Source organism: Pleurodeles waltl, chromosome 7, assembly GCF_031143425.1.
Source record: "Pleurodeles waltl isolate 20211129_DDA chromosome 7, aPleWal1.hap1.20221129, whole genome shotgun sequence".
In the NCBI taxonomy this organism is placed as follows: Eukaryota; Metazoa; Chordata; class Amphibia; order Caudata; family Salamandridae; genus Pleurodeles; species Pleurodeles waltl.
Window position 1 is genome coordinate 785,481,531 of NC_090446.1, and position 144,179 is coordinate 785,625,709.

The window sequence follows — 144,179 nt, forward strand, 5'->3', positions numbered from 1 at the left end:
AGTTCCCATTCTGGAGAGAATGGAGCGCAAGCTGGGTGGTTAGCAACTCCAAGTGATTGATGCGAGTAGTTTGTTGGACAGTGGTCCATTGACCCTGGACAGTGAGATGACCGTGATGTGCACCCCAAACTGTAAGTGAGGCATCCATTGTGATGCTCTCTAGCAGAACTGGGTTCAGGAAGAGGTTGTTTGTATTCCAAAACTGCAAAGAGCGATGTGTGCGGCCCCACACCAACACTAGATCCTCTAAGAGACCCTCCACCTGAGACCACTGTGCCACTAAGCACTCCAGTAACGGGAGCATGTGGAGCCTGGCCTCAGAGACTATACTAATGCAAGACGTCATCATGCCTAATAGGCACATTACAGTTCTGTTACCTGCTGATCTGCCTGAAAAAGAGGCAGCATATTTAGGAAGGCTGGTACTCCCACTGGGCTGAGAAAATCTTTTCCCACATGCGTATCTACAATAGCCCCAAGGAAGGGCTGTATCTGAGGTATTTGAAGGGGGGATTTGGTCAGATTGGTGGTAAAACCCAGACTTTGCAGAGTGAATTGTGGTGTATGTTAGACAGAGTTGTTGCATTGCACTCTTGATCAGCCAGTCGTTTAGGTAAGGGAATACATGGATGCCGCTCTTCTTGAGAAGAGCAGCCACCATGACCAGATATTTGGTGAAGACCTTTGGTGCAGTGGTAACCCCGAAAGGGCACCCTTTGAATTGATATTGGTGTTCACTTACCACAAATCTCAGATATTTGCGATGTGCTGGGTCGATGAGTTCCAGACAATACCCCTTTGTATGATATCTAAGATCCAGGGTCTGAGGTGATTTCTGACCAGCGGGGTAGAAACCCCTGCAATCTTCACCCGACAGGTGTTTTGTGATCAGGGATGCAAAGGGGCTTTCAGGAGGTAGTTCCTTTCTGCTGTAAACTTACCTCTACCTGTGTTGCTGTTGCCCCGGCATCCACCCCTGTAGTAACTCCATGAGGGGAACTGGTGCTGTCACCCAGTGAAGGTGAAAGAGGATTCTGGAGAAGGTTTCTTAGATGCGCCCCAAAACTGTGACTGCCTAAAGGAACCTCGAATGGGCGGCATTTGAAGGACACCCATAGCTTTTGCCATATATGTGTCTTTATTTTATTGAGCATCTCATTGACCTGAGCGCCAAAAGGATGCTGACCATCGAAAGATACATTTAGTAGATATTACTGTACCTCGGGTTTAAAACAGGAACCCTCAGCCAGGCATGGTGCCTCAAGATAATGCAGGAATTAATGTTGCAAGCGGCTCTATCTGCGGCATCCAAAGCACAGCGAATGTTAGTTTTGGAGATAACCTTCCCCTCTGCCATTAGCTGTTGCCTTTTTTATGGTACTGTTCTGGGAGATGTTCCACCAAGCCCGCCATTTGATCCCAGTGCACACAGTCATATTGGGAGAGCAAGCTGATGGAATTGGCTATTCACCAGGAGTTGCTGACTGTGCTGCCACCCTCTTGCCTGTGGCATCTATCTTCTTGCTCTCCCAATCAGGAGAGGGGTGCATCACTGGTGATCTGGGTGTTTGCATACTTTCTTGTGGTATCTACCACCAGCGAATCAGGGGGTAACTGGCCACAAATGAATGAAGGATCACTACGGAAGCTTTATACTTTTACCTACCTTAGGCCTGATAACTCTTGCCTTGACAGATTCCTTGAAAATCTCCATGGCAAGTTTGCGGATCCCTTTTAGCATGAGGAGTTATTAGAGGGAGCATTGGGTGGAGATGGTTTATACAATGAACTCATCAATCTTCTTGCTGCAACATTGTGGAATGTAGTAGCCCTGTGTGAAACCTCATGATATGCAGTGACATCATCTGGAGAGCAAGACTTAGCAGGGTATGAGTCTGGATCTGTGTCTGCAGGGGGTTCAATATGATAATCACCCCAAGGGTCCAGGCCCTGAGGGACATAAATGGGGTCATAAAGGAAGTCTAGGACTTTCCCTGCCACCCGAGTGTGAGGAACCACAAGGTGAGTGTTGTGGCGACTCTAAAGGCAACACAGAAGGAACAGTAGGCCTTGGTCATGTTTCTTAGGCCTTTTGAAAGGGTTCTGTAGTCTTTTTGTTACGGAATGCAAGGCTCACCGTACAGGAGCTGGGAGACAAACAGATTGCAAACTTTGTATAGGTCAGACTCAGGTACTTGGCATGGCAAGGACAGAATTGAAATGGAGTCCTTTCCTTCATAGGAACATTTTCAACCCAGACGGTGGGAGTCAAGAGGTAAGTAACCAACACAGAGTTGAATGGAATGCGATGGTTGAAAACCAACGAGAAGCAGGATTGTCTTGTAAAAATCATGAGGGGACAGATCCAAGGGCCCAAGAGAACACCACACAATGACAAACCAGAGCTCACACCAACACTTCTGAACCCGACAGCGGAGAGAAAACAACCTAATAGAGCTGATGCCTGTACACAATACCACTAATAGGTGGAGTCACTAGGTCCCGTGGCTCAAAAAGGCTTCCTTGAAGGAAAACAAGCTGTAAATGTCCAACCCGAACACTAGATGGCAGACGTATGCACAGTATGTGTATCCATGGCTACATGGCCGCAAACATATCTACATACAAAGTCAGTGAAACACATAAGTGGCATTGCTCTTCATTTTTTAAGACTTCATGAATTAAGTAATGGATTTCACTTATGATTCATATTTTCCTGATGAATTAAGGACACCGTGGTTATACATTAACAACCCATAGCTTAATTACATGCCAAGAGTTAACTGGAATTAAGTCATTCAAGGAGATGTCCCAGTGGCAAAGGGACACACGTTTTAAGAGTAAGTAGCATTTTCTTTTTTCAGTTAATTTTAAATCTGCTTTCTTCTGTATGTTAACCCTTGCTTTTTAGTTGGCTGTTGTTTATCTGTGACACAACATGCTCTAGGATTGACTAAAAATGTATTCCCATCATATAGCAACCAGTGTAATCATGAATCTGATCTTATGTGACATTTTCCAGTTTCTAAGCAATTATTTTTTCAGCCAGTTTCAGCTTTCTGCAGTATGTTTTTTCATTGTAATGCCGTGTTCACTTTAATTGAGGTAACGGCAATACTGTTGAACATTTTGAGTTTTGTACTGGTTGTTTAATATAAATTCAAGAAACAACAAAATGACAGCAGAAACCATTCAAACACTATGTAGAGCCATGTGCCAACCTGGGTTGACTTGTTACCTATTTCATATGCGCATCTCTTTATCATACTGTACAGTACAATTACAATTCAAGGAGCAATAAAAAAATCTTGGGCACTACCACATCACTTTAACTGTTGCATTCCTAAACCCAGTTTCTACTTTACATTTAAGGGTTTTTATATTTAACCACTATAGCAATGTCAGGACGTTTTTCTTCTGTTTTTTCTGAAGGGAAATTGATGAGGGCAATATGGGACTGAGAGAGAAAATGGAACCAACTCCTATAATAATCAAAACTCAGTTCACTTTCTCCTATGCGCCACACACAAGGACCAAATAATGTTTTTTCAGACCAGGAAGCCAAAAGGTAACATTCTTTCCCCAGCCCGGACCTGCCATATTACTAGGCACTTCCAGGACCGTCAGTGGTTCATTTTCTATTACATGCAAAAGACAGATACTTAAATTATGATTTTTTTGTGTTAGTATACAAGAGGAGGAAAACAAAAATGGAAAAACAACCAAAGTGCTTTGTCAAGGTCTTTACTTTGTTGTACGGTATTTTAACAATTTCATAATGAAATGTAAAATAGCACCATAATAACACAACTAGTCATTTGTGTTACAGGTCCAAATGTCTGCACCTATTATACATGAAACTGTATAAAAGTTCACTGAATGAATCATTGTGCTAGCTTATGATGTTAACTGAATAAGAACACTTGGGCTGTCATATCTTTTCACTCTCGCCTATCTGAACAATAAAAGGTGATGAATGAAACCTTGGATGGAAACGTAATCTGTATGCTCAGCCATCAATATAACACAGCTCTTCATTTGTCAACGTTTTCTAAAGGAGCATTTTTTCCATTAATGCAATTTCGAAGCAAATACGTCTGTACACTTCTTTTAGTTGTAAATTAAGATGTTTAAGGTGATTTTAATGAATGTATATTTAGTTAATTTTAAAAACACGATTGTATACGCAAAAAAACATTTGTCACAATCAGTCTTTTCACCCAGGCGAGGGGGTTTCACAATATATTTTGAACTAAACATCATGAGAAATCTCGATGTGACAAATGTGCTGGTCTATGTTTTTGTAACTGATTAATAAGTTACTGATGTTAGAAGAGTAAACGACACTAAAAAGAAATAAATAACATTAACAGAGCAACATACCAAAAATAAATATGATAATTTAAAAGCTAATGTTTAAAAACAATATTTTGTTAAATATCCTATTTTCAACTAAAGATGCCTTTATAAAGGAACACTACTCAACAATTTTTAGGCTTTCACAGTTAGTTTTCCGGCATGCATAGAAAGAATCCAGAATCCTTTGTGAGAATTATGATTGGGTCAGTGTTTCTTTTTTCAAAATGTACATTTAAGATCAACTTGAGCTGCTGGACTTTTGGCATTTGTCACGATGCAGTTGTTGTCCATTCTGTATTCCCAGGTCTGTACTCCAGTTTGAAGGTATTAGTTAAGCAGTTTTGATTATTTTCTGAAACACAAAGTCTGGAAAACAGACTGAATCTTTATATGTTTAACCGCTTCCATCCATCACATATTCAAATATGTCCAACGCATGATGAGACGTCCCAGTTTCTTCTCTGGTTCGTTGTGGAGGTAGAATTTCACTGCAATGTTCTGCCAAAATAAAAAAAAGTTTAAATTGAAATACTATTCTGCACGGTTTCTAATCTAGTTGTTCCGTTTTACGACAAAACATTTGTTTTCTATCGCCCTTAGCTTGTAGGTATGTATGATTATGCAATTTGTATAGCATGAACCTAGCCAAAAAGCATCAGCGCTTCAACCAATGCATAGCCAGAGTAAAAACTGAGATAATTTACTTGGGGAGCGCGCAATCTGGTGAGAGCAGCTAAGAGACGGTGTTGTATAAGGAGCATGTGTAAGAGAAAGAACAGTGCTAGGAAACTAATGGTCCATCAACACATTCATTAGTTTTAATATAAGCACTATTTTTCAAACCTTGACCTAGTACCATGCTTCTTTGTCACACCTATTGTCAGCTTTTACGGACACTTCCTCCCTTGTAGGCAAAAACTCGAGTGGTAACCATCTCAGCGAAAGAATCACTGAAGAAACCCTGTTGCTGCATTTCTTGGCCGTGCAGGCATTCTTCTTCCTTGCAGAAAGTAAGGTAATTTCTTAGCATGTTCATTATTATTTAATTTTCATAATACTATTCCACCCTTTCCGAACAGGATATCAATATACAACAAAAACAGCAAAATAACAAATCTGTAAATAAAAAATAAAAAAAAGTTTAGAAAAAGAATTTGAAGAACCAAATCTGTCTTTAATGTATGCGTGTATGTATTTATTGATTTATTTATGTGCCAAAAGGCAGCCGAACACTGTACTGGATCAAAGCCAAGCATACAGTAAATGAGTGATAGATGATTGTAGCCAGATTCTGGGAGAAGAAGTGTACTGTTAGTTCATTGTGATATACTGTTTTTAAAAAAGCTGCATCTTCATCTCGTTCCTACATTGGAGCAGCGTTGGTTGGTCCTGATTGAAGACCCTGTGTTAATAGATGGATGGAAAAGGCCTACTGCTTTTTAAAAAATTTAAAAAACATATTAATATTTGGTCTGATGGTGTCACAGCCGTGGGATACTGAGAGCCACCTGTGATGGTGGGCTTGCCTGGCAGATAAATTAAGGGTGATTGTTGTGATGACTTTGTAAAACGTACATCTAGTTTTGAAAATGGTGCAGGCTGGCAAAGGGTGCAAACTGAGCTCCATCAGGATGGGGATGTTGTGGTCATATTTCTTCAGCAATGGACGACATGTGCTGCAGCGTGTAGAATGCCCTTATCGGGCGTCAATGAGGAGGCTGGGAAGCTATGTAACACGGTGTAGGCACATTGCAGATGTGTGAGTAAAGGAGGATGAACAACAGTTCTGAAGTTGCTTTTTGGAAGAGGCAGTTTTTTTTTTTTTTTCTTTTTTAAGAAGAGATAGCCAATGCTAGGTTGTCTGTTTTTTTGACAATGTGTTCTCTGATGGTGAGGTTGGTGTATATAGTGAACAGAGTGTTTTGGCATTTGGTGAAAGTTGAGTTTTGAAGCCACCTAGGTTCATATTATTGAGCCGGGTTTATACCATTTTTTGCTTGTTGTTCTTGGCAAACAACAACAGCTCTGTCTCGTTGGAGTTGTGCTTCTGGTAGGCAAGTGACATTCAAGTCTGGACGAGGTGCATAGTGTTTGAGGCATTAGATGTCTAGAATGGAGAAGACTTTTAAGTAGAGTTGAGTATTGCAAATTGGTGCAGTCTGATGCTGCTGTTCGTGAGTACAGCCTCAAAGGCCTCAATGCAGAGGCTAAAGAAGAAAAGGGACAGTATGGAATCCTGGGAGACTTCAAAGGTGATAGGGCTCTTTTGCAACCTGGAGCGGTCCATGGGAGCAAACTGATGTCAGCTGGAAATGTAGGAAGAGAACCAGTGAAGGGCACAACCTATGATTCCTCTTCAAGGCCTCAGGCTGAGGATAAGGGTGGGTTTGTCGACTATATGAAATACAGCTGAGATCTCAGGAGGACATCGTAATTTGTGGTCTGGATAGTATTGTGTTTGATGTATAATGTAGTTGTCCCTGTGCTGCAGCGTGAGTTGAAACCAGATTAGAGGTTGTACAGGAGACGGTTGGCACTAATGTCATCTTGGAGTTGGGCCAAGATTGCTTTTTCAAAGATCTTGCAGAAGCAGGGCAGGTGAATGACTGGTCGGTAATTGGCAATGTTATTATGTTTCTTCAGGAGGACCTGGCTGGACTTTAAGCTTCCTGGAAGATGCCTTGAGCAACACAAGTTATGACAATAGTGAGTAAGGCTGAGAGTGCTTCCCTGGGGAGGGCTTTGACTAAGGACAAGGGTAAGACAAGTAGCTTTGAGGAAGTGAAAGGCGCTAGCCAGATCTGGGAAAGATAGTGCTTTGAAGGATGACCATTGTGGGATTCTAAAAGAAGGGTAGGTTGTAAAAGGAGACACAAGCCTGGACTTGTCAGTGTACTGTCTGATGTTCTGCATTTTCTCTCTGATTAAGGTTGATGGCACCCACTTGTCAGTGGACTGAGGGATAGGAGGGTCAAGCTGGTGGTTGAGCGTTGTTTCTATTGGTAGATTTGTTGATGTTGGTACAGTACTTTGCTTTAGATAATGTGATAAGCTGTCTATGAGTTGCACAGAGGGACTTTAATATCAAATCAACAGAAGTTTATATTTCCTTCCATTTTCTTTCCTATATGCGCATGGAGCATTTACTGTCAGCGAGGTCGTTAGAATATCATATGTTGAAGGTTTTGACATGCACTAGCTTGTTTTGGTTGGTGCATGGATGTTATCATAACTTGTCCCAAAAAAGTGTTAAATAGCTTAGAAGGGTGCTAGCATCTGGCATGGAGTTGGTAGGGAAAGAGATGAGTTCACGCATTAGGTTGTCGAAGAAGGATTTCAAGGCTTGGTCTTCTCTTCTGGGTTGACTTGTTTGTTGGTAGGACACTGAGGAGGGAGACAGGGATGGCAATGTGGTTGGTAGGGGTGGTTTGCACTGGATGGTTGGTGATGTTGAGAAGACCAGGTTGAGCACGTGGCCTCTGGAGTGTCTTGGCTGGATGATGTGCTGTACCACATTGAGGGTGCCTATAAGGTTGAGGATGAGGTCTCTTGTTTTATTTTGAGCTTGTGTTGTCTGAGAGGTTGAAGTCATTCACGGGGAGGAGCATTTCAGACTCTGGGGGCTGCAAGAAGATCTAAAAATTAATCAGTGAAGTACTTGTTCTACCATGGAGGCCAGTTAATGAGGTGGAATGTGGTGGTCTGGTTTGAAGAGAGTGGGAAGTGGCATGTCAGAAGCTCCATGGAGTGTTGCTTACTTATGGTGCGGGACAAGGATTTATGAATAACAGAGCCACCTTTCAACTTTGTAGCTAAGGTAAATCATCTGATTTATGCCTCAACTTAATTCTAAATCTCAGGTACCATTTCTTCCCAAAGGAACATTGCTTCCTTTGTGAACAAATAGGTTGTGCGGTCGGCAGGACGATTAGATCCCTGACATGTTGGTAGCAATAGATTAACCAGGGCTCCTACAGAATTGTGCTACAGAATTTGAGTAATGGTAAAAAAATGTTTACTATTAAAATAATTTCTCATCCATTATATAAGGAGCCCAACATGACATACTTCTATGAATGCCCCCCCTTTCAAATCTCAAAGAGAGAGCAGCTATGATGTTGCAAATGTCTGCCACCTGAAATAATGCTACCAAACTTCAAAGTTTGTAGCCTTGCAGTTAATATTAAACATTATACACTGACCCACAGATACATCAGCTGGAACAGAGATAACACAGGAAGATCACTGATTAGTGCATTCACGCTACAGGTTTTCACGTTTCACCTATACATCTGGTATGAACACTAGGTAGCTTCTGATTTAAATTAGTTTTTTTCAATATTTTCATGAAGGTTTAAATTAGTCACACAATTATAAATGAAATAAGTAGAATCATAAAAAAGAGCTTCCCTCTTGCCTAATTTCATCCTGAGGTGAAGAAGCAGCTGATATCCTGATAAAAAAGTAGCAATATAGGCCCTCCCCAACCCAAACCACAAATACACATAATTAAGATGCTCTACTCATTTTCACCCCATCTGCATTGTATTCCCAATTCAAACCAACATTCATCATATACAGCTCATTCTCCGATTTAAGCAGAAGGTATGGGAATCATACTATCTTAGCAATAATGAAACAACAAATCACCATAGACAAAAATAACTCCTCCAACTTATCTGGTTAAATAATTGTCAGAGATTTAACTTTTGCCAACTCAGCATTTAGGTATCCTGAACTGTCACAGGCATTGACTCATAGGTGCATATAAGAAGAGCTTTATGAAACCCTGGGTGTTTGATCACCTTCATCATGTCCACCAAAGCCTCCACATGGAGCATAGCCTCTTTAAAGAAGCATACTTCAAAAACAGGTTAAATTAATTCACCTGTGGGTGGACCTTGTGCAATGCGTTGATTTTTCAAGTGTGTAAAATTCTATTATAAGGTTTACTTATTGTCGGTCATACTTTTATGTCATAATTTTAGTAAGATTGAAATAATATAGTCTAAATATAGATATTCTCGATGTGACACTCACTAGAGGGAAGGGGAAATGCAGCAGAACTGGTTTATTTCTGCCAGTTATCCAGAGAACAGAAATTAAGATTTTTCAATGTTTCCTTTCCACTAAAGAAGTCAAAAATTTACTTTACAACTGAACTAGGACATCTGCTGGGGGACAAATGTACATCATGTTTTCAGATGCAGAGTGAGTGCAATGGTGAAGAGCAGTATCAATGTCCTCTAAGTCCTCACTTTAGCAAACACAGTACACAAACGGAGGTAAACCTAAGAAAACCAGATGGAGAAGTTTACACTTTAAGTGCTTCAGTCTCTATTAATGAACTACAACCTAACTCTGTTATTGCTATGTATGTCTGTCATAAATAGTCTTTTCGGGAGTGATCGAGTACAGCTCAGTGAAGCAAGATGTAAAAACCTAAAGAATCATGTCAAGTCTCCTAAGCGTTTCGCCTCTGAAATTGTGCACCTGAAATGTGATGTTGTTTGCACTCTTCCTTGACCAACAGCTAAAACAGTTCCAGCTTGAACTCTAGTTTAATAATGAAGTGAACTGTACTTGAACTTTACAGCCGGCATGATGTCACTTCCATACTAGGCTTTCATCCTAACAAGTTCCTGATAGATAAACCTATGGTTCTTCACTTCTTCTGCTAATGTATATACAATGTATATGCCTCGTTCACAGGTGATTCTTTGTTCCCTTTCTCCTTTAAATCATGCCCAAGATATTTAGTAAAACAGAAGAATCAGCCTAGTTTACACACATCTGCCTTGAATTGGGATGCTATTGCCACCAAACATTAATGGCATTACCAGTGGAGAAACACTTCACATACTTCTAGTAAATTGCTTACAAACTGATGAATGTCTAGTAAATTGGTGGGGAGGTAATACAACCATTGGTTTGATTGTTGCTGCTGCCTTAGTCCTCACCTTGTATACTGTGTTGAAAACTACATGGCAGATGTTATGATGTTGGCATGTTTTTGATCTGATGTCTTATGCATCTGATAAGGTGTAAGTTCATCTTGATGCTTGCATTTGGAACATGAGTTTCTATAATGATGGACTCCATGTCCCATTAGGGTCACTAGCGAAAGACAGCAATGCAGCATCCTAAACTACCTGGGAAAAGGTAGAAAGAATGATTACATTTCCATTAACTAATCAATTTCCAATTCTCTGCAAACTAAGCAAAGATATACAACCATTGTGTATTTAATTTACTCTCATAGATGAACTACAAATGATCCATCCATACATGTGTCACTGGCCCCTGCTCTCATCACAATTTCTCCCCCTCACCTTGAATCAAACATCTATCCTTTCTTACACTCAAAAACCCATCAGTTGTCCTCAATGTATCTCCACTCCATCTCCGACCCAGCTTTCCTACACAACCATTACACTCAGTGCACCACCTCTCTGAATAATCACTCCTATAGGCTAAATTTCCTCTTGCCTGTGCCTCATAATATCCCGCTAGCCACCTACAACTATTGTCCCTCTGTTATTCTATTGTTCCACATGGGCCTCTTACCCATTATTCTTTGCCTCGTTCTCTGTGGAAATTCCTTCAAATGCTCATTTTTCCACTCCTCCCCTCTCAAACTCACTCATCCATTTATGACATGACAACCACACTCTCCTTCTACAATCCTCCACAAGTCTATACTCCCTCCTCTGAAAACTGTTCATCCCATCCCGTCACAACATTTTGTGAAGATTTGTCCTTGCACACTAACAACCCCAAACCTAGAACCTTGCAATCTGTAGATGAGGCACCAGATCCAAGGCTCCAGAGTGTGTGATGCCTCAGCAGTGCGCCCCAAATAAACCTAAAATAAATTACACCAAAACTAAAGAATAGTCTGCAAGAACTGAAAGCAACTTAAACTATCAAACCTCTTGCTAAAGAAAGAAAGTTCAAGTAGCTTGGGATTTCGATTTTCCAAATTTTGGAACCAAACTTTAAGCAGTTTAACAAACGCATAGTCTTCAACAAAAAACATACTCAGGTTTGCAGCCCAAGTGTGTTCACCCACATAGAGAAAACCTTTCAAACTTAATTGTGAGGCATAGAATGATATGGGAACAGAAAACTGGACAAACTCAAATCTTGCTAACAAATTAAAGATACTTTAAAGGCATTTTTGCAATCTGGCCATACCCTTTTCCAAAATGCACTTTTACAAGACAATTAGAATTTTTTATTTTTCATAACAAACTTGGATGAAGATTAAGCCAGCTGCAATTGCTTATGCCAGGAAAATAATTAAGCCTTTATGTCAAATTCTAATTGACGAAGTGTAAAATGGCAATTTTAGGGCCCACAACTGGCCCTTGTTGAAAAGTGAGCTAACCAAATTAACCATCACATAGAAGAACAAGCTCCTTACCTTTGGTAAATCTCTTTCTGGTGGTTACTCCATCTAGCTTAAGATTCCTAAACTTTAGAAAAAACCCAGGTGCCAGACTGGGTCTGGAAGATTTTAACAGCATTGCTCTCACACACCAGCTGGTGGTGACGTGCTGCTCCGAATAGACCTTGCTACACCCCTGGCATGACAATAAAACTACATTTAAGTTCCACCTCTGTGTGCTGACGTCAATTTTGTTCTTGACTCAGTCCACACCCTTGGATGCGGAGCACACAATCAGAGTTACCAGTATGCATATATGTAACTTGGGATCTTTCTAGGTGAAATAAGACCATGCAACGTGGTGACTCTTCTATATGATAGAAGATACCATTCCACAGAAGTGTAGATGTGAGGAATCTGCAGTTAGATAGTGTATCTACCGGAAAGATTGTTGCCAAAGGTAAGTAACTTGTTCTTCTGATGGGTATTTCTGACCGCAGATTCCTCATCTTTAGGACAGATACCAAAGCACTACTTACCAAGGTGGTGGGTCTGTGGAATGGCTCAGGCCAAAACACCAGGCAGGGGAAATGGCCATCCCATCTAACCTGGCAGTCAAGGCAGTAGTGCTTCGTGAACACATGTACTGATGCCCATGTTGTAGTCTGACAGATGTCAAAGACAGGAACTAGGCATGCCGCTGCAGTGGAAGCAGCTTTGGGCCCGGTGGAAAGAGCACTCAGTACTTCTGAAAGCTGCTTTCTTGGTCAAGCATAGAGGGTCTAAGGCAGAGGACTGTCCACCTTGACAAGGTCCTTGTCTGTAGTAACTTTTCCCTGCTTTGCCCCAGAGAATCCCACAAAGAGCTGGTCATGCACCAGAGGGTCTTTGGGGTGAAAAATGCGAAAGATTAAAGCTCTTCTGGGATCCAGTGACGGAATCTCTTCTTCTCTTTCAAGCGGTGAGGCAGAGCAAATGACGCTGGGAGAGTGATGAATTGCCCAATGTCAAAGGCACTCATGACTTTTGGCAAAAACTGGCTCTGGTCCATCGATTGGAAGAAAGTGGTGTAAGGCGGCTTGACCCTCAGATCTTGGTGTTCGCTCACATGGCGAGCTGATGTTACAGCAACTGAGAACAAGGTCTTCGGAGATAGGAGACCTAGTGGCCACCAAATTAGAACCTACTGTGGCATCACAAAGCATTTTGTAGAAAACAAATGAGTCAAAATCTTTAGAATCCTCATTACAACAGGGGATTTGAACAACAGGGGATATGAACAAGGAAGGGTGGCTTAGTAAACGTAAAAAACAGATATAGATGCCTTTTACTTTGTCCAAAACATGTACTCGATGGACCAGAGATAAAACAAACAAAAAGGAATCCAATAATATTGCCTGTAACTGGAGCGTATTGTGAGCATCACACTAGGCTACAAACGTGTCCCAGGCCTAGTGTAGACCGACTTTATAGGAGGATGCCTGGCAACCAGGATGACATCCACAACTTCTAAAAAGAACATCAAATGAAGACAACTGCTGCCGCTCAATCAACATTCACAGAGGTGCAGATTGTTGTAGGTTCAGGTGAAGACCCTGCCCTGCTTATGTGGCAGGAGATCCTCTTGCCCGTGAGTTCCAGATAACACACTCTACTTGCCCAGTAGGGAGCCACTAGAAAAACTTACAAAAAGGCTTACAGGAGTGCCTTGCTGCACTCAATCGGCAATGCGTCTCTGAGAGACAGCTTTCATGCAAACTCCAGTATTCAAAGGTTTTGACATTTCATGGTCTCAGCAGTGGCAAAAAGATTTATCCAGCGTTCTCCTCATTACTGGAAAATACGCTGTGCCACTGGGTGTAATCACCACTTGTGATCAGCCAGAGGCTGCTGGCTGAGTTTGTCCACCCTTGCATTCAAAGACCTTGCCAAATGGATCACAACCAAGAAATGCACTGACGCTCCAGCCAGCTCCAGAGACCAAGTGCCTCCTGGCACAAGACAAAGGACCATACCTCGCCCTCCTTGCTGCAGTGCTACATGGCAGGGTGTTGTCCATGAAAACCTTAATCTACAACCTACCAGCTTCCCTTTGCTAGATTGATAATAAGGTTTTCAATTCCAGGCAAATGACCCGCAACTCCAACAGGTTGATGCGTAGAAGGGTCTTCGCCAGGGACCAGTGTCCTCTGAGCTCCACCTCTCCCAGATCACCTCCCGATCCCCATAGTGCTGCTTCAGTCATCACCATCAGCCCTGGTTTGGGGCTGGGTGAGGGGTCTGCTGCTGATCCAACTGATCCTGAGCCACCACTGCTGTCTTCTGCAGTCTCCTTCGAAACCTGGAAATCCAACAGGTTCTCCTTGTGCTGGGCCCACTGAGACTTCAGTTTCAACTGCAGAGCCAGCATATGCTACCTGGCATAGTCAATGAGCAAGATGTAGGATGTCAATAGGTCCAGAAACCTCGGACCCACTTTCATAGAGACACAGGGCTGAAGCTGAAACATGAGGATAATAGCCCAAATGTCTTGGACTTCTTGTGATGTAGAGAAGGACCATAACTGCACAATACTGAGGATGGCTTCAATAAAAGGGAGCCTCTGCAAAGGAATCAAGTGTAGCTTTGGCATGTTGATAGTGAACCCCAGTGATGTCAGGAGGTTTTTTGTTATCTGGAGGTGGTCCACGGCTGACCTGCGAGCCTGCCTTCAACAGCCAGTTATGGGGTGGGGGAACACTGGAATCCTCAGCCTTCATAAATGTGATGTAACCACCACCATCACTTTCATGAATACCTGAAGGGCACTGGTGAGCCTTAAGGGGAACAAGGCAAATTGAAAATGCTCCTGCCCACTTTGACCTTCAAGTGGCATCTGTGGGAGTGCAGGATGGGTACACAATAGTAGGCATCTCGCAGATCCAAAGCCACCATCCAGCTCCTAGAGCCAGGGAAGAGAGAACCATGGCCAGCACAAGCATCTTAAAATTGTCATTCCATGTTCAGAAGGTGGAGATCTAAAGTGGGACAGAACCCTTCATCCTTCATCAGCATGAAGAAATAGTAGGATTAACCACCAGTCTCTATTTCTGGGGTCCAAACCCTCTTTATGTCTCCTTTGGCCACAGTGCCTGTACATCTTGGAGCAAGATGGATGGGTGTTTTTCTGAAAGATGATCTGATGTGGGCAGGAAGTGCTATTCATCTAAAAGAAATGTTAGGGCAAAGCCTCTATGACCGATCTGAAGGACCGACCAAGTGTTATCTTTTGCCATCCTTGAAGGAAATGTCTCATTCTACCTCCCACAGAGAAGTTGTGTGCCACTAAGGGCAAACTAAAGCGGCTTGGAAGCTGTTGCCGCAGGGGACTGGGAAGTGTGCTCACACCGAAGGCTTGGGCATTGTTTGCTAGATTCCTGAAAGGACTGTAGTGCTTGCTGGGGTGCGGTGGGCCTTAGCATTGCTGGTACACCAACCCCCTGGAGTAGCCTCAAAATAGAAAAACTGTTGAGTACACGGTCTTGTCAGGATGGAAGGACCTAAGCAATGCACCATGACCGTCATTCTTTGAAGCGTTTCAACACTAAATCGCCCTTCTCACCAAACAGGTCAGATCCATCAAAAGGCATGTCCATTAAAGTGGCTTTCACATCACTTGAAAAGCCAGTGGATCTCATACAAGCGTGCCTCTGAAGCACAAAGCTGTTACCAACTGTTCTGCCTATAAAGTCAGTACTGTCCAGGAGAATGATATACTTAGCAACAACATCACCATACTGAATGATTTGAATCCGGATCGCCCTAAAATTCTTCGGAGACTGCTGGCATGTTCTCACCAACCATGTCTCATAAAGCATGCAGGTATCTCTCCAGCAAACAGCTAGCATTAGCTGTTAGAGATCTAGACTGGCCAAGAAAAACATTTGCTTCCCGAATGCCTTGATTTATTGTGACTCTCTACCTCTGAGAGTCATAGGGAATGAGTTGAAGTCCACCCCATTAATGGAATCCTGAACCACCAAACTTTCTGTTACACGGGGGCTGTGTCAAAAAGTCAGTAACCTAGCACGGACCTGTAATGCCTTGTAACCCCTGCCTGTTCACTGGTGTCCATGAACAAGGCTGAGCCCTGCTGCCAATAAGACTGTTAATCATGGGGCTTCATTAAATGCATAAAGGGTTTGCATAAACTTTGCCCAGGTAGCAATACGTCTGTCAGTACATTCGTTTTGGCTTTGGTAGGTGGCAGTTGTAAATACAGTATATCTGCTGCCCATCTCATTACCCCAGCACAAGAGGCACTCTCATTGGTTGATGGAACAGGGGCAGAACACAACCCATTGTCCTGGGAGGTGTCCAACCCACTGGACTTATGCAAGTCTATATGTATAAAATATCATTATCATAATGAGGGGGGGAAAATCCAGTTAATCTCCATGGTCATCTCCAAAGGCTGGTTGACTGAGTCAGAACTGAAAAGTTGGGATGTGGCTCTGTGGCAAAGCCTTGGTACAGTCAGTATCTTACTGGATTGGGGCATGGTGCTTGGTATGACTTTGGGATGTTACTGCAGTCGGGCAGCGATGAAGTCACTTGAAGTTGGGATAATATCTTCTTCCTACACTAGTGGCTACAGAACTGGTGTTGATATCAAAGTACTGACTGGTATAGATTGTGGTCTGGATTGGAAGTCAGCTCTGATCTCAAAGAGGAACCGGAGGCGGTGTTAGGAGGCACAGATAGCACCGAGGGTGGACCAGTCAGCGGTAACCCGAATAGAGCCCTCTTCATATCGTTGGGGTCCAAAGTTGAGCCAGAGGGAGCTGGAACAGTCCCAAATAATCAAAAGATGGCCTCTCTAAAGCCCTCAGTCTGTTTTGATGTCACCAATGGGTGCTTGTATTGTGGTGAAGAGAACTTTGGCTTGGAGTCAAAAAGAACTTTTGGGGTGGGTTTGTTCTCCAGCACCAGCAGTTTTGGGGCTGACTTCAATGTCAGAGAGACTAGTGTTGATTTAGATTCTGTATTGGAAGTCAGTTCAAGTGCCAGAGGAGACCCAGAGGCACAGCCAGGAGGCACAGACTGCACAGAGGGTGGACTGACCTGCCTGCAGTAACCTGAATGGAGGCCTCTGCGGATCCTTGGGGACCTGGAGGGGTGCCAGAGGGAGCAGGAAGAGTTTTAAAGATGCATAACATCTTCTCTTTAAATGCCTCAATCTGTTGCGACAATGCCGGTGGCCCTAGAATCTCAGGGATTATAAGGATCAGCTGCAGAATATGCTCCTGGGTAGGGGACCCAGAACACGACTGAGCGGCACCCTGACATCCATGAGACACTCTCTCTGGCTGACAGTGGAGCGATCGGGACAAATCCCATTTAACTTACTTGTGTTTCTGCTTTAACTTACAGGAAGACCTGTGCCAAACGACTGAGAGCGGGAACCGGTCTGTGCCCTCCACTTTAAGCGTGAGCATGACTTCTGTGACTTCTTCCCGTGTTTGGCGACTTAGAGCTTCACTTCATGTTCTTGAATTGCCTTTGGGTTCACAAGGGCACACTCCCTGTAGGACTTGTAGTTGTGCCCCTCGCCCAGAACCAGAAGCACGCCTCATGGGGGTCTGTCACAGACATTTGTTTGCCACAGCCCATGCAAGGCCTAACACCTGTAGGTTTTGGAGGGGACATGATTCCCTTGCACACTGGAAAAAAATTGAATTTTGAGAAAATACTTGTGAACTGATGAGGTAAAAGTTGGGGACAAGCTCTCGATCTTTGTAAGAAGGTGCAGAAAAAAGTAACTGACATCGGAGCGCAGGGAAGGTTCTTGCATGTGGCTCCATCAACACCGCCAGAGAGGAATGAAGCCAACTGGAAGCCGCATGACACCACCTGTGGGTGTGCAGAAGCAAAGCAGTTAAAATCTAGATCCAGTCTAGCAAGGCACCTGGGGATATTCTAAAAAGTAAGGAATCTGCGGGTAGAAGTATCCGACAGAAACTCCTTTTCAGCAAATCTCTCAAACAAAAAATCTGCAATTGGGTTAAAACTGCTATCAACACAAAGATCTGGCTTTTGTTCTTTTAAGAAAAAGAAAAGCTTTTCTGACAGACCCTATATTGGGATTTCCTGATCCTCTTCTTCTATCCGTCAAAGACTGGTGGTTCAGATGAACAATTAAAGCTATATGATACAAATGTAAAAGGGTGACAGCTTTGTACCTTGCTTTCTTTTATCTCTATTCCTAACCAATATGAGATGAACTCTTTGTTCATTAAAAAAGAACAATCATTTATGAAAATAACATCAACTGAGTGGCACTAACTTTTGGTAGGAGCCATATTCAACGTGGATGTCAAACAGACTATGGTAATCTGCAACTTCACCATGTGCAATCATGCTAATTACCTTGCACCCTCATTCTTTAGAAGTATATGAGGAGTGCCATCAGTAACCCTACATTAATATCCTAACTTAACTGCACCTGCTGTTGGACATCAAGGTACTGCAAGTACCAATGAATGGATTCAGAAGTGTTACTTGGGGCCTTCTTTTAAGATAGATGTTACTTGTTCTAGTTACTCGTGTTCAATCTCAAACATTCAGGTGGTTTTCTGCAGCCTTTTACCATCTAGAGGCTACCTTGGAACTGAAGGTGTGATCCACCTATAAACATGTTGTTATATGTTACACTGCAGAAAGACGTTGCAGAGTGATTTCTATCAATGTTATCCTTGCTATTCCTACTTATAAACATTATTCAATAATAGTGGTAATGATGAACACATTTACAGAGATGTCCCATTTCAGCCTTTATCTGGGGCCCTTCCACTCCAAAGACGGCAAGGGTCTTCCTTAAGGACACTAGGCAACTAAGAAAAAATATTCTCAGGTGGAGGTTCCCTTTGTTTCATTATTTTGTAAGTTTCTTGTTAGGAATTAGGAATTGAAAGAGCCCTGTCATCTTTATTCCATCTACAAGTTAATGAGCAGAAGGAGGGAGTGGATGAGTCAATTCCTTGATCAATGGCAAATGCACTGTAAATGTGGTTGTGGAGGCAATGAAACCCAGAATAAAGATTACCAAGACCCAAGGGAAAACCTTTTTTCTGTGCCTGCAGCGTTGTTATGACATGCACAGCGCTCTCATTTTGGCATTAGACCAAGAAGTTTAAATTCAGGGGACTGCTGTAAACACATCTATTCCTAAAATAGCAATAATCCTGGTCTTCATAATCGCTGTACTTGTGTACTCTGAGTTAACAGCTCCAAGGGTGTATATACAGTTTACAGAACATTTTTCAGGTAACAAAAGTACTTAGACATGCCAATATCTAACTCTTTTCAGTCCTGATAGTCACTTTAATACAACACATCTTTCACTGAGCACATTTAAACAAAAAAGAAAAGTACCTTTGTCAAGCTGACCGACTGCATAAATTACCAGCAGCAATGCCCGCTTTCATTTTTTCAGAATTTTCCACATCATACCCTCCTCTTTTGTGGTACCTGAAATCCAAACATTTGGAAAATAAAGGTAATTACAAACGTTATTTGCCACTAAAGGCCTTATAAGAGGATTTTTTTTTATAAATGAATTGCCATAATCATGGAGCACTGCCTTTGCAATCACAACCGTTTTGGGTTACGGTGTTAGAAATTTACATAGTACTTCAGAATGTAGACACATTGCTAAATATACTTTTATAACAATTGTAAGCGTTAAGTTAATTTCTAATTTATCACTGAATCAGCACAAGAAGAATACTGACCCAGCACAAGTCAAAAGAAAACATGTATGTTCAGCTAAACATTTTGGAGTTCATTTACGAAACAAAAGTAAATCTAGACAAGTACATTTTAGTCTAATGTATTTTAGGTTGACTTCTTATTTGGAAATCCACTTAACTCCAAAAAATTGCAGACCACAATCTACGACATTAATAGATTTCCTGGCACAAGTTTAAACCTCACAAGCCTCCTAAGTATCAGTAGTGTTTTTGGACACCAAGGTAACAATTAAGTGTATAAATGCAAACACCAAATGTGTGCAGAAACTGTGACCTAAAGATGGCTGCTGGAAAAAAATCCTTAAAGTGGCTGACACACAGAATATTGACCATTTACTATAGCATTCATGAAAGGCAAAGGAATACACAGGCTCAATTTACACCCAACTGCAAAGATGGCAGTAATATGTGACAAAAACAGTTGGGTATGTTGCCTATGAACCGGGCACCACTGAAAAAAAGTGGTGAGGTGTTACATGAGGTTACCAGTGATATACTTTGTGGTGTCATCTGTGACGTGTGAGGTCGTGAGCAGTACGTTCAGGCTGAGTTACTGGAGAGCACACACAAAGCACATCAGGGCCATATCCTCCACCATGTCTACAGAGACCATCATATGCCAACACACCCACCATGACATACCAACACAAAGAAGCAAACAAGTCAAAATTAAAGTCCCTAGGTGAATTAAAGTTGAAAGAAAGTTAAGGATGACCTTTGAATTGTGTTGCTTTTTAGTGTTTTGTTGTGTAACCACTATCAACCTATTAGCCAACCTTAATTCACTTTCAACTTTATTTTTAGGGAATACATATGTTTTCACTAAAAACAAAGGTTAAATTGACGTTGTAGAAGATATACAAATAGCACCTTAAATTATGTTTAAAAAACAAATATAGAAATTCAGTGAAAAAAATCATAGGTTAAAGTGACTTTATAGTTGGTTGACAATGCAAGTCATAACATTTCAAATCTGAAAAATGAATGAAATGCACCCGCTATAGCTCAGCAAACTACTCATAACTTGGGCCTGCGCCATGCACTGCTTATGACCTCACATATTACATCACTCATGACATGTACAATGACATAACTGATGACCCCCGTAAGTACCAATGGATGACAAACGTTTTAAAAATATTTTTTGGACCCTCAAGATACGCCCCCCCCATAGCTATAGGGTACCATTTCCCTTCCCCCATACAGCTTACTATTTTTTGACTATCAGGACACAGTGACCGAGTTCTGAAATGGTGGCTGCCAAATATCTCCAGCCAATCAATTTGCTTGGTCCTGTGATAGCCAATGCAAAAAAGGACTCTTGGGCAATCAGATTGCTCCATTATTTATTTAATTTTTTAATTTACAGTACTCGTGGGAGTACAGCTGTACCAACCGTCCATTTATCACTAACTTTTAAACCTTAATTTCTTGAAAACGGCTAAACTGATTTACACCAATTCAGAAAAAGCAAATTTTCCGAATAACTGTCGCTTTCTGCCAAATTTGGAATAATTCTGTTCAGCTGTCTTTTTCTAAAATGCTGACTAAAAGTCCTACTGTAAATTCCATTGGGGAAAATGTGTTTTGGGACAGCCCCCTTTTTCTCTGACAATGATTGACAGATCACCCCTAAACTTTCCATGAAGGAGCCGAGATAGATGAATTTGTTTTGGAAAGTTTCATGAAAATACGACAAACTGCGCCAAACTTATTAGCAAAACAAAAAATAATCTTCCCATGGAATTCTGACCTAGCTATCCCTACATAGTGGTGACGACATTGTTATATATATATATATATATATATATATATATATATATATATATATATATATATATATATATATATATATATATATATAAATAAAGAGTGTGTTAATCCTTGGATGTAGCTCTGGAGTTATTTTAGATGTTTAAAAGCATCATATGGGTCTGATCTTGGAGTTCATTTGCTGGGACACCCACTACTGGGTACACTTACAACTGTCATGCACTTTCTCCATAAACTAATGTAAATAATAATTCTCACAGTGGAATGGTGGACATTGTATTGTTTGAAAATGGCTTTAACACCCTTTCCTGATTAATGAACAACATTTTTTCCATGAGAAGGCTACAGATATCTTTTGACCTATGCATAATGTGTAACCACAGATCTGAATGTTCCAGCCCAAAACTTCTGATTTTATATGCATGTAGTAGCACTTCCTGGTGATATAATTACCTTCTTAACTGATATGGAAGCATTAGGGGTGCACCTTTTCACACAAAAATGTTATTTAATAAATTTTATAATAAATGATAACAGTGAAATCTGTGTGTTAATTGCACATAAGATTATATTTATCTACAACTAGGCCTCGGGGAATGAAGGTCAGATATGTCTTAATGCGTATAACCATTAACTCATAACAGGGTGCACTTTCTTTTTCACATCAGAGTATTTTTTTAAACCTGAATTATTATTAGCTGGTGTAACTTGCAGAGGAAGCGACACAAGGTTTTCAAACAATAACATGGCAATGCTGCATTGCATTCAACATGCTCTGCAACAAAAAATATAAATATAAAATTACCTTAGCATCAACAATGTGCCAATGATAATAAAACAGACAGAAGATAGCACCACTGCTGCAACTGCCAGCGTTGTTGTGTGGTCATAACTGGTAGATGGATTTTCCACTGAAAGAATAAATGCATGGCAACGTTCACCATGGTACCCATGCTGGCATCTATGAAGAATGAATAAAAGAAAACATATAAACACATGCACAACAAACATTGGCTGAAATGTGAAAGAAATGCCATGTACAAAATATGCTACTACATTTATACATATTTGTGTAGAGGACTTTATGCAACATATTTTGAACCTTACAATTTATTTTAACAGTTTCCTGAGTTTTCATAGGGCTCAGGGCATATACAGGTTTTCTACAAAATACTTTTTGTGGATTGTGTTTGTTGCTACAGGTGCATGCATTATACACAAATACGGTTCTTGTACATAAAAAAGCCTAATTATTCAAAACCTCTTCTTACCCAATGCAGTATAATATGTGTGCCACACTGATCTATGTAGACATTTCCTTAGCATTTTCTTCCGGACTTAATTGTCTCATAGCTTCAACTACATAACAACTATTGTATAACTAATTCTAACTGTATTTCATATTTTCCATAGGACGGTCAGGCAAGGCACAGGAATACTGCCCACAGTGCTTCAGATACTGTGTTGACAAACACTGCGGAAGTGATGGTTTTCCGTATAAGTATCAGGCCATGAGGGGGAAGATATTTATTTCCTGGGGCATATATAATAACTTTTCATACAACACACCCTTGTTAAGTCCCAGCAGGTTTGACCGGCCGAAAATTAACAAAGGGTGAAATCTTTATCACACCAGGTCATTACCGGGTGCAATAAACCACCACTTATAACTGCAATCATCTCTGTGCATATCACAACGTAACAGACCATTTGTAACCAGGCCCCATGTGTCTTGTTCACGTCTTTACTTTTCTGGTTCAGTGTCCAATGCTTAGGGTAACTAATAAATCCATGTCTGTTTCACCTTCTTAATTGTAGCATTTAAAGATGCTTCAAGTATCTGTTGAAACACTGTGGGGGTTATTCTAACTTTGGAGGAGTGTTAATCCGTCCCAAAAGTGACAGTAAAGTGACGGATATACCACCAGCCGTATTACGAGTTCCATAGGATATAATGGACTCGTAATACGGCTGGTGGTAAATCCGTCACTTTTCCGTCACTTTTGGGACGGATTAACACCTCCTCCAAAGTTAGAATAACCCCCTGTATACCTAATAATAACCCAATCTTTTTCTTCCCCCATTAAGAGGACAACTCTCCTTCCCTTGATAACTACTAGATCACATCCACATACATGGAAAAGATAGTCACTAGCAAGCTTGCCACCATCAAAGAGCCACACGATTTTACATTGGGAATACCCCTTGTTAAGAAGAGAGCTGGATATATTGACCTGAGATAGGTGGCTCGGCAGCACTGCATGGTCAACATGAGGAAACATCAGGATAAGGGGTAAAGATACCCATATAGATGTTAGCCTCAGAGGTTTAAGAGCCCTCCTGTCTACTTCTAGGTGCTAGATGTATAATGTTTCCAAATGTAACCTAATCATGTCCGGTGGTGTTGCACACAGGAGCGGGCGGCGGTGACTCATGTGTGAGGAGTCGTGACCTGAGCTCCTTAGGAAAAATAACTCGTAGTGACTGAAAAATGTCATCCCAGGGTAAATACTGTACAGATGTGCATCGAAATATATAACTTAAATGTTCACCATCTTAAGATATAAATTGCATCTTTCATAATGATTCGACTTTGCCATTATCACTTACAAACAGCAATGGACAAAGGCACACTTTAATTTCCAAAATGAGAAAATAGCAGCTCGGCAAAGAAAACACTGGTAAAAAGACGCAGAGGTTTATTCTTTCTAAACTTCAAGGACATACATTTATCCTGACTGATAATTCATCACCAGCAGGAAAATTATATTCTTCATTTGAGTAACTGAACAGGTTCACCATAAGCCATTTTACTTTGTAGATCAAATCTGGATAAATTCACATCTACTCAGTACATTTGTATGGTGCATGCAAAGAAACCAACAAGTACCAGTGTAATAGAGGTGTGATTAGGATATTGCATCTACAGAGAGGGTTTGCTCTGAGATTCTGTAGAATGCATTAATTTAATGAACACCTGTAAGACCTTTTCTAAGGGCAGGAGGACAATTCTTAACATAATTATTAGGAATACAGTGGTTATCATGAGTACAGAACGGGAACAACACAGAAATTGCCATTACGGGGGTAGTGACTGTTATGTACCATTTGCCAGTTTCGGAGGAGAAACCATATATCAACTGAGTGTGGGTCACCATCCAGGTACTTTTAGCTCAGCAGTATCTAATTAGAATACTCAGCATTTGGTGTGGAGGTCTGAACCCAGACGCATCTCATTTAGTGAAGTAAAGTGTGCCATGAAGATAACAAGACATTACCCTAAAAGGAATAGAATCCCTTCCTGTAGCAGGATGAGAGGTCATCTGTGCTGGAATTGGAATACAAATGGGTTAAAGCAGAAGTGTGTTCTTCTCACTGTATTCTGCATCCCCTAGTAAGTGTTAGCATGTCAAAGTCCTGCTATTCGCTGACGACTTGGAGGGAATTAAGCACTGGAATATACAGTAAAGGCAAACAGGGGGGCCAAGGACTTTAAATTTGGCGTAAAGGCAGGGTAGCAGATATAGACATGTCAGCCTTACCCACAGACATTTCTATACATTGGCAAAAACCGCCGTCATGTTGGTTCCTGTCAATGTAGGACAAGTTTGATGGATGGCTTCGTCAAATATGACGGACTGCAGTCATAGTTTTCCAAAGCTTTTTGTTTTTCAAACATAAGTGGGGAGTTTGTTTTTTGGAGAACAAAAACCCACTAATGACCCTCACATCATGAGTTCTCTCCCATGTTGTTGGGGCAATGTTTATTTTTTACTGTCCCTCATTTATACCTGGGGGTTATTAATATTTTTATTTATTTATACTAGCTGTTATTTATTTTCTGTGTCCAATGTTTGCATGGATTGTATAGCATAAAAAACACATCCTCTATGAATTTACCTTTTCCCAGTGCAACAAATCTGCAAGGCTAGAGTGAGTCACGATCTAACATTATTCACTGGAATACTGGTTCTCTCAAACTAAAACTTGTTCCAGCTACCACATTCTGACACTGTAACTAAACTGGAACAAGCCTGACTACAATGACACACTCACTTTCACATGTATAATGAATATCCGAAAGTGAAATGCAGTTCCCAGTGATTACATCAGAACAGTGAAACTAATTTAAAAGACCATTCAATGGCACCTTACAAAGTTTTCTGATACCCACATTAGCACCTCTAGACTATGGTCCTAAATGCAGACTCATTGTATGAACAAAGTCACATGGGTTACACCCTTCCCACCACTATTGGTCATCACCAAATTTCACAACCTTCATGCGGCTGAGAGGCCTCTTGATGACCCCTGTTAACTGTGACACAGTGGTGTTGATCATTTTCTCATTCTGCAGAAGACGCACCCACAGCTGGGATGAGGAATATAGAAGACTTGTACGGACACACAGCAAACTAATGGCCTCATAACGAGTTTGGCAGTCCAAATGCGTGACCACCTGCCCTATTACATTGTTCCCGTCTGATTGTAATAGAGCGTTCCACTGGTCAGACCGGCGGGATCAGTGCTACGAGATAGCACTCGGCTCCCTTGGAATGCGCACTGTTTGCAAAGCAGGAAGTGTGCATGCTGAAGGTGCTGAGCAGGGGCAGTGCAGGTCCCCCCTCCCCCGTGGCCCGGGCACTGGCTTTCCGCCAGCCTTAGCCTGCCATGAAAAGGCTGGCAGAAAGAGGGGGTGTAACCAGCCAGGCGGTGCTGAGTTCAGGGCCACCATGGCTGGTCACAAGCCCGACCGCCATCACCCCCTTTGGGATCTTTGATCCTAGCTGGGTTACAAGTCTTTAGGTGGGTCCGCCTGCCATACTTGCAATTTGGTGGTTGGACAGCCACAGCTGCAGCGGTCCGACTGCCATCGTGGGGCTGGCAGTCCTAGGACCACCAGCCTCAGAATAAGGCCCTAAGTCTCCTTTGCTTTGTATAGTCTCTTGAAAGTGGAAAATGAATTCCATTATCTGTGGAAGTACTAGGGTACATTTCTTTACCATCAACTTGTTTATTACAAGCACATTTTTCAGGCACCATTCCTAGCATCTAGTACCATAAATTGCATGCTGTGTTGTGTGCCCGCAATACATGCAATTCAGGCTTGTTTCTGTCCAAGCAGCAGGACATGGGTCTGCACCTCTAGCGCATCGTCAAGTAACTACAGTTCTCAAATGGTTGAAATATACACCAACAGCAAGGATAGGTAGAGTGCACAGTCAGGTGGAATTCTTTCTCAACACTAACATTTTCCATTACAAACTTCCTGAACTCTCTAGGAGGACATCATGTGAATGGGCAGTCATTGAGGCATTGCACCATGACAGGAATCCACTGGCAGCCTTGTCACTCTCCGACTTCCTGTTTTATGCTTGCCACCCTGTGTATCTTCCTTAAACGGCTTATTAGAAAAAGCAAAATGCCACGTGGGTTCGAGATAGTCAAACCTGGCTCTAACCCTTTTTTCATATAACTGTGCCATTTCATAGATGGAACCAGACTCTTGAAGGCTGCTCACTTCTTCCTTGCTTACCAGAGGTCAAGTTTTGGAAATAGAAATTGCAGACTCCTACTAAAGGAAAGGAAGCTTGTGAGCATGTTATATAAGCATAAAAGTTTAAAATAATTGTTTTTCTTAACCTTCTCACACTGACAATGTATGATCAAGACAGTGAATGTTTATCTAATGATTGGAGCAACCTTAGTTAGCTTTGTGGGACCTCTGAGGGCACCGTTTTGCTAATTTATTTCACTGTATCCTTTAGCAATTGGGCTTCTTTTAAATAAACCAAGTGCTGTGCCTTAGTTATACTTAATGTTGTACTACAGAAAACAGCTCAGGTGCATTTTCAGTATTTGCATGTTTGCTGGATTATTTTATATGTTCCAACATTCATTCTTTTTTGCTTACTCCTCTCCCTATTGACAGGGGATCAAAGTTGTTTGGCCTAACTTGTACCTAAAAGAGATGTTATATAGTGACACATGTATTTAGCATTTGATGCACACAATAAAAGAGTTGTTCTTTTGAGTAAAAATGGAGAGAAGGGGACATATTGCCCACTGGCAGAAGTGCAGATTGCGTAACCACGAAACAAATTCAAATTATGGCTTGTTTTCTTGATCAACCTAAGTGATCCTTGCCAGAGTCCAAATTTGGTGGTACCTATATATATTACATTCCAGACTGTGAACAATCTAAAACAACCTGACCATTCATATATGGTTTAAAAGATCATAATGTTTGCTCTGCAAATAATAATAATAATAATAATAATAATAATAATAATAATAATAATAATAATAATGCCCATTAATATGGTGCAAATGACATAGTGAATTGGCTCTTGGCTCACTACTGGTAAAATCTCAAGCAAGGGGTTTCCTTTCTAGTGCATTTAATAACTATACAGCCTATACTACTATGGCAGAAAATTTGGACCTCAGAATACACTTGTCTGAATAGAGCAGTCCTACAGGATTGTATGGCATCAGCATTTTCTTTACGAGTGCCATGGTTGAGGTATATTAGGACCTTTTTCGAAAATATGGGCAATAAAGAGTATTATGCAAACCCAGAATTACTCTAGTCATTAACTAGGAAAGATTTGAGGTCTCTGCACTTGAGGCATTTAGAAGATCTGAGGTGGTCAGTAGAGGCACAAAAACGTACTGTTGTGTCCAACCAATTGATTCTGTCCACAGATAGTATCCAGCCTTATTTGATGCATGTTGTAAAACCTAGACATCGTTTTCTTCTTACTAGATTAAGGCTAGATACGTTCCACCTTTTGGTAACCTTTCCAACTATGAATGATTGGAGTACAAAATTAGAGGTGTGCCCCCGTGATTTAATGTCAGCACTAAGTACAATACATGTGGTGGTGTTCTGCAAATTTTATTAAAAAAAACAGAGAAACCGCTTTTTAACTCCTTTTTTAAGATTTATTGTTATTAGACAATGTCGTCCTGGGTATATATATCTTAAGACACTACCCTCTATTGAAAAATGTGGTATTTTAGTAAACTTTTTAAGTTCCATCATTACTGTAAGAAAGTTTTTGAGTAGACCAGTGATTTGAACATCCGGGCAGACAAATCTATTGTGATCGATTAATTCGCTGTCTCGAATAAATCATAGTAGGTCATACCTAAATGACAAATAATTGTCTTTGGCGTAGAAAAGGTGGGGAGCTCCTTTTTAAAGTGATAAATAATGTCAAACACCATGTATTTATATATAAGTATGTTTTAGATCGTAAAAACGGTGTTTGAAAAAGTTTTATTGAATTTACGATGAGATAATCAGGGATCACAATTGTGCTTGAATATATAAATGTTTATGTGATGATTTTATATTGATAGAATTGGAAATGCATGTTTGGTTTTTATGGTCCTTTGAGTCTGAATGAAGAAAGATTTACTACTCAAGCATTTAGGGAGGGAAATTCCTTCTGCAATCTATTGGTTTAAGCTTCCTAATGATCAACTGGAGTAAATATCACTATTAAGTTAAGTAAATGTGTTCTTGGTCCACATTTCTCGAACGTGTGCCTCTAATACCCTTGGCACCTGTGCTTCCCGCACAGCTCTGTCTTCCACCTCCATGCTTGCAGCAATCACACTTCCCATGTGCCACCTCCAATAACTGGACACCAAAGCATGTAGTAAGTCCCTGGCTCCGTGTAGGTAATCATCATATTATCCAGGGTGGGAATACCATCATACATGGTGACCAGCTGTGATGGCACAATCCCCGTAGACATCAGTAGTCTTCTAAAACACATTTTTGATTGCATGCCCAGACTGCCCATACCAAAATGGTATTTGATGCCATCCGGTCATTCTCCATCACATTTTATGTCCAATGTCTGTTTATGGCCTGCCGGCATAATACCAGTTTCACAATTCTTCAGGACCATTTTTGCCAGCATGTCTTTTAATAGATCTGTTCTTCCTCTCTGTCCCTTATTTTCTACTACTGTTTGGAACCTGAATTACTCTTCTGCAGCTTCAGCTATTTATGACCAAATGTTAATGTTTGTGCACTTGTACAGTAGCTTCTAGAAGATGTTATCCTCTCTTCTTTGCTTTGATAAAGAAGCCAGAGCGTGCCCCTAGCACCCTGTCCTCAACATTTTACAGAGTCAGGCTGTTATGTTTTTCAAACAATAGTGCTTTTGATGGTTCGGCTTGTAGGACCAAGCAAGATCCTTATCCTTAGCATGGGTCTCCCTCAATTATTGCTAGGAATCTGCTTGCTCACAATTTACAGAATGCTTTACAACCCCCTCCGAAAATAACTTTAAAAGCACATTTCAATAATGTCAAACTGTATTTGAGTACTGTGCCTGCGAATAGCTCAGAACTCCTCCATGACTTATAATAATCTTAAAACTTGCAGTTACTAGGACCTTATTCAATATATTATTTGCTATAAGGCTGCTTTTCTGGAAAACATGCTGTAGTCTAAACAGAGTAGGCATTTCCTTAACAATAACAAAACTAAACATAGCTGCGAGTACCCATCTTGCAGGGGTGTTGTATATAGTCTGTTGTTGTGTTAAAGGTTCTAGCATTGCCACCCTGGTTTAGAAGAAGTGGCTTCTTGGATTGCAGTGCACTAAAGATTAAATGAGCTGCAAACAAATGGCTTATTACCACTGCTTGGGAAGCTGTAGAATTCTCTTAGAAAAAATGTAAAATAAAAGGAGAAAACTAAAAACTAAAGGACTGGCCAATACACCCCAACACTAAAATACACTTATTTTCAGGTGAAGTGCGCACATGTGATTAGACCGTGGTGTCATTCACAGGGCAAGAGAACCAGTGACTGATGTGGAGTGAACCATTACCCAGTAGATGGATAGATGGAAGTAGAGTGCAAAAGACACTAAGACAAACCAACGGCAGAGGGCTGACCAAAGCTACCCTCTGTGTATCTGTATACCTATGATATATATTTACATATATGGATTTTTCAATACAAGATAGTGACAGATAGCTATGCATGTCAGGCCTATGGTTTCCCACTTTGGAGGGGGGGGGGGGGGGGGGGGGGGGGGGAACCACCAAAATCCTTCCCTACAAAGGTAATGTGTGAGATTTCATGTAACACAAGACCTGACTATGGGATTTAAATGCCTACAGGCCCCTTTCATATTTATTGCACAATAAATACATAAAGTTTACTCTATTGCCTTGACCTGAAATACCTTTTCCTAGTGAACCAATCAGGCCTGTAGCTGTTATCATTGGCTTTTCTCTGGCATGTCACCATAAACAACTCGGGCCTACTGTTTTGCGTATATGCTTTCCCACAAGGCAACCATCAGCCACAATCTTAAAATTACAAAGGAATCCAAAATTATTGATGGCTAAGCAAAATATTATCACTCCTATGACGGCCTAAGAAGTGTTCTCATAGAGCAGAGCTTCCATTTCTACAGTTTGTCGTGGGTGTAACCAGCTCCAAAACTCATGCCTACTACAGTAATCAGTAAGATTCTATGTGACAAACTCCATCTCTGAAGGATTTCATTCAGAGTAATAGCAATCCCTCCTTAATAGATTAATGTTAACATATACTTTTCAGAATAAATACTTCAGGCCTACAGCCGTCATCATACAATTTCATAATAAACTGATTAGGCCCTATACTTAATTGGTGCTTGTTGTTTCCGGTGTTGAGCACCGGCACTTATTTTTTGAGGGCCGCCGCTTAGTCTTCTGCCTCAAGCATTTGCCGCGAGCAAAAGACACGTATGGGAAAGACGGAGGAAGAGAAAAATCGAAAAGCCTCACAAAGGTAGGAAGCTGTCAGTGAGCTGAATAGGCAGGGAGTGGCATTAAGTGGATTGAAGAGGCCCGAGATGGCTTCAGGATTACACTGCCTCAGTATTACGCGCTAGCACATTTAAATGCAGCAGCCGCATGTTTAAGAGGAGGGCTTTGGGCGCCGGCACGTTCTTATTTACAAATTAAGCACAGATTAGGCCTATAGCCATGATCAGTGACTTGCCACCATAACCAACTCAGTCCTACTGTAAAGGGTATAAGCTACACAGCCATCAGAACATACAATACCCGCACTTGTTTCAATGAAAGCACACAACGTCTGTCCAGTTAAATCCTGTACTGAGGGCAACTAACATGAAGGTGGGGCCCAAGCCCCTCTGTCAGTAGTACTCTAAAAGCTCTTTTTTGTTGATCATATAAGGATCAGCAACAGCTGTGCTACAAAAACACATCTATAAAGCCTGAATGATTTTGAAAATATCAGGAGGTCGATAGTGTGTTTCGTTAATGCAGTAAAGGCTTTAAAATCCTTTGAAGCCCAAAAGATAGCTTTAATAAAAAATTTCAGTTGCATGTTTTACACTTGATGCTAATTTCCGATATACATGTCCCTTTTGTACGGTTTGGTAAGTTAGCATAGTTTATAACCATGAAACCATCTGTAATTGTACGAACGTACTATATTAGTCTGGATAAAGACAGAAGCTAAAGAAAGGCATCCCGATTCACATATCTGTGCACAAAGCCACCTTAAACGTGCAAAGACCTTGACTGAGTGCAAGCAGTTCATTTAAGTTGAATGTGAATCTGCAAATGGAAGTCTCCATGTATGTACTCATATGGTGTAATATCATGTATGAGTATATCTCCTGCCAGCCTGGGAGTCCCTTTAATGTTTGGGAATAGCCACAAAGGTATTCAGAAACTTGTCCCTAACTCAGTTTTACCCTGGAAATAATCTTGGATTTACTCCAGGTAGTTTTCAGGAAGGGCACTCCAAGTAATACCCTCAAAATGTGTAGGGTAGTCTGGGAAGGGAGTTCCTGCTGGGGAAAATGATTTACTCTGTGTAGAAAAAAATAAAAATTAAAGTACAGTGGCACACATGCGAAGTCATTTTGGTATGCACATTTGTATTTTAAAGTGTATCTGTATACGATTTTCATTTATTAATTATTTTGGTATTAACATGATTAGGAAATCACAAATATTTAATACCCTTTGCACAGGTTTCCAGAAGCAAGCTTGAAGGGTTTATACATTATTGAAATTCGTAAATCTGCATTCACTCTAGGGTGCAGAAATGAGGGTACAGAATTAGGAATATTTTTTAAGAATTAGGCGCGAAAGAAATTCAAGATTCTCAGCTAATGCTACGAGGTTGCACACGTGCTTCAATTTAAATACACTTACTGAGGAAACTCCAGATACATTTTGAAGATCAGATCTCTGCAGGGTACCAATAAAATGCGACTACTGGGAAAGTGAGCGCTCTTCTGCAGCTATTGGAGATAAATCTTTACCTAACTCGGACTCATCCAGATTGCTGCCTTTTCACTTTGCTCAGCCTAGGATTTGGAGAGGCGAGGCCCACCTTAAGTGCTTTACTCACCATCTATGATATCAGTATGTCTCTTGTTGCAAAGTGAAAAATGGGTAGTTTGTGTGTGGCCTGTGTGCTCTAGAGTTCTTATTTAATGTATATATTACAAATTAAGTACAAAAAATAACTAAAATTATTTTTAGCACTGACGCATGAGCAATTTTAAATATGTAGAACTTTGACCCGTAGATTCTTGTTTTTTGTTAATCGGAAGAAATTGATATTTTGTGCTTTTTAAACCTAGTAAAACATACATACTTTTAATTGACAAAAACTAAATCTACCTAGACGGTGAGGAAATGCTCAAACGTGGATTGAGTAGTCCGCTGTGCAATGGGTATTTACCAATGGTTATGATTAATGAACATTACCAGAAAGCAATCAGGTCATTTCCATCCATCGATTTTTTTTTAAACATTATTTGGGAAATGTCCTTACACTTTAACGATTCCTGTGCTGATGAAGCAAAGTCCTCAATTCGGCTGTCCTAGTCAGTGTCCACCGCTACTCAAAAGCTGTACGGGAGAAGGGGCTTCTCCCTTCATGGGGCATGCCGCTCACTGCTATATAGCAGGCTATGTCATAGCTGTGGAATGCTGGCAAGCCCTGCTCCAGTTGCATCGGGCGGGCGAAGGGGTGGGTGATCACCACAGGGGAAATACTGGCAACGATCAACGCTGCAGCAGAACTTCACAACACCACTGACTAAAACAGCCTGGCGTCAGAAGCTAAAATCTTAATGCGCAAAATTAATATTATACGTGCTCCTCCCGTTTAACGAAACATGCGAGAGGGGTTAACAGGTGGATGTTTAGAGCAGAGGTGGGGAATGTTAGAAAAATGACACATAAGCACTCATCTTAAAACTGGTCATAATTGCCGGATAAACGTAATCAAAAGCAAATCTAAGCACAGCTCTGCCCCAAGGCTTTTCACCATCACTTCCGGAGAAGTGTGACTCATTGCTCCCTAATTCCCTCCCCACCTACCGGCTGTACACCTCCCAGGTAACAGATGAGTAAGAAGGGATGAGGAGTTCGCGAGAGATGTGAGACAGAGGGGAGAGAGAGAGAGAGAGATCGAGGTGGATGTGCAAGTGAGCCCACAGCATGCGATACCTTCAGTCAGGTCTACATTTTGTATGTAAATAGACATTTTACATGCTGGCACATGTAAGCCTGTTCCGTGGGCGGGAAAGTAAAAACGCATGTCCTAAAATACACAGTTATTTTTAGAATAAAGCTGTAATTTGTTGTAGAGGTTTAGCAGTTTCGACTATGGTTCTTTTTGTTTTAGTCTTCGTTTTTTCTCAATGTAAAACATACACACACGTTCAACGAGGCAAAGATTTTACTATCACTTCAAGCCTTTTATAAATTAGTAAATAAAATGCCAAGAGACTTGTCATACCTCAAAAACAGGAGTTGGGGGGAAAAGACTGGGTGGGTAGCGGCAGAGAGACACCTAATGGACAGAATCAGGAAATGAGAAAACAGGAGTATTGCACCAGAGACCGAGGGAGGATGTGAGCTACTTAAACAAGATATGATCTGTTCTGAAGTGGAACGCCCTGCTCCAGGCAGTTCCTTCTATCCAGTGTCAATTCATTAAAAAAGGCTCCACAAACATGAAAGTCCAGGACCAAGGTTCGTTGGTAGTTTTGTTCTACTATTTTTTTCACAATTCATTTGCTTTCATAACATCAAAAGTAATTTCTAACATAACATGACATCAAAGTAATTTCTAACCTAACAAACCAAAGTGTTCCTTGACGAAAAACACTGATACTAATGCTGATTATGCCCTGGCACGGGCAGAAAGCGGCACCAAGGACTGTATGCGTCTCTAGTGCTGCTAGCAAAAAAAGTGTATTTGTGTGTGCTAGACATATAGTGCTGTATGAAGTTGTTTTTTCTCTTTCTCTCCGTTTCCTACAGGTTGTCTTTTAATAGATACTCTGTGGGTTATTCCCTCGTATTTACCCCTCCCCTGCCCCAATACTCACTATAGACCCTGAGATTCTCTTATGAACCTGGCAACATGTCACTGGTGCCTCCAGAGCCGCTGCCCCCCCGGAGCCTACCCGCTGCCTCACCTCAGATCCTTTACAACCTAACTGAAACATTAAATATCTCTCTTCTCTTCACGGCATCACACGCCTCGGTGCAGCAACCCAAGACAAGGTAAAAGCTCCACTTTTGTCACTCGCCGCAATGTCAAAAGGCTTCCCACAAAGGCCTTGCTGCGATGCAACACACTTCCAACCAGGCACTGCACTACGGTTTTGGCATCCTACCTGTCCACGAATATACTTCAGGGCATGGTTGGGGGGATTTCAAATAATGTTGTAACCCCCAGTGGGCCAATAGTTTACTGCCCCCTTTCCGCTTCCGCCCTGTCCCGGGGTGACTGAAAGGGAGGGAGTGGGATTGCTGGGGGGGCAGGACAAGGGGAGAACCACTTTCGGTCCCCCTCGTTTGTCTGGGCGCCCCATTTCAGCGTGCTTTTCCTCGAGGGCCTCGGCGGGGTTTCCACTCCGGCCCCTCGAGCTACCTACGGGTGCAGGCCTTCGCCCCAACACGTAACAACCTTCCCTGGCTTTGGCAAGTTGTGAAAACTGTGTAAACCAGGCACATTTTGCATTGAAAAGGAGGCCCATACTTAAAGCCTTGCCCCAATGCACTATAATATTCAAAAATAAAATTACCATTTTGAATGGATTGCACAGAAGAATTTTGCTGCAGATTAATACCTATTTATGCATATAGAAAATTAAGACAACTAATTCTCTTAGGACGCACAGCGAATATTTTTTCATTTTTAGAAACTACTTCCCTGGAATGTCGGTTGAGCAAAATGCCAAGGGTAGTACAGTTATGTCACCTTTGCCACGTGGTACCTTTACAGCGTAGACTTTACCCTGCAAGTAAGTACCACACAGCAGGTTTTAGGTCCTTCACAACGCAGGACTGTAGATCATGGCTACAGGAATTACGCAACAGAGGATGATCAAATTATGTGGCAGGACTGACTAAATCAAGAAACTGAAAATTGTGTGGTGTAATGTGGCACATTGTGTGATAGTACTATTTCATTATTTTGCCATTTTTCCACTTGGTACTACTGGCTACGTAAAGATTTAGCCTTATTAGTACCAATGTAGTACTCAAGTACAGCAATAAGCGACTGAAAGATGACCAGTCAACTTTTGTGAAAGCCCCGGTGCGTAAGAACATGAGTCATCATGTTTTTAGTATCTTTTGATGTTTTTGAGCTAGAAATAACTTATTTTGTTAAAATGCGCAGATTGACAGATTATGCAGCAGAAGATGGATTATGTGGCAAATTGATAATTCTGCAAAAAGACTGTGGCTTCAGAATAACATAATTCCAGTGGCACTGGTGTGTATGTTTTATATAGATGCAAAAGTAGGCAGCACTCCAGGATGTAATTCGTGCAAGTTTTTAAATCAAAATATTTTGCTGAGACTACTTAATGCATGTCATGTGGCTACAGGAGTACCATCAACATAGGTCAGTGCATCGTTGTATTATGGCACTGCTTTGGAAAATATTATATATATTTATACACACACATACTTATGTTCCTTAAAAATGTAGGTGTCTTTGGATTTCAGGGATGAGTAGGTGTCAGTAAGGGTTTTTAGGGCTGAGTAAGGGGTAGTAAGGGATTTTTAGAGCTCAGAGATGTGTAGGGGTAAGGTTTTTTTTAGTGTCCCCAGCAATGTGTAGGTGTGCCAGTGAGGGGGTTGTTTAGGGATGGAGAGGGGCATTTTCATATATTATATATATACACCCCCCCCCCATATATATATATATATATATAATCAATTTGAATTGTAGAAAAACGGCACTCCCAACAATTGCAGAATAACGACGAGATGTATTTACAAAGCCATTCTACAAGGCTTGTCAAGCCTGGACGCGTTTCGACCATAACGGTCTTTGTCAACAGCCAAAGTCATTTGTAAATAAATCTTGTCATTATTCTGCAATTGTTGGGAGTGCCGTTTTTCTACAATTCAAATTGAGATATTTAAATATGGGTCCTGCGCCCATAATGGTGCACCAGCTCCGTAAGGCCAGCGTTGGAAGAACAGCAGGAGCAGTTGATATAGTTAGGTTTTGAATTTACTCATACAAAACCATAGAAATTTAGCAGTTAAGAGATATTTCAAGTAACTATAATTCACGCCCTAAGGTAACTAATGGGAGAGGCCCACATTTCCTCAGTGATTCCATACTGAAAAACAATCTGAAATCCTTTGTGGAGATCAATATTTCTTTGATCTTTTGAAGCGCAATCTGTATGTGACTGTGATGAGGGTTCTTTCTTATCCTATCCTGAAATCAGAGTCCGTGGTACTCCTTTTAAATTGCTATGAGTGTGCAAATCACCTGGAAGCTCCACCAATTTGGCCTCGCACCGTCCACCTTAATAGTATGCAAAGGTATTCCTGCCTTTTACTTTGATGATGGATAGATTACCAAAGGGGCTGCCAGTGCGTTTCCCGACGATTTTGGTGCCGCATTCTGAAATGAGTGGAATATGGGGACATCTCCACAAAACAAAGAAGCACTTGCATCACAAAGATAACAGGAAGAGCCCTGGTTTGGTGGAGGATTACGTCTTTGTAGTCTTGTTGGCCTCTCTATAGAAGGATTCGTGTTATCACATATTTCTGAATAAAAGAAGTACGAGGAACAATCACATTGCAAAACGCACACAAGGTCACTGGTGACATTTCCTTGTGCTCCATTAAGCAGCTGTAGTGCTGAATACTGTCAGACACTTACCCAAGGAGGCCAAAAGAACTTCCACTTGGGTAGATATTTTGTGCAGAACTGTGGACTCTTGTTGAATAAAAGGGCAGGTGAGATTCCTTTGTGGCTGAGCCACACACACATCTACTGATGCACCCACACAGACACTCAAACACCTACCCAGAGAAGCACTCAGACACTCATGCACCCACTCACCGACCCACTCACAGACCCATGCACCCACAGACAGACCTAATGAGGTATTCATTCACACACTCAGAGACTTATGCATGCGGAGTTGGATGGTTATGGGGAGTGACCAGGCCCTGCGTCCAACCCCTGTGTGTTGCACAGGTTTGGGGATTCGGTGGTTATAGGGGGTTGGCTGTAGGGTCTAGCCACAGGACCAGCTCTGCGGCCAACCCCTGCCGTGCACGGGCAAAGGCTATGTGTGGCGCAGGGTTGGGTAGTTATAATGGGTTGCCTGCAAGGCCTAAGGCCGTGTATGGTGGTGGTTGGATTAACGTAAAGTAGTTGAAATTAATTAACATTAAAGAAAAAACAGATATCCACTGAAAAAAACAAAAACAAAGCAGTGACATTATAGTTAGGTTCAGAATTTAGTTGCACAAAACCACAAAAATTGAGCAGTTACAGTTATTCCAAGTAACTTTAACTCGCACCCTTGCCATGCATTGGTAATTACCCCAGAAATTCTGTCACTCATGCAAATTTTATAACATCAATAAAAATATCAATGAAACATTAGTAGTCAAAATACTGAAGAAAAACTGCATGGTGGGGGGCACAAGTTATAGGTACTTGACATAACTAACTATAACTGCTGAATTTCTATGGATTTGTGGGAGTAAATTCAGCACCTAACTATAACATTGCTGGTAACTTTGGTTTTTCAAGTGAGATGCGTATATATATATATATATATATATATATATATATATATATATATACATACACACACACACACACACACACTTACTAGCACAAGTACAATGATGTAATTAATGCAATATGTTGTAAAGATCAATGCGATGTATTTTGTATGTTAGAAAGTAGCACCACATGGTAAAGGTATGCATGGTAACAACTGACATTCAATCAGATGTTGCAGTAAGTATCCCTGTCTACGTCTATCATGCATTTCTAAATATTTTAGCTGAAGAGCTTTTTCTGTAAGCAAAGAGTTGTTCAGTGTTTCGCTCTACTGCCTTTTTGATGTGTCTTAATGTAGCGAGCCCTAGACCTAATCTAATTCTCTCAGATTTGAACCTATAATTGTTGATAAATCATTTGCTAATATATATACAACAAAGAGCATCAGCTTTATTTGGGACCAATGTATCACCTTCTACAGGACACGTCCTGTGCAGTTACATCTGAAACATCACACTAGCACAAAAGCCAGATTATTATAGATCAGTCTAGCAGAACTCTTAAAAATCATGCATTTGTAAACATTTTTGTACATTAACTTACATGCATGAAGGCACATTAAGCTGCTTTATGTATCTGCATTCTCCATGTATACAAAAGTCCTTGAACTTTTTCAAACAAGGGTTTCGTTTTCTCCCTTTTCCTTTCCCTTTTCCTTTCTTGTTTCTTCTTTTCTTTTCTTCTTTATTTTGAACGACAATACTCTCAGGTTTTGGCGAAAGAGCCACTGTAAAAACAAAACAAAAACATAAAAGAATTTTAAAGAAAAATGTCAAATTAATCTAGCAAATGTTCTTAGTGTCTGGGACAGGGTCACCAACATTGTCTGTCTCTTACTGCATTCTCTTCCAGCGTGGTTCCACGAAATAGCCCTCCTAACATTTTGCTTCAAGCCAAAGGCTTTCAACTGCTTACCTTTGCCCCTGGGCAGCCATGATCTGGCAATAGCAGAAGCTATGTGTCTGTCATCAACATGCCTGGATCCAGTGTTGTTAGGTCTCATATAGGGAATACTGAAAGCACATCTACTACTGCGGATAGGGCAACAGCACACAGAGAAATGAACGGGATTGGACCTTTCTTCCACACATCAGGTCAAGGCATAGTTGAGTAGGGATGTTAAAAACTTTGATGGGGCATCTGTGGTTTTTGTGCAGTCTCCAGGGACGGTGTCACAATCTACCACCATAACAAGAGAAGATGGAGAAAATGTAGAGGCATCTACTTAAGGGGGGTGGGCGGAGATAGGTGGAGGACCCTTACACCAAATATTACTCTTGTTGACAACATCCCAAAGATAAACAGACCAATCAGGGCAGCATAGGAAGAGCTTACAAATGTTATAACTCTACAAAATCTCCATGTCAGCCATGGAAGAGAGGAAGACCACGAGAAGAGTAAGAGTTAATGTGTGGTGTGGTGACACTGCTGCCTCACTTCAACATGCAAGTAAGGTATTCTAAGGGAGGGGTTTAGGGGCACTGGCTGAGTTGCCAAAGGTTTGGCAAACTGAGATCAGGAAGAGAGACAAAGGTCCTGAGTGGTGTGGTGGTGGCTGCCTTGTTTCTTTCTTTCCCATGATAATGAAAAGGAGCCCGTAAGACAAGACTATACTAACGTTTCTTAAGCCAGACATGCCTAAAGACTGAGAAGGTAAAAACTGGTTTCAAAGCAAGATGTAAAATGAATCCGCAGTTATGGCTTTGGACCGTATCTACTATGATTTATATAATTTAAAGAATTTGAACGACAACCTGCCTTGGTGACCCGTGGTGACTTGTATTATAACATCAATTGTGCCTATTTTGTGACAAAGTCAAAGTATTGGACCTTCAATTTATAATTGCATAAAGTGAGTAGACACTCAGGATTTAGGATACAAACATAAATCTTTATGGCGGAACAGCCCATTGTGATGCGAGGGGAAGCGACCTTAGAGCAGAGAATTTCACTTAGTTAATACAAGATGACACTTGTATCCAGAAACTACAAGGAAACAAACAATTGCCATCAGACTTAAAAAGGACCCAAAAAAAGATATGGATTGCAAGGTCACGCAGATAACAGCAACATACATGGTGGATGCAAGTTTTATTGTGTGGAATACTCGAGAGATACATAAATGCCTAACCCCAGATCCAAATAATGACGTCAACTTGTATAAAGCACTTAGCTAGACATAAGTATGGTGACCATGATAGACTGAAAAAACATAAAAATCCGAAGTCCTCGATCAGCTTGGTGTACAGTACTCAATTGTGTAATACTGTGTTTGATATACTCTCACAAATGCCAATAAAACACCTATTTCAAAAATGCAAGTCCTCCTGCTGGCTCAAACATGGTGCAGGAGTGGACTGGCTATCTAGGCACTATGCTCTCACGGTCGCGATCACTCAATTTATAATGCGCACTGATAACATGAATGCTTCTAAGTACAGAGGCATAATCCAGCTGTGAAAACACCAAGGCACCCACCAGCTTGGTGCACTGACTCAAAAGCACCACCCTTTGTTCCATGCTGGAAATGTAAGTCACCTGTAAAATAGTGTTACAGTGCATGTAGGACAACAAAAAATAATGGCCGTAATGCCTGGATTAGTCTCAGCCACTGGTGAATACCCTGGGCTGCAATCCAGTCCATCGTTTCGTCCCACCATCCTACCTCAAACAGGAACTAGCAATGTGTAAATCAGCCTTAGTCTTCCTCCAATAGAAACAGTGCAGCCTATGAACAGGAACACAAGTAACCCCAGACCAGTTTCAGCCTATTTGGGCCTCGTCAGTAGGGTTCAGCTTGAGTCTTGTAGCACAGTGAGCATAGAACCCATGTCTCGGCATATCCACTTACACTTAGGATCTCACACTAAGGAAACAAAAGTGATAGGTGTATTGCTTCCATCAATCTTGACCACTGATCATTACACTAGGCTGCAATTCAGTCCATCTAGCAGCGCCTCTAAGGGATGATTTACACATCAATGATCGGAGCCAGAGATCGAGCAGAGGAAAAAAACATAGAACTGCAAAATACGTGTGTGCAGGCTTCCACCTATCTGTTCAGTAGGACATAAAGCAGCGCCCAGCTGGGCTAATTGTTGGTGGCCAACCCTTGCAGTCATAAGTGTGTGCAGTCATAACCTGGCAGTCATGGTACTGATTGCTTCCAGGCCCCTATCAGGAGGGAGGTGAAGAGAGAAAGACAAACTGAGGATGGGAGTTGGGCTGGGTACCATGATGGCTATGATGCATCCACAGAAATTGGGGATCACATCTGGGGAGGGGGAGCAGTTAGGTTCCTGGCATCACAATTTTATTATTTACACCCTGCGCTGTGTATACTTGAACTGCAAAAGGTGCTTCACACACCAGGACAATTTAGTGTCTGGTCTGAGAATGGTGTTGTGCATAACTGGGTACTATGGGTTATTCAATGGCAATTGTGTTATACATACTAAGACAATGTATTTTTTCCACAAGCAGTGCACAAACCTTCATGGGTATGTCCGATTTTCATACTGGGACAACATAGACACTGGTTTAAAATAAATAACTGCGGCTAACGATTGTTTAGTACATGAGCCTATTTGAACTGCACCAGCTCCAAACCCCGAACAGTAGCTCAGGCACCCTGAGCAGATCCTGCAACTAGGTTGAACAGCCTCTTGTCACAGTGAGCATCAGTGACTTCGTTGAGCATCAACTCTGACAGCTGGCATTTGGGGAAGTATTGTGGCATACTTCGGCTGCACCGCTGATAGACTAGCGCATTAAGCATTGTCTTACTAGCAGCAGAACATGTTTTGATGGACTCCTAACTGGCAGACATGCAATGATAAGCATCAGGATATGACACCATTTTTAAATCTGGTGTTATTTGCGTCAGCATACAATTTTATATCCGTAATTATTTAGAAAAGCATAGTGTAATAGATAGGCCCTGCAGCTCATGCTGCAGAAAATATTGCCGACTGTGCCCATTTTTTGCTTCTGAGACATTCTTTTTCATAGACACCTACACAATTTTATTTGTTGTATAAATGTTTCTCCTGGGTACTGTGGCAGACCCTGAAATATTTCACTACTTCACATCTGCATTTGAAAAAGCATATAAATCGTAACGTTTTTTATCCAATATATTTTAAAAATAATGCTAAATGTTTTTCTAATTTCTTGGGTTTTTTCAGGTGGGAAGGAGATGGAAATCCTTCACTTTTTCATATCTTGCTTATCCATACACTCCTATTCATTCTTCTCTTGCACTCTACCACGTCTGCTACCACCACCTTTTGGTATTATGACTATATGGGTTTATGTTTGTATGCAAGCCTCCCTCGTATTCCTATTTTACTTGTTTCTATTTCTCTGTCTCTGCCCGAGTGGTGCAAATAGTACCACCAGTATCAAATTCTCAAGTTTCCAGATATCAATATAAGTGTATTTTACAACACAAACTACAATAAAGCTATATTACCTAGCTTTAACTTTTCTGGTACATTTAGGAAATATTCATATTCTGGCTCATTATTTTTCATCAGAATGAAATTTTCATAAACATTTTTTTTTTTTTTTTTTAATAGAGCCAACTATTTGAGACACCTCAGTAGAAATGTATACATTTCGAAAATGGATTTCTGTCTACTAAATGTTTCTTTAAATATTATTATCTAACATTACATAATTCAACACATCAAGGATTGTATTCCACCTTTTAGAATGGAGGTTACAATAATTTTCCTTCTCTGGAGTTCTGTGCTTGAACTTTGCTGGAGCTAATCTTATGAGAGCAAGACAGCATGTCTACTGTCGTATATATCTGATGCTCTGCGGCACATTGTGATGGTTAAGTAATGTTTTCGAGCAGCCAAGCTCTCCCCACAGATAACTACCAAGCAGAATGCTCTGGGCAGAGAGTCGGGTAGTGTATGTATATATATATATATATATATATATATATATATATATATATATATATATATATATATATATAGTAATGACAACTGCTTTAAGAAGTCATCTAACCTAAATCTCCAACTAATGAGCGGGTGAAGGGATTTGGGGTTTCCTGCAAATACTTCAATCCTAGGAATTGATCGAATGTCCTCTAGACATGAAAACCCGTTATTAACATGATGGTGTTTTAATTATACAGATTAGATTACAATCAAATACCATGTAAGTCATTGTCGTTAGTAATAGACTATAGATGAAAGTGATGAATTGCTGTCATATTACATGTGTTATTATCTATTTATGTATTTATTTATTGAAAGGATAATTAAGAAGTGACATCGGATTGAATCTTAATCAGATATTGTTTATTGGGGTTTTATCATGCTTTATCATGTCTTATTTATAAGATAATTTATGTAAATTATATAAATTATTTGAAATAATCTAATGATCATAGGTGATTCGTTTATTAATTGTGAAAATTGAAACATAATTCCTTGATCAAACATGTTTTAAGATGGCCGCTGTTTTAGTTTACACGGTGGTGTTATAGAAATAAATGAAGGACTGTTAATTTACACTTAAAAGATGTTGGTTTTGTAGCCACGGTTGTCCAGTAGAAGGCGTTTTTGCCGAAACGCGTTGACATCGTATTTCAGGACGCTGTGTCACCTGTATTAAGAAATAAAATTATCAACTGAATTCGAGCCTCTTGGATGCGAGTTTACTTTACCATGGAAAATCAACTGACGGGATCGGTGCAGCCGTCAGATGGCTAATTGTCCATCTGTTGAAGAATCATTTTTTACGTGCTCTCCGGTACGCGATACGGCTGGCACGCCGGTTGAGTGCGCGTGATTTCTACAACTGGAGAAACTTGAAATCGCTTTTCACGCAGCACCGTGCCGTGGATAAACTGGAAGAGAAACGCAGCTGAACTGGTACGGTAGGACTGTTTCTTTCCCCCGGGGGGTTGGAGAACGCCCGTGAGGTGAAGATTACGGCTCTCCTGCAGTTAGATGATTGCACATTAGGCGTTTCGGTGTTATATCGAAAATCGGCACACGGCCCGCAAACTAAACGACAGAAAATTATTAACTTTGCCGTTTACAATACGGCCTTCCCGTTAAATCATACAATAAATTTCAAGTCTCGCTATCAGAGAGAATTAATAAGCAACACTAGTATTCAGTTGTCATTTGGTGGATATTTACACAGCGTCCTGTTATTTAGAATCCACACCTATATCCTTTTATTCTGCATGGTCCGTCCCTCTGGTAAACAGCTATAAATCTTTTCAATTGATTAGACATTAAGCCCCAGAGAGCATGGCTGAACGGAGAAAACTGTGGGAACAGGCTGCAGCTGAACTGTTTGACAATTCTAAAATCAGTAATGGGGCCCCGAGGACTCCGATTCAAACCACCTCCAGTATTATAGGCCAATTAGAAAAAGCACGAATTTCTGAGCTCAAAAAATGGTGGGAGATGACCTCACTAACCAAATACATTGAAAGTGGTAGGGTACCTAGAGGTCTACGCATCTTAATCTTACCCACTTTAGGTGACATGGATCCAGATTTACTGGAGGAATGGAGAATGCAAACAGCAGACTGTTCAACTAAACTCATGGGAACTCTAATTGTCCAAGCCAAAAGACGAATGGAGGAACAAATTATTAAGATTGAACAACTAACTAAAGATCTAGAAAAGATACCTAATCAACAAGAAGTTTCCAACCAACTAGCTAAAATGGAAGAACGGATCAAATACAAGGAAGATGAAATCAAATCACGCAAAGCACATAAGTTCAATAGGGACAAGTTGGACTACGAGCATGGACGAGTATATACATTTGCTCGAAAATACGACACTGCAAGAACCAAAGATATGTCTAAAAATGGGGCGGATGGAGCTGTACAACATGTATCTGTTGACGATAGCTCAGAGATAGAATCCTCTGCCGATGAGATACCACGAAACAAGCTGGATTTTCAGGGGGAAATGCGCCTTATGCAAATGGTCACGCCACCCCCTGGTCAAAACCGCAGACGTGGCAGAGGAAGCGGAAGACGAGGCGGGGTAAGAATTAAACATCACTATGGGTTACAGGCTTGCAGGTACTTCTTACAAACACGACCCATAGAATTTTTGGAACACACCAATATGCTCCTGTCCATGTTACAATTCTGCTTAACCCATAATTTGTTCATTTTTGATAACAAGTGTTTTTTACAAAAACAAGGGACAGCGATGGGGGCTTCTTTTGCTCCCACATATGCTAATCTATATATGGGCTGGTGGGAGAAGGAGGTGGCCTGGTCTGAGAACAATAACATCTATATGGACAAAGTGGTACTATGGGTCCGATATATAGATGATCTGTTTATTATCTGGAATGGCACAGAACAACTATTGTTAGAATATATTAATGTATTGAACAACAATCAATTTAATATTTATTTGGATGTCATTTACAGTAGAGACACTATTGCATTTCTAGATGTTCTATTGAAAATAGAAAACGATCATCTACAGACCACCATATATCGTAAGCCCACGGCCTGCAACTCCATATTGCACCCCAACAGTGGCCACCCCATGGCATTGAAGTGGAGCATACCCTACAGTCAACTATTGCGGGCTCGTAGGATATGTTCGGATGAAAACAAATATGAACTTGAAGCTAGAGCAATGGTGGAAAGATTCCTAAGTAGAGGTTATCCTCGTAAAATCTTGATGGATGCACTGTATAGGGTTAAAGGTAAAAATAGAGATGGGTTACTTTTCAATAATAGACTAACCAGCAGTGAGCCCAAACAGCCACCACTCAGAATATTCTTCCAATATAATCAACAACATGAGTCATTAAGAACTATACTTCAAAAAAATTGGCATGTTTTACAGAATGATTCAATCATCAAAGACAATATAGGTGCACATCCATCCATAACTTTTCGTAAAGTACGCTCATTGGGAGATTATTTAACCAGAAGCTATTTCTCGATGAAAGCTAATACATCCTGGCTAAGCCAAAAAAGTCTGGGATTTTGGAAATGTGGCCACTGTAAGGCCTGTAACTATGCCCAGAATAAGCAAAAGTATCAAACCTTTGATGGTCGCCAATGTGATATCAAAGATCGAATCACTTGCGACACGGAATTTGTGATCTATGTCATTGAATGTGGATGTCACAAGAAATATATTGGGAGTACCATTCATAAGCTAAAAGTCAGATATTTACAGCACTTTAGAGCCATAAAAAAATCAGGATAGGACCTATCCTCTGGCCAAGCACTTTTGGGATATACATAAAGGAAATTACAGTACATTATCTTTTTATGGTATTAAATCCATTAAAAACAATCCTAGAGCAGGTAATAAAATATTAGAGCTCAGACAAATGGAATCGAAAATGATCTTACTTTTAGGTTCTGAGTCGCCGTGGGGGCATAATCTTGACGCTGAGCTTCATGTCCATCTCAGATGATATTTTAACTCTTTGTACTGTGGTGAGCTTTAACATAGAAAGATACGTTTATGGCCATTCTATTTTACAAATAGATCTGTAGTTGCCAGTGGTTTTGAGATCATATCTTCCTCAAAATTTGACAAATTTGATACAGGCAAGAAATTGCAAAAAATTGAAGTTATACATATATTCATAGGATATAGGATGTGAAGAAGGAAGTAATGAATATAGTTCTTTTAGTATTGTTTTTTTAAATAATTAGTTGCACTTTACTTGCATGTTTTTGCACACTTATTTAATGCATCACGTAGCACTTAGCACTTTAAGCTTAGGCCTTGTCTAAATTATAGACCATTAACATGTACTTATAGGATTAATTAGTATATAGATAAAAATGAAGAACAATCACTTAGAAGATGTGGACATTAGGTAAATATCTAAGTATTAAGAAATAATTTAGGATGTCCCTTGAAGTATGGCACCATTTGGCCACATATATATTAAATACATAAAAAACATTAAAGAAATTGGACATCAACTGCAAAATAGACAACTTAAAATGGGGTCGTAGACCATAATTGATCGAATGGCCTCTAGACATGAAAACCCGTTATTAACATGATGGTGTTTTAATTATACAGATTAGATTACAATCAAATACCATGTAAGTCATTGTCGTTGGTAATAGACTATAGATGAAAGTGATGAATTGTTGTCATATTACATGTGTTATTATCTATTTATGTATTTATTTATTGAAAGGATAATTAAGAAGTGACATCGGATTGAATCTTAATCATATATTGTTTATTGGGGTTTTATCATGCTTTATCATGTCTTATTTATAAGATAATTATGGCTTATTTATGTAAATTATATAAATTATTTGAAATAATCTAATGATCATAGGTGATTCGTTTATTAATTGTGAAAATTGAAACATAATTCCTTGATCAAACATGTTTTAAGATGGCCGCTGTTTTAGTTTACACGGTGGTGTTATAGAAATAAATGAAGGACTGTTAATTTACACTTAAAAGATGTTGGTTTTGTAGCCACGGTTGTCCAGTAGAAGGCGTTTTTGCCGAAACGCGTTGACATCATATTTCAGGACGCTGTGTCACCTGTATTAAGAAATAAAATTATCAACTGAATTCGAGCCTGTTAGATGCGAGTTTACTTTACCATGGAAAATCAACTGACGGGATCGGTGCAGCCAGCAACTCACAGTGAATTCTTTAAGCAGTTTCATTATTCCAGGCCTTAAGTTATAAAATCATCTCTGGACACGTGTTTCAAGATCAATCCTTTCTTCAGCAGAGAAAAATATAAAAGTGTTTCACCCTCGTAGGTGCAGCCAGTGCTGGAGGTGTTCCAGGCATTTCTTTCTTACTGAAAAGACCGGCATGGCTTCAGCTTGTCTAATTACAGGCACCTGATTAGTCTCTTTAAATACTAGTCCGCCACAGTGGGCCTCTCAAGTGAGCAGTGCATCCTGGTTGTGGTGGTCCTGCAATTTTTTCATTTTGCCCCAAGTGGGTTGCTGGAGCCAAACGAAATAATGAACCAAAGTGCAAAACCTTTGTAGGGGAATCCAAAGTAAAATTGTCAGATTTATATATATATATATATATATATATATATATATATATATATATATATATATATATATAGTAATGACAACTGCTTTAAGAAGTCATCTAACCTAAATCTCCAACTAATGAGCGGGTGAAGGGATTTGGGGTTTCCTGCAAATACTTGCATTGAAAAACTTCACCCATGCATGCGGGCCATCTTTGGCCGTCTGAGTATCATGAATGCAACTGCATTTTTTTGCACACAAAATGGCTCAGAAATCACCTAAGTGAACCCGAAGCCAAGATTACATAAACACAAAATGTTACACTATACATGTCTGAATCATCATAGGCCTTCTAGCACTTAAAAACAGCATTATTTGTTTTCCCCTTTTCATACCATAACTTCCAATCTTAGAGTTACAAGAGCACAGACCTGCGCCTACCGTGAATTGTGGTAGATCTTACTGGTTCTGGAGGCGTTTGAAAATTAATAACATTATAACTTCACAATATAGGAAAGGTGTCCACTGCAAGAAAGGATGGAAAGATTGTACTTTTGAGCCAAATGTGTTCTTGTACCAAAGAACTACAGTGACATTTGGTCTGACACCTTTTTGGAGGCCTGCAGAATTTAGGCATATTAGTGATACCATCACAGAAACATAAAACCTGATAAGGGTAAGGAGGGAGTAAAGCAACAGAATGAGACATTTTAAAGAACAGAGCAGTTATGAATTGATACACCAAGAACTACAACAACAATAAGCATGTGCACTACTAGCCACGGAAAACAACCGAGCACACAGTAACAACATGCATTACTGACTGAGTCAGAGAGTAAAATGGAACTGATTTAGATTCGGTATTAATAGCAAATCCTCCAATGTCATTCTGCGTTCAGTAAATAATACTGTGCAGGAAATTCTGCCAGTGGATCCTGCCTCGGATTTAGCACTTCCTACAAAAGAGGAGTGCTTTCAATAACCACCGCTATCTAAATCGGGCTCTACACCCACCAAAAAAAACTATCAGAGAATTAGGTTATGTAATATGTTTTTGTTTTGTAAAATGGAGTTCACCACCTTTCTGGTCTCTTGACATTATAGCGAGTCAGTGTGCAAACTGTTATCCACAGGTTGATGGTTCTGAAGATGAGGAGGGGACCTGAAATAATTCTGTTACTGGATTTAGCAATGAAGTGAATGTCCACTTGGGCACACTTTTTCTCACAGGCAACGCAAACGGACGTTAAAACTGAAACAAATAGAACAGAAATCTCTTCTCACTATGGGGTCTTTAAATTTTTCATGAACACATGTTCTTCCAATTCTTATGCATTTCATTGAAGACCTCCTATTTCGTTTTGGCCTCCCCCTTCACTCTTCAATATGTCCCATTACTCCTAGGCTGGAAGGTGGCAGGCACTAGCAACAGCTTCTGTATCTAACCCCGAACACTACCTATTTTAAACCTTCCCATAACCCCAGTCAGTATCATCCTGAGTTTTGTCTCCATAATTCCAAGATACTTCCACTCCTGTACCTCCTCCTTGTATCCATCCCTCCCTCTCATCTTCATGTTTCCTCTACTGTCCAGAAAAGGAAGAAATCATTTGCTAGCAATGCTTCCCATTTTTCATGGACCACCCCAAATGTGAACGAGAGCCACACGGCCTCTTTAAGTGGGAACCACGAGGTCAGAGCATCAAAACCTTGATGCTGTGGGATACGACAGTGTAACAAGAGCTGCAAAAGGGAAACGTTACAGGGAGATCTTCAACATTTGCTCCAGAGGCAGTGCAGAAAGCCATTGGAAACGCTAACTGAGAGGGATTTGTCAGAGCAGATGATAGAGGGGCTGTATAGTGAGACCCAGGAAGCACTGTAGGCAGGTGAAATGGGCACAGAAGATGCAGCAGCCGCAGACAAAATTACATGAAGCATAAAACTGCAAGGAGATAGCAACAGCGTATGTGCTGCAAACTCTCTTCATGGGGATAGAGATAACCGAATACAGTTGATAAAAGAACTTGAAATAACATTACATCATAATAATCTTGGGACACCACCTAAGGGACAGGTGAAAAATAATGAATACATTCCATCACGGAAGCAGAAAATTGCAAACATTCCTCAAATTTCAAAATGTAAGTGCAGCATAGCTTCAGCCATATTGTGGAAGGTTTACATTATTGGGAATACAACGCTAGCAGAAAGAGGTAGGTGTTTTAGGGTTGTTGTTCAGTCTATCCGGTTGCCTAGCAACCACTCTTTGTTCCTTTGTGTTTCCTTTGGCTAGTCAGGACACCAAACTTGGCAAAGTGAAAAGTTCTGTGAGATTGAGGAATGGTGTTTCTACTTACTTACAAGGATCATAACAGAGTTAAGTGAGGTGATAATTGTAAAACATGACATATGTCTGCAGGCTTCTTGAAGATGGGACTAACTCAAATAGTAGATGGAGTGAACACATAAGCTCAATGGAACAGACTTTCTAAATGGGAAGGGTTCCTCATGTTTATGGAAAATGTGTTCCAGGCTAAGGAGGTAAAAACAGAAAAGGCATATCGCCTATCAAGATTATCAGACATGAGGTACGAGAGAAGAATAGAAGAACCAGCATCAAGAGAGTGCTTTCCCAAATGTCTTGATAGCAAAGATTGCAGCAACCTAGACCCAGTTTCATAGAAGGCTTTGTGGGCTACCATACGGCCTTTTTACAAAGACCTGCATTTCTTAGTGATGCAGTAAACGTCTTCCTGTTTGTACATCTGTATACAATATTTCTATAGCACAAACCTAACCAAAAAGGCAGTGGAAAATTAAAAACTTCCCAAAAATGTGCCTGGTCATCACAAAACAGGGTCCTCAAATTTCACCCACTGGTCTACAAAAAACAGACACTTATCCACCACGCTTTAAGAATTTGCTTTCCATACTGCCAGAGACTGGAGAACAAATTGCAAATGGAAAAGTAAAAATTCTGTCCAGCAACCTTTGTGGCCTTACTGCATTTGGCAATTTTCTGAGTCTGTGAGATTGTGACACTTATGTTGAATCCTTTTGGTAACGGGCAGCCAATGCAGCTTACAGCAAGCAGCAGAGACTATCAAATTTGCTAACATTAATGACAAGCCAAACTGCGATGTTCTGCACACCTTGGAACCTACGTATAACAGACGTCGGTGGACCCACCTACAAGGCATTTACGTAGTCATGCTTGGTGATGCTGTCAGCATTGACAATGTAGACTTTCAGAAGACTTGGAATGAAGGGAAGGATTTTCCTCAATACCTTCATTTTGGAATTGGCATGATGTCACTATGCCATTTATCTGGGTGATCATTCGAAGCCCCCTGTCAAACCAAAAACCTAAAATATTTCCCTCAACTAGAGTGGGAGTCTAATCTGTCCACAGTCAGACAAAGATGATAGTGTGATAAATTGTTACAGTACAGGAAATACTTTTCATAACCTGTTGCAGCAACACTTCAACTCCTTCCCCCTTCCCCGAAACACCCCTGCAACACTGCTTCCTGATGACTGAAAATCTGCAACTGAGGGGGCTGGGGTTGTACTACTGATCCCATCAGGAAGGATGGCCAAGTAATTTGCCTAACCGTTCTTAACATGTTTTATCTTGTTTTTGCCAGTCTGGATATCACCCTGAACCTGCCAGTCCGAATAGCATTTTGAGGCATACAAGTAGCCCATCTATATCATCAAAAGGACGTTTTACCCACTTCTGGTACTGCTCAAGTGGTTGAATATATGTTTCTGCATTTCGAGAGGGAAGTGTTTGGCCTGCAATAACAATGAGCTGTTCTGTGTGAAGGGGTAAACGTAGCAGAGAAGAGTTAGGAAGGATTTCTTTGGTAAGTGGACAGGAAAGGAACATGGTGAGCTAGGAGAGTGTACAGGAAGAAGCTACAGGAAACAATATAGCTTAGCAGGGCATACATGGTCATGATTTATTTATGGCAGGTCTAAACGTATTGGTAGTCTCAAATATGCTATTATTTGGAAAAAGTTTAAAGTGATCTTTTGGCTAAGTGGCTGAAATGTTAACCTGTGGGTCAGAACTTTAATTTCGTCATTGCTGCTTGATCAAAAATGTGTGTGTTTGTGTGCTTATGAGCCTAAGCAAGTATGTTTCTAATCTCTCATGTAGTATGTAGAGTGCTCCCTAACTATTGTGACCAGGACCACTCTGCAGAAGAATTTCCATGTACAATAAAAATGTTGTCTCTGGAGCTACCTGCTGCTTTTTAGCCACTCTGGGCCTATCCCACATACCAAAATTGTATTTCTAAAGTGTGTTGTACTGTTATTACAAATCATTAAAAAAAAAAAAAAAAAAAAAAAAACTTTCAAGAAAAACAAAAGTAAGAACACTTGCCCTGCACTGTCGCTGGGCTATGTGCTGCTAGGTCTGTGATAGACCATACAAAAAATACATTTGTAAGATATCTGTAGACCACACCATTGCCAAATACTTAACCTCCTGGCGCTGTGGTTATGACCGGAGCCTGACACTAAAATCCTAGAGTTATTTGCAGCTCATTATATCATCAAGTCTGGCTCCTACCATCCGCATACTATATCAGAGTCATCAAAATACTATTGTGGAAAAGAACGCGCACATCCCAGGCATCAAGCTGTACATACAGCAGCTAAACAAATGTGTATAGTACATTACTTTGCGATCTATTATGTAAAATTGAATCAAGCCCCAGCTGATGCTGATGTATCCACACAATATGTATACCCATTACTTACAAAAGGGAGTGGGGTTAGGATTTCTACCTCTAAATGTTTTAGTGAAAGTTTCTGGGCTATGTGAGCATTTAGATGCGTCAATTTTAAATTAATACTCCACTTGAGACGATAGCAAACATTAATGGAGGAAGAGCACAACATTTAAAATATTTTTCAAAAAATCAGGTTTGTCCTCTAAAATTACAATGCAATGGGCATGAATATGGCAACATTAATTCTGATTAGTACATTTTCATGACACTGGTTAAAAAGCATCAGCTTTAGAAAATGATGGACAACTATATCTGCGAAAAGTGTTTTTAAAAATCTGTAGGAAGGCCAGAGCGCGGCCTGAACTTTCCATGGCATACAGTCATAATAAAGTATCTGTTCTTGCCCTTACTAAGCACCGGTAAAAAATGAAAATGTATTATGCTGAGCATGCCATTTGTGATGGGTAACCATTTACACACTTTTACCCACCAGGAAAGTTACGGTTTAACAGGTGAATTCAGAAATGTCAGAAAAAATGACAGCTAAGCTCTTTTGTGAATACGATTTTGTTTCTCAAAATCAAAAGAGAACTTAGCCTGTCACTGCCCAGATATTATAATGCCTCAACTTGTCTCGGCACTACTGAAACAAAAATGTAAGATGGCCCATCTCCTCCCAGAAATCTAGTTATCCCATGATCAGCATTGAAAATACCCATGTCTTCATGGCACCAGGGGACAAAACAGGAGTTTGGTGTACGTCGCAAACATTTAAATGAAACAAAAACAGAAATGAGAATAAAGGAGCATTACAGCTTATTAAAATGTACAAATGTGTCAACTTAAACTTCCCAAGTTAACAACTTAAAAACAATTATATGTTTATGTATTTTCATACTAACATTTCCGAATGCCGTTGTTAATTCATATCTTATTAGTGGGCAAATGGGACATGCCCACCATATGGAAAGGCCAGGGTGCAACATAACAGGACTTTTGTGAAATTGTAAGAGTCCCAGGGGTCTCCCTACCCTCTGTACATAAAGGATAATTATGGTGTGTTGCAAATATAAGCAACATATATTCGAAACCAGGGCAGACTTTGTCCAATCACTGAAGATTTAATTTATGTAGGTCATTATTGTGAGTGCCCCAGTGGGGTATTATGATATTTATTCCACTCAATAAAATTGGATCCTCCATGTTCAGCATTTTCAGGGCGTGGAAAAGAGCACCTATTATGCAGTTACCCCCAAATATGGGGCATTACCTGCATATCTGGGTGCTTTCTACACTTAAATCTGGCTAACCTGGTATTCGTCATGCCATTTCCCCGGCACATTTATTCTGCCAAAATGGATGGGGGGCGGGTGTAAACTTTACCGTACTTAACAATTATCAGGTGCAGAGAACTCCAACCCACTTATAACTGCAATCCTTGAATAAACAGGTGTTTGGGCAAAGGTCCCTAAGTACCTGGACTTGTTATAAAGGGCTAAATAGATATGCATTTGTGAATAGTTAAAATATTTCCCGATTATACCTGAAAACACTTTTTTTTTGTAAATGAGGTTGTTCATAATAAGTTATTGGCAGCTGAGTTTTGCTTCCAAAGGGCTACATGTACGATTTATTTAGGAGTTGTGTGAAATATATTTAAGTAATGTTCTATTAAAACAATTATCTCGTTTTTCTTTCTGTTTTCTTCTAAAAATGTTATTTCATAAAGCATACTGTGAGATTTATATTCATTTAATTCTGTGAAGTCAGGGCAAGTGTGCTTACTTTTGGTTTTTCTTGAAAGTTTTTTAATGGTTTGTAATGACAGTACAACAAACTTTAGAACAACAATTTTGTTATGTGTGGCACTGCCTGAGCACGCGAGTCTTTTCTTAGGTATAGGAGGTAGTGACTGGGCATTTGAGGCTGCGTCTGAATATTTTCGAAAGTTTCAGGTCACACAATTACTGAAATTATACATACAATGGCTCTGATCGGGGAGATAATGCTAGACCCAAGCACGTGAAGTTGTGTCTAGCATATCGAAGCATTTTCTAGGTTTATGAAGCTGCCCTTGGCACGATGGCTGTGCCTGGCATGTAGGGGCCGATCCGAGGAGAGACTGCCGGAGAGGGGGCTCACTTAGGATAACATGACAGCAACTAAGCCAACATATTCAGCTTTATCTGTTTCAGTAGTGTCTGATACATTAGAACCATGATAACAACGCTGGGAATGGCTCAGCCGCCCCGGGTGCTGGCAGCAACAACTGTTGTTTGCCCTTTTTCTAACTTTAGTGAGGGTGTGAAGCGGGAACATAGACTGGAGTAGGCTAGCACCGGTGCAATAAGTACCATTAACAACATGTTGACAAGTGTTAATAATTGTGAATTATCCTTCCCCTCAACAAGCACCCTCACCTTCAGTTTGGGTCCCTAACAGCAGGATGAACAATTCAGAGAAGCTAACATCTTCTCAGAGGGCATTGTCATTGTAACTATTATGTGCAGCGGCAATCGGTCATAATTATTAAACTTTCTTTACTTCAGTGATGTAATTTAGAAAAACATATTTTTCATAACCAATGTCTTTCTTCCCATCTGTCCCTTCTGCATCATGAAGCAACCGCGCTCCCTCCATCACTCTTTTCCTTTATCATTGGAGATACTGCTTGCTTCCTTCAAATCTCGAAGCAACTGCAAAGCACGTTGAATGTTAAAGTTCATCATAACAAACTACATTTGCTTAACGAATACGTGACAGGAACTGTGTTGTGCTTAAAATACTTTGGTCCTTTCTGAAGCTGCAGTATTTCAGATCCAAACTGCACACATACTGCAGTGCATCAACAACTTCCTTTCTCTATACAGAGCACTGCAACATATCTTTACTCAGGCCCAACAAAAAATGTAATGTGTAATGAGTCCACATTCCTAATCGCTCCTAAACATATATTTTAGGTCCCTTACCAGACGGTGCAAGCTGTCTCCTGCCGAAAAGACCTATTTTCAGTTTACAGTGTGTGGGCTCAGAGCCCGGCCATTGTTTACTATTGGTTGGCTTTATCGTCACTCATTTGTTTGCTTTTTATTGGTCAGATTGTGTAGGCTTTAGTTCCTCTTCTTGTGTGTGCGCTTCTCCTGGAGCATGGATGTATTACTTCCATTGCTCACTTTTGAAGTAATATTTTTTCGTTTTTTTAAGCACCCCTTGAGAGTGCTCGTGTTCTCCAGCGTCCTCCCTTCTATACTGCTTGTAGCCTGTCTGGCCCACAATGTATTGTTTTCTCTCGCCCATCTGCTACTACCCTGCATCCCCTCTGTGTTGTGCTCACCCTTGTGTGCTTTGTGGTTTTCACGCCTGTGTGCTACCCCAATAGTTTCATGTTCCTCCATCTAGTCCATGTGCTTCTCTTCCCCAGTGCTCTCTCTCGCCTATGTAGCTCACCCCCCCATCTTGTCAATGTCTTCCCCACATGTGCTCTCTGTGTTCCTTCCACCACACTAGTTTAGCTTTTGAGCTACTTAAAAAAAAAAAAAAAAACATTGTAGTTACTGATTCAATTCGGATCAGCAGATAAAAAGAAAACAAAGTGCCTACCTCATTTTGTAGGCTTTGCAAGTGTGGGTCTACAAAATGGAGACGGTGGACAAGTCATAGCACCTTTGTTTCCACTTTAGCCATGCTGCACAGCATCAGGATACTGTACTGTATTGCTAAAAACTACTGGCACAACCAGACGGTCCTAAAGGTGTAACATAGTGGCTATGCCAATGCTTGTTTAGTTTAGTGGTCATTCTGTGTGGCCATTGGATGATCAACGTCCTGCTACAGTTGGTTTTGTTTATAATATAAGAAAATAAGCTCACCATATAATATTTGGCTTTCTCCCTGTTTATCAAAGACACAATACAAGCACATCATAGCACCTCCACACCTTCTAAAAGGAAAGTACAGGAGCTTATATAAAGAACGATGACACACTGAATGTAGGTACCTGCACAGTTTCTGATTTAAACGCTGACTTAATAAATTAGAGTTAGGTCAACACACTAGCTAATATCGTGAAAGCTCAAACTTTGGACCAGCCTATAAAGCCATGCGCAGCTAAGAGGATAAAAGAATGAATTGCATCACTTGTCACAGACATCTCCACGACGTCCTCCCACACTGAACAGTTACTTTGCTCTTAAAAAAACATTTGACTCGTCCATCTACCTGGACCACTGCCAGCAAATCTACAACCAACTTTTGGCATACAAACTCTCCATAGGACAAATCACCAGCAGCTGCAAAGGTCATGGAGACCGGCTGCGACGATCAACAGAGAGACTTCGGGTCTAAGCAATGGACTGAGTCAGTATTCACCGATATTCATGATGATCTCCTCAACACACTGGCTGAGGATAAGAACTTGTTAGCTTCCTATGGAACAATGGGCTACCAAATCATTCTGGAATGCTGGTCTGAATGGGTAGAGGTGACTAGAATGGTGACAGACTGACTGTGTTACATTCATTCTTTCTGTTTGAAGTTTCAAGATTAGAATTGGCACAGCCAAGTTATACACAAGTAATTTAAAGGATTTTGCAGAAAGTCTGCGTTCTCAGCACAGCAATTCAATGCTTACAAAAGTTCACTGTCTGGGTCTTAAAAGTTATAAAACTGAGGTTCTGTATTTCACAAGACCAGTGCTATTCCTCTTCCATCCACTTGACCTCTGATGTTGCCCAAACCTCCACCTAGGAAAAGAAGGCCAGAGTCTGGGTCCTCCGGTAAACGTGGTGGTGAAGGATACAAATAATCAACCACCCAACAGAATACATTAAGATTGGTCCTCCTTGCATGCACCGTAGCACCTCAAACACTTGCCCCTGCTGTCACACCAGCGCAGTGGATTTTGTGCATATGGTGTGGCTCTGTTCCCACCTCAATCCCTATTGGGGGGGAGGTGATGGGGTCCCTATCCGACGCCGTGGGCTCCCTGATCCGACAGGTGGGGCTCCATTGCTTACTGTGGGTTACTACCCGCACAGCTGCACGTAAACCTGTAAACACATTTCTGGATTTCACCCTGGTCCTGGCGAAACAGCCATGTGCAGGAAGTCCGCCCTTCCCCCACACTCCACCTGTGGCTCTCTGACCTTCGCTCTGGCATCTTGGCAGAACAGCAGGCATTACACGCAACTAGGTCGAGATGCCTGATACCGACCTGACCGGCAGCATTACTTGGAGCAAGTGGAGGCCAAATCTCACTATAGACCACCTTGATAGTTGCCCAATCACTCACGGGATCAAGGTACACACGACAGGCAAATGCTGTCACCTCTATACAGATGCATACCATCACCTACAGGCGGGAGTAGATCCAAGAGGCCCCGCAGCTACCCTGATACAGATCCACACCGAATCTATCCTTTCTCTGCCCAGCGCTAGGAGCCCTGCTCCATGCCCCAACTTTCTCCTCCTCCCCTCACACCCAACTAGACACATGGCTGAATGCAAACGACCAAACATCACAGTTGTATTTTTTTGTATTCTGTTTAAAACCATGTTCTAATTGATGATAATTTCCGCTTCTGCAACGCTTTCAGTGTTGTTGATATTATACATCCTCCATAATTGCAGTGGCACTGACATGTACATTTGTGCTGACTGCACACCGATATGCTTTGCCTCAAACGTGTTAGCTGAATATATAGTAATGTGAACAGGTTCCCACTGCGCTACTATAGGATAAATCAATAAAGACATATTGAAAAAAAGAAAGGTCCTGCAACTGAAGTCTGTCTGCCCAATACAGATGGCAAGACTCCTGATCCCTTCGAGACTGCCCCAAAACACCATCATCTACAGAGCTCTCTAAATCCCAGCGTTGTGGAGGCAAAAAAGCAATGCAGCAACAATGTGCTGGAAAACCTCAAGCACATCTCCCCATGCCCAAAGACAATCAAAACATTAAATGCCAGATGTGCTGCACCCTCAACAATACTTTCTGCAGATAGGGGACCTATTTTCAAATGCTGGCACCTTAATGACCCATCCACATGCCTATGATCCAGACAAGCGTGTGTTATATGCTTAAACAGTGCTATGAAAAGATGGTTCACAAATGCAGAATATTAGGCAGCTAAAGGCCAATGCTTTGTACAATCTGTCCTCTAAGGGCCAACCAACCCACCACACACTGAGGAAGTCTCCTAAAACTCCTCCCGTTCAGGAAGGCTTTTGGCTTTTAACACGGTATACCTGGGTATCCCTAACATTCAACCAAAGGGACAGGGACCCGCTCACCCAGTGGCAATCTGTCAAAACAGGCACCAGTCACCTGAACTACAAGAAACTCCGACTCCTAAGAAGAATAGAGCCCAAGCCGGTGGAACAACTGATTTGATCTCCACATTCCCCACCACATCTTTGGTACAGAAAGGCAGGTCCTCCTTCGACTAAGTGCTAAAATGGGCAAGAGCACTGGAGGAGCCACACAATAGCATGCATTGCTATATAAAACATAAATAACAATGAATCAAGCATAAGTAGACCATAAAATCTGTCATTTGCACCTAGCAAATGAAAAGACGCAATGTTGAGAAGATGTGCTGCAAGGCTCTGTCATCAGATAAATTTCTCCCAATTTTAGTTATAACTATATCTGAATTAAAATATTTCCATTCATATGCCACAGTGTGCAGATCAGTCATAACTCATTATTTGTAGAATTCTGCATAGTCGATTAGGACTCTGATGAGGACTTCCACAAAAGCCCTTGCATCCTAAACTTAGCTACCATGCCTATGAATAAATACCTGCATTGTAGGCTCTTCGATTTCGCATGGCACGCACCACACATCAGAATAAAAATTATTTTCTGCCGTATACCTCTATCAAAACTTGTTACAGAATGCTTCCATGCATTGTATTCTATAGTAGTGCAGTGTAACACTTCCTTATACGAAATTTCCTTAAAAAAAAAAAAACCCTCAACAAATCAAACTTGTGAAAAAACGGTTAAGGCAGCAAACTGTTCAAAAAGTAAACTTTACAAAGGAAACACGTTCCATGTTCATATTTAACGTACCTCGTCTCTGACCTACATCTTCCTCCACTGATGGAACGACTTCCTCTTTCCTTTCTTCATACTTAAAACCTTCGCTTAATTTGTGGACAACTTCATTCTGAAGAGGTTGGACTGCTGCCCCGTTAACAACAACGATGCAAACTGCAGGCAAAAATACACACACGTTTAAATAAAATCCTGTTCTTTCCACCTGATATCCACGAAACAATGCAAAATGCGTGCCGCGTGTCCTATAAAGCGACATTCATTATCTAAAAATAGACACGGATCCATGCACTTGCCTGGTACACATGAAAGAATATTAATGGCAGAAATCTTACCTGCACTCAAAAGCGCGCTTGCAACTCTGAGGAGTTTCATTTTCCCCAGGTAAGTGAGGCGCAGACCGCGGGCTGCTTTCTACGAAATGGCCAGGACCCTGAAATGGAAACCGGTTCAAGTGCAACACGTAATCCTGGGCTGAATAAAACTCCACATCCGCAGATTCATCGGAAACTTTCCCTTTGAGTCAGAACAGCAACAAACCCACTGCTGCCCGCGGCGTAATGAGGCAGAATCTGCGCGTTTTCCCTCTTTAAATACTGCTGCCACTCCCTTCATTGACCAGACAGCGCGGCTTATTCATGTCGGCTAGCTTACAGGGTGCTGTCACTCCTGCCCCAAGCAGACGACCACAGAGTGCCTCTCCTCGCTCGCCAACAAGCGTGAAAGTTTATTCTAGACTTTGGGCTGCGCCACGCCGCTTCACTCCGAAGGATGCAAAGCAGAAAGCGTGCCTTGAGTGGTGCCCGGATGCCCTCGCAGCTCGCTGGCCCGCTCTGCCGCCTAACCTTTCCCTCTCGCGCCCACTACTCCATTCCGCGAGCGCGTCGTGCGGCGAGGGCTCCCCATTGGACGGCGCGAAGCATGTGGGGGATTTCCAGCCCGGGCAGACAGCGAGAGGAATTTTAATAAGCCTCTAACTTTTTTACCCCCACAGTGAAATTAACCGGACTGCGTGGAGAAATGCCAGAGGCATGGTTCACATAAAAAAGTGGCCGAATAAAAAAAAAAAAAAAAAAAAAACTTAAAAAAAAAAAACGCTGCACTGAAAGTTAACCATGAAATGCTTGGAAAAACAGACAGGAAAGTGTGACCTCATGTTTATTTTTGCCACGATGAGCAGACAGACTTGAGAATGTGCTATCGGCGTTGCAGGGATATTACCCCTCACATCATTTTATTGCAGATACTAGCCTTTCTGACAAGATTGTCAGAGTTTAAAGAATAAAAACACTTTTACCCAGGATTTACAAAATTAAGATAATGGGGTTGCAAACTTTTTTAAACTAGGTATTTCATTTTCGAACAGTGATTTTGAAAAATATGTCTGATGTAGAATATAACTTTTTATAAACTTTTTTTTTATTAATTGAATTTAAGGTCTATCACCTTGATCGCTTCTGACCACCCTCAGCCCCGACCATTCGTACTCAAACTCGCGATAACAAGAACAAAGCAGATATAATTCCTCCTATTTGTGGAGGCAGTTGGAATTTTTCAAAAGGTTGGCACTTTAGTTGGCCTTAGGAGCTATGGGCCAGATGTAGGAAGGCATTAGCGCCACGCAAACAGCGAAAAACGCCGTTTGCGAGGCGCTAATGCCCTCACGCGATGCTGAAACACATATTGCGAGTCGGTACCGACTCGCAAAATGTGTTTCAGACTCGCAAATAGGAAGGGGCGTTCTCTACCTATTTGCGAGTCGCACCGCGATGTAGTGTTGATTTGTGACCGCGAAAGCGGTCGCAAATCAACCCGCAGTTACCATCCACTTCAAGTGGATGGTAACTCATTCGCAAACGGGAAGGGGTCCCCATGGGCCCACTTCCCCTTTGTGAATGCTCACAATAATGTTTTTTCAGAGTAGGCAGTGGTTCTATGGACCACTGCCTACTCTGAAAAACACCGAAACAAAAAGGTTTCGGTATTTTTTTCTATTTGGAGCTCGTTTTCCTTTAAGGAAAACGGGCTGCAAAGAGAAAAAAAAACAGCTTTATTTAAAAGCAGTCACGGACATGGTGGTCTGCTGTCTCCAGCAGGCCACCATCCCCGTGAGTGCCTAGACTCGCTATGGGGTCGCAAACTGCGACCCACCTCATAAATACTTATGAGGTGGGTCTTTGCGACCCCATAGCGAGTAGCAGAAGGTGTCTGAGACACCTTTCTGCATACCAATTTGCGAGTTGCAAATTGCAAGTCGGAAGGACTCGCAATTTGCAACTCGCAAATTGGTTTCTACCTACATCTGGCCCTATGTGTTCAATTTAGCTACATCAAATCCCTTTAGAACTTGGGTAGCACTCTTCTTTTATCTTAAGCAGTGGGTTGATGGGGTGACCGCAAATTAAACAGCAAGATCACCAGTAAACCAAGTCTGTCTCAGTCTTGCACCGGTATCATTTTATATGATCATCTCCAAGTTTTTCGACCGATGCTGCTGGTTTTTCAACTCTGACAGGGCACTGAGGCCTGTTAGCCAGACCTCAGTGCTAGCAACCCGACCATAAAGTGTACACCGAATTGACTGTACCGAACTGGGCATAGTTACCCTACCTGTAAGTCCGTAAGATATGGTACCCTGGTACCCAGGGCATGCAAGTTAGAGGGGTAACCCGGGGCTTGCAGCATTGGTAATGCCACCCTAGAGGTCCCCCACATAACAAAAGTCCCCATTCCACCATGCAGACTAGTAGAGCAGTTGTGAACTGCTAGACTGACTTTGCCTTTGAAAGAATCGGAAAGCCACTACTTCCCTGTGTGTGAGTCACCCCACTGGCAGGCCTACCGAGTCCTAAGTCAGGGTGCAATATAGGACACAGGAAGGGCCTGTATTTTACATGTCCTGATAGTAAAAACACAAAACTAAATTTTTTACTGTAGAAACACTTGGTGGCCCAATTGGCGAGTACAGGATTACAAGCTGACCCCACAGCTATGCTAACCCCTGAACTGTGAGACCAAAGTGGGTACTTCAAGGTATCAAATAATTCGTTACATTAAGCCTGGCTTGTATGACCGGTTGAAGGTAATATAGCTAGGTGCAGTATGTAGCTTTCACAAAAGCTGTCACTTAGTTTCTTTTAAAACCTCTGTGCCTTTCTAGGCACACATGCAGCCTGTTCCATGAGACAGCTTTCTGCCCACCTGGAGGAACGTGCCAAAGACTTTCAGGAAGGGAAACAATGAGAGTTTGTAGGCCAGGGCTGTGTTATCTCCTTCCTGCGTGTTAGCCCCAAAAGGCAGGCTTCAAAGGAGAAGCCGCCTTTGAAGGGCAGATTTGTAACACTAGAGAAGAGGGCTGTTCCATTGTTTAGGCAAACAGGTTGGCACGGGGAGCAGAGAGAGGGGAAACCAATTGCCATTCTGGTTTCCCCAGGGGCATGTAGCCCTGAGGTGGCCACCCCCCAGGGGTGGGCTAGTGAGGTCTAAACAGCAAGAAAGGGATCTCGCCCTCTTGGAGTGGGCAGAAAGGTGCATACTGGGAGAGTCAGATTCCACACGCCACAGGAGGTGGTCACCAGGTGGGAGGGAACCTGGTAGCCTATTGACTACCAACCACATTTTGCCCTGTGGGCATTTTCCGAGCACAAAGGAGGAACTCCAGCACCCAGACCTCAGATCTCTACTGACTGGAAGAAGTACCAAAGCAAGACTGCCCTGCTAGACCAAGGGACCCACTGCACCTACGAGGACTGTGCTTGCTGCACCTCGTGGCTAGCAAAGGAAGAGAATGTGCTTCCTTTGTCTTGCTCATGGAGAAGTCTTCTCCAGAGCAAAGCAAAGTCAAGAGACCTTAAGGGCTAGCCGACTGGCCTCCTGTTCGCCGCACAAGAAGGCAACAGCTGAAGCAGCCTCAAGGGGCAAGTCTGTAGCGCAACATCTTCAAGTTACTTCCACTGCTGTAGTGCAGCATTAGGGACAAAGACAGAAAGACCTGACGTACAGAGTTAAACTTGAGTTCTCCGAGCTCAGGAGTGCTGTTGGAGAGCTACTGGGATTCTGAGAGGGCACGTTATTTACCCAGGAAGGATTGGCTTGGGAAGGTGACACCGGGCGACTGGTAGCCTAGTGTAGACTGAACTTTGGGAAGACCGGAGAGGACTTTGTAGGATATCGACCTTGCAACCGGGACTCCCTAACAATCTTTGTGGACTGAGGAATTCCCAAAGGAAGACCTTCATCCACTGCATCGCATCCACAGCACAGCCACATGGAGCATCTTCAGCATCCTTCACCCCTTGCATCAGAACCACTTCATTTGAAAAGCCTGCATCACATAAAAGTGCCTGGATCTGGTTGAGGATGTACTTGAGGACCTGGTTGGTCCCTCTGGCTGGCTTCCGACTGGAGTTGGTCGCCTAAAGTAACTCCAACAGACCAACACCAAGCCCAACTTTTTTCTGAAAACATTTTTAAGTATCAAATTTGGTGAATTTGCCAATGCTTGTTCATGTTTAAGTGAATTGTCTTTTTTTTAAATAATTCTTGTTAAATCTATCTCTCTGGAATCCTCTGGTGGATCTTTTTCTTTTGGTGCCTAAATTTCTATAAAAATACAGTCTATTTTTATAAATTGGTGACCGGATTTCTTGATTGTCATGTCGATTTCTTCAATTGTTTTGGTGCTTTACACTAGTTCCTCTGTGTAAGCCTTGCTACTCAGTGCCACAGCTACCCAGAATTGAGCTGAAGGTTTCATAGACAAAACATACTGATCCTAAATGGGTTGGTAAATGTATTACACAGTGAGGTCGCACAACCACTCCATATAATACACCCCATTTCCTCACAGATACCAGTGCTCAGCCATAGTACTTAGATCAAATACTGTCCCCAACAAAGTGCCTCATAATAATTATATAGAATCCCTTAAAATTATGAAACAAGGGCTATCTCAACCCAGCTGTGTGGAGGATGTCGCTTCACTGGGCAGCAGTGCAGGTGTAATTTCTGGAGTTCTTCAAGTCATTTCTGGAATACCAATATTGCCCTTCTGGCAACACAGCAACTGTATAAAACCAGGCAAGAAGTATGTCACAGAGTAGAGGTCATGTTTTATATCTCACCTACTTTCCATGGTTCTCTTATGCAGGGTTTTCCACTTTGGTGCTTGAGCAGGAATAAAGAATGGTTATTCTTAGCTAACAAAAGCGCTGCCAAAAATCAGTTTCCATCCAACTTGTAACTCATTATCTTCTAATAGTTTTGCAAGTTTAATAATTGTCCAATTCTGTATAAAATGCCAAAGAAACAATATTGATTTCATTATACAATATACCTACACAAATAATGAGACTCGCTTGGTCTGAATGGTCTCTAGAGTCAAAAGATTTTTCTTCATTTCCTACTTAAGCTCACCTCCAAAGGCGTCAAGGTGATGAGCAGAAGGTGAAGGCCCATGCGTCTTCTCCTTGCTTGGCCTGGTAGGGCCTTGAAAGGGCTTTTGGGAAGAAACCTTGGGACTCTGAGTGGACATGCACACCTACCACTTTGGGTTCTGTGGTCATTCCCTTGTTTAGCTCTTCCACTTCTGGTTGAACCTCAAGGACATACGAATGCAGGCTCTGTGATCCATTTCTGGGGTAGCAACACCTCCTCCTCTAAGTGAACACTATTGTTTTCCCCTAAGGTAGCAGCCAATTCTACTGTTGGTTTCAGTGTATTTTTATGACGATTACATTGTGCAGTTCCCACCTCGTACCTGCAGCGTCTACACAACTACTGATATGACTCCAATATGTGCCGTCTAGATTAACCACTTAAATGCGAAGGATGAGACACATCCCTTGCATTACCTTTGCAATGTAGAGGACTTTAATGTTTTGTCCTCTTCCCAAGCAGTGAAATCCTTCTATTGATCGACACAAGGGGGATGTATTTCATTTAAATAGGCTAGGGACAGCCTGCTGTGGCATCAGGCAGTGCCCCACATCTTAAAAGTCAAAGTCTTTCTGTCCCTGGGGAAGGGTTGGAGAGTAGGAAATAAGGAGATTTACCCCCAAGAGGCCCAGGGGCCCAAAAACCAACTTGATACCAGAGAAAGATACTTTTAAAAAAAAAGCGGGATGGGGACTGACTGCTATTGGGCAAGCAATACCCTGGTCCCTAAAACCTCCATAGTTATTACAGCCCCCTAAAGAGATTGGAGCAAGCTCACTGGATCACGGATAGATTTTTTTTCTTTAAAAAAAAAGAAAAAAAAAAAAAAAAAAAAGAAGAGGGCGAAGTGAGGGCAAACAGTCTTTCAGGCCACTGGAGCCTACAACATCTCTGTCTCAAAAAGGAAATTTGAATTCTTTTGGGTGTAGTTTGCCTATGGGCTGGTGCAGAGGGGGTGAACCCCCTCCCATATTCTCTATCCACCAGGTGGCCAAAAGACTGTCTGATGTCTGGGGGTGGGGGATGCAGTGCAGTATAAGGATGGAGAAACCTGGGCAACTTTTCTATTTTGCACTTGTTTCCCGGTGGTTTGGTGGGCTTTCTACCCCCTTGGGTGAGGAGATGGGTGAGGATATTGGGATATTTACTACCTAAGGGAGAAGAAAGCCCGCCAGACTACCAGGGAAAAAAGTCAGAAAAGGGATGGGGTGGAGTGCAGGACCATCTTGACATCTGTCACTCCTGCCCCCATATCAAAAAGTATTTCTGTCACCAGTGGGAGGTAAAATGGGGGTTTACACCCTATCTTCTAGCCCATATGTCAAAACTATGCCCTACAAAAATTCCAATTTCTAATCACAGGCCATTATGAATGGCTGCACTATGCTGGTTCTGGGCCAGCCAGCAACCAGAGAACCCTACCAACCTTACTAACCATGGACATTTCTAAAATCGAGAGAGCCACAGGAATCTAAAGTGCTGTGCTTGTGGGGATCCAAGCATGTTTCCATACCCAGAATGGCCAGATGTATTACAGACCTTTGTTCTCACACTTCTTCCGAATGAAACGTAGCCTGTGTGGGTGAACTTAATCCATAGCACTGGAATGAGCTAAAACTGTAAACATATGAAGACATCATTGATGCTACACTAATTTCACATGGTACAAGTTTTGACTTTTTCCTGTTGCTGGAGATAGGCCCAGCCAAACAAGTAGGGAACAGTTTTGTGACTTCCCACAAATTCCAGATCTTGTTTCACGGAAACATGAGGAAAATCTGTAATTTTAGCTAAAGTTTAGGTTTTGCAGGGCATTATGAAGAAAAGTGTACTGGAGTCCATTCAAGTCACATCACATTGGACCTTCACAACTGTCTAGTTTTCAGAAATGTCCGAGTTTGGTAGGTTTCTACAGTCTTCCAGGTTATGTCATCAAGTAGTCTGTTGCATACAGACACAATAACAAAAAAAGTACACTTTGATTCTGTGAGTACATACGCTACTCTCTGGTCACATGATTATCACCATATTACTATCATTTACTCACCACACTGTTTCACATAAAGTCTAGGTTTTGATTCTTAGACTCAAATCACTTTATGTATGAGCCTTTCCATTTGAGTTTAACCTTCATTATTTGGCTTTTAAATGTGATGTCTAGGTATTACAATCTATAACTAACATAACCTCACCCACACAATGACATTCTGTTTTTTTGATGAACCCTCTGCACTCTTTATTTTATAAAACAATATTTTCTGTTGCAATATGGATCTTTTTTCGGGTGCTACCTTTTAATATGTACAGCTTTAGCAACATTTCAACGCTGCTTTAGATTGTGTGTAGTAATTTGATTTTAATGTTATTGAGGGACAGCCTTGAGAAAGTCTTTAAGACAAAACGTGTTGGCTGTATCTGTTGTATTAGCTGATGTAGCAACCTGAAAGTTCATCAATAATAAATCCCAGCACTAAGAATTTGTTGGTATTTATTTTGGACATGAATTACACTCCTTTCTTACTATATGTACATGCTCATATCATTTAATGTATGCCACCAAAGCCATATCAGCCTCTGCAAAGCTCAGAACAAAACGTCAAGCAGGCATTAGAGCCCCTTTTAATGCTACCACCAGTATGGTCAGATGACAGTCTTTGTTCATAAGTGGCACATATAAAACAGCCATCCCAATCACCAGAGCAGTCAACTGTCTGTGGAGACCCCCCACACCCCAACTTTGAGCATCAGATCCAGACTCCATGCTCCCCAATTCTAGATAGCCCTATATCAAGATTTAATACCATCACAACCAAAGCCTCCAAGGTCTGCATGACCTTCCAGTCATTATTGCAAAAATTGTCATTCCTCTTCAGCCATGCTAGATTCTTAGGAAAGAATGGAATCATCATGTGCAACTTCTTAAGTGCCAGAATGTCTATGTCTCTCTTTATCACAGAAACAATGATTGGAGACAATGGTTCAGCCAGTTTACACGAAGCCACCCACAATGGCCAGCTAATAATCTAAAGGTAACAACTAAATAAGAGAGTAGTGGGGGTTATGTGTAGTCACCTAGGCCCCCCTGCAATTTGATTCAGATATCACACTTGACTACACTAATCTCTGTATCTTCAGGACCCTCAAAACTGAATTCAACATACCTGAACTCCATCAGACCACTGAACTACTCAATAATTCTGAACAGTTAAACTACCAAAGTCTTGTCATTATATGTCATATCAATAAAGCTATATTTGCCTCAAGTTACCTCATCTCAGTCAAAGGAACACAGCCAATCACCTGTCACAATCACCATATGATTTACTTCCATTTCAACATCCAAACTGCACCACCATTATCAACAATGCAAAGTGTTTAGTAACAGTCTAACACAGAATTTCAACAGCAACATTTCAGACAGAATTGCTGGGGATTTGGCCATTAAATCCATCTTCAACCAATTCCACAACTTGCTCACTTAGGTTTTTGACAAAATGGCTGCCCCTTAAGCCTCACCACACATACAACTGCACCAGAAGGTGGACTAGCTCAAGTCAAACGTATCTACAATAAAGCAAAATCAGAATCCAAGAACAATCGAGGAAAACAAATAATAATAAAGTAAAAACCTGGTACAGAGACAATATAGCATTTGAAAGGCAGCCATTAAACGGCCAGGAAACACACCGCAATCTATGCTCACTTGACACCTAATCATAAAAGAAAAAAAACTAATTACAACTATCAATATTGCTGCATCACATGCTGACAAATGCCCCCATAAATGTATTGAAGAACATTCTTGAATCTACCACTGCAGTCATGCTAGCCAGAGAGATCATTAACAAATTGCTACCATTCTAATAAGTTCCCAGTGGATTTAAATCATCCTACAACAAACCAATTTTGAAGAAGCAAGAACTGGATCCAGGAAATTACTGACTTACATTTTAGTGAACATTTCTGGGTAATCTTAATGGAAACCCAAACTTCATTTTGACCTCCGAACTCACTGTGAAAGACAACCTGCTCTTCAACTTCAACCTTGAGGAGGCACTGAATCAGCATTAACTGAAACGTAGTATGACCTCAATAAGACGGCTGACTCCAACATAGTTGCTGCTCTCCTCCTACTTGACCTCTCAGCAGCTGTTAACAATATGGACCATTGGTGACTATTGGAATGAGTACATGACACAAAAATATGGGGTACAGACCTAAATGTTTAAGCCCTACAGAACAGGTAGAACACACATTTTATCAATACCTCCATTCCTATAGTCATAAATCTCGCAAAAGGTAGGTTTTCTTCAAGTCAGAATGACTGTTACTCTTCTTTTCAACCAATTCTCGTCTCCGCTTTCTGAGCTTAACACTTCCTGTAAAATTCCTTGTTTTAACTATGCCAATGACCTCATTTGTCTTAAAGTGAAAAAAAAAAAACCACAGATTTACAGCTATCTGGACTTAACAAATGATTTCAAAGAGTAGACAATGTCTGCTACAAAATCATCTGAAACTAAACTCCTCTAAAACTGAGATATTACTTTATAGAATATTGATCATATATGAACCAACCATAGCCGGACCTAAGGAGTTTGCAATGCCCCCATTATACTGACCAAGTACAGACCTAGTGGTCATGGACTCCAAACTCTCACTCAAAATTCAATTCAACAAGGTTACAAAAAATGTGTGTTTAATACTTTGAGACCATTACCACAGATCCTGACCTCCCTAGCCTAGGATTGTAATGAAAAGGTTCTGACCGTGTTCATGCTCACCCCCATATCTGAAGCACATCGGATCTGTAGTGTTTGTCAGACGATGTACAGGCGTTCTGCTCAGACATTCCAACACTCGCTGGCTGCCTGTTTCACACTATCCGTCCCATGCTACAGAGAACAGAGATCGGAAGAAGGATCCTTGGATTTTCCTCGTGTTGAGCGCTCAACTGAAGCGCATTGTTGCTCCTCAGGGGCTGAGTTCTCCTTCCTTAACTTAACTGTGTCTGCAGCTGCTAATGAGTGGTGGGAAAGGGGATGGGATTGCTGTCCATCTTGTCTCCCCTCTGCCTTCCATCCCGCCAACTCTCACCTGGCCTAAGTTATTTTCAGGCGAGCGGGGGGAGGGGTGTTGGACTGCGTCAGTCTGCCTAGAATAGCCGTGGCAGTACGCGTTGCGCAGCGTTGTGATCTGCCTCCCCTGGTCTTGTCTGGACTGGTTGGTTTTGAGGCTGAGGTTCTCTGTCTCCACGTGTGACTACAAGAGCATAAGGAGCTTCTCTTTAGTAGTGTTCCACCCAATTAAAGTTTATCCTTTCCATTAAACGTGTGTCTGGAAAATCTGCCACACCAAAGTTTTGAGTGACTGTTTCTGGACGTGCATCAAAACTCGAGGGTGGAGCCTGCGGTCAGGTAAGCCCAATTGGCCTCTTGGTAAAACTCACAAGGCTGCAGGAGCAAGGAAGGGGAGGATAATAAATGTTCAAGTAACCTCCCCTAGTATAAGGGATAACGAGGACATTATAACATTGGGGGGGCCAATCAGGGCTTGGAGGTTTATGGGAGGAGGTTATTGCTGATCCACAAGGGGTATCGCCGATGGTGAGGTCTATTAGAGAGTTTGTGGAGAAACACTTTAAGGGTGTCTCAACTAGAAAAAGGTCTGAGAAAATGTCCCATACATCTGGCAGTGTTATCTCTCAGTCGTCAGTCAATGAAAAGTTAAGGGACTCCCTGCTCCTGACATCATTGGATAGGGGTATGTACTATTTGGAACCACGATTATCCTCATCATCTTGCCTCCCATTGAGGAGCTATAGGAGTGTTCATTCTCTTGAGGATTTGCAAGAATTGTGGGACTAAGAAAGATTGAATATGGAGGAAGTTGCAGCAAAGTGGAGCCACACCCCAGATCATTGGACATAGTGTAAATGGGGGGGCCCAGAGTAATTGCCTCCCAGTTTAATCCGCTTGGGGGTGAAAATCTTACTCCTGTGTTTCCATCGGACTTTGCAGTTGACCCCTGATCCTCAGCATCAATGTTAGATGTGATGGTTCTGATGCAAAAAAACATTACAGGGTATCCTTGAAGCTGTGGTATTGAACTCAGATATGTTGAAGTCACACAAGGTTTACCTGCAGTGTATAGACTAGGAGTTAAAGCAAATTAATAACTGTATGCCCAACCTGGTGAGACCTGTCGCAGTGCAGAGAGGGCAGGCAGGTCCGGGCGAGGAGGGTAAAGTTGGACGTTTAATGTGTGAGGAGAGTAAATACGTTAGTCCAAGAGATAAAGCCCCAGTATTAGAGTAGAAGCCCTCCGTCTATATCTTCAAATGCCTGATGTTAATAAAAAGAAGGGGAGGTCGGTATGGATATCGGATCCTCTCTTATCTGGGTTACCGAGGGAGGTGTAAAAGAACAAAGAAAAGAGGGCAAAAGAGTTTAGGCAGCGAGAGAACAAAGAAATCCTGTCAGTTTAACCCTACATGGGGTCATCGAATGGGAGATAGTGTAAGGGATAGAGGGAGTACATTATTTAAAAAAAGGCTTAACTACCCTGTCTCTGACTAAGGTTAAGGTTAAGACCAAGGTTAAGGAAAGTACCAGTAAATATAAATTAACGAATTGTACTTCAAGGACATTGCAAGCGGACTTGAGCAATAAATGCCAGAAAGTGCAACCAGGTGAAAGTGTGTAGAAAAGCACATATTAGTGAAATAAGAAGTATAGATCTACAGGAGCATAGTGTCAGGGACACCTCAAAGTAGGAGGGGCAATATTGAGTAGTCTGGAAGCTGATGAGAAGGAGACAAACTCTTTATGGGTGTATCTGGAACTAACATCAGGTGGCTGTCGAGGGAAAGGGGTAAGGAAGTTAAATCCCTTAAACAGATCAAGGATCCTTGTAGTATTCTCCCTGTGTTGTAGCTTAAAGGCTGTTTCAACAACTGACTTGAAACAGATGGGCTTTTTGCAGAATAGAGATGGTAAATATGTTACAAAGCTCCTGCTGTACTCAGGATTTGTTAGAAAAACCATTCTCAACTCTGAAAGTGAGTTACAGATCCATGGGGTGAAAATATCTGGGTACTGGCTGCAGAAATAGGTGGGGGATATCCCTCAAGTTGCACTCTAGGTTTCTTGAATCATCACAGTGGATTAAAGACTAATCAAGTAAAAGTGTGGCTGCATGAAGGTTCCATTAGTAAGAGACTAGTTAGGGAAAAAAAGAGTAGGTAGGATCATGGCCACTATCCCTTCACATGATAAAATTGAATTTGGGGGAATTCCACCTGAACCAAATCGGTACAACTGTTTAGAGAGGGAGGAGGCGGCTCGTGATTTAAGTGGGGTGAATAGGAGCAGGCTTCTCTGCACAGCATTAGTTTGTTCTCCTGGAACACATATGGGTTTAGTACTGGAAGCAAATGGCAAGCTGTTGATGGAATTATAAGGCAGCATTCGATTCTATGATTCCAGGAGACATGGCTGTGCAGAGAACCCCCAGCATTAGATGGTTTCCTGGGTATTTATCAAGCGGCGTAGAAAATAATGCAGGTCAGCCCTCTGGGAGATTGCCACCAGGGTATGGCAGATAAAATCACAGTGTAACTGGATTATGGCCTGTGGTATTCAACTGTTGGATATAGGCAGGAAAAATAAATATATTATCATTTTAAATGTTCATATGAACACGTGTGGTACATCCGATTATACTGGACAGATGGAACTGTTCAAGTACGATGTTATTACCACAGGTGTGTTGTATCCCCAAACCCTGACCATTATGATGGGAGATTTCAACCATAAATTGCTTTCCGAGTTGGTGGATGAAAAATATGGGGAGTGCCTGGATGTCTTCAACATACAACCTATCTGTATGTCCCATAATGTGGCACATGGGAAGGATATTGCTTTATTAGATTTTATTTTGTCAAATAGATTAGTGAACTTAAATGGTCGGGTGCCCACAGATAACCTGGGTAGAAAAACATTTAAATGAGGCAATCAGATGTGCCTAATTGATTATGTGTTTGTACCATTATGGGCATTTGAGCGGGTGATAAACTTTGAGGTCAAGTGGGTGGACAGGAGCGAGCATGATGCTCTAAGAACTATTATTAAAATGGATATTGTTCCTAGACAGAGGAGGGAGCTTGTGCTGAATATTGATTGCTCAAAGCGTTTAAGAACCAGGCTCTCATTAAAACAACAAAGCTTATTGAAGGAATTGCAGGACAATTACAGTGAGTTAGATCTTGGGACGGTTCTCTTAGATCCTGTAGTTTGGTATGTAAATGTAATAAATAAGGTGGTGGCATGCCTTAAACCCGAAGATAGGAATTTTAATATTCTACAAATTAAAAATAAAGTTGAGAAGCATGAAACAAATAAATTGGTTTGATAAAGAATGTAGGTTACTAAAAAGTAATATTAGAAAACTGGAAAGAGCAAAAGCGTTCAATAAATTTAGGTGGGGGATTGCAGCTTCTTAGTTTAAAAAGGGAACTCAGAATTTTGGTAGCATGAAAGAAAAGAAAATCAAAGGCAAAACGTTGGGATGGGATGTTAAAAACTAGAGTCTAATGAAATTTTGGAGGTTGGTACAGTGTGGGCAAGGTTTCCTACAAAAGCGGACTTTGGGACAGGTGGGAGAGGATGTGTGGGTTACATTTTTAGAGGAGACATATAATCACGGTGTCCCAACAGAGCAGAGCCCCTCCACTTTTAGTATTGAAAATGAAATAAAGATGGGATTTTTTGAACTAATAATTAAGGAAACTACTGGGAGGATATAGCTCCCTAGGGCTGCAGGCCCAGATAATGTTCCAGCAGTGGTAATAAAAATTTATATTGCATGGTGGTCTAGATTGTTTTATATTGTCTTCCAGGAAATCCTGGCAACAAGAAGATTCCCTGAGAGTTGGAAGTAGGGAAGTGACTAAACCAATCCAGAAAAAAGGCATCTATACACTCCCGGGAAATTATGGGCAAATTAACCTTTCGAAAATATTACTGAAGATTATTAAGGATTTGGTGGAGGTAAAGTCCATCAGACCCCAGGAACAAGGGGGTTTTAAGGAGAGTCATTCAACTATGGATCACTGTTTTAGTTTATGAGCCACTGCAAAGAAATCCATAGGGCGGGAGTCACTTTACTGTTGTTTTGTTGATTTTTTCTCCGCTTTCAACTCAACTGATCGCGTCCTACTGTGGGAGGTATTAAAGGGATATGGGATCCCAAAAGATATGCTTTTAATTGTGCAGGAACTGCATAGGGACAACTGGGCCCAAGTGGAGCTGGACAGTGCGGGTTCTCTCTCGCTCTCTCTCTTGGAAAATAAGTCTAAGAAATGGCCTAAGGCAAGGATGTGTATTGGCCCATACATTATTCTCCTCGGTTCTTGCTGATCTCCCCTAAGTTTTAAGCTTGCCAAATGTTTTTAGTCCTAAAAGGAATGGCAAAAACATTAACTGTCTTTTATATGCGGACGATCTGGTCAGTTTTGATCGGACAGGAATTGGACTACAAAAGGAATTTGAACATATTCGGGGATTATTGCATTCGGAATTTTTTTTAAATAAATATGGAAAAAACTAAAGTGCTCATATAGGGAATAAAGGTAAGAATATGAGTTGGGTTATTAATAAAACTAAAATAGACAGAGTGAACAAATATAAATACCTAGGGGTATGGTTTTCATATAATTTAGGTTGTAAGGACCTTCTTGCCTCCTCACAAGATAAGGCACTGGTAAAAATTGCGAGGCTAAGGAAATTTGATAAACAATAGGGGGGACCATCTCTTCAACCAGTACTGCGAGCCTATCAAGCTATGGTAAGACCTCAGTTTATATATGAGTTGGAGGTGATGGGTATAGGGGGTAAGAAGAGCTAGGACTTGGAAGAAAGAAGGTGCCTAAAAAGGCTACTCAGCCTCCTCTTGTTTACCATGGCACAGGCGATTAGCGTAGAGACAGGTTCATTAGGGTGGACAGAGATCACTTGTGCAGAGATATTACATTTTTTGACAAGAATGGATAATGGAGGAATATCTAAAATCTTCCTGCTATGTAAAAAGGAGATAATACAAAGTGAATTATATTGGGCACGGGAAGTAAGAGAAAGAATACAGGCTTGTGCCAGGACATTAAATATAGCGGTAACACAGGGTATTGACTAGGTGGGGGTAGGTAAGGCAGAGTTTAAAAGATTATTAAAACAGGTCTCCAGGGATGAGGGTCTGTTGTGCCTGAGCAATAAATGCTCAGTTTTTCCATTTGCTAAATTCCTGGGAGACAGATACAATCTTTCCATATTTGGGAAAAATCCCAAATAATAAGATGCGCCATAGTGTATAAAGTTTTCATTGTGGAATAAACTTTGTTTTTATATAAGGGAATCGGGAGGCTCTACAAAATTAACAAAAAATATCCCAGTGTGATCTTAATGTGAAAATGAATTCTCTCCATATCCATATTGATTGCTTATGATTTTTACCCCAATGGGTGAAGTATTTAAAGCCTATTTTTAAAAATGTGGTATTAGAGATAGGGGACAAACGATTGACCTATTGATGGGCATGGGATTTTTGATGTGACCTGTGCGATGGGTCGATTTTTAATCACCGTGGGTACATCGTTGAGGGACAATAAGGTGATCGATCCCCCCAAGCTGAGGGAGAAAAGCTATTTTATACAGTAGGGTTTTTATATGGTGTATTTTTATAGTTAGGATATGTCTTATTGTATTTTACGGTATAGCATTTAACTGCGTATATCAAACATTTATGGGATAAAGAGATTTTGTAGTATTTTAAAGTCTACAACCTAATTTATGGTGTTTTAGTAGTAGTAGTAGTACTACTATCTGTGAAATTTTAAGTCTGTAATTTATGCAATGGTGTTTTGAATGTTTATGCGTGCTTTTATGGCCTATTCGGCTGATATAAAGCTATATTTTTGACTGACTGCCTACCTCCCTAGCGTAACATGTAGGGTCCGAATGACAGCAGACTTAGGGCCAGATGTAGCAAGAAACCAAATTGCGACTTGCAATTTGCGAGTCCGTGCGACTCGCAAATTGCAAGTCGCAATTTGGTATGCAGAAAGGTGTCTCAGACACCTTCTGCAACTCGCAATGGGGTCGCAAAGACCCACCTCATTAATATTAATGAGGTGGGTCGCAGTTTGCGACCCCATTGCGAGTATGGGCACTCACGGGGATGGTGGCCTGCTGGAGTCAGCAGACCAGCATGTCCGTGACTGCTTTTTAATAAAGCAGTTTTTTTTTTCCATCTGCAGCCCGTTTTCCTTAAAGGAAAACGAGCTGCACTTGGAAAAAAATAAACGAAACCTTTAGTTTCGTTTTTTTTTTAGGGCAGGCAGTGGTCCATTGGACCACTGCCTGCCCTGAAAAAATATTTTTTTTTCCAATCACAAAGGAGAAGGGGTCCCATGGGGACCCCTTCCCGTTTGCGACTGGGTTACCATCCACTTCAAGTGGATGGTAACTGCGATTCAATTTGCGACCGCGAAATTGAATTGCATTGCGAGTCGCAAATAGGAAGGGAACACCCCTTCCTATTTGCGAGTCGGAAATGCATTTTGCGAGTCGGATCGGACTCGCAAAATGCATTTCTGCATAGCAAAGAGGCTTTTGCGCTTCGCAAATGGCGTTTTTCGCTGTTTGCGAAGTGCAAACCCTTTGCTACATCTGGCCCCTAGCGCTGTGCAACAGTTATGCAAAAGAACTCTAAGTTGGGGCTACAAAAAGGTAAGCAACAAAGCAAGGGATTAGCCACAAAATGAAAATAAACCTCTTTAGGAAAGTGGATTATTCTTTGGGGTGGACAAGTGTCCACCTAAAGGAGCAAAACCATCAACTGCGAGATGTTACACACATTAAATAAAGTAAACCTGCACTCGGGCTCTAGTAATATGGCACAAAGAAGCTGGTCTTAAATCAACTGCAATGTGTAAAGTATTTAAGCAGTGCATACACAGTAGAAAAGGTCACAACAAGTGTGGGAAAGTCATCCTTTTTGTCCTGATCACCCCCAAACTTTTGGACTGATACTGGTGTTTACTGACAGTGCGTACTGACTCTGACTGTGCCCTGGGCACTGCTAACCAGTCCCAGGGCCAGTGCTCTGTGTAAAATGGTATATGCAAATTAGCTCTGACAACTTACTGGTCAATTCATAGTGTATGGTAGGGCATGTAGGTTTAGGGTTCCCAGTATAGACACTGCACCCATAGGTGCACTGCTGTGGTGTCTAGTGTCATTGTAAAGGCAGGCCTGCCTTGCTGGCTGCCTTTAAGTTAAAAGTAACACCAAATGCGACTTTGGAATTAAAAGTTCTTCCAAAGTCTCAAGCTACCTTGTTTTTGCATACAAGGCACCCCTGTGGTCTGCCTCAGGTGTCCCCAGGGTTGGGTGCAGTGTAAATATAAGCAGGGGTTTTTACAAAAAAATGTTTTATAAGCCCTGGTGAGGGACAAACAGCCACATTTGTTTTCCCCATTGTAGTAAGAGTAATCAGTCTTATTTTCCATGGAGATTAGCTAAATATAGCATGTCTGGTACCAAATTAAATGTTATAATATATCTAACAACATGCCAATGTTGAATTTAATATAACTAACCTAGGGAAAAAGTTTTAGAACACTTTCTGAAAGTTACCAAATTCAGCACTGTAGTGCCCTTACCTGATTGGCCAGCCTGAGTCAGGCTACCGTAATGAGGTGTGAAATGGCCTAGGCTGAAACAAAGGAAGCATTTGGTGTGCGGAGAACTGCTACAGAAGATGGCAGAGCAGGATGAGGACAGAGTAGCCAAACTGGTCTTCAAAGGAGGGAAAGCCACTTGGGACAGAAACTGGAGCTCCCCCAATTTCCTACAGCCCCAGACAGATAGGAGCCCCCCGATTAGATTAGGAGTGGGGCTGGAAGGGGTGTGGTAAGAGAAACTTATCCTTACTAGTGGGTGGACTTAGCCAGATCTAAACTCTAAGGATGAATGTTAGAAATGGGGTCTCCAGTTGGCAGTAGGTTTGCACCCTGTCCAAGTAGGGACCCTCACTCTAGTCAGGATAAAGGAGATACCCACTGGGTAAGCTTGGCACCAGCAGTCAGTCTTATCTTAGAAGCAACGTGTTAAGCATTTGCACACAAAACACAGTAATACAGTGAAAACCACTACAAAAGGACACCACGCCAGTTTTAGAAAAATAGCCAATATTTATTTATATAAAACAAGACCAAATACGATAAAACCCCAACTTTAAATAAATAAGATACAAATTTTGCAAGAATTACTTAAAAAGACATTTCATTGAAGTCAATAGCTCTGTCTGGGGGTATCTGACGTCGTGAACAACAAATCCAACAGTTCAGGCCCGAGTCACCGGCCAGCTACATGTCAGGAAGACCCCTAAACAGTACCTTGGAAATGCAGGGTGTCGTGATCCTCGCGAAGAGATCCAGAGAGCGGAGTAACTGGCAATACAGTGTTGGTTCCGGAAGTCGGTGTGAAGGTCATCGGGCCCTATTTTTCACTTTATATTTCAGCAAATGAATTGCTGTATGCCCGGTATAGAATGAAAACCCTTTGCAAGGTGCAGCTCATTTATTGGCTCTGGGTACCTAGGGTACTTGATGACCTACAAGCCCTATATATCCCCGCAACCAGAAGAGTCCAGCAGACTTAACGGTATATTGCTTTTCAAAAATCTGACATCGCACACAAATAAATTACTCAGTAAAACGTGGAGAAAAATGGCTGTTTTTTTCACCTCAACTTCAATATTTTTTATTTCAGATGTTATTTTCTGCAGGAAAACCTTGTAGGATCTACACAAATTACCCCTTGGTGAATTCACAATTTTGTCTACTTTTCAGAAATGGTTAGCTTTCCGGGATCCAGCATTGGTTTCACACCCATTTCAGTCACTAACTGGAAGGAGGCTAAAAGCACAAAAAATAGTAAAAATGGGCTATGTCCCAGTAAAATGCCAAAATTGTGTTTAAAAATTTGTTTTTCTGATTCAAGTCTGCCTGTTCCTTAAAGCTGGGAAGATGGTGATTTTAGCACCGCAAACCCTTTGCTGATACCATTTTCAGGGGAAAAAAAAAACACAAGCTTTCTTCTGCAGCCCTTTTTTCCCCATTAAAAAATATATATATTCTTGGTGTCCGCCAGGGGAACCCATAAACTCTGGGTACCTCTAGAAATCCCTAGGATGTGGGAAAAAGGACACAAATTTGTCGTGAGTAGCTTATGTGGACAAAATGTTATGAGGGCCTAAGCGGGAACTGCCCCAAGTAGCCAAAAAAAGGCCTGACACCCGAGGGGGAAAAGGCATGGCAGCGAAGGGGTTAAAGATAAAAATATTTTCTATTTTTATGAATTGGTGGTGGATTTTTATTGCATGTGGTGTTTTACTTATTTACTGTTTTGTTGATATTAAATGCTTTACACCAGTGGTTCCCAACCTGTGGTCCTGGGACCCCTGGGGGTCCGCGAAGCCTCCTCAGGGGGTCCGCGACTGCTTAATAAATTAAATAATATTAACAGATTAGGTCCCCAGCTATCAGTAATTACTTAATGGGGGGGGGTCCCCGGATTCCAATAATGATTCAATGGGGGTCCCCGGGTCCTAGTAATGATAAAGTGGGGGTCCACAGAAGCCAAAAGGTTGGGAACCACTGCTTTACACAACTGTCTCCTAAGTTAAACCTAACTGCTCATGGGCCAAGCTACCAAGGGTTGAGCAAGGATTAATTTATTGAGACCTTGCCTAGACCTAGAGGGGTTGGCGGTCTATTGCTAAGCGTAAGTACCTACCTGCCCTTACCAATAATCCACTTTAAAACATTTTTGGTGCACAGTGGTGGGAATCCAGTACTTGTGTTTGATATTACAATACAGTTTTTTGCGAAACAAACAAAAAATCCTCTGAATTGTCCTAGTTGAAAATTGTTTTTAATTTGGAGTAATTTCAATTAATTCATGTTTGTGATTTTTCTAAATTCCTGGTTCAATTTTGCAGAGGTTTTTTAAGTGACACAAAATCTAGGGATACCATAGAGCTCGATCTGGCTACCCTACCCACACTCACTGTAGTCCAGCTTAGGGGGTTGTGTACTGATATGGGGTTGCCAGCAGCCACTAACATTAGGAAGGCTAAGATGGTTAAGTCCCTTAGGACCGGGGTGGAAGCCCAGGAGATAGGCACAGAGGAGGGTCCAGTGGGGGAGGAGAGGGAGGATGCCAGTTTCAATCTCTCAGGGGAGGGAGAATGACTACACCTCAGTGATGGGAAGGAAGAGGGGTCATCCCTCCAAGGGAGCTAGTTGGGGAGGAGGGGTCACCTCAGAAGGAGCAAACCTGTCCCTCAGGGAAACAGCGCAGGAAGCCCAGTTGGCCTATATAGCACTAGAAGCAGAGAAGATGGCCCTAGAAAAGAAGAAGTGGGCAAAAGAAGAACACAGAGATAGTAGCAGCGAAATATACTTTGAGGTGTCCCAGGGTGGTGGGATTTGCCCCACACTTCCACAGGAGATTGTTCCTTGTTATTGAGAGGGGGACGACAATGACAAGTGGCGGACAGCCTTTGAGAGGGCTGTCAAGATGAGGAAGGTTAGACCTCAGTATTGGGGTTCACTCCTATGGGAGCCGACCCCAGTATCTGAGAGGGATAGGCTACTGACCCTAGGGGAGGATGAGACAGAGTCCTATCCCAACAAGAAAAATTCCTCACCCAGCAGTTTGGTCTTACCCCAGAGGAGTACAGGATAAAGTTTAGGGACACCCAGAAGGCCAATACCCAGTCCTGTGTTGACTTTGTGGATACCTCAGTAAAGACACTATAGGGCTAGAAACAGGGTAACAAGGTAAGTACCTATGAGGGGCTATACAATGTAATCATGAAGGAGTACTTCTTGACTAATTATATCTCACAGAAGTTATTTCCAGTATCTGGTAGACTCTAAGTTGTCCAAACCCAGGGACATGGAGGAAGCTTCTGATGAATGGTTAAAAAACAGAGTTTCCAACGAACCCTCAGGGGGTGATCAGATGAAAGGAGGGCAGAGTCCTTCCCAGGGGAAAGCCTAGGGCAAAGAAGATAAAAATAATCCAAAGAGTCCTCACAAAAGTCCCCAAACCCTGCATAGGGAGGGAGAGCCCCAAGCCAGGCCACGTCCAAGGGGAAGGGGTATCAGGGGAAGACTTTTGACCCTGTTAAGGCAGGGAAGTTCCAGGAACTTGCAAAGGCAGGGAAGTGTTTTGACTGTCACCAGCCAGGACACAAAAGGGGAGATGCTGTCTGCTCCAAGAAGCTTTCCAGTAATGGGCAGTCCCATGGGACTGCTAATGTAGGTGTGGGGGTGGGAATTGGCCCAGGGATGGAGTCAGACAGAGGTCACCTTAGTGTCCGTGGGAAGGGTGGATGTTGCAGCCCTGGCCACTTTACCGCCAAGCATGTAGGAGTACAGGCAGAGGCCTAAAGTCAATGGAATTGAGGTGGAATCTCTGAGAGATAGAAGAGCCAGTGTGACTATGGTCACAGAGAAACTGTTTTCTCCGGAGCATGCCCTACCTGGTGTATTCCACTAGGTGACATATGCAGACAGCAAAACCAAGCTCCACCCCATGGCTATGGTGAGCTTGGAGTGGGTAGGTGTGACTGGCCCTAAGAAGGTATTTGTAGCTCCTGCCCTCCCAGTGCAGTGTCTACTTGGAGATGATCTTGAAGCATCTGAGTGGTCAGAAGTGGAGAGAAAGGTCCACGCACAGATGCTGTACCTCTCTGAATGGGTGTGTACTGTGACAAGCTGACAGGCTGCACACCAAGTGATGGACACTTGAACCCTGGAAGAATGGGCCAAGGCTACAGAAGCAAGAGAAAGGGCACATGGGCTGGCTTGCCAGTCCATGTAACTACAGAGGTGCAGGAGGAATACAATCCTAAGGGGGAGGATGTGACTTCTGAGCTAGTGACCCTACACCTGCTAACCCTGCCTGACTTGGCAGAATTTCAAGAGGTGTTTGGACCCACCAGAGAGAAGTTGTGCCAGGGGCAGAAGAATGGTGGCCGCCCCAGACATACAGGGAATTCCTCCTCACCTTAAGTAATGACATTCCCTTGGCAGGACACTCGGAGTAGACCAAGATCTGGGATAGATTGGTCAACCATCTCTATTGGCCCAACATATTACCAAAAGTGAAGGAGTTCTGTAGGCCGTGTGTCACCCGTCAGGCCAGTGGCAAGACAGGGGGCAAACCAAAGGCTACTTTAATACCACTGTCAGTGGTTGGGACTCCCTTTGAGAGGGTGCAGATTGATATTGTTGGTCCCCTAGACCCACCAACTGCCTCAGGCAATAGATACATTTTGGCTGTAGTGGACCATGGCACCAGCTATCCAGGGGCAATACCCCTCATAAGTCACTGCTCCCACAGTGGCTAGGGCCCTACTTGGTGCGTTCACCAGAGTGGGTTTCTCCAAGGAGATGGTCTCGGATAGGGACGCAAACTTTATGTCTGCCTATCTGAAGGCGATGTGGGATAAATGTAGGAAGCTGGCCTGGTGTGTGGTGGACACCTGTGGTGTTGGCACCGTATACAAGGTCCAGGCAACCCCTATTAGTGAATGAAGTCAGTGTCTAGGAAGCTAGGGCTCTCTAGAGGTAGCTGTGGATGAGCAGCCAAGACATATCTAGGAAACATGCAAAGGTTATGCAATACCACAACAGTCACATAGCTCTTATCACACATGAAAGGAACCATGCAGGTACTTTATTACAATAACACTACACTAGATTACTTATAGGCAGTCCCCGCCCAACCGGAGGTAAGTATACACATATATATATATATATATATATATATATATATATATATTTATATACACACACACACACACACACACACACACATATATATACACATACATATACACATACACACACACACACACAAAATAGCAATTAGAAATTAGCATAGAAAACCACACGCATTGGCAAGAATTGTAGAAAATAGCTAGGGCCCTAGAGAAGGGCCTAACCATATACCAAAATTGTGGAACGCGAAGTGAAGTCCCCCACCCAAAGGTATGGAGTAGTTAGAGGAGAGCTGGGAGAACCCGGGACCCCAAGAGGTGAGTAGCCCAGTGACCCCCAGTGACCAGGAGAGCATAGATAAGGATCTGGTTTTCCCAAGGACTAAACAAGAGTACTTAGAAAATGGATTGTGTAAGAACAGTACCAGACCAAAGGAAACCAAAGGCGGATTCTGAAAGAAGAGGACCTGCAAATGAAGGGGACAGAGTCCAGTCCATGATGGAGTGTCCAGTCGTGGCAGCAGCCAAAACCCACCCTTCTGTGGATGAAGATCCCAGTCGACATGGTGGTGGGGTGGGAGAAAGGGGGGGGGGGTGGTGAAGAAGAAGACCAGCTGTGGAGTCCAGGAGTTACAGAGGAGTCCTTGGAGCGGTGAGATGGTGTCACACTTCGGTCGGTGGTTGGCAGATGGTCAGTGGTTTGGGAGAACCACCAACAAGCCTTGGCAAATGCAAAAGGAGGCGAAAGAAGAGTTGCAATGCTGAAGAGGAACAGCAAGGTCCAGGGACTCGACCTTTGGAGGGGAGTCCGGGCTGACCCTCAGCAGTCGGGAGAGCCAGTAGAAGCAGTCGCAGCTCCCACAGCTAACCCACTGGCAGCAGGCACAGTAAGTTGCAGTGAGGCCCAATCAGCACACCTGGAGAGTTGTCCCACGTCGCTGGACAGCAGAGGAGGGGCTGTCCTTGGAAGGATTAAGTGCTGGGGGCCTGGGCTACTCAGAGCCTGAAAATCACTTGGAGCAGGAGACAACAAGCCTTGGTTGCTATAAGTGTCGCAGTGCACAGGGGTACTGTCCTGCAAAGAGAGGCAAGGACTCACCATTTCTCAAGTTGGACAGGGGGCAAAGAGGACCAAGTGGACCACTCCAGACCACCACCTGTGATGCAGGATCCACGCAGTTTCAGAGGAGAGCAGATCCATGCAGCCAGACGCTGCTGCTGTAGGTGCCTGCAGATACAGGGGAATGACTCCTTCACTGCAAGGGAGATTCCTTCTGGCTTCCTAGTGCAGCTGAAGTGTTGCCAACCCCAGAGGTTGCACAGCTGGGGAAATGTTGCAGTTGCTGGAAGAAGCAGGGGAAACAATGTTGCAAGGCAAGATCGTCTCAGGAGTTGCAGTCTTGTCGGTTCCTGTGGTGTCCAGTTGTGGTTCCAGTGGCCAGGAGATGAAGTAAACAATACAGAGGAGTCCTGGTGGAGTCTCACACATCGAATTTCGGGTCCCTCCTGCAAGGAAGTCCCTAAATAGCCCTAAAAGGGCATTTGGTCACCTTGCACGGTGACCACCTATCAGGAGGGGTCTCGGACATCACCTGCCTGACCTGGCCAATCAGAAGCTCCCAAGGGTCTCTGCACATCTTAGTTTCAGGATGGCAGAATCAAGTGACCACCTGGAGGAGCTCTGGGCACCACCCTGAGGTGGTGATGGACAGGGGAGTGGTCACTCCCCTTTTCTTTGTCCAGTTTCACTCCAGAGCAGGGACCGGGGGTCCCTGAGCTGGTGCAAACTGGTTTGTGCAAGGAGGGCACCAAACGTGTCCTTCAAAGAAAACCGGTGGATTGGGGAGGTTATGCCTCCAAAGCCTTGAAACACCTATTTCAACAGAAGAGGGTGTTGCTTCCCCTCTCCAATAGGAAATCCTTTGTTCTGCCTTCCCCTGCCTGAGCTGGTGAAGCAGCTGGAGGGCAGAAACCTGTCTGAAGGGCTGCAGCAGAACGGGCTGCATGGGAAACCCTGGAAGACTGGTCCGCGCAATACTGGGGGGGGGGTCCTTTAAGGAGCTCCCAGAGTGAATGGAATCATGCATCCAATACTGGCAACAGTATTGGGGTATGATTCCGACATGTTCGATACCAAACATGCCCAGGTTCAGAATTTCTATAATGTAGCTGGACACAGATAGTGACCTTTTGTCCAGTACACGGATAAAACTGTCACCCGCACTTACAAAGTCCAGTGCAATGGAACTGGAGTTCGTAGGGGCAGCTCTGTTCATGCAGGGGTGCCCTCATACACAGGGATCTGCACTCTACCCTCTGGGCTAGGTGGGCCTACCATATGGGTGACTTACAGTGAGTTGGTGCAGTGATCTGTGGTGAAGGGGTGCATGCACCTTTTCATGCAGGCTGCAACGGCAGGCTTTCAGACACATTTTGTACCTCAGTGGTGTACCTGGGCTCCCATGGGTGGCATATTACATGCTACAGCCCATGGGGGAAAACTGGTGTCCCAATGCCCTGGGTATACCTAAGTACCATATAATAGGGACTTATAATGTGACACCAGTATGCCAATTGTGGAGTGCACAAAAGTTCAAGGTAATCACATTTGGAGGGAAAGAGCATAATAACTGGGGTCCTGGTTAGCAGGATCCCAGTGAAAACAGTATAAGCACACTGATAGGCAAAAAGTGGGGGTAGCCATGCCAAAACGAGGGTACTTTTCCTACAATTAATGTGGTGTAACTTATAAGTTCATCACCCCATATCATCCCCAGACTAATGGTCCGGTGGAAAGATTTAATAAGACCCTGAAGATCAGGATTATGGATTTGTCTGATAAACTCAGGAGGAGATGGGATGTTCTCCTTCCATGCCTGCTCTGTGCTTACAGGGAGGTACTCCAAAAGGGGGATGGCTTCAGCCCCTTTGAGTTACTGTTTGGACACCCTGTAAGAAGGCCCTGGGCCTTGTGCTTGGTGAAAGAGTCTTGGGAGAAGTCTCTCAAGGAGTCCAAACAAAATGTGATTGACTATGTGCTAGGCTTACGGTCTTGCATTTCAGAGTACATGAAGAAGGCAAGCAGCAACCTGGAGGCCAGCCAAGAGCTCATGAAGCTCTGGCATGACTAGAAGGATACTATGCCTGACTGCCATCCAGATCGTTGGTGTGTGTTTTGGAGCCTCTGGCTCCCAGGGTCCTCCCACATTCTTGAGGAAAAGGATGATGTCACCTACCTGGTGAACCTTAGCACCCTCAGGAATCCCCACCGGATCCTGCATGTCAACAGATTTAAGCCCCACCAAGACAGGGCACACATGACCATGCTTATGGTCACAGATGAGAGAAGGCAGGAGGAGAGTGAACCTCTGCCAGACCTCTTCTCTACCAATGTGCAAGATTGGTCAGTGACGAGAGTGGTACTCTTCCCCAAGCACAGCAGCAAAGAGACTGTAGACAAGTGTTGGAGCAGTTTGCTAGGCTGTTCACCCTGACCACCGGACTCACCACTTAGCGTGTCCATGGCATTGATGCTGGTGACAGCTTACTTGTCAAAAATAAGTTGTACAGGTTGCCAGACCAGGTCAGAGCCTACATCAAGGCTGAAGTAGCTAAGATGTAAGAGCTAAGGGTAATTGAGCCCTGTGATAGTCCTTGGGCCAGTCCAGTGGGGCTGGTACCCAAACCTAACCCTCAAGGTGGGAAGAAGGAGTTGAGATCCTGTGTAGACTACAGAAGTTTAAATGCAGTCACTAAGATTGATGCTCACCCCATACCTAGGGCCGATGAGCTCATTGATAGGTTGGGAGGTGCTAAGTTACTGAGCATATTTGATCTGACCTCAGGATACTGGCAGATTGCCCTACGTCCAGGAGCTAAGGAAAGGTCAGCATTTCCCACCGCAGATGGCCACTTTCAATTCAAAGTGATGCCATTTGGTTCGAAAAATGCTCCTGCCACCTTCCAAAGGTTGTTGAACAGAGTCTTGTCTGGGTTGGAATCCTTTAGTGCAGCTCATCTTGGTGATCTTGATCTAACGTGCCCCACAACAACACTAACGCGCACCACAACAACAACAGCCCCCACAACCACCTTAACTGCATACTCCTAAATACCCGCTCCGTACACAAGCATGCCATCGAGCTCTGGGACCTGATCACAACACACTCCCCTGACATCGCCTTCCTCACGGAAACTTGGATGAATCACTCATCTGATCCCGACATAGCCATAGTCATCCCAGAAGGCTACAAAATCTCTCATAGAGACTGTCTAAACAAACCAGGAGGTGGCATCGCTATTATACATAAAAACACCATAAAGATCCCCACCAACACCCACGACATCCTAGACAGCACAGAACACTTACACTTCTTAATTCACATAAACGCCAACACCACCCTCATTTACAGACCACCAGGACCTCGCCCCCCTTTCTGTGATGCCATCGCTGACACCATCAGCCCCCACGCCCTCACCTCCACAGACTACATCCTCACACACCACCGAACTCCACTGGACCGACCACCACTGCGTCCACTTCTCCTTCACGATACCCCCCCACCCACCACCGTCAACACACCACACCCTACCGTATGTGGGACATGATCCCCACAGAACACCTGAACGCCAAGCTCGCACAAACTCCCCCCCACACCAACCACCCCAACATCACTGCCCATAACCTCACACAATGGATTACAACTTGCGCAGACTCACTCGTCCCTCTTAGAAGAAACAACACCACCCGCAACATCAAGACCGCCCCCTGGTTCACCACTTAACTCCAAGACTCCAAGCGTGAATGCTGCAAAACCGAGAAAGTTTGGCACCAAGAACCCTCAATGACCAACTTCTCCATGCTCAAAACCACCATACACAAACATCACCACTCATCCGAACCACCAAAAGGGCTTACTACAAAGAACGCATAGACAGTAACTCACATAACAGCAAGGAACTCTTTACCATCATCAAAGAGCTCACCAAACCCAAATCCTGCAACATCGACCCCACTCACACACAAAACCTCCCCAACTCCCTCTCCAGCCACTTCCACCTCAAAATTTTAGATATACACAATTGCTTCACACCACCAGCACCCACCATCTTCACCACCGACATGACCAACAACAACACACCCCCCCCCTCCAACCAACTGCACACCTGGACCCCTACCAATGACGAAGAAACCGAAAAAAACCACGAACTCCATCCACTCATGCTCCCCCACGGACCCCTGCCCCCACCACATCTTCAACAAGGCCAGCCCAACCATCGCTCCCCAGCTTCGCACCGTAATCAACAGCTCCTTCGACGACGCCACCTTCCCAGACTCCTGGAAGCACGCCGAAGTAACCGCACTCCTAAAAAAAAAAAAAAAACAGACACTGATGACCTCACAAACTACCGCCCCATTTCTCTTCTCCCCTTCCCCGCCAAGGTCGCTGAGAAGCTAGTGAACGCCCACCTGTCTCACTTCCTAGAGGAAAACAATGCACTCAACACCTCCCAGTCTGGATTCTGCAAGAACCACAGCACTGAGACCGCCCTCATCGCCTGCACTGACGACATCAGAACCAGAGTCGACAAGGGCGAGACCATTGCACTCATCCTCCTGGACCTCTTTGCAGCCTTCGACACAGTCTGCCACCAAATACTCCGTACATGCCTCTACAAGGCAGGAATCCGACACAAGGCCCTGGACTGGCTCACCTCCTTCCTCGCCGAAAGAACTCAGAAAGTTCACCTCCCTCCCTTCCAGTCCCCAGCAACCAACATCATCTGCGAGGTCCCTCAAGGGTCCTCCCTCAGCCCTACCCTTTTCAACATTTACATGGCCCCGCTCGCCAACATCCTCCGCCCTCACGGAATCACCATCATATCCTACGAAGATGACACCCAGCTCGTCATCTCCCTCACCAGGAAACCCACCACCGCCAAGACTAACCTCCACGCCGGACTCCGACACCACCAAATGTATGACAGCAAGCCACCTCAAACGTAACTCCAACAAAACCGAAATCATCATCTTCGGCCCCAACAAGACAGTATGGGACTACTCCTGGTGGCCCACCGCCCTAGGACCACCCCCAACACCCGGCACCCACGCACGCAACCTCAGCATCATCTTAGATTCTTCCCTCTCTATGGCCCAGCAAATCAACTCAATCACTTTCTCCTGTTTCAACACGCTCTGCATGCTACGAAAAACCTTCAAATGGATCCCCATAGAAACCAGGAATCGCCCTCTACGCTGGCACCACAGTCAAACTTCAGCAGAAACTCCAGCAGATCCAGAACGCAGCCGCACATCTCATCCTGAACCTCCCACGCCATGAACACATCTCCGCCCACCTCAGATCCCTGCACTGGCTAACCAATAGGCAAAAGGATCATCTTCAAAGTCCTCATCTACGCACACAAATCCCTCTACAACCCTATACCAGCCTACCTCAACGAAAGAGTGAACTTCCACACTCCCACTCGTCTCCTCCGCTCTGCCGACCTCGCCCTCGCCACAGTCCCCCATATCCAATGCACCACCTCTAGAGGCAGATCCTTCTCCTACCTCTCCCCCAAAACCTGGAACTCCCTCCCCACCAACCTACGCAAGACCCAGGACCTCCTGTCCTTTAAAAAACACCTCAAGACATGGCTTTTTGAACAGTAAAACAGCATCTGCCCCCGGTTTTATTCCCCCCCCTTGCGGGTGAGTAGCGCGCTTAATACATTTTTTTGATTTGATGATATAGCTGTACTGAGTTCCACCTGGGAGGATCACCAGGTCCACCGGAGGGAAGTGCTTCAGGCCTTTCTCCAGGCAGGCCTATCAAAGCAAGCAAATGCCAGATGGGGCAGAGCTCAGTGGTGTACCTGGGCCACCTTGTTGGTGTAGGCCATGTACAGCATCTCCAGCCCAAAATCAAGACCCCCCTTGATTGAGAGGCTCATAAAACCCAGACTCTGGCCAGGGCCTTTCTTGGCCTGACTGGGTATTACAGGAGATTTGTCCAGAATTATGGGACCATTGTGGCCCCTCTGACAGAACTCGCATCTAAGAAACAGCCCAAAAAGGTAATTTGGACCTCAGAGTGTTAGAAGGCCTTTAACACTCTAAAGGAGGGTATGTGTTCAGCATTCACGCTACTGGCCTCAGACTACAATAAATAATGTATTGTGCAAAGAGATGCTTCAGAGACAGGGATTGGATCAGTGTTGGCACAAGTGAATAAGGAGGGCCAGGATCAGCCAGTGGCTTCGTAAGAAAGCGACTACTCCCCATAGAGCAAAAGTGGAGTGCCATTGAGAGGGATGCCTTTGTTGTGGTCTTGTCCCTGAAGAAGCTGAGGCCAGACCTGTTTGTCACTCACTTCTGTGTTCAAATTGACCACAGACCTCTCAGATGCCTAATGCAGATGAGGGGGGGAGAACCCAAAACTGTTGAGGTGGTCCATTTCCCTACAGGGGATGGTCTTTACAGTGGAACTTAGACCTGGGACTGCCCATGCCATTGCAGATGGATATTCCAGGTTTTTCTAACTTAGCTGATGAGGACTACCAGGGTGTAGGTTAGTAACCATCACCTTTCATCTGGAAGGAGGCGGTATGGGTAAGTCATCCTTTTTGCCCTGATCATCCCCAAACATTTGGCTGATACTGGTGGCTACTGGCTGGCTGTGCCCAGAGCCAGTGTTCTGTGGAAAAATGGTATATACAAATTAGACTTAATTATAATTAGCTCTGACAACCTACCTGTTAGTCCCTAGCATATGGTAGGGCATGTAGGTTTAGGGACCCCAGTATAGACACGGCACCTATAGGTGCACTGCTGTGGTATCCAGTGTCATTGTAAAGGCAGGCCTGCCTTTCTGGCTGGTCTCAAGTTAGAATTTACCCCACATGAAACTTTGGAAGTACTTCCAAAGTCTTAAACTACCTTATTTTTGCATATAAGTCACCCCTAAGGCCTGCCCCGAGTGCACCCAGGGTTGGGTGTAATGTAAATATAAGCAGGAACTTTAAAAAAATATGTTTTATAAGCCATGGTGAGGGAAAAAACTGCCACTTTTGTTTTCCCCATTGTAGTCAATAAGCCCCATAGGCTGACATTAAGAGACTTTATCCTAAAATAATAAAGTCTTATTTCCCCAAGGAGATTAGCTAAATATAGCAGACTTGGTACCAAATAAATGTTACAATAAATCCAACAACTTGCCAGTGTCGAATTTAATGAAATTAACCCAGAGAAAATAGTTTTAGAACTCTTTCTGAAAGTTACCAAATTCACCTCTGTAGTGCCCTTTCCTAATTGGTCAGGTTGTGGCAGCCTCAGCCAGGCTACCTTAAGGAGGTGTGAAGTGGCTTTGGCTGAAACAAAGGAAGCATCTAGTGGGTAGAGAGCTGCTACACCAGATGGCAGGGCATGATGGAGGAAGAGTAGCCAAACTGGTCTTCAAAGGACGGAAAGCCACTTGGGACAGAAACTGAACCTCCCACATTTCCTACAGTCCCAGACAGATAGGAGACCCCCTGATTAGATTAGGAGAGGCTGGATGGGGTGTGTTAAGAGAAACATAGCCATTCCAGTGGGTGGACTCAGCCAGATCTAAATTCTAAGGATGACATTTTGCCATCTTGGATTTTTGATGAATGTTTCTCCCTGGGATTGATTTTTGACACACTTCCCAGGAAGTGGTCACCCAAGAGGGTGGTGGCCTGCACTCTACTGGACAGGAGCACCCTCCTGCTTCTCACCCCCAGGAGCAAGGATTAATACGGCAGAGCTGCCCCACAATTCAGATCCCTGCTGGAAGAAGATACTGTAGAAGGACTGCCCTGCTGGACCCCTGGCCTGCACCTGGACACTGCACTCACAAAGACTGCACAAGCTGCACACTTTGGGCTTCAACAGGAGAAGGACTTTGCCTTGCTTCTGCAACTCCAGGAGTGTATTCACTATAAACAACAGGTACAAAGGATCTGACCCGAGTCCCCTGCATCAAATTCTGCAATAATAGCCCAGCTGACCAGTGTCTAGTGGTGATTTGAAGATTCTGACCAGGTGCATTCTGGGAACTGTAGTCCCAACTTCCAAGGAGCAACCCAGAGCTTCTGGAACCTTGAATAAGTTTTGTGGACATTTTGAGGACTTCTGGAAGAAGACCCAGAAGTTGGGAGAAGTTTGGTGTAACTTTAGAAAAAAGCTCCATAAGTTGACCGACTAGTCACGGAGAGTCAAGCTGGTGACGTTCAACTGCAACCTGGCCTGAATTTCAGGTTCGTCCCACTGAAGCTCTGGTGTTTTTCCTCCATCTACAAGCTTCCGGGAGTGGACATGGACCCTGTGCTGAGGCAAACAGCCGTCATCGCATCGCAGCCCGGCCTTAAGAGGAGCCTCGATTGACCACAAGAGAAAAAGCTCGGGAAAATGTTTTAAGAGTGAAAGTAATGCTATGACCGAGGCCTCCCATTCAGTGTATCTGACCAGAGCTCTACCGCGATCGGCCTCAACTTTTGACTTTGCCCCTGTCGAGTGCGACCTGGTACCCCCGGTTGGCGCTTTTGGTTTTTAGGCCCTTGAAAGAATTGTTTTCATTTAATCTTTAAAAATTTATATCTCCAGTTCTCTACACTGGATATTGGTCGTTTTGGTGTTGTTTAAAGATAAAAATGTTTTCTATGTTTATAAATCGGTGTTTGATTTTTTAAATTTTTATTGTGTTTTACTTATTTACTATTTTGTTGCTTTTAAATGCTTTACACACCTGTCTTCTAAATTAAGCCTAAGTCCTCGCAGGCCAAACTACCAAGGGCTGAGCAAGGATTAATTTATTGAGACCTTGACTGGACCTAGTGGGGGTTTGTGGCCTATTGTTAAGTGTAGGTACCTACCTGCCCTTACCAATAATCCACTTTGCAACAACTCAATAAAATTAAACAAGCAACTTAAAAAATAAAGAGAAACCATGTACGATTAAAATAATGCCAAAAGAACAAAATATTCAATAAATGGAACTGAAGAAATGCATTTTCAAAACAGTGCCATGGATAGCCTATGAAAGCAGTTTGAGGCTGACTGTGATAGACCCCCGGTAAGATACACCACGTGGATTGGTCCAGTGAAAGTCTGGAAGTCAAAAAGATCAAAACTGTTTTTAAGTCCTAACAGAGGAAGGGGCTTGACCCATTTTGAGAAGAAAAAATCCTCCCTGAGGAAACTGTCATTGAAACTGTAGCTACAGTCATGAGAAAGAAGGACGGAAGCTTAAAGCAGGTTGGCCAAACTGGAGCTTTGGAGATTTCTCACTGATTTTGAATGGGACTTGCTCATTTTTCAGAGGTGCTGGGTTCCTTGACAGGGATGAAGCTCAAATTCAATCAGATGCCATGAAACTGCCAGTCATATTCTTTTTTCACTGGTCCTCTTACAGTACTGCAGCTCTGGAGGAAATGTTTTTTAAAGTTTCTGAACTAACTACAGGAGTAGACTTCTAAGGGCCGGGACCTCAAGGGATCATTTCAAGGCTCTTGGGGTTTCAGGCAGAGGCCAAAAGAAAACTCCAGTAAAGGTATTGTTGCCACTGGTCAACTGAGAATTTCCATGACAAGGCGGGTTGCAGCTTTTTGTGTCCCTGTAGCCACACAGAAGGTCACCCAACTGAATCTTGAAGTCCACGTCTTTGTCCTCAGCACAAGAGGGAGCAGCTGTAGTCCTTCAGGGCTCCTCTCAGGCCACAAACATCAGATCCAGTGCTCTTCTGCTCTTCCTTAAGCCCAGAAAGTGTTCCAAGTAGGTACATTGGGGTGCCACATTCATATCAGACACCAGCTAGTGGGTGAGCATAACACTTGGGCATTTTACTAATTGAGTAAGAGTTCCCTGAAGCAACTCTATCTATGTTTTCCTTCTGTAATCCCACAATACCCCTCACTCTCAAACTCAAAATCCAAAATAGGGAAAACCTTGCCCCTTGTGCAGAACCTATGCTACCTCCCAGAGGTATGGCCAGGGTAGTAAGCAGTGCCCTCCTCCGTGGTCACTCAAAACCTGTTCTAGGGATAGCTTTCCCCCACTAGGTGTGGAGCCAGCCTAACTATGGGGACAATCACAGGGGCCTTTCCAGGTGTCACCAATAAATGTGACTTCACAATCTGATGATGTAAGCATGCACTGCGGTCATCAGTGGTAGTCCCTGAAGCACTGGAAGCTATGCTTCTAGCACGTCCTAGGAGAAACCGGTGAGTTTTTCCTCTGGGTGGGGGGGAAGGAGGAGGTCAGAGAGGCATCGAAGGAAAGGAAAGGCTTTTCCCTACTACACACCAGGGATTTATTTTTAATGTGTAATTATTTTAGGAGGGACCCCTTAGGGAAGGGTCACTCCCCTTGGGGGAGCATTATGTTGGCCATTTCTGCCCCCCCCCCCCTTGTGGGCAGATCAGCCAACTTTTGTAAGGTCCATTTGCCTCCAAGGGTACAGAAAGCCCACTAGACACCAGTTTTGTTTTTAAAGTTTTTTTTTTTTTTAAAGAAAGCGGGGTATGGCATACCCCCTCCCCCCCCAACTCCAAATAAATGGGGACAAAGTTGTTCTGCCCACCAGGGGGAAGAAGGGGTAATTACCCCAATCCACCCCGAGGTGGGAGGGGCAGAAAGCCCACTAGATGCCACGGAATTAAAAAAAAAAAAAAAAAAAAAATAGAAGGTTGGGGGCTGCAAACCACCATGGGCATGGTTATGCCCCCTACCCCAACTGGGGGTACCAGTCTTTCAGCCCCCCCCCCCCCACCCTTGCAAACTAAAGCATCTGATCCCAATAGCAAGCAAGATTACATTTGACTCTTTTGGGTTTTGATTTTACATATGGGCCAAGAGAGCTTGGCTAACTCCCAATATCGTCCATCTTGGAATGGTAAACGGCTGCACTTTTTGGACTTTGGTACGCGGACACCTAGAAAAACATACCAGGCCTAGACAACTCTGAAAACTAAACTTCTGTATGAGTGCAGGGTGGTGTGAGTCACATACACCCCATACCATTTTCTTACCAACAATGCCCTGCAAACCTCCAACGTGGCTTGAAATCACGCATTTTCCATACATTTTTGTGATGGAACCTTCTGGAATCCCCAAAATTCCTACCACCCAGCATTGTCCAATCTATACCAATAAAAATTCTGCCCCACGTGTCAGCCTAAAACCGTTTGAAAAAAAAATAAATAAAAAAAAAACTGCCCTTTTGGACCCACTTTGGTTCCCCCTCAACTTCTTCCACATGGTTTTGGCCCTTCTCTCTCACAGGCTGGCTCACCTACACAAGGGAGGTTTCATTTTTATTGGGAGACCGAGGGGAACACTGAGGGGTAGGAAAGTTGCGCTGGTGCAGTGATCCCATACAGAAATGTGAGGAACATGTGATTTTTAGCTAAATTTGAGGTTTGCAGGGAATTCTGGGTAAGAAAACGCTGGGTGGTCTGTGCAAGTCACACCTCCCTGGACCTCCCCAGGTGTCTAGTTTTCCAAAATCTCTGGGTTTGGTAGGTTTCCCTAGATGGTTGCTGAGCCCATGACTAAAAACGCAGGCAGTTAGTTTTGTGATAGAGAATTTTGATGTGTCCATGTTTTGTTTTGGGCTCTTCCCTGTCACGGGCACTAGGCCTACCCATACAAGTGAGGTACCATTTTTAATCGGGAGACTTTGGGGAAAACAAAATAGAAGAACAAGTGTTATTGCCAATTGTATTTATCTACATTTTTGCCTTCCAAATGTAAGACAGTGTGTAAGAAAGAAGTAATTTTGAGAAATGCCCTGTTATTTACATGCTAGTATGGGGACACCAAGTTCAAAGATGTACAAATATCCACGGTTTCTAAACTCCTTATCTTGTGCCCATTTTGGAAATACACATTTTTTCATCCAATGCTCACCTTTTGATTTCCTCTTCGACATTACAGACCTGCTAACTTGAAAGTAAAATTCACCTTGAGAGAAGGTGTGTGGCTCGGAGGGAATGGGTCTTTATGCAGAGAACTGCCTGAGAGAGGCCTGTCTGCCAGGTGCCTTGCCCCCTTTGACTGCCTTTATTCTCCGAAAAATAAAAACAAAAGCTTTCTGAGGCTGCTGCCAACATCCTGGTGAGTTTTCACACCTCTTAACATGCATCAGTTGCTTTTAGCTTCAAATGACGAGCTGGAAACCACTCTTGGCAGTGGTTTCTAACTCACACTGCCAGTTAATGTGCAATTTTGACTCCTCAACAAGTGACTGTGTGAAGGGAGCCGATATCGTCTATACAGTAAACACTGTGGCACTGAGTCAGTTGGCAGATCTGCAGTATATGAATACAGCTAACACTAATTTAATCTACTTTAGTGGAAGAAATATACCACTATCTGGAACCTAGGAACAGGACTTCCAAGAGGAACCCACAATCGTACATCGCTCTGCTTCACTTATGAGTACAATGCATATACTGCAATTGCGATATACATAAACATGCACAACAAACACTTGGATGGGATGAGATGAACCTATGAGTACTAAATAAGTGGCTGAACAGCATATTACGAGAAGATCATCACCGACTGACCAGTTCAGGTATTGAATGTTTAATGATATAATTACAATGAGACCATCCTTGAACTGGATGATCTAATTCTATGTTTTAATTTAAAAAACAAAAATACAATAAAAAACTCCAACCAATTCATTAACATGAAGCTTAGTGTTCTAACATGCAGACTATGAAGATGCAACGCTCATGTATACAAATGTCTGAGCAAAGATAGAAAGCACCACACGTGCGCCTGCACCCATGCTTACACTCTCTTCAACACTCATATCTTTGTTCTGCGAAGCCCTATGCACCCATTCTGTCACAGTTTCAAAGGTCATGACTGCATCCAATCCCATCGGCTAAACTACAACAAACATCCTTTCAGTTCTTTCAACCGTGCACCAGACAAGCGCCAAGCAACTTGATGAATCGGACTTCGCCAGGGCTTTGCAGCGCTGTATGAACGATACATGTGGAGAGGTTAGTTACTCAACAAGCCAGAAAGAATTCTAGGCTCACAGGATGGGGGGGGGTTTGACTATGCAAATACCAATACTATCCAGTAGTAGATTTCTTACCATTTTTGTCTCAAGAATGTTATACTTTCTTTTTAACTGCTTGATTGCTGCTTCTATAGAAAGGTACCACGTGTAAGGTTTTTATTATTCAAAAAAGTACAGCATTATTTGTGACACAAAGGGTATATTTAGAGTGGCAACATATTGAAATATTCATACATTGGCAAGCTGTAGACGTTCAAACATCGCTATATCAAACCTATAAACAGTCAGCGATAGTGTCATGGTAAGAAAGTAGGGAGGGCACCATTTTCAATATGTATACTTAATAAGAATAGTAAATCAACCAACTAGAGCGATGCAATATCAATATACTTTCATGAAATTCAAGCCAGTGTGCCAGGTTTGCATTCATGGACATGATGCACTTTGAATGAGGTTGTGAAAGCTAAAGCATCCTTTATACACATGCCCCAGGCCCTACTGCTACAGTGCCATTGCAATGCTTTTGTACTAGTGGCAACTACGTGAAAAAATAAAACATAAAAATACACTGTTTCAGTCAAAACATTAGACGTTTGTTGCAAATCTTTTCAACGCTTTGATACATTTGTTTATGTTATTGCGAAGTTAAGGAAAATAGATAAAGGGCTGGGCAAGGCACACATATTTGGGAATGCTTATTTTATGTTAAAAAAAAGCATTTCGAAATGTTTTGGAGAATAATTGACTGCTATTATCTCCCTAACAGGAAACACCTTCTCCAGCAAGCAGATTGCATATCAGCCTGGTTCCCTTGGTGATATATAGTTTTAACGATGGACTCACTTCCTAGGACAAACAGGCACAATGACAACATTGGATCAGGAAACGCTGCGAAGCATCAACATGGGTAGGACAGACAGATGCTTAACGTGACTATACAACAAAAGAAAACATATCAAGTTTCTAAATGCATGAGGGTAATTGAGAATAGCCACATATTTGATTGTTGAATACCTAGTTTGCCTGCCATAATCTTCATTGCAACAGATCTTTTCTTCCACATTGCAAACCGATGAGATATATCCAAACCCCAGGCCCTAACGCCACAAGCTGAAATGCTGCACGTGCCTTCTTTCCTTTTGTTAATGCTGTCTTTGGCTATGCCCTTTTTGCAGCATGGAACTTAAAGATGGAGACAACGCTTTCATGCTTTCACGCAAACTAAGCCAACAAACATAAAATCGGCAACACGCCCCCCGAGAGCAAGCAGCACAAAAAGAAACCAAGCATTGGCAACGTCAGTAGGTCTTGGCTTCGCAAGAGCTATTGGCTTTGCCAACATGTTTTAGCCATGCTGTACACTATCGTGGCTGCTGTTCAGTGTGGCTAAAAGTTAGCAGTGTAGAGGAAAATGGCATGGAGCATCATGGAGTGGCGTAGAGTGGAGTGACAGAGTGTTGTGGAGTGCCAGAGAGTGGCATAGAGTGGAGTGGTGTAACGTAGAGTGGAGTGGAGTAAAGTGTCAGAGTGGCCTGGAGGGGCTTAGAGTGGCATAGAGTATTGTTGAGTGGCATGGAGTGTCTCCAGCCCAACGGTCATTACCGTCGTGGCGGTCAGTGTGGTACATTGGCGGTTTGGCTTTGGCCAAACCGCCAATGTCATTATAGTGGAGGTAGGTATCGCCAGCCTGTTGGTGGTAATACCTCTACTATTTCACCAACTGCCAGAGTTGTAATGAGGGCCTATGTTCACACTGATATAAAAACAAAATGTTTAGAGGTTGAGCAAGCTATTTGAAACTTCTTTTCTATGATGTCTGGCAAGAGAGTGAGCCTACTGCAAAAACAACAAGGTGCTGGAAGGAATGCTTAAATTAATCTCATTGACTCACAATCACTTTCGGTCACAGTCCAGACAATAATGTTTAGCTCACTGTGCCACACTAGGCAGAGACCTGCCTTATTGCAAATCAGTCTTGCTCTTGTTCCAATAAGAACAGTGCAGCATGAACTGCCAGGACCCCTAAAGGTGGGAACACCAGCAATCATAGACTTGTTTCGACCTACATGGGAAGTACATCTGAGCATACCTGTTGCAATTATGGCTCCTACTGCAAAAACAAGAAGTTAATGCAAGGAATGCTTCAACTGAGGCAAGACAGTGAGGCTTTACACATCACAGTTGGGCTCAACCTGGTCACCTTCATTTAGAAATAAGCAAAAACATGAATGTTGCTACTACAATTACGCTAAGGCAATATTTCTAAATTCCACAGTATGCATGTGGAAGCATGTTTGTGTGCATGTGTTTGTAGTTCATTGAGTATGTAAGTATGTGTATACATGGGTGTCTGAATGAGTACATGCATGTTTATGTCAGTGCACATGTTTGTATTATATACGTGTGTTTGTGTGTACGAGACTGCTGGTGCCTTATTTAAAAAATATATAAATTCACAAATGTCCATCAATTGTCTGGTTGAAACTCACGTTTGCTGCATCAGTGAGCTGCGTCTACTTAAATCGGATTTTTATGGTAATTGATTAACTAACCTGTGCCTTGCACCATCCACCCTCACTTGGTCTGTACAGTAATCTTGTTTAAAGTTTTGCCTTATATCTGGACTTTCTTTTTATTTAACACATTTGTATTACGTTTTTCCTATTCTTGTTGCTCATCACAACATACACAACACATCATAAGACCACAACTGGGTTATGCAAACAGCGTCCCAACAGACAATTTAGTGCAAAATGTGGGCGAAGGATTTGTTCAGTTAACAGTTGCATTAGAGCAACAATTCAGAATAGTAGTATGATGGTTTGGGAATATGAAGAAATTCAAATGTATAGTATAAAAGTAACCTAAAGAAACAGTCTGAAACGACAGCAAGCCTATTCATACTAAACATTGCATTCACTTTAGGATATGTATTATTTAACCTTGTAAATTCACCAAAACTCATGAGGTCAATAAACTGGCAGCCATTTCTAGCTATAAAAAGGCAACATGTGCACTGTTCTTTATGGAACTGGCAAGAACACAGTCTCTAAATAAAAAAATAATCTGTTCTCTTTTTCCCCCCATAATTGCTCCACGGTGACTGTATGTATCTACACACTTTGTGCTCTCGAACCAGCCATCATGCTGACCTTCCCTCTGCAAGTTTGTTTTCCATAATACAGAGCACATAGGTGTTGCCGATCTTATAAATACTAAGACGTTCCATTAATCAAGTGTGATTGACAAAACTTGCAGGTTTTGTGTTGGTGACAAGATGTACAGAAATATTAAAACACGTCCAAGCCTTCTCAACATCCTTTTCTAAAGCAAATTTCTCAAAGGCTACATCACAGATTTACACCAAAAATCACGCTTTCTGAATGAAGTTCCACTTTTATGCATAGTCTGGTATAAATCTGTCCTGCAGTTTTTGCTGTAGCAGAGACCAAAATTTCCTATGGAAAACTCGAAGGGGAAACACTATTTTTTTTGCTCTCAAGCTTTTTTCCCCTGAGGCATAAAACTATGGCACATTTTATCAGACACGCTAAGAAAGAGCTAAGATTGCTGACACTTCAACTAGTGCCTAAACCTAAGCTAAGCAAAAAAAAAATATATATGATATATTACAGACTTAGCAGACTTAGGCCCTCATTTCAAACTCGGCGGTCTTTTTACAAGACCACTGAGGTTCCGCCGGACCGAAGACCGCCAGTGGTGGTTGTCTCCTGCCAACCATATTATGACTGCTGGCAGCCCTCTGCCCTTTTTTTGGACGGAGAGCCGCCAGCAGCCATACAGGCGGTCGGCGGTGAAGTGGAGGCTGCTCCACCGTCACCGCCATGTCATCAGTACACCGCCCACCGTAATACGACCCAGTATTCGGCGTGGCGGTGTTCTGGTGACGGGGTGCTGGCGGTGGAGCAGCCCCTATGGATCCCGTTCCCTCCCAGAGGATCACCGGAACAAGTAAGGTGATCGTCCGTTAGGGGAGGGGGGAGAGGGGTGCTGTGTGTTGTGTGCGTGCATGGGGGTGTGCGTGCGAGTGTGTAGAGGGGTTGCGTGAGTGCGGGTATGCATGCAGGGGTATAATGTGTGTATGGGAAATATAACAGGTATGTATGTGTGCATGTGTGTGCACGTGTATGTGTGTGTGGTGTGAGCGTGCGTGTAGGTAGGTGTAGGGGGTATGTGTGTGGGTTTCCATGGGGGTTGGGAGGGCGTCCTACCACCTTTGGGGGATGGTAGGGGGGTCGTGGGTGTTGGGGGAGGGCTCAGGGGAGGGGGGAGACCCCAATCAGTGCCAGGGAACTAATTCCCTCGCACTGATAGTGCCTATCGCCATGGATTTCTTGGCAGTACAAAACCCCACAAAATCCATGGCGGTATGCGGGGTCCTGATACCACCGGCGGTCTAGTGACGGCTGCCGGGCTGGAGACCGAAGTCTCCAGCCCAGCGGTCGTTACCACCCTGGCGGTCGGTGTGTTAAAGTAGCAGTTTTGGATGGAGGTAACCGCCATGGTCAAAATCCCATTATTTATACTGCGGGACTGTTGGTGGTATTACCGCCACATTAACACCGACCCCCAGGGTTGTAATGAGGGCCTTAGCAGCTAGAACTGTGAGTTTCCATTGAAAAAGTGATTTCTGCTTTACCTGTTTTTCCACATATTTCCATTTTAAATCCCAATGGAAACTTTGCTCTTGGATGCTGCGGAAAGAGATAAAACAAACTTGGCATGAAAATAGGAATGTCCTCATAGGAGGGCCTTTGGTTGGTTTGGGATAAATCCTTTCAGTAGTTTTCAAAAGTTTTGAAAAAGGTGTCAGGCGAGATTAGAACAGTTAGATTATGGATGTATTTTACTGTTGCAAAGGTGTTTTTGATTTTTCTGTAACATTAGTGCTATGTGACGAAACGGCACAATTTGCAGAAGCATAGCATGTGTAGCTTACTCTTGGTGTTTTAAGCTTGTGCTGATCCATCAAGGAGGCACTGTTTAAAGAGGGATGGTTAAAAATAGTATTTAGTGGCTACAAATTGTGGCATTCTACCAAATTCACTTGAAAATGTGTACATTTAGTTTTCCGTTAATAATGCAAGTTTTGTGCATATCCACCGGGGTGACGGAAACAGTTAAAAATCTGCACAATTATCACACATTTTGCAAGTTTAGGTAATTCCAGATATCTTGAGTTTCATTAAAAACTGTCAAGTGAGGGCAAAACTAATGGGGGAGGGGTGTCAAAAAGTGTTGATAACTTACAAATCTGTTAAAAAAAAAAAAAATCAGGCTGTAAACTACTTAAGCTTAGCGCTGGGTTTTCTGGTTTCACTGAGATCCAATAAAAAAATGGGGTCAAACTTAAAGGGTGGGTGATGACAAAAATATATTTGATGTACAAATAACTTGCCATTTTATAAATCTGCACAAACTTTGACAGACACTTGGTATGCTTAACTTACTTCTGATATATTGGGTTTCATAGAAATCCACCCAGATGTGGGCATAGTTAAATGGGAGAGGGGCAAAAAGTGCTCACTTGCTAATAACTTCGCACTCTTTGACAAATCTGCACAAGACGTCAGGAATGCATATGTTTAGTTTTCTGTTAGCATGCCATATTAAACCCAGGAATTCGAAGTTGTTTGCAGATCTGACATGGTGAATTAAAGGTAAAAGGTGAGGGGGAGGGGTGGAAACAAAAGCTTTTATTTGCTAATGGCTTTGGCACCATTTGAAGGATTTGCAGGATACCTAAATTGGGGTTACTTGCAAACCGGTTGTAAGGCTGGCAATTGGCCACAAGGGAAGGTGGCTGCCTGCACCAAACCAACGTTGCACATGACTTAAGGCAATTTGCAGAGGTCGTTAGCTGCAAGGTGGGTCTACACATTGCCCGGCATGTGGCCAGGTCCTTAAGTCATGCCATGCTGCACAGCTAAAGACCATTATCATTCAACACCGTACCTGCCGCTCCCCTTATACATCAGCACAACCACCAGTAAAACATGTTTAACCTTCACTTCTAAATAAACACAGTTAATATTAAGCTAAGGTGAGCTTTGGTCATAACACCTTAATGTATGTTTAAATAAAAATTGGTAATTCACTTAAAACACAATTAAAGATCAGTTATAGCTACGAAATGAAACCAACAAAACACTCTCCAATTGCTCGGTTCTGGTAAGCTCTGCAAACCACCGCTCACTCACATTCCAAGCTAGCCATTCTTCACACATTCTTCACACACCATATGCAATGCTTCGGGCCTTATAATATTTACAACAACAAATTAGAGTATTTCAGACCACATCTTTAGATTTTAGCACATGCACAAACAAAGAGATCATACTGAATTTATAGTTGTGTAGTTTATAGTTTTTATGGTAAGGTGATATGTGATGTCACTAGATCATTTATGCTCTTTGTGAGATCTTTGGCTAATTTAGGAGTGAGGTCATAGTCATTGCTTTTGAGGCGTAAATTAGTGTTTTCATGCCACGGTTTACAGAGCTAACCATAATTGCTGAATTTCGGGATTTTTTCAAATTTTAGTTTGTAACAATAACTGATATTTATTGTGGTTGTTTTAAGTGGCTATATATGTTTGGGTGTTCTTATTGCAAAGAAAACAGTAGTTTTAAAACCCATACTTCGCAACCAAAAGGATGTTATTTCGTGGACGTGAAATCATTTCAGTGAAATACCATCTTAATACAATACAAGGCCTGATTAGCACCGCTTTTTAGATAGACATTTAAAGACTGGTTTGAAAACTCTGAGCTAAACAGTGTCTATTGGTTATTGAGAGTCTAGTGAAGATACCGAAGCAAAACCTGCACATTCTAATTGAAATCATGTTTACTCTTGGTGTTTTTAAAAATTGCGCCGATCCATCATAAAGGCACTGTTAAGAGGGCGATGGCTAAAAAAAAAGTGTTACGTTGCTAATAATTGTGGCATTCTTCACCAAATTCGCTTGGCATTGAGCACATATAGTTTTCTGTTAGTATTGCAAGTTTTGTGCAGATCCACCAAGGGGTGGGAGGGGGCAGGTTTATTGGGAATGTCAACAATTCATTAATTTGCCAAGAATGACAGTGCAGCTTCACAAATCTGCACAATTGGAACACATTTAGCAAGTTTAGGTAAATCCTGATGTCTAGAGTTGCATGCAAAACCGTCAACTGAGGGCAAAATTAATGGGGGTTTCAAAAAAGTGTTGATAATTTACAAATCTATAAAATATTTTTCAGGCTGTAAGCAAGTTAAGCTTGGTATGTGTACCTTTCTAGCAGCAGCTTCTAAACATTTCTATAACCTATATTCTTACCAACACAATACCTTTCTTATTTTTAGGGTCGAGCCTGTGTTGCATGCGCTCGCGCATGCGTTTCGCAGCGAGACTCTTTTGTATTTAGAAAAGGGCTCGGAGCCCTGTCAACTTCACGTCAGTGTTTTTTATTGGTTGGTGGGCTTCCCTAATCAAATCTGCTTGATTTCATTAGTCAAAGGCACGCATATGTCATGCCTTTTCCGGTGGCTAGCCCTCCTCCAGCGCAGCGACCAAGTACAGAAAACATGCGAGGCTCTCTGTTTTCTATCGGGCTCGTGGACTTTTTTTTCTCTAATTTACAAGCCCGATCTCGCTTGGCAGAAGTCGAGCGCTTTACATACTTGATTTCACTTTTTCGGGTTATGTACATAAATGCACTTTTGCCCGATAGGTGAAAAGTCGGGTTAGGAGTTTACAACGCGATCAGCTCTAACATGAGCAAACGCGAGACCCGATGCATTGTAAATGCTTGTTTTCTATAGTCAATCAGTGTAATACAGCATTCCACTTACTGTTGCCCATAAACACTTCCTTATCCTTGTTCACGCGATAACAGCAACCAAAATACACATGCACTAAAAAAATAATAGGTAAAGTGTAACATGTTCGTATGTTTCCATCTTTTGACGTTTATAAGTGACTCAGCCTAAGGCCTTATGTCATCATATTATGGTGACAAAATATACGCTACAGTTTTGGATGTTTTAATCTAGAATCCATAGTTCACGACATGATCCCAGATCAGCGGTTTATTTTCCTCAATCTGCAGAAGTTACAGAAATCCTGTGAATGATTGTATTCATCCATTGACAGACTTACGACACTAGTTTCAAAGCATGTATTTTTTCTCACAGGCTAATTAGTCTCCCTCTGAAGTCTATCTGTCCTCACCAGTTTTGATGTGACAAATTCAGTGTGGGGCTATTTGCTGCAGGAAGCCAGAAATACTTAGGTATTCAGCAGATGTACAGGAAAGGATACCAGTGTATAAGCTAGGATAAGTCCACACAAATGTAGGAGAACCTCTGATATTAATTCATGCGAAGATATTCCCGCCAACTCCCATATATGTGTATTTTGGAAAAGGCTATAACAATGATGCTATAGCGCTGTATACAATGTAACAAGCATTGGTACAAAATAAATCTGTGGGAACAGATTGTTAAAACAATTGGAATTATACTCCATGTTTGAAATGGGATCTCTAGTTGGCAGTGGTTTTCACCCTGTTCAAGGAGCCATCCTCACTCAAGTCAGGGCAAGGGAGTCACAAAGCTAAAATAACCCTTGCTCACCCCCTTGGTAGCCTGGCACGAGCAGTCAGGCTTATTTCAGAGGCGATGTGTAAAGTATTTGAACAAACACACACAGTGAAAACACTACAAAAGGAGTACACATCAGTTTAGAAAAATAGCCAATATTTATCTGAATATAACAAGACAAAAATGACAAAAATCCAGCATACACAAGTAAAGATATAACTTTTTTTTAAAGTGGAAATTAGTCTTAATCCATAGGAATCAGTGATTGTATCTTTTGAGCACAAAGTACCTGGGATGTGTCAAAAAATAAAAGACTGTGTGGATTGCAGAGGAGGGAAGGCGTTGCAAAGCAATGCGTTGGTTTCTTACTGCGGAGAGGAGGTGATGCGTTGATTCTTCCCTCACAGAAGAGGTGATGCATTGGCTCCTTACTGGCAGGAGAGGTGATGTGTTGATTCTTTCCTTGCAGGAAAGGTGATACGTTGATTTCTGGACACGCAGTCTCAGTTCCTTACTGTGGGTCTTGGTCGATGAGAAATTGACGCCCTGGGTATGTTGCATGGAAAACCCAGATGCATTGTGTTGATGGAGCTGCGGTGATACAGGCGCTGCGTCGATTTTAAGGCTGAGAAACAGGCACTGCATCGATTCTTTAGCCAAGGGACAGGAGCTGTGTCAATTTGTCTGCTACAGCGTGTCAGTGCATGGATTTTGTTCTTCAGTTCACCAGCTTATACTTCTAACGGCCCAGGTACTGGAGTTGGCACCACTTGGCAAGTCAGGACTCTCAGCAGAAGAGCCCAGGCACTGGCAGATGAAGTCTGTGATGTCCTTGAGACCTCTAACAGGAAGCAAGCTCAGTTCAAGCCCTTGGAGAACCTTGGAAAGCTGGATGTGGAAAGCAAAGTCCAGTTCTCACACGCCCAGGACAGAAGCAGCAGGCCAGCACAACAAAGAAACAGATAGTGTGGCAGTCCCTCCTATGACATCCAGCTTGTCTTCCTGGCAGAATGTCCTCAGTCCAGAAGTGTCCTAACTTTGTGGGGTTAGAGGGTCCAGTACTTATACTCATTTCTGCCTTTGAAGTATGTAAACTTCAAAGAGAAGTCTTTGTACTGCACAAGACCCTGCCTTTCCTGCCCTGGTCCCAGACACACTCCAGAGTGTTGAAGACTGCTTTGTTTAAGGACAAGCACAGCCCTATTCAGGTGCAAGTATCAGCTCCTCCCACCACTCTAGTCCGGGAAGACCCATCAGGATATGCAGGGCACACCTCAGCTCCCTTCGTATGACTGTCTAGAGGGAATTCACAAACAGCCCAACTGTCATCCTGACCCAGACGTGTATTCCAAAGCCAGGCAGAAGCAAAGAATGGTTAAGGAAGAAAATGCCCACTTTCTAAATGGGGCATTTTCAAACTCACAATTTAAAAAACAACTTCACCAAAATATGTATTTTTAAATTGTGAGTTCAGACCCCAAACTAAATATCTATATCTGCTCACAATGGGAGAATAAACTTAAAAGATATGTCAAGGCAATCCTCTTGTTACCCTATGGGAGAGAGAGTCCTTATAATGGTGAAAACAAATTTAGCAGTATTTCACTATCAGGATATGTAAACCACATCAGTACATGTCCTATCTTTTAAATACACTGCACCCTGCCCACAGAGCTGCCTTGGGTCTACTGTAGGGGTGACATGTAGTAAAAAGGAAGGTTTAGGCCTGGCAAGTGGGTGCTCTTGCCACGTCGAACTGCCAGTTCAAAACTGCATACTCTGACAGTCCAATTGCTGGTCTGAGACACGTTTACAGGGCTACTCTTGTTGGTGACACAATCAGTGCTGTAGGCCCACTAGTAGCATTTGATTTACCGGCCCTGGGCACACATGGTGCACTATACTAGGGACTCAATAGCAAATTAAATATGCCAATCATGGACAAACCAATCATCAATAACATTTAGACACAGAGCCCTTGCCCTTTAACACTGGTCAACAGTGGTAAAAGTGCCAAGAGTACTAAAGCCAGCAAAAACGAAATTCAGCACAGGATCAAAAACAGGAGGTCAGAAGCCAAAAATACAGGGGAAATCGGCCGGCCAAACATACATGCGCACTTAGGGGAATGCTCTGTGCACTCCCGTCAGCCCCATGGCCCCACCCCTTTAAATATAAAACGATAATAAACATCCATAGGAGCCGTCCCTGTATAGTATTTAGGAACTTCTGATAGAACTGAAAAAAAATCTGACTTTGTATAATGTAATCTGGAGCTTGGTACAGAGCTCGCGCTTCATAAAACCGCAAAAAAAAAAAAAAATGAAATGTTTCATACTGCCAAGAAGTATCCCGCTACAGCTATTAAAGAAGTGAGGAGGTATTCATGGTGTTCGTGGTGTAAGAAACTAGGTGGAAAATGGAAATGTAAGACACCAGGGCGGGCCGATTGCATTTGATTTGTGGAGTACATAAGATAAAGCACAGAGATGTCCTGACGTGAACACGGAGAGACGTCTGCTGGCGGTGAAGTTTGTTGACCCTTTACTTTACATTGCATTACAAAAGACCGTCTTGCAGGGCAGTCGATGAATTCAACTTGGGAATGACAAAAGATGACAGAAAAAGAGAAGAAATATTTGGCTACGTGAGAGCACTGGCCTCCAGTGGTGACAAGAAGTAGTACATCTGATTCTTATAAATGTAGTGACAAAGGGCCAGATGTATCAAAGGTTTTTACCCATTCTGTGTTTATGGGAAAAAGTGTTCGTTCATATGGCCCAAAGAAACCTGCGGCAAATGCAAAGAAGATTGCAAAGTCGGCAGGGAGAGACTCCTTTGTCTGAAGAACCAGAGGACATAGTTCAACACGTTAGGAGCAAAAAACGAAGGGTGTGTTACTCACAATTCTTTCCCTCCAGATTTATAAATCCTTTGGATGGACCATAGGGACAACCATCACTAATTGCTTCATCTGAGGAGAAAGATAAAACAAGCAGAAACCACACACCATAATTTAGGCTTAAACTATAGGATTAAGCGCGCAAACCAAACATAACAATAAATATTCCATTGTGAGATGTATAATTTTATCTTTTCTTGTAATTGTTGCCCCCTAGTTAGTTTTTCATGCCTTCCTTGCAATATTCAAATTTTCCAAGCAAGAAAAGCTTTATCAGTACCCAACTACATGACCATACTCAATGAGTCATTTACACCTATCTACAACAGAACCACCCCACTAAAGCTCAGAACCTCTTGTTACCAATGTCAACTTCCCATTGGTATTTAAAGCGGTTTCTGGAACCACACCCTGTAAGTTGGTACAAGCTTTATTGTTCATCATTACATTTGTTTAACTTCTCAAATTACATTTTAGTCTCCCTGGACGCATAAACGTTCAAAATATATGCTCCATTCAAAGTTTCCAAGCATAGAACAAGTAGGCTCCTGTATATTTTCCGGACTACAACCCAAAAGCAAATAGCAGCAAACATTTCACAATAAAAAAAGGCTATAAAATCCTCTTGGGGCCGACTTTTAAAGGGGCCACAAGTGGGAAACAAACAACACGAGGAAGCTCTAGAGCAGCACGAGTCACGAAAGCCACGAGGATCAACTTCCAGTGTGATATGGGTAAAAAAAGAGTATCTATATTGGAGGGTCATGAAGATGTATGCTGAGCAGACAAAAACCAAAGGTTTTGGGAGATAAGCTGTAAACAATGACAAAGTTGGCTTATCTAAGAAGCGACAGTTATATATTTTTATTATGTTGAATCTTATGAATAGAACCATTGGGCATACCTGTGTCCACTTAGCACTGGGAGCATGAGTGCTGGGTGCAAGTGCAGACAATGCCCATGCTGAACGGCTAAGGGGGCTAGACTGCCTGTGCTCATAGGCTTCTTTTTCTGTTTTGTTTGCAGTTTTCAATAGTGCGAACTCGCCCCAAAGGCACTGGAACGCTTAACATGAGCATCTGTTCATTATACAAGGGCATATTCATTTTATTTAGGTATGGGGGTGGTTAAGTGATTTGTCCGGAATCACAGAATGTTGAGCCGACGCTGAGACTTCCCCAACTCCAAAGTCGCCAGCTCTGGTCATTATGCCACATCCTCTTCTACTGCATTGATATGCCCTGAGGTTATGACTGGCAGGGATATTTTGGCTGAAGAGCACATTTGCAGTGCATGAGGGGTGAATTCACAGTTCTATGAAATCACAGCTAATAACAAATGTTAAAAAAAAGCATTTTTCGTTTTTTGTTTTAGAAAATTATAATGGCCTTACTTTAATGCCCTTGTTTCAAAACCAACACTTCAGAGAACAAGGACTGTGAATTATTTTCCATAATTAATGTCCAGAAAGCATGATCGTCACACAAACACACACTATATATATATATATATATATATATATATATATATATATATATATATATATATATATATATATATATATAAAAAAACTCAACACTGTTACCGGAATCCCCCGAGGCTCAGCTCACCTCCGTGGCGGTCCGAGGGTGGACCCGGAAACCCACATATATAAAACATCACAACCTTAGAATTGAAAGGAAATGCTCGGACAACATTTGCAGTTGCATACATTTTTTTCAGTAAAAAACAATGCCTCCTTACAACGTGTTTCAGCCGTAGACTTGGTATGGGCTGTTTAATTTGCATCCCATACGTGACCAAAACTACGGCTGAAACTCTTTGTAAGGAGGCATTGTTTTTTACTAAAAACAACGTATGCAACTACTAACGTTGTCCGAGCATTTCCTTTCAATTCTAAGGATGTGATGTTATATATAGATATAATAATAATACTTCTTTCCCAGTGCAGAGACTGCTTCCGGTAGGTTCGTGGATGTCACAGAACAGCTAGAAAACTGTTCAACCTCGATTATGGCAATGCAACTCGGATCAGCTTGTGACAAATTGCTAAAACAATGCAGCTGACTGTTTGATTTGCAAGGTTCCAAAATACCACAATATTTCACCTTTCTTAAAACATTTACATACGCTTTTGGTCCATTAAATATTTATTTTTAAGTTCTTAGTGCATTGAGCCGTTTAACAACACTTCCTACATTTTAATGCAGGTAATTGCAGGTAGTAGGAAGAGTACTTCTCTACCCTTATACATTGATTCAAAATTTTTACTTATTAAGCTTAAAAAATTACTTATTCTCAAATTAGCTCTGCCACTGTCTCTATGGTTAGGTTATTATAGTACCAAGTAACTTCAGTGTACTGCCGCTGTATTAGGAAACTTTACATAGCAAAACATACTATGAATCATACCGCTTTTCAGTTTATCTGTTCCGCTCTCATTCATGTTACTTTCACTCACCACAGCATTCAGCAAAGAGAAATGGGTCAGCCCACTGCAGCCCTGACTCCCTTGCAATGTAACTGGCATCCTTTTGCCCATTCACCTGTGCACATCTACTTCAAAAGAGTGGTGTTTCACCGACAGGGTTGGTGCACCAATATATTTTTCTTTGCCAATACCTTTTATTTTCCATTCATTATCTTGCTTTTTATGAGCGAGCACAAAGCGCTCCGTCCCATGCTATAATCTCTCTTTGGGCTTCCAACCACACCGATCTCACGTCAGTCACTTTAATTGCTTTGTGGGCTTGTCTTTTAAAATCCGCTTCCTCTCATTTGTGAAAGGCATGCATAGGTCATGCCTTTTCCGGTGTTTAGCCCACCTACACAGCACCGGTAAACTACTAGAACCATAAGAGGCTCGATGTTTTCGGCATGATTTCCGGACTATTTTATCTGTTTATTTTCCATGCAGCACGATTGAGCTGCATTTTATATAGCGCGATCGGGCCGCGTTTTTTTTCTTTTAATTTGTGTGGCAAGAAAAGTCCAGTTAGTAGTTTATAACGGTAATAGCTCTAACTCGAGCAAATGCGAGACCCGTTGAAAATGCTTGTTTGAATCGCAGTGTGGTTAAAATAGGCATTCAGTGAGCTGCAATTCAAACCAAATAGTTCCTTTCTTTGTGCAAATAAGAATCACACTTTCCCATTATGTACGTAACAACTAAAATTGGTCTCTACACCTGCCTGCTAGGAAATACTGCTACTGTTCAAATAAAAATATATACAATGGCTATTTTCTTAATTTTAAAAGATGTATTGCAATCATACGCCTGCCACATTTTGCGCGGTGTCTCTTTTCTTCTGTTTATTTTTGCAGCACATGCAATTTCATTTGTGTAATATTCTTTTGTTTTTTTAAATGACCACTGCAACAGCTCGCCAAGCCCAGAACTATTAGACTTTTGGGTTTTCTTGTATTTTTTAAATTAAGTACTTATTGCTTTCTGATTAACTCAGCATTTCTACTAAGTGTTTGTGTTGTTAAAACTATTAACTAAATGGCATAAGTTATGCATGTTTAAGGAAAACTGGTCATCATTTTTAAATTTTTAAATCTATAACATTGCTCTATTTAGAAACAGTGCTTGAGTTTACCATGTACTTAAACTGTATAGGACATGTGAAGTAAACATCGTTGCAATGGTATAATGTTTCTCATAACATATGCATGAAACACATGAAGACAGTGTACTAAAAATTAAAATGGAAGGTGAAACTAACATTGAAGAACAGCACAGATCTATAATGACAGCTATAAGAAACACGAAAGCCCCAATGGTAGAGAGAGCTGAGAGAAACAACAAATATGTACGGGGCCCATGAAGGGTATTTTGTTAAAGACAAAAAGTGTATTTTTGAGTAATTTGTATATCACAATCTCCACAGGCCTTACCGTCCAAAAAAGAAGGTGGTTTGGGCTCACTTACAGGAAGGTTAAATGTTGCCCAGCAGGGGTCAGTACCTGCAACACAAAGGCACACATTTGAAACATTTGTTTACCTTTGTTGAGTCCTGGTAAGAAGTGTGAGACAGCCATAGACTATCAAAGCACTATACGGATAGTGTTTAATGCAGGGTCTGAGGGCCTTAGTTTAGTGGAATTCCTGGCCTATTTCAGAGCGATAATTGCTTTGTGCTCCTGTTTGACTTTTTAATGCACGCTTTTAGACTCTAAATGCACGGCAGGAAGGCAGCACACACAAGAGCACACCTAAGAGGGAACATAGGTTTGGTATGTGAGTGGGTGTATTTTTTTTTTTATTGGATTTCCGTGGCAAGGGCACGGGTTATAGTTACCTTAGGGCACAAGTTATAGTTACTTGAGATAACTAACTCTATCTGGTTAATTTCTATGGTTTTGTACATTTAAAACGTGAGCCTAATTATAACGTCCCTGTAACCTTTGTTTTTTTTAAGTGAATTTCTATGTTCTTTTGAAATTCTATTTCCTAACTATAACATCCCTGTAACCTTTGGGTTTTTCAGTGAATTTCTATGGTTTTTGTAATGTATAGTAATTTTCATTACTATACCTTAATCCAACCAAGACCATGCGTGGCGGCGGTCGACCGCAGGCCCTGCGGACAACCCCCTATAGGCAATCAATCTTGCACCTTGCACGGCCTTCGCCTGTTCACAGCATGGGTTGCCAGCAAGCGTTGGCCTGCAGTCAGTATTTGCAGCCAACCACCCAACCATACTCTGCACACAGCCCTTTGGCCGTGTGGGGTGAGACTTGGCCGCAGCCTATCTCTCTAGGTGTGAAAAAAGGTGTAAGAGGGTGGGTGTATGTGGCAGTGAGAGTGTCTGTCTGGGTGAGACTGTGTCCATCAGTGTTTAAGTGGGTACCTCTGTTTGTGCCCAGGTCTGTGCGTGGGTGCATGAGGGAGTCAGTGGGTCTGTGAGTGGCTGTGTGAGAGTCTGAGTGGGTGTGTAAGGGCCTGACTGGGGCTGTGACTGGGAGCACAAGGGTCTGAGTGTGTCTGAGTGGGAGAAAGATTAAAAGCGAGAGAGGAAGGGTGAGAGGTAGAGTCTTTTAGGCTTTGATGTATGATTTACTTAGAATGAGATATGTATGCACATATTCAAAAGAAAAATGTATTTGTCATTTAAAAAGAGTGGGCTCACTAGCTGAACTCGAACCCTCAATGCTTAGAGTGAAGGGCTGTGACCTGCACACTGAGCTATTCAAGGGTTTTTGTTAAAAAAACAATTTTTTTAGCTCTTTTTGGCTATCTGGGACTACGAGGCAGCCCTCAGGGGCTCCCCCGCGGTCTCTACATAAAAAAAAAAATGTCCTTTATGGCTTATCTAGAACCCTGGGGCTGTGATGGAGGATGACGGACTTCCCCCATCCATTAATTTTTTCTCCAGGGAGGTGGTGGTCCCACCGCACTTCATTTTAATAATGCCCCCGGGACTTGGCCCACCCAGGATCTTAAAGAAAATGAAGCAGGGAAGGTGGCGCTTTGTTTTTTTAATTTTTTGCCGGATTTGCGGATCCTCTGCGATCCTCAGAGAAAAGGTTTTTAAAAAATGTTTTTTTTAGCTGGGGTTGGGGGGGGGGGGGGGGGGGGAAGTGTGTGGTCTGGGACACCACCACTACAGCTAAGGGGTCAGGGTGTCTGTGCCCTGGCTCCTTTTCTTTATTTTTAACTTTGTTTGTGGGACCCGGCTGAAGCGGAGTCTCAACATGGCTGATAACACTTCTTTGTTGAAGTGTTGTCAGCCAATCAGATCTCAGCACAACATTGGAAGGGGTCACAAAACCTTCAGGTCCCTAGATATGCAAAGTTGGACTTTCTTTAATTTCTCTAAAATTAATGAAAGGATTCACACCAAATAACAAAAAGGTCTCTTTCTGGACAAAGAGCTACCTTTCTGCCAAATTTGAAGTCATTCTCTCCAGTGATTGGCGCTATCACTGTTCACTGTTAAATTTTTCCTATGGGAATTAACATTGGAAAAGCTCTAAAGTTCACACCCCCTTTATCTCGGCCCGCTTCACAAACTACCCTGAAACATTCCAGAAAGCAGCTCATGTGACTATCAAATGTTTTTGAAAATTTTCATGAAGATTTTTCAAGCAGCGCCAAAGATATAGGCAAGCAAAAAACAGTTTTTTCTATAGAAACTAGATCCTAACTATAACTACCTAGTGACGACCGCCACTATGTAATATATATATATATATATATATATATATATATATATATATATATATACACACACATACACACACACACACACACACACACACACACACACACGTTGCCCACTGGATAGTTATAGTTAGGACCACATTTCAAAAGATTTTGTATTTGCTTTGCTTATAACTTTGGGGTCATTTGACAAATCTACACAAAACTTTCTAAAAAGAGTGAAAATTTATCTCAGCTCCTCCCCTCCCTGAGCCATTTTTAGGCCCCAGGGACCCCATACCGAGGCACAAAAAATAAACGGGGATGGTGGTGTGGTCCCATTTCCCTTCTAGTTGGGAAGGGAGCCCCCATCCGCGGGGCCTGACGGCAGCAGTGTCCCAGGGACCCTATCCCCCCCAGATACTGCTGTTGTACATGCCTGGGAGCATGCAGGACAGGAATACAAATGGTCTCCCGCAATCTTCTGGGCACAGAACATAAGTTCCACAACTTGTCTTCTAACCAGTAGGAGCTCACAAAAAAGCTGCTCTCACCTGGGTGGGAACAAAGTAAAAGAGGATATTTGCTGGCTAGAAAGTCAACAGGGACAGCGGTGGCCTTGGGCCACCCATAAACCCCCAAAATTTCTCAGTTGTGGATGTCCTGAGTGGGCACTGGGACACACATGGGAATATAATGGCCAGCTCCCACCAGTGCCCACAGTGGGTGTTGGCTGGGGAGCTGGCAGGAGCTGCAGGGGCCTTGACCCCCCCTCCCCTACTGGCCGCCAATACAAAACAAACACAAAAAGAAGTGTGGGTTTCATGGGTGGGTACTGGAGCACCCACTGTAAAAGGTAAATGTCTAACTCCCACTCGGACCCACAGTGGTTGCTGGCAGAAAAGCTCCCCAGCAGCCTGCAACTTTTTAAAAAAAAAAAAAAAAAAAAAAAAAAAAAAAAAGGCGTGGGTGTCCAGGTTGGGACCAAGAAACTCAACTCTTCCCCTGCCTTTCAAAAAAAGAATAAGAAATACAGGAGCCGCTAATTTATTATTCACTGCTCTAGGCTAGGAGTGCCCGAGAATGCCCTGCGAGGGCTTGTAAATTATATCCTTTTTTCCTGGTGGTTCACCTAGAAAGGGAAGGGACACCACCAACCATTTTTTAATGTTGTGGGGAGCTGCAGGGAGTTTAGCAGACTCCCAACAACATTAAACAAAAACATACTCAGTCTCCTGGGTCAGTGGATCAATGACCCCAGGAGACCTTACCATATTTGTTAATACACTCAGAGATGGAGCTGTATGCTCTTCAGCTGGAGTGAAGGGATACCTTGTGGTTGGTTCTAGGCTACAGTTTGGGGGCTAAAAATGTAAAAAAACAAAAACAAAAAAAAATAAGACTGGCATGTTCAGTGTTTTTTAAAAATAATTCTTTACTGAAAATATTAAGTGACAATATTAGTAAACATTGCAATGTGGGAATTTACTCTCTTCTGTTCTATGCACATTTGCAGAGCGCGCGGCTACCCTAGGGTGTCCCAGCACTAGCAATGCAACAGACTATGGAACACGCTCAAGGGGGTTTAATTATCAAACAACCAGGCTTTTAGGTGTTTCTAGAAGATCAAATCATTCTCAATGACCCCTATGAGGGAGGGCGTTCCACAGTTTGGACACATGGTAGATAAAGGAGTACCCTCCACTTCTCATTCTTTGAATAAAGGAAACCCTGGCTAATCGAGCCTTATGGATCTGAGGGCTCTGCTGGGGTTGCAGGGTGAGATCAGAGGTAAAATTTCACCCTATGCTTTATCGGGAGCCAATGGAGAGTGACCAAGGCCTGCTGGGCTGAATTGTGTCTGGGGACATTGAGCAGAATACAGGCTGCCACATTCCGCACAACTTGAAGTTTCTTGATTACAGCTTTTGGCTCTCCCAAATGAAGCAAGTTTCCGTAGTACAGACAGGAGATAATTAATGCTTAGGCCACAAGCCTACTGGAACGAGAGGGGAGCTAGTGTAGAATTTTACATAGCATTCCGAGTATGCCATAGCAGGTGCCTGAAAGTTTAGTTGCCTGGACGTCCATAGATAATGATTTGTCCAACTGTACCCCCTGACTTTATAACCATCTTGGGGGTGGGAGGCCTGCCTAGGCAGTCCAACATGGGAGAGGGATTAGGGATCATGTTCGGGTAAAACAGAGAACACCAACTAAATGTCATCTGCATATGATACTATGGATATCTCGCATGACAATACAATTTCTGCAAGAGAATGCACATACAGAATAAAAAGTGTAGGGCTCAAAGAAGAGCCCTGTAGTACTCCACACTTCAGAAGGAATATAGGTTTTTATCAAAGACCAGACAATTCAGGGAATGTCCTGCGACTCCTGCACTTTTGACTCTTTCAATGAGGATGTAATGATTTACAGTGTTGAATGCTGTGCTTAGGTCAAGCAGTATGATGGCTGCCAACCTTCTTGGTCTAGCAGCATTTTTGATTCCTCCACTATCGCCAGTAGGGTGGTTTCCCTGCTGTGCTTTGGTTGTCTGGGTTTAATGCAAAGCATTGTTTACTTCTAAGAATTCAGAAAGGTACTGATTTACAGGTTTCTTCAGTACTTTATTCAGTCCAGGGATTAGCGAGATAGGTCTATAGTATGTGTGATTTTCTGAAATATACATTTGATTTTGCCTACTTGTGACAAAGCCAATAAGTCTGAATTATATATGTTGATGTGCTGACCCTTTGGTAGAGCTAGTAAGCCAGCTGAATTTTATAATTTGGTGTTCTGACCCTTTAACAAAGTCAGTAGGTCTGCCTTACTTAAAATGACACCCTTTATATTGTTAGGACATAGTCAGACACGTGCCTCTGCAGAGAGGTTGGGCACCCGCGGAGGTTGGGTGCCCAGGTGGATGGGCGCAGACCCTGCCCATAGGCCAGGGCCGGCACCCAGCCCCACGCTGTGCATGGCGATGGACATCTTACTTTACGTTAAAAAAAAAAAGAGAAATTCACTGAAAAAAAAACACAAAAAGGTTGAAGTGACAGTCATCAAACCCAATAAAAATAAGTTTAAAAGAACAACACTGTTTTAAATTGACAAAACCACTGAAATTCACCACTTATATTTATCCCACATAACTATAACTCATGCCCTAAAGTAACGATATCTCGTGCCCTCGCCATGCATTGCTAACTACCACAGGCATCACTCATGACATGTTCTACTGTATCATTGAGAACATCATTGCAACATTTGAAATGATATCCTTGATAACTACATCATGTCTGGCCTTGAGTTATAGTTACTTTAGGGCACAAGTTATAGTTATGTAAAATTACTATAACTGATGAGTTTTAGTGGCTGATTAGTTTAAAACAGTACATTTTAACTGACATTTTGACCTCACTATCACGTCCCTTTAACCCGTTTTCCCCCACTGAATATATAAATACATACTGTGCCATACAACAGTATTGTGTTGTAGTATTTTCAATAAATATTTTCCTCTTTCAAAAACAAGTACTTCTGATTGGAACTAAAAACAAAAAATCTGCCTATTTTTAATGTAGTCTGGTGCTCGTCCAAAGCACTCGAACGCCCTTAGGCCGAGTTTGCACTCTATAATACAGTTAAAAAATAAAAATAAAAAATCAAATGTTTTAAACTGACAAGTGGTATCTTGCTAAAGCTTCTAAAGTGAGGGGTTGTTCATGATGCCCCTGGTGTAACCTGTTAGTAGATGTAAAACGGAAACACAAAAGATGAAGAAGTGCCTCTCAAACTTGATTTGTGGTGTAGAGAAGTTGAGGCACAGACATTTTTCCTGTCTAAAGAGCAGGAACAATGAACACGAAGCAACGATTGCTAGAAGTTAAGTGAGCAACAGTTACAAATGTATAATTATGTTGGATATCATGGGTAAAACCATTGTGCATGCCCTGTGTCCAATTTGCACTGAGCACTGTGAGCATGGGTACTGGGCACAAATGCAGACAATGCTCCATGCCGCACACCAACGTTTCAAAGGAATAATATCAGGCTTATGAATGATTTATTTCCCCTAATAAATGGTAAATATATTAAGACTGCACCAGTGATAAGGTCAGAAAGTGTAAATATACACTGCTCCATATAACAGTATAGGATAGTACAGTTTCAAAAACAAGTACTATAAAAAAAAATACATAACAATGTTATGCAGTACTGGCTACATTTACAAACCACTCTGCCTCACGTTTCAGTCATGAAAACCACATATTGGCTTTACGTAAGAAGGGGGAGAAGTATGAATTATAAATCCTGCATAGTTTTGCATCGTCCCCATAATAGTCCCTATATTTATATATAGCCTCTGGGCATTTAGCTGCAAGAAGTTGTTTCCTCTGCTTTAACTTGGGTCTGACAGCCCCAAGAGGCAGCAGGGCTAAATATTTGCCTCCTCACAAGGTCATTTGTTTCATTCCCTGTGGTCAACCGTCCTAATTTAACAAATTCAGATTGATTAAATGCTCACTGCAGAATGCACAATATTCACACACACATCTACATTCGCACGAACGTCACATGAATGAAGTACAATGGGATCAACTGAATGTCAGTAATTCAACCCAAGATTTTTTTTTCATTTTTGTGTGCAATTCATTTTCATGCCGCCAAGTTAAAAATGGCCTTCCAATAGGAAAAACATAACACAAATCCATAACTAAGAGATACTCAGTTTCCTAGGTAAAGCGAAAAACACCCTTTTTAAACTGCATCAGCTATTTCACTGCCTTTGACTCTTAACTAGCTTCTGATGAGGGCCAGCATTTTTGTCTTTCACTGTAATGGAAATGTCGCAGGACGGCCTGCTGCTTATTTGAATACAGGGTGGGACGTGACAAGAAGAGTTTGCATACCAACAGCCATCACACCTACAGCCACTTTAAACAGCCTACGTCTTCATAGGGTTTCATGAAGTAGAACAAATTGAGGCTTTTTAAATTGTAAATTAGTCCCGCATGGGCCAGGTACTTCCTTGGGGGGTCTAGCCTACCTGCTCTCCATCACCACAACCGGGCCTGGACATACATAAACAAATACATTTTCACTCAGCAGGCATCACACTAAAAAAGAATGTGCAGTCTATTTATATAACAAACTTTTAACATTTGTTACTTTATTTCCCTGCCTCCACTGCTTTCTATGGGAGTGTGTTGCAGTTCCTGTGAGTGGCAATGTGTGGCTTTTGATTTACTTCAAGGCTGAGCTACAGTATTTTATTCTTGTTTGGGACCTTTAGGGCTGTAGTAACTTTAGAAGTGTAGTTTGTGAATAGCAATGGTCATACTCGTGTGTGTGTGTGTGTGTGTGTGTGTGATTGTATTAGCTTGTCCATCCCTAAATCCCTCCCCTCTACGTATTCCCAATTTCCCAGCCACTCCTCCTTGACCCTCTCACATTTACTACTGAAACATACACATATGTATGCAGGGAGCTCCACTACATTCACTCAACACAGAAAAAACAGGAAAGAGGAAGAAGTCTCCGCACATAAAACATGATTCCTAATTTTAACTATACGAGTAGTGCTACTCTAGAACCACTTTTCATACTACAAAGTGCAATTTATGGATATGCCGCAATGTGTTTATTTACTGAAACTGAATGCTCAATTATAGGGAAAAATCCGTTTATTTAAAAAAAATTACATGGGACAGTTTAAGGGAATTCATATATTTTGCTAAATATCGAGAGCACCTATTATCAATGTTATGGCTTAATTTTGGTGAATGTAGAGGGGGTTTATTTTGTGTTGCTGTGTTTATTACTCATATCTAGGCATCAGCAGCGTAGAGTCAGGGGGTTACTTGGGGTGTTGCACCCCCCTAATAATTGTATTTGCTGGAAAATAGTTGGGTACAGATGCTCTCAGTAAGGTATGGTAAGGCGTCTGACTGATTCCACAAGAATTCGTTACATAAACATGAACAAAAACCCACACATTCCCTCTCCCTCTCTGCTTTGAAAGTGTTCAAAAAGTTGCTTATTTTACTAGATATTGTGTTTTCTCTCACTTTGATGGCTTACCAATCAGCATTCGTCTCCCATTCCACTGCCCCTTAAGCCCCTCTCATGTGCACTGCTTGTCATATATTGAATTTTTACATTATATGCCAGCGCCATTGTTCAAAAATCTCTTCCTCCCCCCCCCCCCACAAAAAACAACAACTTTGTGGCCAAGCTAAACCCCTGCTTGGCATTTCCTCAACTACTGAGATCCTTTTTAAGACTTAATTATGACTATGAATGACTACAGGCTGAAGCCTAGACCTGTAAGAACGGTGTAGCTCTGCTGCCTAAGCCTGAAAAATCTGTAAAAAGTAAGGATATCTCTGATGAAGTTGTGAGAGTTGTGTAACTTTTCATTTTCCATTATTCTTAGTCAATATGCAGGTAATCTACTTTGTAGCACTAAATAACACTGAAAGCAGTTCACAATGATTTTGCATCCACATGCTGTTTGGAAACTCAGTTGAAATCTTGGTGAATTTCCTCTTCGATGTTTAGTGGAATCAAAACTGCACACAAAGCGGCCCATTTCCCAGATGAGGGCAGGGGGTGAATGCACGTAGTCTTCTTTTGAAGAGATGTGTCTTCAGAAGTTTTTTAATGCTGCGATGACTTCAGCAAAGAGAATTCAAGAAAGGGCTTCTATGATGGTTGATGGACTTCCTTCAATCGGAACCAAGCATTTGAAGCTTGTATTTTAGATTACCAGCCAACGCTATAACTGCAGGAGATCCCCCCGCGACCTGAATCTTGGAAGGGGGGCAAAACGTATTCCTACCCATTTGAAGGGGGACAGGAACTCCGCCGCTTACTATAGGCCAATTAGCCAAGTCTCAAAGTTTTTTTTGTAAATTATTGCTGTTGACCCTTCTAGGGTGGATGGAGGAAGCAACTGTCCTACCGGACCTTCAAGCAGCCTTTAGACCGAAAATCAGCACTACTGATCAGCCCTTTCAAAGAGGACTGATAACCTGGAAATATAATAAGTTATTACAAGTTATTGAAGGACCACCTGTATATTGCATTCATGGACCTAAAAGCAGCTTTTGTCCTGGTGCCCAGGAAAAAAGCTCTGGGTAAAATCTATGAGGGGTCAGGGCACCAGAGCCAGAGGTCCATATTTTGGCTAGAATTCATGAGGCCAATTACACGCAGGTGAGATTGGGGAGTTAGATAGAGGTGCATCCTGGCACCAACCCTTTTCTCCCTTTACATGAGTGATCTTAATGACAGCATGTTAAAATGTACTCACAATGCCCCAAATCTTAATGGTATCTCCGTTCCTGCTTTGCTTTATTGCAGCCAACACCTTGCTTGTATCTCGCACCCGGACAGGTCTAAAAAATCTGATGGATACATTTCAGACCTACTGTGAAAACAGTGACCTAGAAATTGATAGTTTAAAAACTAAATATATGGCCATTAATCCCCACAAAACTTACAGGGGCAGTTGAACAATGGAGGTATTCACTTGGAACAAGTCGATAGATTTGACTATTTGGGGATCCGGTTGGATAGTTGATCCTCTTAGGCCCACCACATTCCAAAAAGGAAGGCAATTGTGACACATAGAAATGCAGCTGTTCTCAATTATCACAAGACCTCGCACACCAGGGCAGTTTATCAGCCTTAGAGCTGTACAAGGGAAAGGACAAGTCAGCCACTCTATACACGGCAAAACTTTGGGGCTTGGAAGATTTCACTGCAATGACCATTAGTGAAAACTCTTTTGTTAGATCGTTACTCAGTCTCCCAGTGAGCACCCCCCTATTACCCATTTTTCTTGACAGGGTCTTAAAAAAAGTTGATCAACTGACAGCATTACAGCCACTTATATATTAGATCAGTTTGTGGATGACTCCAGAGCTTTATATTTATAGAAAGGGTTTGGAAGAACTTCTGGGACTAAAGGGTTAAACTGCTTATCTTGGTTTAGACATGTTAAAACATAGTTTGCAGTTATGGGCATGTCGACTCTATGGGATAAACCCTAGTCGTTGCATATGGTGTCAAAGGATACATCAAAGAGGATGTATTGGGATTATATGGCATCTTTTTATAACCCAAAGCTAAACAAGGGCATCTTTACTGACAAGTTCGTGCAATTCAAAGCTGCTCTTGCCTTTCAAGTATTTTTAGATTGCATCACACCAAACAGAGCAAAAATTTTATTTCTTCAATTCAACAACAGCACTTTCAAAACACTAATTGGCCAAATGGTAGAACAATAAACACAATTTGCAATATATGTGATAACAAACTAAGTGAAACAATGCATCATGTTCTTCTGCACTGCTTATCAAACTGCCAGCAGAGGATGGATCTGACCCCTATGTAAAAATGTGGGCCTCAGATCATAGCTGGGGGCATCACTCAGAACCTTCTGAATTGTGTTTTGTCTGAACAGATTTATGCACAGTGTTTGACTTACTAGGAGAAAAGTCAGGCTGAACTTGTAAATAACTACAGTTGACATGTTGGCAGCTATTCAAGGCTTGGTACTCTGGCAGTGCTTAGCATTTATATCATGCTCTGGTTTACTATTGTCCTTTTCCTCTGTAGAAATTTGGAATTCTGATGTACAGATTTCAGCTTCTGTTGTATTAATATTATGTGTATCTATGCTATTTATATATTTTATGAGCTTGGCACGAAGTAAACATTCTTTGACTTGACTTCCATCACAAGCCACAAGATTTTTGAATAAATCTGGCATGGAAAGGTAGAGTTTTATTACTGGATCTCAGTTCAATTAAGAATGTGGCTCTGGAACAGTGACTAGAGATGTCTTGAGCCAATTCCACTTCAAGCTTCAAAGATGGTGCCGATATTTGTACTTACAACTAATGCAGTTCTTTGAAGGTGTGTGTGATGCTGGTGGATTTGTTTATAGTGAAGCAGGGTCTGGCTGCTTGGTTTTGCAGTTTGTAAGGGAGTGGACGGGAGATGCATTATACATTTTGTAAATCTGAAGGTAAACATGTTGACTGCGTACCAGTTTACGTTTTCAGTCAGTATGCCAATGTTTAGCCAATTTCTTATGGAACATTCCTGTAAAATGCATTGTTTGTCCCATATACTGGCAAATGTTTTATGACATTGGAGCCACCCCTACAAGCAATCATCACGGGGGATTGAAGAGCCTCCTTTACAGACCATAAAGGATTAAATTATTCATATTTGGAATTTTTAATTAAATGCTTTAGTTAACGTGCTGTATAATTTGCCATTTGGCCACATTTCCCAAACATTTTTGTAAGGGGTCGGCACTAGAATCCCCATTATGTCCCCTACCCTAATAACATGATGAGGGACAATCAGTTTGTTTCGAGTTATCCTAGGAAAGACACACACATTTTCTGTATACTGCACAAGTTTGCACAAGCTGGCAGGATAGCTCTAGATGTATTATAGCATAATAATTTGCGTGGTACTGAGAACAGATATGAGTTTTTAAAATGGGAACTGTCACAAATCACTCAGCCAACATGCTTCCTCACAACATTGTCACAAAGGTCAAATACCAAAGTACCTATGTGTATGCAACCTCTATAAAGTGCGGCTACCTTCACTGTATGATGCCATCCCAGCTCTAAGACACATACTGGGAAAACTACTAAAAAGTAACCCAAGGCAGCGCAGCAACCAAAGTTCCTGAGCTGCATTCCATCAAAGGGAAGAGCAGAAAGGTACTATATTTACTAAGCTACGGCACTGTTTCGCTCACCCCTCTCCCCCAGTGCTGGGATACTTCTGGGTGCCTCATGCCAAAGCACACACCCATGAACCATACTTTAAGATTGTCTGTGAGATTTCAACCATAGGTTTTGTATCGGAAGAGTATTCTTCCCGTGCACGATTTTATGTTTGGACATAGTTAAAATGTTTTCTAACTCTGCATGTGCACTGTACATTACGAAAACCTTTCTCATACATTACACCTGCCACGGGGACGCATACTTTTTAAAAACAAATAACCACCTACATATTTCAATAAGCAACCAAAACAACACTTTGCACCAGTTTGTGTCACTTTTGTGAAGAAGATTGTTAGTAAATCTGGACAATAGGCCCTCATTATGAGCTGCCTTGAGCAGCACCCTCAGGTGCAACCACTCCGGGCATCTACACTTTTTTCAGTGTAGCCAGGGACAATATTATTGGGTCCTCAAAACTGCAGATCCAATAACTCCATTAACAACACAAAAGAATGATGGACGGAGTGCTGACAATGCAAACACTCTCCCCCCGTCACAATTCTGGGTTTAATCCATCGTTTTTTTGCTGCCCATGCCATTCCAGTTTGGACCCAGCCATATGCAAATCAGTCTTGACCCTGTTCCCCATGGCATTTGAGCCTACCCTCTAACTTCAGCTACAAGCAGGTTGAAAATGCTTTGGGATATAGTGGCCTGATTAGGAGTATAGCAGGCCGACTGTCAGCCCACCAGACCAGTGGAAAGGAGACCACCTCAGATCTGAAGGTCTGCTCCTGGCCCAATTACAATGTTTCCACCGGGCTGACTGGCGGAAACCTCCATATTCAGAGGTTTCTGCTGGTCAGCCCGGTGGAAACAGTGCATCGCCATTGGCCTCAGCTCCTTAGGGAGCCAAGTCCAATGCAGTCACACAGAAGGTGCCCCCAGCACCCTTGGAATGCACACTGCCTTTTCTAGCAGACAGTGCGCATTCTGAGGGTGCTGGGCTGGGGGGGACCCAGCACTGCCTTTCCGCCAGTCTTTTCATGGCGGGGACCCTGCCATGAAAAGGCTGTCAGAAAGGGAAGTCATGATCAGCATGGCGGTGCTGAACTCAGTTCCGCTATGGCGGACCACGACTCGGACCATTGCCAACCCGTTGTGATTCCTAATCCGGACGGTGGTGGTGGTCGGATCGCCAGGGTTGTAATCTGGCAGTCGGACTGCCAGGAGTGCAGCAGTCCAACCGCCACTGCAAAGGGAAAAAGAGTAATACACAAAGGAGACAGCCAGAAAACACTTAAGTGGTGCATCAAAAGTAAACAGTGTAGAAACACAAACAGCACATCCATATAACAGGGAAGGGACAACACAAGAAGAAGAAGTAAAGTGCAAGCAAGCTGACAAATAAAAAACAAGCAAATAATAAAAAGAGTGACAGTAAAGCCAACCAATGGTAAGCGTTGGACGGGGTCTAATCCCACTGTTAGCTGACAATATGTCTTTCTGCCAACATGCAACTTGCGCAATCTGGTAGGCGAGCCCCACCAACATGGGTATTAAATTCCACCCAAAGTGGAAATGCCATGAAAACTCCCTCTTGAATGGACAGACACAGAATCTGGTCATAAAAAAGCAAAAAGACAAAAAAAAAAAAAAAAAAAGTAACGCCTCAGTGCCTGTTTTGAAAAAAAAAAAAACACGTTTAGTCATCCATATTGTATTTAATTATGGTGCCTTAAAAAAATAAATAATAATTCAAAAGCGTTAATACCACCACATCGTTGTTCAGTTTTGATGCTGATTATTCTTTCACGCCTATTAACTATATAGAAAAACATGTTCGTTTACAAAAAGCTGTACCGTTAGAAGCATAATTTTATGAAATATTACCTATATCTACTGAATGAATATAGATCATATGACATGCACAAGCCAGCCTATAAAATCATTACTATGAAACATGCTCCTGTATGTGGTTATGTTACATATGACTTGATTAAAAGATCTAAATGAACCAGTAACCTTTCACAAAAGACACCAATTCCTTAATAAATCACGGTTTAGCTCTAAAGAATAAGAACCCATCAAGCACAACCAGAATCCATAACCTAATGGGAATCATCTCCTTTCTCAATACTGTATGACAGCCCATCTGCCAAGGTAAAACATGGCAAAAACCTAGACCATAGGCAGATTAAGTGTCAGCAAAAAATGGCAAGAAACTGCCAAACAGGAACATGAAACACATCCACTAACTTATTCCCAAATTGTAGCACAAGCTGAAGTGATCGGAATCTGAATTGATCTGGGGAGGAAGTATGCAGATGGGCAGTATATTCTTTGTACAGCAGGCAACTAAGGTTCCTTTTGTGCTGTGGTGAAAGGTATACAGTGATCTTGTCATGCTATTAAGTTCTATACAACATTTGTGACACAAAGACAAATTGTTTTTCTACTGCATGCCTTCCTGGCAGTAGTTCAGTTACAAGAAATTGAGTCACATCTACTATTTACACTTTTATAGCGGTCTTGGTGGGACCGATGTCAGCTTCAAAGCGATACAACCGACTGGCAGCAACTTGTTTCTGATTAGAACGGTGCCTAATCTGCCCTCATGGATATTAAATGCTCTCATTTCAAACGGTCATGAACAGGCCAGACGATAATTAAAAGGAGAGTCTCAATGGCAAGTTTCAATAAGTCCTAACAACCCTATTTCACAGAGTTAAAACTAAAAGATGATGAGCTCATACATGCATAGTTTGCATACATTTTCAATTGCTTAACACAACAATTTTGTTTTGAAAGTAAAAGTACCAGCAAAAATGCAGGACAAAAGCTTGAGCGTATCATGTTTGTCTTGGAAAAGAAGCAAGTGTATTCCCCTCTAAAATCTTAAACTCATTTGACTTTGGAAGGAAATAATTGTTAACCAAAAATGTTAAAAGTACAAGAAAAAATATTTGATTTAACAACAATGATCATGGAACATAGAGAATTAAGGGCCATATGTACGAACACATTTTCCCATTGGCACAGAATAGGCAAAACTGCTTGCTGCATCTGGCCCTAAGTGTTCTATTTGAATGGGTCTTTTGTGCGGGTCTTTTCTAAATGTTTTTCGGTTCAGAGTAAGAGAAGGCCCAGCACCACCCATGGCCTCTCACAGGTACTGCAACACCTTCCAATAGAAAATAATAGAGCTAGGGACTTAACATAAAACCCCATTGGAAATTATGTTAAAATTAATTTATTTAGACTTTTTTTTTAAATATATAAAGGTATTATGTTTAAAGATTAAAATTGTTATTTTATTACAATATTTTAAGAACTTTTTCAATTCCAAAATATAGGTAACATTTTAAAAGTAAATCACACCAACTTCATGCATAACTGTAGTACCCTTTATAACATAATACATATTTTACTTCATTTGGCTGTTAGTTTTTTCAATAAATCCTTTTAATTTTTTAAAAACATATTCAACATGTAAAATGCATATATAAACGTAATTTACATTAACATTTAACATACAAATACTTGAAGAAAAAGAATGACTTTGACTAGGACTATGAGCAGGGACCTCGGGTCGCCAGAAAGGCGTTACCGGCTTGCTGGTACACTAGCGCTCCAAATACAGAACAATATTTCTGTAGTTCCTTCAAGTTATGTTTTTAAAGGGCAAGGCCACCTAAGAAATTCACACAGGCCTTTTGGTGTTAAGATAGTTCAGATAGGGGCAAGAAGCGAAGAGTTGGAGAACGAATACAGGGAAATCCTAGATTACCGTTATAATGTGCAATTCTTTCTCATATTCTGTTTATCAACCACTATTATTAACACTATTCTATACACATTATATACAATAGAATGGGTTTTTGATGTTAATAAAAGTCATACAGGTATACTGTTTAGTAGGTCTATTCACAGTGAAAGGGGTTTTGGAACATACTAAATACAAGTATTGCTGCGAGCCTCATAGGACTGATAATTGTACAAAACACAATGTACTCATGTAATGCGCAGGTGGTTTGTGGTTTTAGTCTATGAGGTTCTCTGTCTCAAGTTGGTATGTTGACTAAGTCTGGCTTCCAAAGGGTTTAGAGATCTCAGACTTTGGGCTGTAATTTGACTAGGTTTCAGAAGAAATATCACTGAAAATGCAACCAAAACATGATAAACTGACAAATGTGTTTATTGCATTTCAAAGAAAAACAGTATAAACCATATGCAGAAACTGCCCTTTATATCAAAACACCAGTGTAAGTAGATTATCAAGTCTTGATTTCATTCTTTAACTTGTAGTTCTAAATTATTTCTAATTGGTAGAGGAAAACATACATGAAACCATATGATTTGTGTTTACTTGAAACACATATTTTGTCACTCTTCCAATGAAATACAGGTCTAAGCCACAAAGAGGAAAGTAGGTTTTTATTTGACATGGAACAACTTCAGAGATCTAACTTGACATGTTCCAAATACTCCATGTCGGGTGCGAGTAGTTCCTCTAGAGACTTCCTTTTACAAAATCTGCAAGTAATTATAATTTTGATGTTTTTCATTATAAGCACAAAACTACATGTGTCTAAACGCAGAAATCTAATACTGGTGATCTCAGCATTGCACAGTTTTTCTGCTTGCAATGCAGTGTAAATGAACACATGCATGATGCACGCAAATGTCACACGTATGTGCAGTCCACATATGCTTTTGGGATGGAAATGTCCTCTGTATGGTATACAATCATGTTTCCTTGCTGAGTGCCCAACGGTGTGTATCTGGTATTGTGAATTTAGAACTGGGTTCTGGCACCACACTCATTTATAGTGTGCACAGCCCCCAGGCCTGTAGTTTAGCGTATAATCCAAAACGCATCTTGTTATCTGGTGCAGGGCACCATGTGTGTATTGGCAGAGAGTGGACTACTATCCTACTCACAGGTTTAGCACAAAGAGCTGTGGTGGTAGCATACTACATCTAGAGAACCCATTGTGTGACCAGATTTTTTTTGATCTGTGTTACTGGAGTGGAGGCTTACTGCAAAGGTGCATGTGGTGCTTGTCTACGCACCGGCCATTGTGCAAGCCACTAAAGTTGTGCTCCTAGATAATAAAATTCAAATTCAGGTACCGCTAATCCACCATCCATTGTTTTATCTCTGTAATTTATAGAGGGTTACCTGTCTCCAACCTGTTCCCCAGGTAAATGATACTAGCAATGTGTCCAGTTCTTTAAATATTGATTTAAGTATCCATTGAGGAAGCACTGTAAGGAAACAGAGCAGGTGTGGTGGACTATCATTTTAAGTAGAGCCACCATCCCTGCTACTGACAAGGGTAGCATCTACTAGAAGGACTGCTGTTTTAATGGATCGAATGGCGTGCCCTACATTGCCCTCCAGAATGTTGCGTTTATCATGATATATCCTGACCCCCCCAGATATGATAAGCAGCGTGGTTCCCATAACACAGTGCCTAATTCAGGTGCTGGCGTATTATGGGGCCCTATAGGAAAAAGGTGAGACCTCTGCCAGTTTACTCTGAGGCCAGATAGGAGCTCAAAGTTTATCAGCATGTTTCGAACTCCTTGAAGGGCGTCCTGCAGATTTTCCAAAAATATGATCAAATCATCTGCGTATAGCACGATTCGGTGCCACGTTGCCCCTACACGTATCCCTTTATAGCTGTGCCCTTCCCTAGCTGCGCTAGCTAAGGGTTCCATGGACAATGCAAACAGCAATGGAGATGGGGGCAGCCCTGTCTTGTCCCCCGGTTCACTGCATATACTCGACCTGTTCACACCCTGGCGATAGGGGTAGTATTAAGAAATTGTACCCATGCTATGAAGTCTGCACTCTGTCCAAGCCTGGTCATGACAGCATATAAAAAGTCCCATACTAGGCTGTCAAATGCCTTCTCAATATCTACTGTAAGTATACTGCTTTATCATAGGAGGAGTCAGTCAATACTGCTAACAGACGGCAGACATTAATAGCAGTATTACGGCTCAGGATACATTCCGTCTGGTCACAATGGACCAAACATGGCATTAACGGGAGAAGCCTTGTGGCCAAGATTTTGCTAAGAATCTTGTAGTCTAAATTCAACATTGACAGGGGCCTATAGGCTCCACATTCGAGCGGTGATTTGCCAGGTTTTAACAATGGGTTAACTAATGCCTCCCTTGCTGCAGCTGGTACCACCCCCTTCTCCCTCGCAGCTTTATATAGGGTGGCCAATCTGGGAGCTAAGAGATCGGAGTATCTGGTGTAAAAATCTATCGGAAACCCGTCCGATCCTGGCATCTTACCCCTGACCAAGCCCTTGATGGTGCTCCTGATCTGCAATGTAATTTCACTCCTCCCGTGTTATTGTTGGTGAGTAGTAATGGGTTCAGAAACGCATGGGTTGCATCTATGCGATGGTGGGTATCTCTTTTATATAGACTAGCATAGTATTGCATGAAGTGTCGGTTGATTTCCTTCTGCTTATAAAGCCTCCGCCCTGTCTCAGTTTGCATCTCCACTATAACCGAGCCTCTTTTGGTTGGTGTTGCCAGCCATGCTACCATCGACCTCGATTTATCGCTCTGCGCATGAGCCCGAGACATATATTGTTTGCAATTGAAGCAATGAAGATGCTCTGTCTGGCTTGCTACCTTCTCTTTTAATTCCAGTAGCCTAGGCTGCAGGTGCAGGTGCCCTGGCCTTCGCAGTTCTGTGGCCCTTAGCTCCTCTTCTGCCACTAAAACTTCTTGCAGCAGAGTGCGGCGCACCCCCACTGACTCAGTTACACATCTCCCTATTAACACTGCCTTGAATGCATCCCATTCCACCAGGTGGTTGCTAGCAGTTACAGTATTATCAGAGAAGAAATTGTCTATGTGCTGCCTCACAACCTCCTGGTATTGTGATGATTCAGGCTTTAATTTCCTGGTAGGGATGCATGCTTTAATTTCCCCCCATTTCAAATGGAATAGGATAGGATTATGATCGGATATTGTGCGGGCTACTTGTGTACTTAAGCATGCACATCAGTGGTGCTGAGGAGTACGTGTAAATCGTATAAGGATGAGAAATAGGAGAAATTGTGTTTGCGGATGGAGACTGCTCCAGGTATCTATGAGACCTCATTCTGTTTGTCAGGTTGAAAATTGACGTGCTATTCCAGATACTGGGGGATCTTGCAATAGAGGGTGGGAGCGATCCAGAAAAGGATCAGCTATGCAATTAAAATCTCCTCCGATCATTACTGAGTGCAGAAGATATGGAGCCAGATATCCCGAAAGCTTTGCTAGAAACGTGCCTTGGTCCACATTAGGTACATATACATTGATTAGGGCCAAATCTTTCCCGTCCAGCTTGCCCCTCACTGCCACATATCGCCCTTACGGGTCTACTACACTCTCGATGTATTGGAAGGCGACCCCGGCCCTAACCCATATCAGGGTTCCTCTTTCATAAGCTGATTAGATTGTGAAATATGCGTGGCCTCTCCATTGTCTGCGCAGGGCTTTCCTTCAGCAGCTGTGAGGTAGGTTTCCAGGAGCACTGCAATATGGATGCACCTTCTACCAAGTATGAAAACACCTTACACCTTCTGGTTAATGTGTGCATTCCCCGAATGTTCCATGAAAGGAACCTGTACATCTCAAATGTAGCCATGTCTCCCACTAGCGTTTGTACCTTTGTTATACCCCACTCTACTGAATTTCCACATGTATACAACAACTCACCTCATGCACATTGTAAACGTCTCCAAAAATATTGGACTTGAGTTCCCAGTATTAATTAACCATAAACAGCCCAACTCCCGCTTGCCAGGACAAGCAGATGGTTCCTCCACATTCAAACCCTAAACTATTAACTTTTGCTTGCTGACGTAGCAGCTGGCAGGGCTTTTAGTAGAGAAGAAGTCATCATGGAGCTCCCACCAGTCTCCCTTACTCTGTCGCATTCTCTATTATATGCCACCAGTCCTCCCGGTGTCCCGATCTTGACGTTCCTCCGATATCTCCTGCTACAACTTCGGTGCAGTCTCCCCGATTGTTTTTCTGGTGACACAAATTCAAGAGGCTCGCCCCAATAAAGGGTATTAATCAAACAATATCATCGGATGTTCCCAGAGTCACTATTGGCATGGCCTCCTCTGACATACGTTTAGTACAAGAGTCTCAATATGAGCCTGATTGTCCTCTTCATCCTTTTTGCAGCAGTGTGTCTGTTCTCTGGTCGCAGCTGCTTAAGCAGTTCACTGCCTCCATCGCCTTCTGCCTTTCCTCCTGGGTGTCCGCTTTGGACACAGCAGCTGATTTGCGCCTGATTGAGTCTTGCTTCCTTTTACGTTTCCTTTGGGAACTTCTGTTGGGACCCGAGCCAACCGGTTGCTGCGTCTCGATCGATTGCCACACTGCTTCTGGGGTGTGGAAGAATTGGACTCCTTCCGCAGTTATCATCGGGAGCGGGGGCTGGGGTGGGAACAGCATGCTGTAGGGTGTACCCAGTTGCTTCAACTGTGCGTTTGCCTCTCGAAAGGTAGATCTCTGCTTCTGCACTTTGCGGGAGAAGTCCAGAAATATACAAACTGTTCTATTTTCAACTGTGCAATCTCCCTTCTTTCTCACCTGATTTAGGATGTAATACCGATCTTTGAAATGCAAAAGTTGCTATTCAACCATATTGTTCGCTTCTATCTGTTCTGGTAGGCCAATTATGTGAATCTGATTATGCAGGACCTAATTTCTCCATCTTCTGCCCTTAATTCCAACCCATGTACTTTTTGTTCCAGGGTGTGCAATTTTCTGATGATGTCAGAGATTGTTGGTGTGACCTCATTAATGGTTTTCTCCATTGCAATGACTCTTTTCGCTAAGCAGCAGTGATCATTTCGAAGTACAGTCAGATCGGTAGCCAGTGAATCGATTTTACTTTCCAGAGTGTCTCAGGAAGCAGTAATGGCCTGGAGAATGTCTTGAAGCCTAAGGTCTTCACTGTCCTTCATTAGGCCTGTATGGAAACACTCTCCCTGCGGCGGTGGTGGTGGTGGTTTTGCAGTGGCTCCGTACCTTGTGTTGAGGTCTTGTCTGCGGCCAATCTTCACCATGACTTATGAGCTTTGAGGGGCAAGAGTCAACCCCATTGCCGATCTCCTGGCCAGAGGGTCTGTAGTTTGGGGAACAATATGGCGTGCCACCGTGAAGTAGACTAGAGTTTGCAGTGTTGTGGCCTGTGGGGCTGTGCAACTCAGGAGGTCCTACTGACCTCTGATATCTAGGTCAACAAAGGCAGTTCAATCATTGGTTATTTGGCGCCCCTCCTGTTCTTCTCTTGTAGCGGACTGCACTGGTAAAGCTTCTCGACGTTATATCACTAGTAGGCTGCAAAGCGGCCCAGGTCCATTTGCTCTTTGCAGCCAAGAGGCCCCGGTGGGTGGAGCAGGTTATGAACCTTAGGGCAAGTTTGCAGTGGTGAGGCAAAGAAGCTCGGGGCACACCTAGTACTGAGATGTTCACTCACCACTTACTGTCCCTGTCTGAAAGTAAGCCTGCTTTTCTGGTCCTGGAGGCCCAGGTTATTGGGTCAGTCCATTAACAGCACCGCAGTGGGCATCTCGTGACAACAAGCCCCAGTGGAATTCGGCCTGTGGTTGCCCCTGATCTTCCTCATGCTCCACTCTGCATATTCCAGTCACACAGTATCCAAACATGTTTCATGGGCGACACGCCTACGGTGCGCACCAAGCCACCACTGGTCGCCAGGCAGTCCAGCGGCAGGACCCGTCAACACAGGCCCCGTCTGTAGTACGTCCACTCTCTGCAGAGAGCCCCTCCTGGTCTTCAGGAAGTCAAGCACCCAGCCTCCAATTCACAATGAACCATTACACGGCTACAGCCGCCATTTTGTGTTCAGTGCGGCCTCAGTGTACCTTCACATCCCACTTCAGCAAACCTCAGAAGAGTCCAGACTGTGGCTGCTCCCAACCACCTCCGGGACCCACTATGATCAGTACTTTCCTATTACTCTGCTCAGCATGCACCTGGCGCCTGAGCAGGCTCCGATCTTCCAACTCGATCAGGTGGCGCAGCTATGAAGTTCACCAGGAAGCTGCCAGCCGCCGCTTGCCACCTGGGAGGTCTGTGGTAGGTCCTATTACCTCTGGTTGTACCCAGAGTGCCTCCACTCACAATTCCAGGCTGATCCAGTCCATCAGGTAGCCCAGTCCCAGCCTCCGGTTAACAAAAGGGGCCAGTGTCTGTTCCCCTGCAGCCCACTGCAGCACTCCGCAGCGACAGTTACACAGCCACCATTTTAGATTCAGCGCAGCCACGGTGCGTGATCAAAGTTCTCATTTGTAGGGGTCCCGTTACCATACGTCACTCAATGGCCAGCTCCCCGCATTCTGTGCCAGTAGCAAGGCATCAGCAGCTGCTTGGGGTCCTGGGAGGCTGTTTGTTCAGTCAGGATGGCATTGAGTGGGGGATCGCAAGCAGGAAGGCCTCTCACTTCATCGGCATTAGGACACGCCCACTACAGTCTCTCCTTGTTGTTTCCTGGCGGGAACCTCACTCATTGTGAATTCAATTGCAGAGCCTCAGTTGATTGTGTATCGAAGCAATCTGTGTGGGGGCTGCAACTGCCAGTGCAGCAGTCTGCCTGTGTGGGGCAGCTACTGCCCAGTGTTGTGATTTGCCTGTGCATGGCTGTGACAGCCCATAGTGGTCAGCCCATGTAGGGCTGCAGCTGCCTGTTGTACCCAGTCCTTTCAGATCTGCATCTACAGAAGTCGTGACCAGCGAAACGAGGTTGCACCTGCAAGTGTTGTTTGGCCCAATTGCAGCCCCAGCAATGACCCATTGACGATGAACAAGTTGTGTTCCTTTGGTAAAGATCTTTCCGTGGATACTTTATTTGACTGCAGATTCCTTACCTTGTGAATACTTCCCAGATTTCAGACTGAATTGGAAAACTTAAAAGTAGTACTCCTACGCACCAGTACGTGGCATTGCATAGTTCCACGTCTATGTCAATTCACTCCACAAGTGACAGGCAGAGCTGCATGTAAGACCCACTGATACACGCAGACGTCTCTTTCTTTCTTAGACTGTTTATGTCCTCAGACACAGAGCCATCAGCAGATTTGCATGACCAGATATCTAGATTGGGACCTTTTAATATGGGAAAAGAGCCCAGTTCACAAAACAGGGAGGTAGGAGGTTGGCGAGTTATCTGTCGTTAGATACAGCATCCACCAGAAAGAATATCAGGTAGGATATTTACATTCGCCAAGAAATATGATCACTTGGTGAATCATCCTCCGCCTAGACAGGGTTCTCAAACATCATTGTCATCTGACTCTACAACAGCAAGTGGAATAATATGAAGTGAAAACGAAACGGAAGGAATAGCGGGCACCTCCGCACAGGCCATATTCGACAATAGAACGGTTTGTTTACAGGAAATCTTGTGAATGAGACAAGGACAACAAGACATAAACAGGAGAAAGGTGGATTCAGGAGGATCAGAAGAGGCAGGAGAAAGGGTAGAGGCAACAGAGAAGATGGGACAAAAATATTTGAAAGGCAGGAACGAGAGTATAAATATAGTCCATTTATCAAATGTGTCACTTTCAATGGACTGTACCTCATTATTGGAAAAAGGATTAAAGTTTCTGTCCCACCAGTAGGGGAGATATATGTAGAGCCAAATTAGACCTTTTTAAGTTCATTAGACGGTTGAAACTCAAAAAATATTTTAAGCTAAATCCTACTGGGACAAAATGTAAGGATGCTTTGGTTTCCATTGTGGATAACATACCTTCTATGCAAGAAGTATTTGACACCGCTATGTTGCTCTCCATTACGGAACAGGAAGAAGTTCCGATTATTTTTGAGCAAGTGTTAGAGGACCTGGATATCACCTGTAATGGGGGTGGTAGGAGTGGTCTGAAATGTAAATCGAGATGGATTCCCAAAACATCTGACAATAGGAATCTAGATACTTTTTTCGATTTGGTGTGTAGGGATTTGGACTTACACAAATATAAACACGGTTTACCTAGAACTACTAGGAACTTAAATCGAGGAGAATGGAGGGCACTTAAAGAATTGAGTGAAAATGATCAGATTATGATAAGACAGGCGGATAAAGGAGGTAATGTTGTTCTAATGAATGGAACTGATTATGTTCAGGAGATGCGTTCACAATTGGGTGGTACACACTGTTATGAAAAGATGGACTCTAATCCAATCTTAAAATTGAGCGGTGTTATCAATGATAAATTAGAAACTTGGTACCAATCTGATTTACTTAATAGGGATGAATATTTGTACCTGAAGGTAAATGAGAGCTAGATTTCCCTGTTTCTATACATTGCCTAAAATTCACAAAGATTTGTCCTTCCCCCCCAGGTAGACCTATCATTTCAGGCATAGGTGCCCCAACTGAAAAATTATCTGAATATGTGGATGTATTTCTGAAACCTATAGTACAAAAATTACCATCGTACATTAAGGACACAATGCACATTTTGAGTATCTTCAATGATGTGGAATGGGATGATAGTATGTTATTGGTCACCTTAGACGTGGTTTCTTTATACACATGTATTCAACATAATGTGGGTGTGGAAGCTACAGAATGGTTTTTGAAAAAGCAACCTGTGAATAGATGGCAACATGCAAAGATGTTGTTGGAAATTATTTCTATGATTCTTGAGAATAATTTCTTCATTTTTGAGCGGGATTGGTTTAGACAAAAATAAGGGGTGGCCATGGGCTCCAGATTCTCCCCCTCTTATGCAGGACTCTTTATGGGCCGGTATGAGGAGAGGTGGGTCTGGGGTCCAGGTGCTGCCCTTTGGCAGACGTATATCCTCTATTGGGGACGTTATATTGACGATTGTATCATGTTATGGACAGGGGGTGTCAGTCTATTATTGGATTTTGTTGAATATCTTAACTCAAATTATATGAATGTTAAGTTCACGTGCAAGTATAGCACGACCATTATAGAATTTCTGGATGTAGAACTGTACATAGAAAATGATGGTATTGATAGTAAACTGTTTCGAAAATCCACTGCCTGCAACTCAGTATTACATGCGGCACGTGCACATCCCAAACATCAAATAGAGTCAATCCCTTACGGTGAGATGGTTAGGGCACGGAGGAACTGTAGTAACAACAGGGAATTTGAAAAGTGTATTGAAGAAATGGGCAACCGTTTTAGAAGTAGAGGTTATAGTGATAATATCATTATCAAGGCACAGAATAGAATAAGACATGTTCCACGAAACGTAACGTTGACATCAAGAAATAAAGGTGCACGGATGCAAAAGGAAGAGAAAGTTAGATTAGTCACAGACTTCACAGATAGCACAAGGATTTTGAAGAAATATACCACCAAACATTGGCATATTCTACTTCGAGATGAAACAATGACTGAATTTTTAACCAACAAACCTATTTTCACATTTCGAAGGGGGAGGTCATTAAAAGAGATTCTTAGACTAAGTTTCCCTAGAATTGTCCCCAAGACCAATTGGTTGCAAACACAGAGAGTGTGATTTTACAAATGTGGAGGTTGTGGACTCTGCAAATGGGCCTGCCATGGGCGGAAATAATTTTCTAATCTATTGGGTGAAACATTTCCCATCAGGTCAAACATGAACTGCAATACCCCCTTTGTGGTATATGTTTTGGTCTGTAAGTGCAAGAGATATTATGTCGGTAGCACAATCCGACCTTTAAAAGTAAGAATTGGAGAACATGCTAGAGCCTTGGCTCAGCAGGACATCAGATATCCAGTGGTAGCACATATGATCAACTGTGAATTTCGAAATACAAGAGTCGGTTTTACTTTCTTTGGCTGTGAACAGGTATTAAAAAGATCAGAGCGGTGGTAATAGGGAATTAACATTACGCAGAAGAGAAGCAATGTGGATAATGTGGTTAGGGGCAGTAGAAGACGGTTTGAACTCAGATAGGAAATTTGAATATTTTCTGGGAGATTAAACATACTACTCTACACGAGTTTGGGTTACAATTTTAGGAGTAGCATTGTCCAATATGATATTAGATGATGAAGTAAAAAATGTTTAGGATACGATACATGTGATGTTGTCTCTGTAAGAATTGTTTAAAAATTAAACCACAAATTGTAAAGCATCTTGTCAATTTAATGGACGGTATGTAATGTAATTGTATTAATGTATAACCGTAACACTCTGCGCTAAACTATGTGTTTGGTGGTATCAGGGATTAGTTCCTAACATTTCTCTTTCTACCTTCACTTGAATTCACTTCAATGTACTTTGTATTGCCTTTTGATTGGCTCCATAATAATCTATTCTCTTTGTATTAATTCTACAAACCACTGTTTGTTGTCACAGTATAAACAAGTGGGCGGTGATGAATAAGAATATTTATTTCATATTAATTTTGGGTTGAATGGTTATACCATTATATACAACGATTTATATTGGATATTTTCTTTAATGGGTTCCATTAATAATCCTTAGTTTGATAAGTAAGAGGAAGGTCTAATCCCGTTTACATGTATAACGGATGGAGTAACAGCCCACCGTTTTTCTGGTTGGAGCAGTGTTCATATATAGCTGTAGTCCTATCTTTGTGTTTATGAGAACACAAGGAGAGTGATCCTTTCTCTAATTTGTTGAAGGCTGATTTTTTATTAGGGGTTTAAGGACACGCCGTACACGGCGTCTACGAGCTGGACGGGTAACAACTTACGAGTTGCTATCCAAGTTTAATCAACGTTTTTGCTGTTGGGAAACAAGACACGCGGCTAGACAATTACGGGGGCGGTCTGCTGGCAGGCCACGTTTCCCTCGACATTCTGTCAGAGGAGTGTGAAAACGTATGTTTAATTGAGTAGGCATTGGAACTACGGGGACTTAAAAAAGGCAACAGAAGGCTATTTATGGACGTGGTCTAGGAAGTACTTTTAAGAACTGATTGGGCAGGCGATTACATAATTATTTTCTGTGGATTAGATGCATTATTATGTGTCTGAGAATGAGGGGAAAGTAAATGAAGATTTATATACATCCTTTCCTCACAGGATATTCCCTTGTGAGTTACGTATTGGCCGAGTCGAAAGACCATTCGTAGATTAATACTGACAACAGAGGAGTTAACTATTTGGAACATCACATAGCTTATATAAAGAGCAACCTCCCTCTAAAAAGGTGAACTGCCCAACCGTCAGAAGGGTATCTGAGAAGGCCTCATTAAATGGCAAAAGAGGTTCTGTAGGGACCTCACCAGACTGAAAAGCCTCAGTCAAAACAAAACATTAGTCGTCATCCCATAATAGGCAGGTGAATGTATAAGATTTCTGCTGCCCTTTGCATAACGACTGCGAAGGAGGTGATTTCCTCAATAGCAGTATCGGGGACAACACAAGACCCATACATTGAGAAGTTTCCAGCCCCTGGCTTCTTGGAGTTTTTCATATCAAATTTCCTCATGATGTTGTGGGATATAATTCTCCTCTTCATCATATCTGCCATTGTCCAAGACTGTGCAAAAAGACTGTGTAGAGTTCGAGCCCTACCACGTGGTAGGAGCCAAGTGCCCGTATGTGAAGAATTGCCTGGTGGCTGCATGCCAGTCGGAGTTGAATGAGGCCTTGATAGAGGTTGTAATGGATTCTGCTCAGAGTCATTAAGGGGGAACCTATTTACAGTTTTCTTGACCATCCTGAGCAATATTACGGGAGAAGCTTTGGGTTCTGTCTGTATGCCAGAGACTGGAAGCTGTTCCAGTACAAGACTGTCTACAGGAACTACCAAAAATAATTGCAGAAATTTACATCTTTGTGGGTTTTGATACCTTGGGTAAACGAGCCATCAAACCACATTTATTTAAAACCTAAAAGCAACATTGAGGGCTCTGTTAAAGAGAAATCTGCAATGGCAAGTAGAACGAAACAGAGATAGAGAGAGAAAAAAAAACAGATTGGGTCTCCCATATCTCGGGAATTTAGTAAAGGTGATTATAATTTAAAGGATTGTGATAACATTAACAAAAGGAACTGTAACATTATTCAGATACCTGCTTTCCATGTTCTTTTCAAGACACTGACAGTAAACTAACATAGAGGTGAGTCAATCCAATCAGAGTACTGAAGAAAGGAAGAGCACAGCAGGAAAGGTGACAGGATGAGAGGCTGCGGCCAGCATGAAGAGGGAATTAAAAGAATTGGACTCTATGACTCAAATTACAAAGAAGATGAAAGTAGCAGGTTCCGTCTCAGAAACCTGTTGAAACAGCTACAGATTCTCCTGCAAAACAAGGCTTGGGCAAGAGCGCTTCAAGACAGCACAGCCTAAGTCACAACAGTCAGAATCTTCAGACGTGAGTTCATACGAGTTGAGACTCCAGCAAGCATTTAAATCCTCCTGATAGGGTTTATAATTTAGTACAGATTGTGGGGGATACACCACACAATATTAAAGCAGTCATTTGGCCTAATTTATTTTAGGATTATGGTATCATAATAGCCGAAATGATTGGCCTCCACTTTTTATTAGGGAATCATCCCGGAGGTAGGAAGTATTAAGAGTAGCTTTTTCTCCCATCGTACCTGAGGATATGAGGGAAATTTACACCAGGGAATGGGTTGATAGACAGACTTCAGCCTTATACAGAAACCAAGCGGAGTGGGATAAACACTCTACTTCCCATGCTATGCCCTTATGCAGTGAACCTCAAGCTCAATAGCCTTTAAAACCAAAAGCAAAGAGTTGTATAAAAGCAATATTAGATCAAGTGCAATATCAGAACATAATAGCACCTTGTCATTCACCAATGAACATGCCCCTTTTTTCCAGTTTCCAACCCAGATGGATCCTACAGGTTAGTTTTAGAATACAGGAATTTGAACTCATGTGGAGCAAAATCCCCATAGCACAGATGTAATGACGAACTTGGTGCAGAGAAAATACAAAAGACCCTTGACATCTCTAATGTTTTTTTGCCTGAACATAGCGCCTTAAAAAAGCATCTAACCGCCTTTAGTTTTACCAGGGTGCAGTTCTCATTCCGTTGCTAGCCTACTGGCTATAAGAACAGTCCTGTCATAATCTCATTGCACATCACGGAGATCTTAAAAGCGGCCCAGAAATATAATCATACATTGTTATCTATTTTCCCGATGATGATTTAAATGCAGACCTAAATAGGGTGGACAGAATTGTAATAATATTAACATCACATTGTCACAAAATCAATTAAAAAATAATAATAATATTGCCTATCTTACAGTGACCTTCCTTGGATAAGAGTTAGCCAACGAGGGCAAGCGTTTGGCTTCTGATTTTCTTCAGAAATGTGCTACCTTGCAGCCTTACGACATGCTTAAGAAGTTGCAGTACCTGCTTGGATTTCTTAACTTTGGAGGTACTTACTTGCATCACTATGCTGAGCGACTGAAACCCTTGTATAACTTGATTTCTCCCACATTTTCAGCAAAACAGTGGGCGAACAAACAACGATATCTTCTTAGAGACAAAATATTTAAAAACTAGGGACAGTGAGGCCAACCTAGCTCTCACACTCATACCAAGCCAATCAGGTTATACCTATGGGTCTACAAAGAGGGACAGACTGTTCCTACAGGATACAAGTCTCACCTATCCTCCAGCTGAAGCCTGTTTTGCTTCCATTGAGGAAGATCTTGCAGCTGTGCAAATGTCTAATTGAAAGTGCCTCCTTTAGCGAAGGGAAAAATAACGATTGTGGCTTCTCCAGTACTAGCACTAGAAGCAGCCACCAAAGCAAGCATTCCTAATGTTCTATACCTGAGATTAATGCAATGGGCCTCTTCTTTAGGTGCAGTTGATGTAAAGTTTCAATGTGATCCCACTCTTCATACACAGTTTTTCTTCAATATAAACATATTGTTGCTTCAACTCCAAAAGCTATACCCACACATTGAGTCTTAGCAGAGTGTGTTCTATACTAATGGTTCTGCTCAGCCTGCAGTAGGAACAAAAGTTAAGGACTCGGCAGCCTGGGCAGCAGTGCTAGGTATAGTAAAAGATGGTGAATTCTGTCTGCAGCGCCCCCACACTAAGATCTTAGGTGATAGCACTGCACAAAATACAGAACTTCATACTCTGCTACTTACGTTACAGAAGGCTGTTCTGTTAGTTACCACTCTAATAGTGTCCGATTCACCCTTCTGTGTGCCAGGGTACAATGTTGACTTGCAACACTGGTGTCTGAATGGATTCCAGGATTCAAAAGGAAAACCTATTAAGAATAAGCAGCTCTGAGGAAAGGTAGTCTGTCTTATAAAATAATATTCCACTGGTCCATGTGAGGCACATTTTAGGCCATCGGCGTGATGGATTTCACACCAAAGAAAACTGTGTTGCAGACTTAGCTGCAACTAAGACTGGCAAAGTAAGCGCCTTAACCAGATCACAGTTAAAGATCAACACCGATATTTTAACAGCCATTCATAAAAACCAAACAAGGCAGAAAGCCTTTCAGGGCTCTCCTTCTAAACACTCCTACAATCTTAATTCAGACACGTTCCTTTACTTACTCTACCAGGAGTGGGAGACAGAATAGTTCCTAATAAACTGTCCAGATTAGATGTTATTAGAGAGGCACATGAGGGATTGGCATCTGCCAATGCTGAGGTAAATGCAACCGTAGCAATGCTACAGGTTGCCTTGTTTGTAGAAACAGAATAGAGATTATGTTACAAAATTTGACATTTGTCAACAGATCAAAGCATCTATTGTTAGGACCCTTGCCAACTCCCCTCACAGTATCCAACATCCCATTCAGAGTAATTTATTTGGACCATATCAGATTAATAATTTCTGTTATCCAATATAAGTATATATTGGTAGCAACTGATTCAAGTTCTTGATTCGTATGGGTGTTGCCACAGAGAAACACAAGTGCTTCAGCAGTCATAAAGGATTTCCCATGTCTGGAAGTGATGAGAGTTGTTTACTCATTTCACTCAGAAAATGGTCCTGTGTTCACATCTATGGCTTACAGGGATACTGTGTCTGCTCTGGGAGTTTATCCGCAATTCAGCAATCTGTTTCAAACTGAGTCCAACAGAGTAGTTGAGTATGCTAACTG

The 144,179-nt window shown here is 42.3% G+C and overlaps 1 protein-coding gene across 1 annotated transcript; it reads right to left on the reverse strand.

Moving 5' to 3' along the window:
* Window positions 1-3,728: 3,728 nt before the first annotated feature.
* Window positions 3,729-61,128, reverse strand: HBEGF (heparin binding EGF like growth factor). The gene is made up of 6 exons (XM_069199310.1): window positions 60,608-61,128; window positions 60,288-60,428; window positions 38,999-39,182; window positions 22,118-22,273; window positions 19,163-19,258; window positions 3,729-4,857 (listed from the first exon to the last, which is right to left on the reverse strand). The coding sequence occupies exons 1-5, from the start codon at window positions 60,645-60,647 to the stop codon at window positions 19,168-19,170; spliced, it is 612 nt and encodes a 203-aa protein (XP_069055411.1). The 5' UTR covers window positions 60,648-61,128; the 3' UTR covers window positions 3,729-4,857; window positions 19,163-19,167.
* Between the last annotated feature and the right edge of the window lie 83,051 nt (window positions 61,129-144,179).

Coding starts and splice junctions, on each gene's coding strand:
- HBEGF (XM_069199310.1), bottom strand. CDS start 60,647: ATGAAACTCCTCAGAGTTGCAAGCGCGCTTTTGAGTGCAG. Junction 39,183..60,287: donor AGATGTAGGTCAGAGACGAG/GTACGTTAAATA, acceptor TTGTTTTTACAG/TGGCTCTTTCGCCAAAACCT. Junction 19,259..22,117: donor GGCACATTGTTGATGCTAAG/GTAATTTTATAT, acceptor TTTGGATTTCAG/GTACCACAAAAGAGGAGGGT.